The sequence below is a fragment of the Centropristis striata genome, chromosome 2 (genome assembly GCF_030273125.1).
Source record: "Centropristis striata isolate RG_2023a ecotype Rhode Island chromosome 2, C.striata_1.0, whole genome shotgun sequence".
Taxonomy (NCBI): Eukaryota; Metazoa; Chordata; class Actinopteri; order Perciformes; family Serranidae; genus Centropristis; species Centropristis striata.
In genome coordinates this window covers 13384542-13497907 of record NC_081518.1, presented here as the reverse complement: position 1 = coordinate 13497907, position 113366 = coordinate 13384542, and the positions used below count along the sequence as shown (strand labels likewise).

Below are 113366 nucleotides of genomic sequence, written 5' to 3'. Positions count from 1 at the left end.
AAGAACAGAGAAAATGAACAATCATAGAGAGAGAGAGAGAGAGAGAGAGAGAGAGAGAGAGTGGGAAAGGAAAGTGGTGGGAAAAAGAGGCAGTGAGGGAAACATATTTACTGACATCCATGGGCTGTCACCACTCTGATTAATGGTGGTTGGATTCCCTGCCTGGTGAAAAGGTGTTGTTGGGGTGTAGAGAAAGCCCAGGCGCTGACCTAGAACTAATAGCATTCGACTTGAACAAGCTGTCCAACCTGAGAGAGTGGGCTCGGCTGCTGCCGGGACAGCACCGGGCTGGAAAGAAGAGGAAATAAGAAAAGTTAGAAACAAGGAAAGAAGGTTCATATCAAAACCTTTGAACTTTGAACACCTGTCCTCACTCCATCTACTATTTTTCCGTAATACACATGCAATAGTTTACTCAGGTAGTGAGCAGTCAACTTTAGATATTAATGAATCAACTATAACTCACTGTAAGGTGAATCATCTAGGGAGTCAGGGCCAATGAGGACACAGAGGAGGTGTTCTCAGTATTGTTTGGTATTTGGGGGTTCTAACCAAGTGGCAACCTCCAGGGCTAAAAGGCAAAGCCAATGCAGAAGTGCAAAAAATGACCAAAAAGGGGTCAATCCTCATAGACTCCCCTATTAAAACGCCCAACTTTACAGCATAAATAAACATGTTTACACCCTGGTACAAAAACTGTTTCTGTCTCTATAGCGTATTTCCCCAGTCATGACAACTACGACACTCTCATTTTAAATCTCTTCTTAAAACACCTCTAAATTGTTGGCTTTTAACAAAACGTAGAGTGTTGATTTTATGTGTATACATGCATATTTTATTTTGTGCGGGCAGTGCATTTTATTTATTTTTTATTTTAATCTACTTGTATTCTATTTTATCATAATGTATTTTAGTGTTTTATTGTCTACTTATCTTTTTTTATTGTGTTATCTATTTATTGTGTTTTTATGCAGCACTTTGAAAACCCTGTGTTTGCTATAAACGTGCTATATAAATAAAGTGGATTGGAATCGATTGATTTTTTATACAACTCACTCGTTTAAGTTATATTAATGCTGAAAGTTGGCAAATGTTGACAATTCTGGTGCATTTCAGCAACCAGGCTTCTTTTGGCCTGACTCAGCTCGCCAACACACCACCTCTTCTGCCGTTTTTGGATTAGCGAGGAGTTACTGCCAAGACTTTTAGCAACCGGAGGAGCAGTTTGCAGGAATTTGAATCATGAGCTCAGTACTTCTGAATTTCTGGCAACGGTCCTGGTGGCAAAGAGTATTGGTTTTTTAAAAGGATGATTCTGAAGTAGTCAGTATTCTTAGATGTCAACAAAACTAGTCTACAGTTTAGGTTGGTTCGGAATTTTGATAGCTGAACACAGAACCTATCGATTAAATGTTCTGAGTCTACAGCCATACTCAGGGCTCTGTGAAACTGTATTAAGACACAGCGGTGCTTTGAGCTAAATGCTAATTTCAGAAAGCTAATATGCTCATCATCACAATGCTAACATGCTGATGTTTGGAAGGCATGTTTATCATGGTCAGTTTAGTATGTTAGCATGCTAACAGTTGGGGCTGATAGGAATATCCTAATTTTGCAGGTATTTAGTCATAAATCAAAGTATTTTTTGTTGCCAGGAGAACATTTATGACCACTCTACCCAATTTCATGGCAATGCATTTAATATTGATTGAGATATTTCAGTAGGACAACTTGTATCCGAACAGTTAAGATATTTTATGTCAATAGATTAAGTAAGAATTAAAATTAAATGTTTAAAAAGCTCTTTTGTGCTTTTACTCAAATCAGGACTAAATGTATAGTAATGAGATAGTGACTGGCAGGGCAGGGTGGATGCAAGTTTAAAAAGCACCGCCCTGTCATGCACACAGGTCATCTCACATTGAAAAAAACACAACACAATCACCAACGCTCCTGCTCACATTCCCCTGCAAAACACCAAACAAAAAAGGTCTTGCTTCAAATAATCAGCAGCATATTTGCCAGGAACATCATCCTGCCGAGGTTGTTTTTGCTGAAGGCAACAGCAAGCCCAACAGCTGGGACATAATGAAGCTTTCAGGCACTTGTTCTCCCATCGTGTAGCGCCAGCCCCTGTCTGCTTCCACCAGATGTTCCATGTTTTCTCTCCAAAAGTCTCTGCTGCCAAGATGGGGACAATCGCTAGCAAAGCGAGAACCAGCTAGCTCCACAGTTGATTCATGATTATAGGGTGATAGTTGGGTTAATTGCTTGTTTCGTGTTTATTGGGCGAGGCCCTGTCACTTGGTTGTCATCTTTTGTGTAGCAGAGAAAATCCGTTTGACAGTAACTAGAGCTGCTGTTATCAGTCTGTTGGTAGCGGGTAAATACGATGGTATTGATTTATTTTCAAAGATCAGGGGAGCTGTCTCTGCGAATAACCGTGTTGTTTAATTGTATATACAGGACGACATGAAAACGTGTCACAATGTGTCCTCAAAGCAGGATGTCAGCTCCGCCTAACCAAATGAATACAAGATGTTAGGTGGTGCAGCATCATGTGTGTGACTCAGCACTGATCACAAGCTGCTGAACCAGCCAACTTCACAGAGCTGGAGGATTCAGCAATCTCTGTGATATAAATCAGTGCTGCTGAATCAGAGATAAACAGACCACAGCAGGCGTTGGTTAAACTTTGCTCCAAGTCACATGATGGTGGAAACTATAATTCATCCTGCAGTGGAAAAGTGACCACCAGTAAAGAGCTTAAAGAAGAAGTAAATACAAACATTTACCTCTGTTACTGTCAGCTGCATTAGAGAGACTACTTTTTCAATATATTTTCAACTCAGCTACATTTACAGAAACATAGTACTTTTTCTTCACAGTGTTTTTTTTCTACATTAGCTTCAGGACCTCAGCTATTATGGAGCTATTATTATCCAAATATGTGTTATTTCTACATACCTCTATAGGCTATATATACTTGGTCTACAACAGAATACCCCAAACATAAGCTGTTTCCAAATTCTACATTACTAACTGTCAAAACTACTAAACTGTCCCCACAAGAGGTCACATGATCAGTCCTGAGGCAAGCACACCTACCTGGAGAGGACCCGTCCCCCTACAGGTGCAATCACTTTGACTTAATGAGAGGCTATATAAACCGCCCCGCTCCCCTTGATCTTTCTTTGTCTTCAGCCATGTTGAATGTAACCTGTAATGGTGATTTTCTTGTTTAATATGTACTTTATAATTATGCACTTGCTGTTTAAGTGTTTGCTGTAATGTTAATAATTTCCTTCTCTTTGCAGAGAGAATCACAAACATGCCCTCCAGGAATTGCCATGTTGCTGTGATGGAGAGGTTTGTGTGTCCCTCTGAGCCCTGGGAGCTGTGTTGTCGGGGGCAGAAGCTCCTGGTAGGGTCTCCCAAGGCAAAGTGGTCCCAGGGGAGGGTCCAGACCAAGAGTAAAGCACCCTATATGAATCAGCTAGAGCGAGATGTAGCACGTTGCCTGGTAAAGGGAAACCGGGGCCCCCTTCAGGAGCGAGACCTAGGAGGGCAGCTCGCCAGCAAGCGTCTGGTGACCGGGCCTTGACCTGTGGGACTTTGCCGGGAACAGCATGGAAAAGTACATGGAGTATCTGCTGATGGATGGATGTATGGATAAAAACCAAAAAGGCATGTAAAGAAATTAAACTAAAATAAAGTTTTGCATTTTGAACCTTGGACTCCTGTAATCTATGGATCTCAAACAGACTCAAACCTACACGGGTCACTAGATTTAGGATCTAATGATTGATTGTATGCAGTTAAACTGAACTGCATATAATGTACTGTCGAACTGCAGTGTTAAGTAAAACTTCACAAAGGGTATTCATTTCAGATTTTTTTTATCAGGTTGTCTCACCAAAACCCACGCTTTTAATCTCTTTTGTACATTGAATTATGCGACAACTACAAGGTCCTGTCAAAATATTACACTCAAATTCAGAGACTGAATAATAGCTGGTAAAAGGCTTTTACATGGGCATATCTGTGCTGCACATGTTAATTTGCTGTGCCTAATCTTTCTTGGACTGTATTGGTGTGTAGCCTACAGACTGGATTAACCTCTTAATTGTTCTACCGGTTTTGGGAGACTGTCAAACCTGTGTAAAGCTTGATAACTTGTCATAAGTCCCAGCACAACTGTCTAAATGTGACCTGAGCAGAGGGTGTATTTAGCTAGCTTCACATTCAGTTTGTTTTTCCCCCTGTGGTAAGTGGTGGCCTGTAAACCAGACAAATCTGCAGAGCTCATTTGTATTTGCTCTGATGGTCACTCTCCCATTCAGATGGATTCCCTGCTGGCCTCGCCCTCACTAGGGCACTCCGTGGGTTTAAGGTAACTAAATAAAATCGGTGAAGGTAAGGTAATTAGTCAGGGGCAAGTAGCAGCATATCATACATACATCAAACATGTATCATTCATAAGACACAAATTAGTTTCAACTATACATGACAAATTGCCAACAGTCTAAGATTGGTGTCTGAACCATTTTTTCAAGTTTAAAACTGCTTATGCTTCTGACTGATTTGCGTGGGCCAGGTAACCTGTTCCAACATAAAGAAAGGACCCTTTACCCATGTTGGTCATTCGAATTATTACTATGTTTCCTGTTTCTAGCCTCAAATGTTTTCAGAAACTCATTTTAGTGTACTGTGTTGCTATGACTTGAAAAAGTTAGTCTCCAGCCTGCAAACGGACCAGGACCGCCCCCGACCATCGTTCAGCGCTACGTCACATGCTTCGTTGCACTGATTGGTTGGGGGTCACGGATCGTTTCTGATTGGTTGTACTTTTCTTCAGAGGCATATTTGTCTGTAGCCGTTGACACCCATTGGAAACAACAAACGAACTCGTATATATCTATGAATAAACTGGTTATGAGCTTATGAGCTGGTTATTTATATACAGTCTATGGCAGGGATGGGCAACTTAAATGCTGCAGGGGGCCACAGTTTTTCATAGACACTACCACAGGGCCACATATAGGACCGTGCACTTAACCAGATATGATGAAACTGCAATTTTAAATATGTTTACAGTGCAGTAACTTTACATATTTTATGCTGAAATGCATGTATAACAGTATAAATAGGAATACAAAAGGTTTGAAGCAAAAAAAAAATCACCACTTACTGTGATTTATTTTTATCAGTGCAAGAACAGCAGACCAACATTAATTGCAAGAAGTAATATTGTGCATTTCTACACACCACTTTCAAGATTTCATGCTAAAATGCATGTAGTTGTACTGAGGGCCACTTCAAGTGAGGGTGCGGGCCGTGTGCGGCCTCCAGGCTTCCAGTTGCCCATCCCTGGTCTATGGTTATGAGACGCCAGGTATATATAATATCAGAACACATTGTTTTGGGTAACTTTCAGAAAATAAGCTCTAAACGCTTGTGTTTTAACCTATTTTATACAGTCTATGGTTTTAACGTCAGTCAGTTTATTAATCTGTAAAATGTCTAAAATATCAGTGAATTAGTTGCTAATGTTAGCTTACTTACAACATTAGCGACATATAACCACAACCTTTAATAGGCCATTTTCTGTGATACAGTATCGAGTCAAAGGGAATAAGATGGCATACTGGGGCTTCACATTATTTTACTTTTTCAAATCCACAAAATGCAACATAACATTTATTTAGCTAGCTAGTTAGAATGCCAGAAATTAGTGACAATATCAAAGATGTCCATCACAATGTTCCAAGGTGACGTCTTCAGATTAGCAACATCCCAAAATGATTAGCTATTACTAATCAGTTTTCGTCTTTTTTTGTAATACTAGCTGATCGTTTAATTGATAAGTAAACCAATTATTCAGCACTACTGTTAACTCTAGATTTTATTTATACAAAGGCCACCAGTTTTTAAGTCAAAACTGCTGTCTGTTTTAGATGCTGATCACTTTTTAATTAGTGTTTACAGTGTGTGTGTGTGTGTGTTATGTTGTGATGCATTTTCTGTTAATTATACCCTCTAATCTACCCCTTGCCAGTGGAATCATGTTGCAGGCTAACTGAATTAATTGAGACTACATGTTTTTACATATGTAATTAATTTAAATCATATCATTTATGCTTCGTTCAGTGCCTGTTAAACTGAGGAGGGACGAAGTCAAACCTTGTTTTCTTCCTGGGCAAATGAAGAAATCTCTATGGGCTATCCTGTCACTGATCAATGCACATTTAGATGTTTAACATCTGGCAAGCCACTGGAAATTGGCTTCTATGGCAACATTGCGTTGCCATCATCCTCCCATCATTAGCTTTCACCATTGCCCCGGGGTTCATAATGTCGTTAGCTTACATAGAGTCGCAGTAAAGTGATGTTACATGACGTTTCTCAACTCCTTTTATTGAAGTAGCCTGCCATGCAGCCTGCTTGTCCTATTCCATGGGCACCACAGGGAAATAAGACATGATGAGAGCAGAGGCTTGATGACATGAGCTTTAAAATTTCTTGCGTCAAACATCATTTAATTTGGGGATTAGGCAAATAAAAAGCATCACACAAGCTAGCAGGAAAAGCTTTCTAGCAGTGGTGTAATTTTACGTGCTCATGGAAAATGGGCCATAAAGGATTTGGTATTGAGCCAGTTGGCCTACACAAGCTTTTATACATTTTCAGTCTCACTTTTGCAGACAGATGTTAATCTGCTACATTATCTGCTCACATCTGTATGTAGCACAAAAGGTCTAACGGAGAAACTCAAAGTTGCACCATTGCCGCACTAGTTTTAATCGAATGTGCAGTCAAAATGATTAGCCACAATGACTGAAATTATGTAGTTGTAATTACAAACAGATGGGAGGCTTTATTTGCACTTAAGGCGACTGTGTGCATGGGAAATGCAGTGTGAACAAGAATAATTAAGAAGTTAAAGTCCTGTTTTTTTTCCAAGTTGTGTTTAAATAATCAACACTATGATGTAAATTTGTTTCAAATTAGCTATATAGTTATATGAATGCTTCGCCTGGAGCAGCCATCACCTTCAAGCCTTGAGGTTGTGAAAATACAGTGACTTTTTTCTTATTTTTCAAGACCTCAGTTTGTTTGTTTTCTGGAGGGAAGCAGCGTGAAAAGGCTGCTGTGCCTCATGCTGAGATGTTTCATGATACCCGAGGGCTCATTGGGACAGTAACCAGTCAAGTGAGTCGGACAGTACTTTCTGTTAGTACCATTTCATTTGTACTTTAACTTTAAGAGAATAAACAAGTTGCCATAGTGCAATCGTTCCCAACCCTGAGATCATGACTCCCAAAGGGGTCTTGAGATAAATACGAGGGATCACAAGATTATGAAACAAACAAACATTTCTTTAATGCAAGATTATGTTACTAGTGATGACTCAACTCATGTCCATACCTTAACCTGTGATGACAGGTCATAAGTTGACATTGCTCTATGTCAGCGGAACACAAGCCTTGAAGAAGAAAAAGAAGATCAGTTAGCAATTTACGTTCTTCCAAATGTTGATGACATAAGTGGGACGTAAACACTGAGTCGTGCATGCTCCCTCATGGTTTCAGGCATTTGCCACAATTAGGACAAAATATACACATACACAAGAACTACCAAAATGTACGGGGCAGATCACAAAAGAATTAAATGAGCTTCCCAGAGGACGAGGCTGTTGATTTTTTTAAACTCCACAGACTTTCCTCTGGCAGCTCCCCAAATGTCTGCTTTGCACACAAGACTTTAATGGCTGGATTGTCATGAAATGTGTTCTGGATGTTCATGTTTACCAGAGGATAGGTTTGAATGGTATACGCTTGATTTAAAAAACAACTTTTTAAACCTTATTTAGCTAGAGTAATTTTGCGTCCTATTTCAAAAATGCTTTGGGAAACGTACACTATTATAGACATCAAATATACTGCCTGGAACAACTACAGTCCTCTGCCGGCTTGTCAGATCTCATAGTAGACTCACCACCCTGATTTATCCTGCCAGTCCAAGGATCAAACATTACTATTAAATGTATTCCCAATATAATAATAATAATAATAATACTAATAATAATTTACGTTTTTATTTTGCTTGTGAAATAACCTTTACTTCCAACCCTCAGGATTTTAACGTCCTTCAAGAGTCTAACAATTAATTAACTAATTAATCAGTATGTCCTGTCCAATAGTGATGTAGTGTAGTGAATACTGCAACCTCTAGGGGCCGCTGATGGGCTTTAGACGTTAGTGTTCAACCAATTGATGAGGACAATTATCAAACCATTTTTATTAACTTAAAACAGGCTGCCAGGATATTTTTCTTCACTTTAGTGAGGATGCTTTGTGTGTGTTTGTTTGTAGATGAAGTTGTATTCAGAAACTCATATTAATGTTGTTGTTTTTTGGCCTTCTAAATATCTGATTTCTTGCTTTTGCAGTTCTGCCGCCTTGTCCTTTAAACCAGCTGGTTGACTGCACAGAATCACAACAGGGTGAGTTGTTTGCAGTTTAGTCAGTGTACAACAGAGGTCACTAGAAGCTGCTCTTGCATGAAGCTGCCACATCCTCTCCATCAGAGCTTGCGTGTCATGCTGTGGACTAAAGTTTCCAAAAAAAATGCTGTAGTTGTGAAAGTCTTTCTTTAAGCTACCATTAACAAACAGCTTGTATCTTATTTCCACACTTTCTGATTCAGCAAACCTGCAAGCACAGGCGTGCTTTATTTATGCTAGTGGATTTTATGCATGACAGTTTTGCTGAGGGGAAAAAAGTTCCTCCTCCCCATCTTCCCCATGTTTCCCCCATTGATTTTGGCGCTGCTTTGATGTGAATCTGCGCCAGAAATGTCACTTAGATGAATCACTGTTAGTCCAAGCTGGCATCGCTCGGCACTGACAGAAGGGAGAATTCCACGCGGATCAAATAAATACAGATGTGAAGTAATTAGTTGTATTCCCAAGGAGCCTATTGTGGGCATGTTAAAGATGCTAGGGATCAGCTGGCTCTCCCACTAGCAGCCTTTATCAATTTAAACAGGAACGGAAAATAGGTGGGTCATAACCCATGTGGCTTTGCATGAGTCACATGTCCAACCTCGAAATTAGACAAGGTGAAATGTCTGCAGTGCTTGAAAATTTAAATAGGAGCTGACTTTTGTGATTAACATAAATCTGACCTCTTTCACAGAAACTCACCATTTTATGTAGCTGAACAAATTCTCTAAACTATCTATTCAAATTCCAAGATAAATATATCAGTAAAGTACGTGTACTGCTTCTGTATTGCTGTGTTGTTTTTTAGCCATGACCAGGAGAAGGAGGTTCAACAACAGCTTTTTGCATCACTTTGTTTGTTGTAGATAATTATTAATCTCCTTTTCACCTAACCTTGCTTCAACCAACCTGAGGGTCAGGTTTAATTCTTATTTACAATAAATGCATTGTAAAATGAATCTTAATTAGTGGATTAGTGCTCAGAAAAGAGAAAAAACATATAAAGCAGCAAAGCAGAGGAGATGCATACACATACAGAAACATATGGATTTGTACATAAACAAGGTCTGCTGCAGTTTTCTTAAAGCAAATACAAAGAACTTTCATTTTGTGTACATTTTGGCAGCCCCTGTAGACAAAAGCTCTCAGCACCACCGTCTATCATGAAGATCTTGATCTGGCTGCATGTGCATTTGTTTTGGAAGCTAGTGAAAGAAAGATTCAATTTATTTTTAATACTATTTCCCTTTTTAAAACTCAGCTTTTTGCAGGATACATGAATATGAGATAATGTATCTTATTGTGGCTATGTAAGACGAGTAACTGTTATATGACCATGGTGAAACCAAGTAAACTAAGTTTAAGACATCAACCTAAATTCATATATTGTTGAAAGCAGTGTCTCGCAATGTATTTCATAAATAAAATAGACATATTACTCGACATATTTAGTTCTTTGATCAATTATTTTCTTTTTTCTTTACTGATCCTGCCCCAGAACCAGCCATAACCACAAAATATGACATAAAAAATCCAAGTTTCAAAAGAAAAATCTCTTTTAACTGGCTAACTTATGACTCACTGTGAAACTGTCTGTGTGCTGTCAATCATTTTGTCCGATTTTGTGGGGAATCGGACCCGGGGACAGGCATTAAGAACAACTATATCAAAATACCAAATCTTCTGGCTGATGGTCTCGTTTGCTTTTGTACATCATAGAGGATTTGGTATTGAGACTGTTTTATAACTAGTTGCTCTACTTTTAGTTGCTCTGAATTTCATATGAAACACTTGTGCATTTTCCAACAAACAGCCCCCTTTAATAATAATTAAATCAAGTACAGTATGCTGTTTAAAAAGAGTTCATGACAAATGCTGTTGCTTTGGTGCATTGCAACATTCTGAGAAACAATTTATGTAAAACACGCTTTGATCTTCACAAAAACACATTTGAAAAAGAGCGCTGCTTTAAGTGCATCATCTTATAACAAAAGCAGTGTACATTTGCCAAATAATACTGCCATTACGATTAATGCCACTTCCTTGTGAAATTGAAACCCACTTTTTTTTGCTCTCGCAATTATAGGCCCCTTCAGGAGGGGACGTATTTATGCCCAGCAGTTAGCAATGCATTGATTTAATACGTTTCTAATCAGGACATACAGCTTCAGGGCCTAAAATGTTAATTTTTCCTGCTGCTTACAAAGTAGCCTTTGATTTTCTGTCACGGCAGTAATTACAGTGTTTTGCCACTAGACAGGGAGAGAGCTTTGTCTCGTCTAATTATGAGGTAATCATTGCTGTAGTGCCAGCATGTTGTTCTCACCTTTTTGTTAATACTATTTTAATTTTATTTTTACAGCTTCTGGCTGTTACCTTCCCTTCTAATTCACACTGTGACACCGTTAACACCGTGTGTGTGTGTGTGTGTGTGTGTGTGTGTGTGTGTGTCTGAGTGTATATTTGGAGTGTAGTAGCCTAGTGACTGTAATTGTTGTGGTATGGGTGCTGTTAATTACTGGAGTAAACGGTTGAATCACGGCCAGGGCCCTTTGTGGTTGCAGAGTGGCGGGCAGCAGCAGAGAGAGACAGAGGGCTGGAAAATTGTTTTTACCATCTGGGGACCGAGGCAGAGAGAAGGGGAAGCAGAAAGGAGAAAAGGGGGAACAGCGGCAGACAGAAAGGCCCAATTGGTGGCCAGAGCCTAAGGGTCCGGGGGTCCATATGGAAGGAAACACTTTGCCTTGCGCTTTATTGCACACCTTGCTGTTTTAATCAATGGCAAGCCTGTTCACAGAGCCTAGAGCAGCAGTGGTTGTTTCTCATTGTCTCGCTGCTACTTCCACTCTTCCTGCTCCACTACACCCCAACACTTCTTACCAAATCTCTGAAGAGCTGTGCAGCACTTTCAGGCCTCTCCGGAAGCTGGAGAAGTAGTTGTGCGGCACGTTTTCACTGTGTGCGAGGTGAAAAGCTCCTATTTTGTAATGATGATTTGATACGCTTTTGGCTCCTGCCTGCGCTGTTCTAATTTCCCAACAAAGCAGGAATAAGAACGTAGACGCCTGCTGTGTTTGGAGTCGTTTCTTAAAATGGAGGGCACCATTCCATCTGAATTCCATTTGAGTGTTGAAAGTAATGGGATTAGGCTACAAAAGGCGTGTTAACACCGAGACGCTGCGACGTGTGCTAATAGCACCATAAAAGTGCCAGCCAGCGCTCGTCTGACTCCCTCGTAACACCACCCTGGTTGGAGGCAGTTCTGGTAATCACCCCCCTCAGACCAAGCACGATGTTGAGGAGTAAAGCTTTTGACGATGTGGGAGGTTGAGTGTTTAATTTCATCACAGAACTCCTGCACCAAATTTTCATTAAATTAGACCCATTTTGTATAAAGAATACATAAAACATAAGCTACCTGTTTAAAATGAAAACAGCTGTTTTCGTTTCATGGGAAAGATTTTTGATAATAGAGCAGCAATCAGACAATAGAGAGCCTCTGATGGTACATAATGACTGTAAAAGACAAATTTATTGAAATTCAATTCATGTTGTTCAATGCAATGATCTACGGCATCTCCATACATTTGAGGTCACCCAACACTACAAACTGTACTTTTTTTCTCCAGATGAGGTTTTGACCACCGTACTGACTTTATGTAGAGACTGTGTGAGTAAACTCACATAATAATTTATTGGCTATAAATATTCATTGGCTCTATATTGAAAATCACAACATTAATATGCTCTTACATGTATTTGTTAGTGATAAAAACAGAATAATACAATGAAAGGAGTCATTCTGCAATTAACATACTTACATTTGTTACTTAAAGTACATTTTATTAATAATTATCCTGTGCATTTACTCAAGTATCATTTTGAATTTAGGACTTCTACTTGTAATAGAGTATTTTAAGGGCTCTTTTACTCTTTTACTTTAGTAAAGGATCTGAGAACTTCTTCCATCATAGCTGAGTGCAAGTGTAATATTTATTTTGTTCTATTCTTAAATGTTGAGACAATGAGGCGAAAAAGGATGCAAAAACCCCAAATTAATTTCATCACAAAATAACCATTTTAATACAATGAACTGGAGATTTATTAATAACTAATAAATTAATCATTTTTAGATTCTGCTGCTAAATAGCTTGAAGATGGAAGTTAAAAAAAAAAGTGATCACCTAGTGATTCATCCAGCCGTCATCAGTACTGAAATGTCGTCAGTGAAATAATGTCTCATTCACACTGTGGGTCATTTAGAGATACTGTACACACTCCTGTTTTGTTGTGGCACCAGCAACCAGTAAACCACATGTCTTTAAACTATTTAGTTTCAAAAAACATTAGCAATAACCTAGGAGAACAAATCTCATCATCCCTAAATTGCTAGATACTGAACTGTGCTTTGATTGGCCGGCACAGCTGCATGATGTCATCCACCATGTCTTCATGGTACAATAAACAGGGTGCTCAATGGAAACAGAATTTAGCATGTTGCCTACTTTCCAGAAGTTCGACTGCAACAGTCTGTGCCGTCTCTCCTCCCTGTAAACGGACACTGTCACTGTTGTTTGGCTCGTTGTATTACAGCCTTTGCCATTACTTGGATTTGTGATTAAATTTAGCAAAGTGCTGCCGATAGCCGAATTGTCCAGCCACTCTCAATTACCGTCTAGGGAGGGTACCTGAGAAAGCTTAACGCAGCAATTAACAACTTAATTAAGTGCCACAGCCATTGTGGCTCGTCTGGAGCCATGCAACAAGGGGCGTATTGATTGCAGGGGATTGCCAGTTGGTCCCCAATTGATCGCCCAATTGATTGGCTTGGATAGGCATTCCTCAATGACTCGGAGAAGTGTGTGTGGTGTGTTTTGTCTCAGAGGAAGTAGCCGTCACGCCGCTGTGTGACACACTGATAATGACCTGCCAGACTGGCTGCATGGCCTCTCCCAATCCCCCTGGGTGTGACACACATGTCTGGTGTCAATCACTCACTCACTCTCTGTCTTTCACACACACACACACACACACACACACGCCCAGACTGCGCTTGAATCCTAAGTAACATCTGCAGTCTATTCATTCTAAATACACCTGACAGGGATGCAGTAATAAATTACAGAATACATTGTAAGTTTTGAATACACAGACACAAGCTTAGATTTTAATACCAGAAACACAAATTCACTTCCGTTAAATTTAAATGCATATTTTTACGTCTTCATTAATTTCTTCTAATGTGATTTCTTGATTTTATGTTGGTCAGATGTATTTCAATTATTTATTTATTTTCGTATACAGTTACAAATCAGGCACAGGAGCTCTTTTGGAACAACATTGGAGACAGATAGACACATGAGGAGGACAGATACAATGAAAACACACACACAAACACACCGAAAATCACATGGATGCACCCACCAACCTACACACACACACACACACACACACAGGTCCAGAGCTCCCTGGGGAGCAGTTAGGATGCAGGGCAGTGCTGGATGTAGGAGGGAAGTGAAGTGGTGGTAAGATGTCAAATAAACTGTCATCTCTTATTGTGTCAATGAAGTAATTCCCTTTTAAAGGCTTGACCCTTCACCCCGGAGGAGCTCGGACAATTGCACATTGCACTGGAGGAGCCATGAGGTGATAACAAATGACTCAACTGAGGGGGGAGGGTGCTGCTGTGGACTCACCCTGGACCAGTTACACCACTTCACCAGGTAAAGGATGTGTCCAAATCAATTACAAACAGCCCTCACTGTCAGACTCACTTTGTTATTTTAGCACCAGTATTTACGTTGTATTATAATATGGATAAACTACAGATTATTAAATGCAAATCTGTGTATTAAAGAATTTCACATAAATGCTGTTTTTAATTCTCTAGAGTCTTAATAAACAACAGCTCCCGTTCAATTTAACTGCACTTCACTCCCAGCCTCAGTAGTTCCTTATTTCACCACCAGGGGGTAGTATTATATGGACGGACTTGAAGATAGCTTCAATGAGATACTTTGACTCCCTGGTACAAGACTTTTTAGTTGTGTTCAAATATGTTTTTAGCAATACATTCACAACTTCATAGATGTTCATAGAGCGCTCACTTCCAGATGTGTAATGACACTTGATTCTGAGGGAAAATGATGGCTGTTTGTGTGTGTGTCAGAGTGTTTGACAGGCTGAGCTCTCTATGCGCCTGCTGTGGTTCTGAGGTGGTCAACTTATGACCTGTAATTACATTGCTACTTTGCTCACACACATCTCACCGGAGTAGGTTGGTCTCAGACACTTCAATTACCTCACTTCAATACCTCTGTTGCTCTCACATGGCCAGCAAAATCATAATGATAGCCTAGGGAATGGACTGATTCAGATTTTACTACATGTGCCACAGCAAATGTTGCCACTAGAAAGCCATTACAGAAAAATACAAAATAGATCAAACTTAATAGTTTTTGGGCAAGTGTTACTCTTATTTTGTAATCTGCATAAATAAATAAAAATAAAACCTGAAACCTTGCACATCTCAATGGACATGTTTTCTTTTTTCTAGAATTTACCTTTTTATTGTTTATATTTAAAAAATAAATAAATAATAACTTAAAACATTATATTACATGATGACAAACATAAAAAGCATAAAAGGACAAAAATACAATATACTGAATTTCTATTACTTTCTGAGAAAAACACAAGAAAAATAAACTGTAAATGTGTCGCGGTGATGCAATTTACTGGTATTGATGATAACTTTGAACTTAAAAAAATGAAATATTGATATGTAAATAACACAAAATATCATGTGTACATTATATTTTTTATTGTTCTTTGTGTACTCTTTGCACAGCGTTGGTTGCTCGTTCTCTCTCCACCTCCCTACACTACATATTTTGAGTTTAATTAATTTGCTAAAAAAGAGAGAAAATGCTAAATAAACTACTATAGATATTATAATAATATCGTTATCAGGAATTCCTTTGGCCACGATAATCATGAAGTGAAAATCTGATGTCATGACATCAATAGTATGCTATAGGCATGAGAGAAATCGTGAGAGCATAAACACCTGGCCCGTCCCAGCCCACGAATACTTGAATACTGTATATGCACAAAGATTTAGAGACAGATTTAAAATTCAAAAAGTATAAAATACAATTGATTAATTTTTCTTTTGTCTCAACTTGATTAATAATTCTTTCCCACTTACTGAATATAATTCTAGTCTTACTCTGTCCAATCGCTATCATAGTTTCATAAGGTGTTCTCTTTATTAAAAAAAGTATTCGAGGACTAGCCTGAACACTGGAAAAAAAATCAAATGTGACAAGATTTTAAATTCTCTTGAACACTTGCAATCTTCCTGAGATCTGTCACATAACAGGCCTATAGTCCTGGAGTGCATTGTAGGGCCCTGCTCCACAGTGAGTGTATGTCAGGACAGTCCCACTGTCCCCTCCACTTAGCCTCCACCTCTTATCCTGACTCAGCCCCAGCCGGTGTAATTTGAGGGGTGCGTTCAAGACCATACCTCTATCTATTTAACTTTTTTTTAAGGACATTTTGCAATACAGTTCTGAAACAGTCAAAAATAACGCTTTGCATTTGATAACATACTGAGGCTGTTTCTTGAGTTTGGGCTTTCAATAGCATTCGTTCCTTTGTGAGTCTCAATGCCATACATTTTGGTTAAAAAGCTTTTGATTTGAATGCATGTCCAAACATCCTTACAACTCAAACTATACATTCATTAAATGAAAAAATTTCATCCTTATGTGATCTCCTAAAGTATGCACTCTGTCTTTTACCCATATTTCCAATAATCTCTTTCCCACAGAGATCTCCACAGATAGGCTTATAAACTCTCGTTCCTATTTCAATATGCAGACATTTCAATACTTAAACAGGGGACGCTTGAGAAAACAGCATGGCAAGGCCAACAACAATGCCCAATACATATTCTTTGAAAATGATGTCTGCATCAATTTGCATTCAAACTTGCTGTAAAATAGAGAAGAGCAAAAGATCTATCTATTGGGGCACATTTGAAGGTTGGGTCCAGGTCGCATATGTTTGCCCTTGTATGGCTCTGTCACATTGTGGTGTAACGGAGCCTCAGCTGCACGATTCCAGTTTTTAATGAAAAAATGGGGGCCGCCACATCCAGGTAAGACCCCTGGAGGTTGTATTTCCAGGGCTTTGTTATATCACACAATGAAGCCATGTGGACACACACTCAGACACACACATACACACACACACGCACACACACACACACACACACACACACACACACACACACACACACACACAGAATTAACCAGACGATGATACTGTAGCTAGAGCCGTGGCTGATGATGCACATGTGTATTTCCCTGTTAAAAGCATGTCAAAAGTTTCTCACATAGGCATAATATATTATGTCTCAACACTTCTATCAAATATATGAGGAAACATTATTAAATGCAAATGCAACTATGGAAATGGAAAATAACAAAATAAGATTGTTTCTGTTGGTACAAAAAAACAGGCGGACAGAAATGTTCACAGAGTTCTTCATGAGCTTATCGCAGGGTTCAAGGCCAGACTTGTTTCAAAATGTGATAATTTTCTTACCCAAATAATGCTTTTTGTCTTTTTTCCTCTCATTGGTGACTAGTTTTGTATCAGCCTTCAATACAGCTCACACACTCCTTTTTTAAACAGATTTTTTAATTTAATTTGTAATGAGGAAAACAATAAACAATTAAAAATGAGTTTTGTTCTCGAGATATTGAAAAAAGCCAACTAAAATAAATACAGTTTTAAAATTTGATTGGGGTATTTGTTAACCAAGGAAGTTTAGTTCAATTCCGTTTGTTTGTCTGCTGCGTTATGGAAAAACTACTCGCACAATTTTCATGAAACTTTGTAAGGGTGTAGCATGGACCAATAAGGAGCTGCTTAATTTTGGAGTGGATACAGGGAGTTAGACAAATTATTTCATTAATATTGCAAGATAGAACATAGCCTTGGCAGAGGTCTATACTTTCCAAGTACTTTTCTAGTATAAGCATTCCTTTGTGCACAGTGATGTATGCTAGAACAGTGATTCGGTGGTTTCACTTCTTCAATAATCTCCTCACCTGTAGTTGACAACAATAGAATTCAGGTCATCATATCTTACAACCAAATCTTTATAGATGGATGTCCCTGAACTTAAATCTTATCAAATGGGGGCCTATTCCCTTGAGGGTGTATCAGTTTAAGGGTACTTGACATGCAAAAGGTTGAACCACACTGCTGGAATCCGAAAGTGGCATTTTTCAAAAACATATCTGAAATCTGTTCTCTTCATTCTTACCTACTCTTGTTGCTGTTTTATTGACATCTATTGAGTTCATTTATTGAGTTTGTATTTACCGTAAGACAATTATTCTCATCTACAACAATTTCAACATAAATGGAATGAGGTACCTAATTATTTTATAGCTGTTTGACATACCAACAGGATAGCTAAAGGCTTATACTTTATGAATATCATCAGGGCTCATCAGTCAGCAATGGTGCCCCAAAAACTGTCACCTACACCAAACTAGCTGCCCCCAATCATTTTCAGTCACACTGTCCATCTCAAAATCTGACAGTTGAGCGTGTCAGATTAAAATTGTTTGCTCAGCATTTCAGAAACGCAGGAGAACTGACCCAGATCAATTCCAGAACAGCCAAACCTTGGCAAGTTTGAATTATCATTATTATTATTATTGGCAGTTGTGGACTTGCACTTGTGTTTTTATAATTAATGAAGCTTCATTTATTTGACTTAATCTGTTCTCTTGTCTCCAATCAGCTGTTTATTACACTGCCCGACAAACAAACCTGGATGTTACAGCCAACTTTGGTGTCATGTAGCTTCATGAAAACATAATAATAATGTAGCCAACTACAGGTAGGCAAGCTATAACAGACAGGAAATCTTGATACAGCCAACAAATACTATTACTATACTCCACTACAGTATTTGACAGTCACTAGTTACTTTCCAGATCAAGGTTTTACATCAAACATATAAGATACATACGGTATATATATATATATATATATATATACACACACACCCACACACATATATATATATATATATTGTTAAAGATTAATGCAATTTTCCAACCTTTGGATGCACGAGGATGTGGAAATACACTTTTTAATTCCTTAAAGGGCAATATTAAATCAATTTGATGCTTTGACAACCCAAAAACTGCACTGCTAATGAATATTAGGTGAGTAAATAAAATATTTGCCCTATATAACATGACTTCCGGTATATGCCCATTTCCTGTCTTCTATCCAACAACAGATACAGATCATTTTGTTTGTTGATAGAATACAGAAATGAATAAAGATGTCGCTTTTTTGTGTATTTATTTTTTATTGTTTTTGATGTCTCTTTATCCTCTACACTAAACAGTATTTTCCTTTAAGGAGTGTAATCCACTGCTTACACATGCAAGAGCTTTTTATAACTCACAAATACTACACGTTGTAAGAATGTATATTTTCAGTCTGACCAGACAAGAGCACCACTTCCTGCTGTGACAGTATTGCTTAAATACACTCTGTTCTGCAGATGCTACACAGGGAATTGGAACCATAAAAATGCTGTTCAGCCACTATTGGTTATTGTGAGCAGAAGGTCGGACAATGGGCAGAAGGATAAAGATTTTAGTGTGTTGGCAGTCGGGAGAATCTCATCTGACAGGAAGCACCAACACACAGCAACTCCACCACAACTTTCCACTGACTCATCACAGTATCAGGTATGTTGTCTGCCATAAATTAGACCAAAGATAGGTAGGTGCTAATGACCTACTTAATCAACCACAACCTGTAAATAATTTGCTTTTTACCCTGCATACTGATCACAGTAACATAATGTGAAATTTTATTCATTCTAATGAACAATGTTCCCTTTAGGGAGATCAGAGGTCAGGTCTCTTTTCTGATTTGTTTATGGTCACTAGAAATTAAGCAAATATATGTATAAAGTAAGGGGTTGGGCAATCAAACTAATTATGCTGATATAGACATAGGCAATAAATAATGTCAACCTAATAAATAATTAAATATGTTTAATATGTTATAAAGTTTTGTAATTCAGCATCTATATTAACACTTTCTGTTATTTTAATTAAATTTGATTGAATAATTTAATATGGTGTTGTAATTCATAACTGCAGTGTTAAATACACCATTTAATTTAAATACTGATTCATAAACAATAAAGACACAATAGAAATAGAGAAACTACTAAACAGTTATTTTATTCTTTCGTTCTATTATTTCTTTTCTTTATTACTTTCACTGTTCAGCTCATTGTGTTGGGCTTTATATGACATGTGAGCACTGACCATGATGAGTTCTTTCACACACCAAAGGTCAGAGGCATCACTTACAGAAAGAGAAGGACCCCCCCAAACACTCACTAAGTCATTTACCTCATTCCCTATCAATTATTGACATGTAGTTGTCAGTTGAAAAGGCGGCCAGACTTTCCGTTGATCTGTTTGATGAATATTTCAGCTGACAAACAGGCTACCTGACACTCTGCACCAAATCAATGTGTGGTTAGAGAGAGGTCGCTCATCCTGGCCACAGTCATGCACATATGCAGGCACATGTATATACAGTTACAGTGTTGTTGTTGTTACTATTCTCTTCTTAATGTTTTACTTACTGTTTATTTACACTGATTCCCCTCAACTGTGTGTTTGTCACATGTTGTTATGTCAGTTTTGACTACCACCAACTGAACATACATCATTTAAAGCAAAAAACAACAACTATGTACACTCAGATAGGCCACTTTTGTAAGCGTACTACTACATTTCTGAGCTATTTTACTACTTTACTCCTACTTTACTATAAACATTAATCTGGCAGCTACAGCATAGATTCCACTTTTTGCAGATTGATATCATACACAAGCCGTCATGATCATTCAAAATGGAAAAAGTAATCTATCTATCTATCTATCTATCTATCTATCTATCTATCTATCTATCTATCTATCTATCTATCTATCTATCTATCTATCTTACTAGGTCTGTGATGATATCAGATTTTCACTGTACAAGCAAGGCCAAAAGAAATAATAACAATGATATTATTGCGATATCTATGGATAGTCTGAAAAACAGAAGGACATAATGCATAATCAGTCATATTCATCTTTAACTTTGCAGGCGTAAGGAGGTGGAAGAAAGTGTATAAAAAGAAGCAACAGAAATGATCTATGAGGCGCTTGGATTCACGGTTATTATCAGAATCGGTGTATTGCAAACACCCAATACCCAACAGAAGTTGTTCTCTTCACTGGATATAACATTAAAATCAGTAATCATTTGAACTATACAATATAAGACTTCTTTACTTGTACTTAATTCTTAACTTAAATGTTCATTTTGCCCTTTGGTCTCGGCTACTCCCATTTGTGACCTTTGCACTCCATGTCTTTCTATGATTCCATCACAGCATTCCCTACGCAAACCACAGTGAAAAAGTCAAAATTTCAAATGTCTGCATGAGGCAAAGCGAAATTTTAAATCAAATTTTTCCACAGACTTCACCTGCTACAGCACAGCAGGCTTCAGTAAAGAAAAAGAGCGGAGTGAAACTGTGTAGCCTGTGGAAGTATTTGATTTAAAAGTTGGCTTTGCCCCGGGCAAGCGTTTTATCATTCCATGCAGAGAGCAGACATCTGTGAGATCAGGAAAATACCTCTGAAAACACAGCACACTGCTGGAAGAAGTAAATACAATACAATTTTTACTTTTCCCCAAAGATTTCCACATTAGCTTACCTGTGGGGAAAACGTGCATCATGGGAATCAGCAGTACAGTTGGAATGTAAAATTGGCAAAAGAAAGTGAAATTTGTATAGACTTTAAGCCTTTTTTGTTTTCACTGTATCGTGAAAAACAACACCATGTCGTCACATCTTGCATTCAATAAAGTCACTTGACCACGGCATGAAAGAGGAGCCAATAGAGCTCTGGTGAACTGGTGATGTGTTATTTATGTCAGGCTCTGTTCAAAAGCAGCTTCTATGGGGAAGACACACCCCATAAATTTTTCTATGGCCCCTATGAGGAGGTCAGGAAGGCACCAATATTTTCTCTTTATTAGAAACAACAGAAACAACATGCAGCCATAAAAGGGACCTCAGAGGTGAATCTGAAACACGGGGAATGGCAGAGAAAGCACCCCGCTCCGAGAGCTGAGAGGTAGTCACACAATCCATTTCTCCCGAAACGCCTTGTCCATATATTGGTGCATTTGCTCATAACTCTCACACCAGTGACTCACAAACTCCCCGTGCTTCATCACAGGTCAACTTGGAGATGAACTTTAAAGGAAGGTGTAACAAATGATCGTAGCCTCTCAGGCAATTCATATCTGCTGAAGTGCCATAACCCTCTACATATCCTGACCTCAATTTGGAGTCTGCGTGTTGAAGGCCCATCTGAGGGAGATGGTATCGATCTGAGCAGGGACTCTGGCAGCATCAATAAACAACAGGCTTCAGGCTTCAAGGCTGAGGAGACACATCTCTATTTCAGCCGGAGGGTTTGCATCTGGATACCTGAGTTGGGACGTGGCCCTGGACAGATGGTGGGACGTGTTTTTTCTTGCTGAACTCACAGCAGGTCTGGCTCCTTTGTGAGACCAAAGGCAGTAATAGCTTCCCTACTGTTGGTTATATCAAGGTAAATAAGGCCTTTCAACCACCACACTCTCACACATTTTTACTTTGAATAATTACCATTAATGTTAAGGGACATAGTTAATACAAAGTTACCAAGTAACAGTCAATATTTGCGAGAATGATCAATGCTTAACGAGCAGACAAATAGTATTTCAAGACCTTCTATATCAGCATTACAGTAGAGGAGGACAGTGCTGACTTTGGCTCATTAATCAATAAACACAACAAGCCAACCAATACATTTGACATAGACTAATGAAATAATAATCATCATTAGATGAGGAGAAAGAAAAAACAAACAGCCATAATTTAGTTACACACACAAAAACAAACCATAAATGAAAAATAAACCACAGTAAATAAGTAATTTGCAATCTTGCTGGACAGTTTTGTTGCTGTCTTATTTACTTGCTTTTCCCTCTTTGCTGAGAAAGTTAAATAAGTGTGCCTCATACATTCAGAGTCAAACTGAGCTCACTTTGCGCTAAGCAGCTTGTCAATAACAAGAAAAGAGGTACGGGGCAAGAGAGGAGGTCTGATAAAATGGCTTTTAATTACCAGACAGTGAATGCTGGCCTTCCTTTTCCACTTTCTCCTCCCAGCTAAGTCAGGAGTTTGATTTCTGATAATGTGGATTGCTGACTGGGCTTCCTCCTAGTTGCCCCTAAAGCAGAAGGACCTAACATCAAGTCCTGGGAGAGTATGTTTGACAAAGTGCCATATAGATCCTCTGCTTTTCATCAGAGGGCATTGCTGGTGGAGGCATTAATCTGAACGCTTGATAGCTCCGCTTTGTTTTCCCTTTTACTCTCCTGTAACAATTAGGCACAGTAATAATTTCCGGCATTACATGTAAATCAATGGGTCTTTAACCCAGCTGTTGCTGCAGATGTAAGAGATTAGAGAAGTGCACAGCCGGTCGATGCAATGAACTTCTAACCTTTGTGTGCATGTGTGTTTGTGTTTAACAGTTGACAGTGGACAGACAAGCAGATAGATAGACAATTGTGTGAAGTACATTCATATTCACTTGTACTTTACATGAGTATCCATTTACTAATGCAACAATATTATTGTTCTACATTTCAGAGGAACATTTTGTAGTTTTTGCTGCATTACACAAGTCCTGAACCGCCCACACCTGGCCTACACAGAGTCCAATTTGCCTGATTATGGTAATTTCGAAGGACATTAACCTGCTTATACCATAGTAAGTTGCCATAGAATTATTTTTTTTAAATTTATTTATATCTTCATGCATTTTGCAATCAAAATATAAAGTTTTTCACAAGCAATAACTCAGTAACATCAGAGGGTTTGATTATTACCTGGAACAATCATTAACAACGGGAGATATTTCTAGTCCACTCATCTCATAGAACCCTTTGGCTCAGCTGTAAGCCAAAAAGCTAACATGTTTACAAGATTCAAAGTCAATAACATTGTGTACAGTGAACAAACAGTAAATATAATTTGACATTATGTTTGACAACTGATACTACAGCGCATTCATTTAGAAGGTGAACAGAGAAATTAACTGCAACCACTGAGTTAATTGTCAGGAATTATTGGACACCCTGCAGCCAATCAAATGTGAGAATTAGATTTATGCATTTTATTAAATTAAAATATACTACAAAATATGAAGTAGTTCAAATTGGGCCACTCTTTGTCCACGACAAGCTGCAACATTAAAAAAGCTGCTTATACATTAGCAATGCATCCATAAAAAAATAATATACCCTCGGAAAGGGTTAACTTAAGAATACCATCAGTCCATATTTCTGTATTGTAGTCTTGCTTTTACTTGTAAAGCAGTATTTCAATGCTGTTCTATCATCATTTTTACTAGGCTTAAGTAAAGTACCTGAGTAGCTATCTATCAGATAGCTAGATAGACAGATATAGTTACCTTTCCCCTTTGAGTGCTTCCCTTACCTTTTAAATGAGATGGTAACAACTGATAAAGAAGTTCAGCCTTGGGCCAACCAGAGGTGGAGACTTTTGTTTTAGCAGCCAGTGAAACCTAACCTACTGCGATGGCTGGCACAGCACACGTCTCATTGATATTGTTTTCAAGTGCCACCTATCCAGACAGACCTGAGCCACGGGGACACAGAACAAGCTTTAACAACTTCTTATCGTTACACAAAACCCCCGCTCAACAGACTTGGGTATCAGCTCCTGTGAGCAGAGCGCTGTAAATTAACAGAAAAAGAGACTTCATTTTGCACAGGGATCAATGTCTTGTTCTTGGAACAGCAATCAGAGCTCTTGGGTGAGCGGGCAGGGAGACTGATGCGGCTCCTCAATCATAAGGCCGTAATCAACAACAGTTTAAAGGGCCCCTTTGTTTTACATTCAATTATACACTAATGACTCATGCCTAGTGGAAACATTTAAATACTAATGCTGTGTTAATGTAGAGTGAAAGAGGTAAAAACCTCTTTGAATACTTGAAAAGCCATGGTCATGAGGGCACATACTCCTCTGTTCACCCAATCCTTTTAAAAAAAATGAGTTTAGCTCAGGTTTATTGTCAGTATGCTTTATAGGAGCCTTGTCACTTTTTCATCTATACAGATGTGAGTTTCTGTGAAAGTGAAAATCATTCATTCCATTATCAGACATAGATTGAACATTTGCAAAAGTGATCTAAGGTAATTTATAAGAATATATTTACCTATTAGATATCCATCCCTTACACCCCCGGGAATGTATTGTATGCTCAAAGTTGTACTCTTTTATTGAATTTATTCTCACGTCAAAGCAGTCCAAGGTGACAATAATCTCTTTTGATGGAGTGTTTTAATAATTTCAATTCAGTTGCACACAAACACACACACACACACACACACACACACACACACACACACACACACACACACACATACACAAACACAAACACAGTGTGCTACTCTGTGTTGCCTTTGTGCACCTTTCTTTAAAATGCCTTTCAGTCTAACTTGCTAAAATTTAATTTATAACTCGGAAAAATATTTTAAATATTTCCAATAACTTTATTCACAGTCCAATACCCACAATATATTCACATTCCAATGAGTTAAATAAAACATGAGAAAACTTTTTAAATCAAGTTGTTGGTGTATGATTTAAAACCTTGACCATTCCTCCTTTTGTATGGGAAGCAGAGCCTGTCATTAAGATGAAAGTTTTGAACATGGGAATTTTAAGTTGTGCTTTATGATGTGCAAATATGTGAAGATTTTTTTTAAGAGTTGATTTGAAGGTAGTCAAGTCGGCACAACAGCCTACATTTGCAGCATGCCTGTTATAGTTTTTGCTGGGTTGTCAGTAATACAAAGTAAAAATTGTTAAAATATTAATTAAGTAAAGTAAATAAGTATTGGCATCAAAATATAGTTGAATTACCAAAAGTAAAAGCAGAATATTCTTTATGCAGACCATTTCAAAAATACACAATCGCCCATAATGTTTGAATCAAATATTATTATTTATTTTTTTACCTCTTTCCATGAAATGATTTATGACAATGTAATTTGTTATTGACAGATAAACTCTATAACTTCTCAAAACTTTATTAATCAATCTCTTCCAAATATATCACTGTGAAAATGAAACCAGAGGATTGTGTCTGAAAACAAAATTGTGCAAAATATGCAGAGGAAGCAACTGCAGGTGAGGGGTAAGAAAATTGATACAAACAAAAATATGAATCAATAAAAATAAACTAAACTAATAAATAAAATAAAAAGCCCTTTCAGTTTGATTGACTTTTTATTGATACAACATTTAATAGTTTTCATGTGATATTCAAAGTTAAAAAACACTAAAAACAGAAGTTGAAATGCAGGACCACAGGCTAAAGAACTCATTCTTCCCCACTGCCATCAGACTCCACAATAGCTAACTAGCTGTTATTTGCACTGCCTCTTGGTCAACAACTTACTGTTACCTCACATTTTACTTGCACTATTGCAAAGCATACAGCACAACTTGAACTTTAAAGACTATTTATACCTGTACCTGCCTCTCTCTTGAAAACCTATTGTTCTTTTTCTATCCTATTTAAAAAAAATCTATTTCTCTTACTTCTGTCTTCTCTGGCATCTGAGAGACAGCAAAGTAAGATTTTCATTGTCCAAGGAAACATGTTTCTTTGTGTATATTACAATAAACATTGAATTAAATATCCTCTTTTTTGTCATAGGTAAAGAATCAAAATATAACATGTTCAAAGAATAATGCAAAAAAGATAACAATAATGTGTTTGAAAACATATTTCCAATTTTTTTTAGAGTACTGACAGTAACAGAAAATATAGGCCACATTTTCAGGTTGAGTTGTGCAAAAAGTACAATTTATGTTAATATCATCTTTTTCTTGGACCATACCATAACAATGCATCATAACGTCACACTGTTAAAATAATCGTCTAAGTCATTTTTTTTGCCTAAATCATTTCCTCATGACGCCGGCCACCTATGATAAAATCACCTACATCCTCAGTTGATCAGATCATGTGATTTTACCCCTTTAAGATAACGGTCTATGTCAAGTGTGTGACTTAAGCGGATTTATTATGCCTAAGTCAAAATAAAATGTGACCTAGGCAATTTTTGAACATGCCTTTGTGACTTAAGCATGATATGGTATCACTTTATTTTGAAGGTGTCTACATAAGAGTGACATGAGCGTGTCATAAACATGACATGGGATGTGTCATGAACATTAATGATACTTTAAAGTAACATTATTGCTCATGATACTTGTCATGTCATGTTTCTGACAGGCTTGTGTGACTCTTATATAGACACCTTCAAAATAAAGTGTTACCATATCTTGCTTTAGTCACAAAGGCATGTTCAAAAAATTGCCAAAGTCACATTTTATTTCTCTTAAGTTACATAATTTACACACAGTTTTATTACTATGCCAATAGCCATCCTTTTTGAGTTAAATGATTAATAAATGTCATATGTTACACTTTTGGGGAAGTTTTTTGTGTTTCCTGCAAACAAAAAAACGAGTTAGGCGATTATTTTAACAGGGTGACGATAATTAATGTTGCTTGAACTTGGTAACTTTCCACCACTGATAGAACATAATTGTCATGCAAGGCTTCTTTACTTGACAGTAAAAAGCAGCAAAGTGAAAACAGGGCTGATGCTTTTATTTTGAAATTTGCTGAGCGGATGTTGATTCGGAAACGCTGTTGGAGCAGTTGTGTTTTCCTCAAAACTAGCTTCATGGCTAAATATCTCAGATAACACAGTGTAAAACGTCGTCTCAGACAGTGGACCAACACATATTTTATAGCTAAAGATAGACCTTTAATACGGTTATGATATGACCGTTGAATGAGCTCAACGGTTAACGTTTTTAAATCTCCGCACCACTTGGGGAAGTGACTGGACTGAGCAGGATGCTAGCATGTTAGCTTAGACAAGTGTTATTATGAGGCTTAATTGTTCTTCTTTATGCTCATACTCGGTTTAAATAACATCTTCGCAATGGACACCGAGGCAATAGTTATCCGTATAAAAACACCGTCAGGGGACATGGACTCGGCCGTTGACTGTCCATCTCTTCTGAACTTCAATGACTTACTGGTGAGTCTTTCAAAAGCTAGACAGCTGGCTAACTGACTTTTGATATCAGGAGCTTCAATTAAAAATAGCTGTACAGTGAAACGACATGAATACAGCTTTAATCTGGTTCTGTGTCTGAGCCCAGCTAAGATACACTAAACACAACTATATCGTCACACTGTTAAAATAATCGCCTAAGTCTTTTTTTGTCAAAATTGTTTTTTTTTGCCTAAATCATTTATGGTAAAATCGCCTACATCCTCAGTTGATCAGATCATGTGATTTTACCCCTTTAAGATAATGGCCTATGTCAAATGTGTGACTTAACCATATCTTTACCATATCTTGCTTAAGTCACAAAGGCATGTTCAAAAATTGCCTAAGTCATTTATTTCTCTTAAGTTACATCATTTACACAAACTGTTACTACTATGCCAATAGACATCCTTTGTTACATCCCTTTTGAATGAAATGAATCAATAAATATCATATGTTACACTTTTGGTGAAGTTTTTTGTGTTTCCTCCAAAACTTGAAAAAATCAGTTAGGCGATTATGTTAACAGGGTGGCGATATTGTATTATTTTCCCTGTTTTAATAAACTCTGCCAAACATTTACAGGTTGCAATCAGAGATGTCATGCCTGAAGCCACTGTCACGGCATTTGAATGTGAGTGTCTTTTTTCTAGTTTTTTTATTACTTTGCTTCTGAAACAACCACAGCAATCTAAATCTACCGCAGCACTTTTTCAACTCCTGACACTCCAAGTTTACAGTACTGTGGACCCTCTGAGTGACCTGTGTTTCTCATTGGTAACAATAAGTTGTACATTACTGACTAACTGACATATTGTTACTAACAACTCCTACTTTCAATGGGAAACCTTCAATCCCCATTCCTATTATTTCTTTGTATATATATATATATATATATGAGAGGGCAGGAAAAATTTATAAATTACAGTCAGGGGTTTTCAAAGTCTGAAACAACTTGTGTTTACTTGCTTTGTTTTCCCTGATGATACATGATGGATCATTATTATGTTATTTGATCCCAAAGACACATAGACACAAGTGAGCCTAAAACTCCTAATAATGCTGTTTAATAATACTTCAGACTACACCAAATGGAAAAAAACGTCTTTCCTGAGGCATTTCTTATTTTCTGACTCTCTGTAAGTAGGACGAACAGTTAATTTCTCTCAACTGTCCCTTTTACCAAATCTCACACATTTAGGCTATTCTGTGAAACTCTTTTGAAAACTAATGTAATATTTCTATTCTATTCCATTTATATTTACCATTTCTATAATACGAGTGATCCTGTTTCTTAGATTAAATTATATCCTAAAAATATATTTTGTTAGATATCCATTTTGCTGAAAATATGCATAGTATATGTACTATTACAACATGAATATAACAATGTTAATCAAACATAAACATTTCAAACAGCATTTACGGTAATGCTAGTGATGCTTATGGTCAGTCTTAATTGTTATGTAAACAGGTATGTGGATAAAATTTTGTGTTATTCTGATATTATAAGGTGCTCACTTAAGTTACACCTAATTTAGTTTTTTTTTTCAAAGCAGAAATATAAACAGTAAAACACTGCTTAATATTGACAAAAGTACAATCCAGATTCCAAAGAAGTTGGCATGTTGTCTTAACCAAATGCGTAATAATTTGCTCGTGCTTTTCAACATAAATTTACTTTAAACTGTATAAAGACAATATATTTTATTTTCAAACTGATACCATTTTAATGCATTGGGGTTGTAGTTGTGCCTTTCTGTGTCTTGTATATTGCATGCAGTGTTAATTGTTTTACTGATGAAACTGTGAAATACATATTGCATGTCATCATATTTACTGGTAAATTAACATAATTTAAAATTTTCTTTGACAAATAATAATCTCCCCTTGCAATTATGAAACCCAAGATTTTGCAACTGTATAGCTGCTCTCTTTTTTTTGTTCCTTAAAGTGACATGCACAGTTTCAATATGAGTGACTCAGGATGAGTAATGTTTAATGTTTTTCATAATGTGGAATGAGTTGCCTAAAAAATGTGGCCTGTGTTACTTGCTGTGATACCTGCAACTGTATTTTGTGTTACAGTTGCAGCTGTTATATCAAAATGTGTTTTGCTTTGAGTATTGCCTGGTATTTTGAATTATTTTTTAATTTAGCTATTTATTCATACAGTTTTACAATCCAAACTTACGGATGCTTCTGTGGTTTTTAGATGAAGACGAGGTGGGGGACAGAATCACTGTAAGAAGTGATGAAGAACTCAAAGCCATGTTGTCATATGTGAGTATATCAATAAATATGTCATGTTTTTCATTATGTCACGCATCCATCCCACAACTTGCATAACAAAATTGTATTTTCTGTTGCATTTTAATGTTGTAGCAGTTTGTGGTGGGGTTAATTCTTCTTTAGAAAGTAGTTCTGATTATTATTATTATTTTAATTAAGTTCAGATTACACTATTTCTTTTCACTGCTCTTCCACTTAATGTCTGAACCACTGAACTGTGTGTGTGTGTGTGTGTGTGTGTGTGTGCACATGCACATGCACATTTTGCTGCAGCAGCTAAGTACATAATTATTTCAATGGAAACCAATAATAATAATTTAATTTAACCCGAGGACGCTTAGCAATACAATACAGTAGGATGACTAAAAATTGGGCACTGATGAGGGGGATAAGTGAGTCCAAAAGCCTTTGTGAAGAGATGGTGCTTGAGAAGGTTCTGAAAATGTCCAATGTCCAATGTCCTTATTTAGTAGCATTCAAAGGGTTCAAGGCCATCAGATCTATCAGATACAGTATTGTTGAAAAAGGAGACGGTTAAGAAAACACTTGCTATGTGGTGTCAGAGGCACCATTGGCCTTAACCTCTTAAGAATCATATAACCTCATCCAGTTGTATTTAACCTAAGGGAAAAAAACAGCTTATTGGTGGTTCTTAGAAACACACACACACACACACACACACACACACACACACACACACACTTCCTCTCCCCATTCAGCTCCCCTACCTAGTGCTGTACATTTTCATATTCCACCATACTTACTGTTCATGCCACGGACAGTAAGAGTAATGGCGTGTAATGGGTTTCTCTACGAGGTACACTGAAAGCTAAATGAACTGTCAATTTTTATTATTTATTATTCAGTACTTAAAGTTTTGCCTCATTAAAGAGCGAGGCCCCCTGGGCTGCAGAATTGTTCAAAATCTACTTTCATCTGTGGATGTCTTTTACCCCCCATCAGCTCACAATGATGCTGCTGGAGCCACAGGCACAATTTACACTCCTTGTTTTTTGTCCGTTTTTATCATGCATTCACTTGTGGTTGCTTTTTAATCATTAAGTAGCATAGGATAGCAGGGTGATTAAGCAAAAAGAGACAGCTGTTGTGCCGACGAGCATTGTGAGACGGGAGGAAAAAGTATTGACCTCAGCCAGCTTTATTATTCACAAATCCTGATGACATGTTTTTAGATTATTTTGTGATTTTGCCTTGCTCTGCTGTGTGTGTCCTGTTTGAATGGGGGTCACTTTCGAGGAAATCAAAGTATTTATACATCAATATATTTTCAGGGATTTCCTGTCTTGTGTGTTTTGGTATTTCCACCATTGTTTTGTGTATTGTATGCTAAAATTGCATCCCAATATTAACTGAACAACCTAATCTGGAAGTAAAATGATGCTGCTACATTAGGTGATGGTGATATGCTGCAGTATCAAAGCATACTTTTAGGTAGCCTAATCAATTTTTAAAGAAAAGACCACTGACCAAATTTGACCATAATCAGCCAAATATCAGGAATAGTCACCAATATACCTGTACAGTTTTAAATATAACTTTAATTATTATTTTAATTAAATGTCTACCTGTATATGTATAACAGGCTACATTGAATATTTATTAATATTTCATTTTGTAATGCATAATGGCAGCTCATTGTCCTAACGCTTTTTCGTTCTCTATTCAGGCGATATGACATGATTTAACAGCATATTAATTTATGACCCTGACCTGCAGCAGAAATATTTAGTATCCACAGCAGTGCACTGCTTCGTCCACAGATTTCAAAAGCCACAATGAATTTTTGGCAAACAAATCCAGGAGCCCTGTAATGGCTTTCCGCTCCTCATGGGACAAGCAAGTGCACAAAAAGCTGCTGATCACCTGGAAAATACCGGGCTCACTAAAATATAATTTACACTAGCTGAGTACTTTAAATGTCTTATGCAAGGGTTATGCATTTCAGCAGTCATTTGCATTTGTATTCAGAGGATTTTTTTATCGTGTTGTTTGCTGTGGTTGCCATTTGGCCTCCAGAGAGACCCCAGTGGATTTGTGCCTCAGTGCTGTTAATTTCAGGTGAGCAGACAGCCATTATGTGAAATTAATAGGAATTAAGGGAAACCAGCATGTTAGGTGAAAGGTGGGATAATTCATTAGAGTCTCTCATGGTTACCTTGTGTGTGCAGGTGTGTGAAGACGTTTGTGATAATGAATTATTACGTTTATAGCCAGACTTTTAAATATGCTGTCACCACACAGTGTTTTCTGATATTCAGGAGCTCTGCTTTGACGAAAAATCTGTGCACCTTGTTGCTGAGCAAAATTAATGCTCAAATTCAGCACTTAATTAACATCCGTCAGCAGAGGGCATTTATTGTGAAAAGTATCCCCCATCACTGAGAACATTGATTGCTACATGCTCCTGTGAGACACACTAGTCTTCCAGGCATCTCTAATCATTGTTCGACACCTTGAAAGACAGACGCCCCTGTTCAAAGTTAAAGACTGGCCTGTGTCAGGTGCTAAAAAAAAACCCATGTGACCTCATCCCTTCCTCGCTCAGCTCCCCCTGGAGGTAGTGGCTCTAATTCCACCATTCTTACTCCCATTTCCCCTTAGTCTGCTAATGATGATGAGACCCACTCTCTGCTCTCGCTCTCCCACTTGTCCCTTAAGGCTGAGCGATGGTATTTGGGATCGGACACTGTTTAGTTATTGGCCAACAATGGAGAATGTCTTTTAATAACACACCTACTACAGATTAGGTGGTAATTGCAGCCTTAATCAATAAGCTAGCTGAGCGGAAAATTAAAGGTACGTGAAGCCCGAACCCCCCCACCACACACACACACACCCTCAACACACACAACATGTTTTTTGGTATTAGGCCCATTGTTCAGATGTGGCCTAGTGAAAACGCTGGAGGGCGAAAGCAGAGGGCTAGGAGCGAGGAGGGATGTGACAGTGATAAATAGGCCTTTTAATAACAGCTGTGCCACTTGGGTAGCCATTCTGATCCATTCCCATCCAAGCCGGTCCCATCGTCCTCCCATCCCCCCTCCCTCCCCCACAATGAGAGAGCAAATTTACATATCACAGTGATGACTTGGTAGTTCATATTGGATTGTAAATGAAATACAATGAACACATGTACATGTTGACTACATAAAGACATCTTCCAGAGTGTGTGACTGTGTCTTTAATAAGGTCTTGCTGTTAATTTTTGTTGGTTTGAAGCCTCAAAAAAGGAGGGGACATAAACAAAACACACACACACACATTCACAGTTTAACAGATGGTTTGGTTAACTGAAACATCAATTATTGCATTGCCTTGGCAAGCGTCTGCGAGGCTCCAGAGTGTGTGTGTATGTGTGTGTGCACGTGTTAGTCCTGTAGGATATGAGTGTTTGGTGAGCTGTTGACCTGGAGGAGAAAAGGGTTAATGCTACACTCCTTCAGAACAAGCCCACAGGGCATTGGTCCTCATCGGCAACAGATTTCAGCACAGCATGCTCACAAAACACTGTGGATTAATTCTGACGTCATTTAGATAAACAGTTTTGTGTGGGTAATATTCTTAAATTTGTCAGTGTAGTGTATAGTCAGACTGCAAATTTACCGATGCTTCTCTTCATCTGTTTTTTAAATGATCCTTTATCAATGAAACAAAGTATATTTAAGTTCCAGTATTTGTAATATGCTGCTTTCAAATCAAACTTGTGAGCTTGTGGTTATGACAAAGGAAGTCATGGACACTGCAACTGTTTAGCAAACTTATGAGCTGGTAATGTAATGCAGGAAATTCAAAAGCATAATGATGAGGAAAAGATGAGGCCATTGGAAATATGAATGTTTTTCTCTGATATACATTTATGAAGAGAAAGTCTACAAATTAAATTACCAAATGACCTCCAAGGCCTTTTCTGAAACTGTCAGCAAACGTGTCACAACTTGTGACCTCAGATCTCTCTTTAACATTTTCACATACAATGTCGTACATGTCGATTCTAAGCATGACCTCATTTGAAGGCAGCAACAGTCACTTCAAACTCCTTTTTGTTTTCAGCTAATTGTGACTTTCTTTCCTCCTTTAGTACTTCAACACAATGAATGAACAACGCATGAATGGACTGCTGCCGGACCCTCTACAGATTTTTCCAAGAGGTACGGAGTGACATGTTACTGTTTATCATGGATAGGTATGCTGAAAGGCTCATTACATATTTGTAATTAATGTGTTGACAATTAATCACAAGCAACATTTAAATATATAAAAATATTCACATTTTCCTCGTAGGAATTATTAAACTGAAATTTGGGTAAAGGGAGCATTTGGTGGCTTGGAGTAACAACACAGCCTCTGGAAAACATTAAAATTCAGTGGCTCATTCTGTTCTTGTGTTGACAGTCATTTATAAATCTACATTTCTTTTGCTTCAAGGACATTGAAACTACAAGCGTGTGTTCAGGCTAAGCCTTGCCCAAATCTCCGGTTTCTTCCTAAACTGGTTTTGACTTTGAGTGCTTTGTCAATACATACATTTTCTTTATAAAGTTTTCATACCATTCGAAGTCATACATAATCGCAAACAGGCCCCAAGGGCAAACTTTATTGTCTCCGTCTCTTTTGCTCTGTATTTGGTTCACTCTTTCTGTGATTCTGTTTTTCCTTCCTACCTACCACCAGCTGTCTCAAGAGCCCAACATCTCAATCACTCTCTTGTCTACAACTAATTTCAGAGTAACCCTCATTTCATTTCATCTGTTTTTCTTTTTTTTTTTCTTTTTTACTTTACAAAGAACTGATTCCTTTTCAGCACATTTGTAAATGGCCCAGTGATGTGTTCTACAATCTAGTCAATTACTGTTTCAGCCGGCAAGACTCCAGGGATCCGGAACATACATGGCCTGAAGGTACCTATCTCAATAATTGTTTCAGCTGCCTTACACGGAGAACAAGGGGAGGGGAGGGAGGAAAGTTAAAGCAAATGGATTGGTAACGCTGTGTTCCACTTATTGAAATGTCAATTGAAGTCAAGGCTCTCCTTTTCTTTCACTCATTCTCTTGCTCCCTTCGCCTATGTTTATGTATGGGGATGGCTGGCTGTGGCTGCAGTGGGGCTTCTCTCTTCTTCACTTATCTTATATTCTTGGCTCTTATGCCAAGCAGTCATTTCAAAGTAAGGTGTTATGCTGAATCCTTGATCCCCCTGCAGAATATTTTGATACTCTCGTTTCCATAAGTACATCAACATTGGTTAGAGCAAGAACCTAAGTCAATAAGAAGATGTTATTATTGAACCATGAAATTGTCATTACAAAGCCCCCCCACCCCCGCCATTTATAAATGGCCTTCGACAGACCTTCCCATTTTATGTTAGACATATGTTGCTATTGAAACTCATTGCTAATTACCATGGGTTAAATGACTTGACACCTCTTCCATCTCTCCAGATGATCCATATTATATCCATTTCAATAATAAAATCCCCCCCCCCCCACCCCCACCCCCACCCCCCCGCAAACACTGAAAGTGTTTTATTTAATGTATCCTCTGAGGAGCTTTGGTAACAACTACTGAACTGTGTCAGGTTTTTTTTTAAGGCTAAGGTTCTGTTTTCATAAGATGATGTTTTCCTAAAATCTTCAGTCCTTTGGTAATCTTTCCCCTCTTTTCTCCTGTTTTAATATAAAAGTAATTGGCTGAGGGGAGTCTTGTGCGCTGTTTAAATTAGGTCTTCCTGGGCACTAATTAAAGAGAGAATCCCTGTGCTTTAGTGGACCCAACACACCGGCCTTTTGACCTCAATTAAGAGAGTTATTTTTAGTATACCCTTTACAGGGTCTTGTCTCTTCTTTTGTATACAATATCTGTGTTGAGCACAGAGGTCTTTGGAGTAAACAGAGATGCAATGAACAATGTCCCTAGTGAGGCAATAGACCTTATATTTCTAAACTTTTTTTCCAGGAACAACGTAGTAGCTGAATGGTTACAGCACATTCCACTAGAACTGAAACAATTAGGCGACTTATCCATTAGTCGTTCAGAAAAATAATCGGCTACTATTTTAATGATTGATTAATCATTGGAGTACTTTTTCATGCAAAAATAGATGCTCTCAAATTTGAGGATTTCCTGTTTTTTTAATGTTTAATATGATATTAAACGGAATATCTTGGGGTTTTGGACTGACAAAACAAGACATTGAAATAAAACCTTTGACTTTGAGAAACTGGGATGTACATTTTTCTTTTTAGTTGCAGCCCTATATGCCAACATCCCTGGTTCCCATTCCACCCTTGTGACCTTTGTTGCTTGTCTTACCCCTCTCTCTTTCTATATCTCGCTATATATATTTCCAGTCTGCCTGTACACTGTCAGCTATCCAAGAAAGGCACAAATGTTTTTGTTTTTTTGCTGTTTGTTATTATCTGTTGCACATCCTTCAGTATTAACCCATGGTGCTGTACTTTCATGCAAATATATTTTTGCCTTTCCTCGCCTTTCTCCCTTTTCCCTTCTGCTGTCTGTCATCCGTCCCCCTCCTCTATGTGGTCACCTCTTTCTTTCTTCTTTGCCTGCCTCCCTTCTCTCCTACGAAAGCCAATTAACCTCCAGGCTGAACCGAGAGCTTGTGTTTTGTTCCTGTTCATTAGGGGGTCTGGCCATATGTCTGTCTGTCTGCCTGTCTTTTGGCCTTGACCACTAGGTGTGTGTCTGTATTTGTACGTGTGTGTCCTCTTACATTTTTGTTTATGTGTTTCCACACCCCTCAGGTTAATACAAGACCTAACCCAGCCAATGACTGCACTCATGCTGTCCCAGACTCCATGGCCAACAACAGGTGAGCCTGCTGGGGCATGAGGAGCATGTTACACCACCTGGAATAAACTTCAGTCGGTCGGTTGATAGATGAGTAGAAAGATGTCTGTGATACTTGCGTCAACTGTGCTGTGTTCCTTCCTCCAGCTTAAAAAAATCATCTGCCGAGCTGAAGAGGATCCTGACAAATGGGCAGGTGAGCCTGTGTTTTGGGTTTAAGTAGAATTTGACCGCTGTTATCTCGCTGCCCCTGCTCTCACACCTAGTTTCCACTGACTACACATTCTAACTAGTGGTTTGCTCCTCTATTGATTTCTTGTAATGCCAACCGTGGGCATGTTATACAGAGTGTGTGTTTTTGTCTCTTCAATGGGACCAGGGGGTCTGTGGGTCCCTACAACCAAGGCTGTTACTGTTGTATCTCTGTCTTTTATAAAACTCTCTCTCATACACACACACACACACACACACACACAGTCAGTGGCTAGCATGTCAGGGAGACAATTAAACCAGCGTGTTCTCAGGTTTCTGCTGCAACATAGTGAACTAATAGAGCTGTTCTCTCCCCTCTCCTCCATCTCTTCTCATTCTCTCTCCCTCCTCTCACCATGTTGTCAAATCAATTGAGGTGAATTGGGGAGGGGTAGATGTGTATGTGTAGTGTGTGTCTGCATGCTTTCCTGTATGTTGTGATACCTGCCTCTTTCAGTTTGTACAAAAATTAGTTTCGGCAGCCCCACACTGACATCATATAAAAATCAATCACGGAGCGCCATGCGCACAAAGTGTTCATACTCCTGTTGAAGATGGTGCTCCAATGCAGCATGGACTGGTGGAATAATCAATTAGAGAATTATTCACCAGACATTTTAAATTCTGGCCATTTTGCATACTGCAGTTATTTTTCAGGATGCTAACCTTTTGTAATTCTACAGGATATATTAATTATTATAGATGATGTAGCTTTTAAATGCATTACCCTACACCACATTAAAAAAATACAGGTCAGATTCTTTATTCTTTAGTATAACTAAATATATAACTTAATCACAACGACAACATGATTTGAGTGCAATATTTGGAGGAATTTAAATCACCTACAGGAACATTTTGACTGGTCATTTTTAAAATGGCAGAGAGCGGGAAACTTTTGGTCAGAACAGCCATGTTAGCACATTCTACACATTATATTACCTGCCACTTTTTTCTTTCTTTATCCACGAAGAGTGGAACAACTGCAAACAAATCATCATTAAACTCTACATCAGTTACTCCCCCACTCAGCCAAGCACAATGTCCCTTTATAAATTGGACAGCAAATGTTGTATTGATCTCCTCCTTATGTTTTCTGTTCTTATGTTGCTGAACTTGGAGTGACCTGAATGCTGCTCTTGTTTATAGCCTCAAGTGACAATGTCATCCCTTCTCTCTCTCTGACTCTTTTCTCTCTCATCTTTGTAGTTACACGTATCCTCTACAGGTTGCATGTCTTCTTATGTTATAACAACATAAGTACCATTATTGTATCCTTGTGTCTGCAGATAAATGCGCAAGATATCCACTATCAAGAGCAGCTTGGCCATGGAAATGGAGGCACGGTTTACAAGTAAGTGTTTGCTGGCTCTCACACTGGGGCACCAACATTACAAGGCCACAACACAATAACAGATAGTGACACTAAAGAGTTACCTACCGAAGCAAGAGAGATGGTGTGAATGATTGGTTCAGGGATGGTGAAGCCTCTATATGCTGCAAATTTTAAGGAAAGGTGTCTCAATTTGTGGCCACTTTTAGTAGACTGATGAGTGTGATGCGATTCTTGGCTTTTCAAACTTTTTTCTACTCAGTTTTTGTAACAAACGCATCACTCTGCAACAAGGCTCTTTGAAGGGTTCTCCATTGTTCACCATCCTTCCTCTCTTCCTTTATTGTCCATTTATCTCTCAGTGTTTTGCTGTGACATCTATCAGGCTGGTTTGTGTCTTTACCTTCATTTATTTATTCTGGTTTGAAGGTTGCAAACATATATGATATTGATTTGGGGCTCTAAGGTATGACAGCAATTGACTTCATCTGTCTATAGTTCTGCACATTACCTGCCACGATAGGAGCCCTCCATCCTCTCTGGCTAGACAAATGTATTACAGCCCTGCTAACATTATGACAAGGTTGGCATTTGTGTTGCTCGCTCTATCCTTCTTTTCCCCACCTTATGTTTTCACCTTCCCATCAATCCTTAGCTATTGAGCTGTTTTATTGAGATTGAAGTATTGATCACTGCTCAGACTAACCTTGACTTGACAGAGTGGTCTGCTTCACACAGTCCCCAGCAAAACCAGTAAATGTCCTGTCTAGCAAATCCTACAAAACTGTTTTTTTATTTTCATTCCCTTTTTTCCGACCACCTTTTACTGTTTTATGACTCTGGGATTGTTTCATTAAGAGCCAATCTCTCATAGTTGTAGGAGACAAAGATTGCTGATCAGTTTGGCACCAGAAATGGTTACACTGCAGTAGAAAAGGCCAATATTGCAAGCCCAACAACTTCTCAGTCAATTTAGTCCAGCAAAGAAAAATCCATATGCTTTGGTGCTGAAAGTTTTATGGTTGGAAGGAGAAGATAAAAAAACTACTCAGTTTAACCAACTGGTGTTTTACATTGTATTAGTTTGTGCCCCTTCGAATTCAGATATACTTCACTTAGTCAATGAGAAGAGGAGCCCAAACACAACTTTTTGACAGCTTGAAGATGTAACACTTTGAGTGTGTGCCTGAACACATGATGTCAATACTGAAAGTCTGCTATTGATGGGCACAGTAGACCTTTTTCTCTATTTTTACTTTACTAAGGATGGCTGGTTCTGTTCTGCTGGACTCTGTATCATTCATTAATAAATGAAAAAGATATGGTTGTTAATTAGCTACTACTAATCTCTCATAAGGCCATAGACTTTAAAGTATTTTTATTTTGAAAATGTGAAATCATATCAAATCTGAGATCAATTAAAAAATTGAGTTTCAAGTTACGAGCTATTTTATATGCTCCTACATCCTTCCAGACTGATCCATGCCCAAGTTGAGGTAAACATTTGCTTCTGGTTCTGATGTCCTTTTTCTTTTGCGCAACAACCCAGCTTTTTCAGAAAATTCAAGGATCTCTGTAAATCATTGTCCAAGCCTCTCATGAGTCCACACCCGACAACTGGGCTTTTGCTTCCCAAACTACTCCAGCTGCATCCTTCCTTGACTGTCGGTCTCTCTCTGCTGAGTCAGCAGTAGCTAAGTAAACACCAATAGTGTTCTGGGCAGCCTTTTCTTCTGCAAACATTTTGAAGAAAGTACACTGACTCCATGTACCTAATCTCCAACATTACACTGGAGAGGTTGCTTCGATGACGAGAGCTAAAATGATTCATAAGAGAGTCGTCACTTTGGCATTGCCAGAAAACCTGGATTACCAAACTCCATACAGCTGTATCCCTTGCCATTAAATCCAGTTCAAGAACAGAATACTCAGCTCCTCCATCAACTTAAATGGCTCATACATTTAATTGTTTAATTAATTTAATTGTTCAGATCTGCCAGGGCAGATCTATTACACTTGCTATTACATAGACACTTGCTAGTAATGCATCATCCTGTTTGACCTCATATTTTTGTGGAACTGTCTCCCTGGGCTTTGCAGGTTTCACTATTGTTGTTAAGATTTAAAATTTGTTTGGGGAAAAAAAAAGTGGAATGTAAGCTTAGTCTTTTATAAATTAAAAGGAAAGGGGATCATATGCGCTATTGTTGTTGGCCTTCCTGCTTCTATATAACCAGACTGGTCATGACACACAAAATTAAGAATTTGTTATAAAATTGGTGTTAATTGTGTTGGTGGCCTTGACAGCAGCTCCTAGAAATTTCCGTTGATAACTGTTAATTGCATCCGTCTTTCCTTAATTTTAATTATTTTGTCACAGTCAGAAAAACCTCTGAATATTTAATACCGCTCTTCCCTTGGCGTCACCTTTAATATGTTATTGACAGGTTGTTCGTTAGCCAGTAAAGAATGGCGACATACTGACCTCCGTGTAGTGTTGCATTCAGTTTGACTAGATTTACACTTTTTTTCTACAAAACCATCTATAGACTCATACCAAAGTAATCCCTGGTTCAGTTATATTTGAATTACCCACTAAAAGTGTGTGCCATCTGTATTTTGCCTCACAACCACTTTATAATGGTGGGATTCTTAAGGGTCCACACTGGAAGCTGGGATTATCCCATCGCGTGCAAGAGAAGAAAGAGGAGAAGAGAAGAAAACTTTAAAAGTTTAGGTAGAAAGGATCACCATAATCTACTGTCAATTGCAATCACTGACCCCAGCCTTTGTTTTTTGTTTCTATACAGAGACAAAAGAAATGGGTGTCTTCATTACACAATGTTTACGTTAGTGTTTGCTGCGATGAAGGGACTAAGACTCCTGAGCCATTCACCGCACTGTAGGCATATTCACATTTATTTTGGTCAGGCTGCTTTTCTCCATTATTGTTCTTATTTGAAAAAATCTATTTGTAATACAAAATGAAAATGAGCATTTTAGAAAATGTTGCTTTATTAAACAGGAAATTAGCCATTTTGAAAAATACTGTATGCATACTCTCCTTAGGCCTGGACAGGTTTCCTGCTTGCCTCAAAAACCAGTTCTCTGCCCTCTTCAGCCTCTACCCTTTGGTCCAGCTTATATTAGGCTTATCACGTGTGAAAGCACTACCAAAGGCTCCCCACCTTTTAACCTCTTAGCCCATTTATGACCCAGAGCCATTTAGACTCAATTGGATGTTACCAACACCTCAGCTCTCCATAGCCACACGCTGACCTAGCCATCCATCAATGTCGGCCTTTGTTTTTTATTACACACTCTCTCAGAGGTCCATCTTGTCCAGCAATCTAACTGACTCTATGGCTTATAAATACAATAACAAGGACACACAGGCTATTTTCGTGACTCATGGATCCAACAGTGCAATTAAAATGAGCACATTTGCCTGACTGTGACTGTTGTGACATCTACTTAGACACCCACAGCTGTTCCTTTACTCTCTCAGCCCATTTTCTCCATTGATTTTGTTTTTACACCTCATTGTAAGACTGTATATTGAAGGGCCAAACCTCTTTGGTTAATTGTTGGTAACCTAGTATCTTGTATCCAGATTGTGTCAAGAACCAGTTGAATGGCATTACAGTTTACACTGTAGCTGCAGTGCAGCCTAGGTTTTGTCTTTGGCATAAATACTTAAGACCATGAATTAAGTCTTATTGAAGTAATTTATATATTTCTTGTTTATGGGTAGACTGGTGGACGCTTTGAATATTTCTCCAGACAATTAGGCTAAAATATCTAATGGGTAAGAGGGTGAATAAATAAAATCTGAAAATATACATTTACTTCAGTGTTTTACAGCCTCAATCCAAATTATTGGTGATGGTTTAGATTGTGTGAAGTATTAGAACCAGTTTTGGAATTTGTAGCTACTTTCCAGCAACATCCATAGTTAAAGCATTGTCTACTGTCATGGCTACACATGAGTCTGGACAGACATGGATGTAAACTGCAACTTTGTTGATTGGCAGAGGTAGACAAGCGCGAGTTGTGAGACCTGCTCTCAAAAGGGTCAAAGTCCATTCATGGAATTAAGGAATATTGTCTTCCGCTTTTTTTTAGGATGTAAACAAAGCAAACTTTCAACTTCATTATTTGAGCTTCTTGGCATTGCTGCTACTAGTGTGCTGGATTTTTATCAAGCAATCCTTTTTGTATGCATGTGTGTACCTGCACGTCGGTCTGTGAGTGTCCTGTGTTTAGGTTTCTGTGTTCTCTGTGTCAGTAAGGACAGCTATTATAGCCGTATCAGGTGAGGGAGTCAGGGAGAGAGAAAGGCGGCCCGTCATCCATGTGGCAGTGTAAAAGTACCACGTTAGCCCTGAGCCAGGAGGCCAGTCTCTCTAACCCAAAGCCCCAACTTCAGAGACATAGAGAGAGGCCCTATGAATACTGCATGATGGAGCTTTTATTACAGAGCGAGCTGGAGTGTAAATAAGATCCAGGCAATGGGGCACGTTTACTGGGGTCAGATCAGGGGAAGTGGCGGGGGGTGGCTATGCAACCTTGTCCCCATGTCTCCCGCTGTCACAAGCCTGTCACTGTAACTCATACAGGGATGCTCGGCCCTGAGGTGGTCAAGGACAGTCTGAGAATAAAGCTTTAACCAAACAGTAGTCACACCACATGTCCAGCCCTAAAACATGACCTTAAAACACATTTGTTAAAACTTTGGGATTGTGTAACTCTTTTATATCTAACTTAGACATATATTTAATTATTACCCTTAAAAAGTAACTGCAGTTTTGTGGATATTAGGTCTGAAATTCTTAGTCAACAGCTATCCTTACAATTTTATTAACAAATGAATTTGTTGATTTGCTCAACAGATCTGTAAAATATAATTTCTCCACCATCATGCAAAAGCACCACTTAAAATATTGTCTTATATTATTGAATGTGGATATTTCCCTTCAATCGAATGTAAAGCATATTTTAAGGTTTTTTGTACGGCATTCAGAAGCAGTGGATGTTGCACCAAAGCACCAACATCAAAACAAATGGTTAGGTCAACACACATGAATCAGGTCTCATATACCAACATGCACATGTGGCCAGCCCAGCTAACAAAACAAAGAAATTGGATTTCAATGCACACACAGTGGGGATGTGAGGATGCCATTTCTCAACTGATGTTATTATATAGCAAGTAGTTTGTTTTTGGATTTCAATATTACTTATCTTTAAAGTTTCATCATCTGCAGTCATCCCTCTTTCTTTCGTTGGTTTGGTCATAGTAACTGTTTACTTGCAACACTAGCAGAGAACGGAAAAAATGCTTCACACACAAGTGACTCTGTTGTATTAGCTTCGCCTACCTTCTCTGGTGGACCAACCACTGCTGAGTGATGGAACACTTGTGATATTTCCTAGAAATGTTGTTCCAGACACCCAATTCCTAATACTGCTTATGCAAAGGCTTTCATCAGTTACCTCATTCAGTGATAGATAGTGACTCAACAGACATTTACTTAAATGAAAATCTTAAATGTTCTAACTTTAAATTAACTCCCTGTGAAAAAGTAATGCATATGAATGGCTTTAATGTTTACTCTGAACCTATATACCGAAATGAATCACAGACGGGAAAGAAATAAAAGAAAAAAGCATTAGCTTTAAAAAGCCGACATTAAACACAACATCACCATACACAACAATTGTACACACACAAACACTCGGATGAAACTTCTGCACTTTGTATCCTATGTAGAGCTTCTAATGCATTACAGAAGTAGTTAGGTGCATTCAGCCATGGGCTGGGTATGTCTCTCAGCATGTCTAGACTTCTCATTGAGAACTACAAGTTGTTTAGCATGGCGAAGAATTGGTTTAATCTCTTTTCAGGCTGCCTTACACACACACAACCTGCCCAGACAGTATTTAACATGTCTACCCCTGCGATCTTGCCTCAATTAACATCTTCATCTTAATTAAGAGGCTGCACTCATGCTTAACTGATATTGATTGTAGCTTAAAGGAAGACCGAGACATCAAAATGGAAACAAGGCCGTCAGCCTTATGTGCAAAGAGCTCTTTTCTAAAAAAGACAACGCTTAAGATTAAAAAAACCCTCTCTAACACTCTTGGGGGAAATAGAAAAAAACACTGTCCACCTTAGTCATGAGAAGGCTTATGGTTTGTTCTAATAACTAAAAACCTAAATAGTATCTTTTGTATTTCATATTTATTGTTTATCTTTTATGTGAGAACATTTGGTCATGCCAACCTTATTCTTTTAACAATCTCTGAAGAGTCTGTAGTTTGATAAGACTGTTGTTAATATGTGTAAACTACAGCTCACATACCGCTTCAGCCAGACACCAGTGTTTGTTCTAACTGTGGGTAAATACCTGACATGGCGCTAAGAGGTGGCATTAATTAAAGGCCTGGGCCAGTTTTTAGGTGTCTGGCCGAAGAGCAATGTGATACTCCAATTTAAGACACATTAATCACACCTTGCACCATACACATTCTCTCTGCGAGACCCACTGACAGCTGAGTAGCCAGGTATCATTTACTAAGCCTTCTTGCAAGCTCACCAGCCTGTGTGACGTACACGGCCCCCACCATCACCTGACAGCTGTTGGACAGTATTTGTCCTTGAGGATTGTATGTTGAGAGGTCCTGAGGTGTTGTCACTGGTGCCGTAAACTAACCTTCAAGGGCTGTAACTAAAGCCGATGTTTGGCATTAAGGAGTTTGATAATTAAATCATTATGGGGCCGGTCTGCGGCTTCTTCTTTACTTGCAACTCAAAACTCTGTCTGGAACAACGAGCGATAGGGCTGACTAGGTTTTGGGTGGTGACCTCTGACCTTTGAAATAAATTGACAGAGGGATTTTTCATGCTAATGTAGACTCTACTATTGCTCAGAAACTAGGAGACGTGTGGAGTTTTTATTGCATAGTCATTTATGTATTTAAAGTATCCAACATGTTTAACTTAATCACCATGTTGGAACTATTTTCACTGCTTTACCTTGCTGTCAGTCAACTCTGTTTAAGTTTAAGGGCCATTATCTCAGCGCTCTTCCAAGCAATAATTCTCCGTTGACAAAAACAGTAATTTTACTTTGCAGAACTTGTGAGTTGCTGTTGTACCGCTGTTTTTATCAGTTATTATGTTTTTGTAATTGTGTGTATTTTATTGAAAAATAAGTTCATACCTCATACAACCCCACTTCAAAAATCTAAACTATCCCTTCAGTGGAGAAATTTTTTTATCATAGTTTCTCACTCAGAAGAAAGCTTTAAAAAACAACACCAGAAACTGTGGTTCCCATTAAATAGACCTCAGCAACTGCTTTTTACAGTTTTGTCTCATATTATCTTCTGTTCCTTTCTTTTAGAGCGTATCATCTTCTGGGCAGGCGGGTTTTAGCTGTCAAGGTGAGGACTCTTTCCGTATCGATGATTGTATTTGCTCTGACCCCTAATCTAGTTCCCCTTCTTCAGAACATCAACAGAACTTTTTAGTGTTTGTTTGATTACAGGTCATACCCCTGGATATCACGGTGGAGTTACAGAAGCAGATCATGTCAGAATTAGAAATTCTCTACAAGGTTGGTTTTGACTTTTTCCTCTTTACAAAAACAATTTTGTATTCCTGCACTGAATGTTGCTGTCCTACCAGATCTACATTGTCAACAAATCAAGAGTCCAACTCAACTAATGAAACACTTTTCATCGCCTCTGGTCTGTAAGCCAGGGATCAGTGATACATGAAAAGATACGCAACATACACATGGGCTATGCATGTGAGTTGAGAGATAGGGTCATTTTCTGTTTCCCCTAAAATGTTCAAGCCCAAACATTGAGAGCATGGAAACTAATTTAAAATAAGCACAAATACATTGTTTGTTTTTAACATTGAACATGAAAGGAAATAAAAATAAAAATAATTGATCACAAAAAAAAAAAATTGAAGGTGAAGAAGTTGTGGTTATCCTGAAACAGGAAACGTAAAGTAACTTGTACTCTCAATCTTCCCAATGTGTATGGAATTAAATTTGACATAAAACAGTTCATGGACTTCAACTTGACGCTTTTGAGTGCCAACAACAATATTTTATGCTTAAGTGGTCATGAGAAACTTTAAATCTTTCACAATTCAGTGCTGTTTCACCCTTGCATGCAAAAATCTGATCACATAATCACTTATAGCTCAAATGCATAAAAAGGAGAATGTGTGAACAAATCCTTTTGTATTCTAGATGTATATATTGCAGTGCTCTTAATGATCTCATAGTCTCTTCTCTTGATTGCAGTGCGATTCACCCTACATCATCACTTTCTTCAGTGCCTTTTTTGTAGAGAACAGGATATCCATATGCACAGAATTCATGGACGGTGAGTTTCTCGGTTGCTTAAGCCAGTAGATCATGTGTTTTTTTTCTTTGCTTGCCACAGCTGTGTGGAAGAGACTTTGGGGATCTGTCCTCTGTCTCTCTACTGTGTATCCATTTACACTTCTGCAGATCAACAGAACGTCTTATCGCTGTGAGCTGCTTAGCATGCCTGTGTGCTAAAAGCTACAAGGGCGTGATAAATCATGACTTAAGTGCATCTGTAGGTGCGTTTGTACGTGTGTGTCTGGATTGCTGTGTGATGGGGGACTGTTCATGTTTTTTGGTGTGTGTTTGTCGAAGTGTGTGTTAATGCAGCGATTCCCCTTTTTCACACATTCGCCAGCTTGTCAGCAAAGTCTGTCTAACCTCTCAGCACTCTTTACTTCATGAAACTTTTCTTTGATCAGTCATTTTCAGTAGTACTTGATTATTGCAGACAGTAAATGATGGTGTAATTAAACAAAAATTGACGGCATAAGGAAACATCAAGAATGCATTTGTCATCTTGTTACTTATATGGCAAATACATGTTAAACTAGACTTCACAGAGTGCCAAACCTCTGCCAAGGCCAATGGTGCATTCACATACTCCTTAGCTTCTATGGGCCATAGCTCAGATGGTAGAGTGGTCGGTGGTTTGAACCCTGTTCACAGTAGTCTTCCTTAAGGCAAGATACTGAAATAACAAATTCACCTGATGGGTCAACAGTGAATGAGGAAACAACATGGACACTACAAAGACAATGTGTAACATTTGTGTTTGAGTGTTTAAAGAGTTTAAAGAGTATTTGCATGACAACATGTAGCAAAGGAAACGGACCAGGCGAGCCATGAAATATGTACCAAAATGTTCACTATTGTTGTTCCGCCTTGAGGGGGTGTTCATGTAAGTTTTTCCAGTCAGAAACCCATGTTTTTGATTCTGACACCACATGAATGCAACACAACGGCCCTGTCTTGCAATGTTAATGAAAGTGAAAAATATTTTTTGTATCCAGGGATTCGCCCCAAAATTGAATCAGTTCTTTTTTGCCCATGCTTCACCCTTCCTCCAAGTGCTGCTGACAAATATAACCTCCTTGGAGGAGGTAACAAATATAATTAGAGTGTCATGTAAATTGGATATTAACAAATACTGAATATATTAAATATAACTGTGTGGACTCACTTTATTTTTCAAGCACACTTTTAAGTAACAGCTGGAATGTGTCCTCTGCATTTAAACCGTTTTCAATATTATGAGCGGTGGACAATTTTTCTGAGAATGTCCACTCTGATGTGGAAACATTTGAGTATATCCTTTTCTTCTTTGTTTTGGTTTTCTTTGACAGTCACAATGGAAATTTTTAATGTGTTGAGACAGACCACATGTTGTCTTTGAACCATTTTGGGATTGGGAGATGTGCTACTGCATTATTTTTCTTTTCTAACTATAAAATATATTTAAATGTTTATTTTGTGTAATTATCCAATTTAAGCAGATCTACAGTTCTTCCTTGGCAGAAAAGTATTGTGGGAAATTCTAGTTAGACCTAATGTATCTGTATCTGTTTTTTTATCTGGACCAGATAACCATTGCAAGTAATATTTTTTGTGTTCACACTGCATCACCACCTGAATGAATAATTTGTATTTTGCAGGTGGTTCTCTTGATGTCTACAAAAGAATTCCTGAGCATGTGCTGGGGAGAATCGCAGTGGCAGTAAGTTGTCATGAATTTCACAAAATCTCACAATTAGTAGTTTGATTACGGAGTAAAAAAACAATTGGAAGAAGACGTGTGATCTGGAGTTTCTATAAACATGGATTTAAAGTGTGGAAATGGTCCCATGTGTGCATGGCAATCACAGTTTTAAATACAACCTGTTATTCATTTGTCACATACAGAACTGCTCTGAGAAAAAAAAGTCACTCATTTTACCAAAGAAATAAAACAAAAGAGAACCACAGGTGTGAATTTTTCAATTAGCTTCTATTTGGTGAAGCGATGGACAAAGTCGGTGTTGTTTTTCCCTTCTCCTCCCCACTCTCTCTTCTCCCTCCCTTTCTACTCTGTTTAAACTCGCATTTTGATAGAAATGGCCTTGTAGTTGATAAATGCATGTCTCGTTTTTCCACACTCATTACCCTTCTTCTGCCTCCACCTCCTCTTTTCTGCCCCCCCCCTTCTTTGACTTTGTCCGTAATCAAACAATGACAGCTATTTAGTCAGTGTTAATTCTAATTCACAGCTTTCCCTCCTTTCGAACTGTCACAGTTGTTAATTATCGCAGAAGGAAAAGCACCCAAGAGGGTGTGAGAGAAGCTGCACACTGCAGTTGTTGCGCTCACACCACCACCTTTTGAGGCAGCAGGACTTCAGAGAGCCTTTGTGCTTTCTCAATTTATCTCCGAGGTTGTCGTGCATCAGAGATGGATGACAGGAGCCTAGTCGCTCATGTCAGCTTTCACATCCCATTAATGTAAAAAAAAAAAAAGCAGAATATATAAATTGGGCAATGAGTGATACTTTAAAAATATATATATATAATTAATATATGGTTGCTTTATGAATCCAGCCGGCTGGGTGGAGCCACATGAGTGTGACCAACCACCAATGCCCTCAAATAAAACAACTGCCTCGCCTCTCTCCTCACTTTACAATTTTTTTTTGCTTTTGCCAGTGTGTGTTTTACCCCCGGTGTCTCCTCCCAGTCATTTTTACATGTTAGACCACAATTGAGGGGCAGCAAAGAGGCCTCCTAAGTAGGAACCTTAACAAATTTAATGAATTTCTCTCAATGTGAAGGAGCAATGTCTCATTACTGAGGCGCTGCCTAATTGCATAGCTCCAATTTAAGAGACAAATCACCCTGTGAAAAAACATTTTCTTGGTTGCTTGTATCTGTAGTGGGATTATTTCAGTGACTACCCAAAGTCTGTAACCACACCAGAGGACTGGAGATTTACCCAGGAATGTAGAGCATTACTGTTACTCAGCTCTCCCTTTATCACAGCAGTTTTTCTTGTTAGTAAGCTGAATTCATCCACTTGGGCAGTCTCTTCCCTTTTCCTGGGTTAAGTGAGTAGGAATAGTCAGTAGAGTAGTTCTTGGAAAAGAGCATTATTGTCTCAAAATTGAGCGCATCATACTCACTTAGATCCTATGGTTACAGTCAAAGGAAGCCAAAAGGACAAAGTCATCCATAAGTGGCAGTAATGCTCACAAAAATAGACACTCTTGGTCCTGAATATAATGTGCACAAAACCACAGAAACACAGACAAGTTGCCCCAATGTTGGAATCCATTGCCCCCAGTGTACAGCATGTAATTTACCTTTTTAGACCAGAATGCCAACACAGCTCTCACTCCATAGCAAATTTTGTTACAGCACTGTCTTCAGAAGTCCTTAGGAAACAGTTTTAAGCTGATTTCTGGATCTTAACCACATCAGAGTAGCAGATATCTGTGTTGCCTCAAATATCTGCCAGTCTGTTAAATAAATAAATAATATCACTGTGCCATAGCTAGGAAAAAATCCAGTCTGTTGCTCTTAATGCGAGGTTTAAAAATTGGCCAGTGGCTCCTTTCCAGCATACAGGATTTCACAAGAAGGCTAATCGGTGTCAACACACCCTCTGGTCCTTATATGTGACAGGGACAGCATTGGGACTGCTGATTACCATTCTAAGGGCAACATCAATACAACATTAGAGACACGTGTGAACCATGACAGCACAGCAGAATCCGAACCTTTCAGCATTTCAGGGTGAATCTTGTCCAACCCCTTGCCTCTTTAGTGACATATCCTGACAGCCAGGTTGTGAGGTGTAAACTGGGCATTGTCCCTGCCTGTAAATGCAGTTTGTGTAGTTCAGCTGGAGGTAACCACTCAACATTAATGCTCTGAACCTCAACCTGTTTCAGGGCCTTTTTGCGTCCGTCACATTTTACACATTGTGACCTTTTCACTGCAATATCTGGAAACGGCACAATCAGGCTAGAGGGAGAACTCAAAAATGTCTTTTGTGCAGTGTAACACAGTTATAATGTAATACATAGCGAAAAAAGGAAAAATGCAAGTTGAACTTCTTTGATAATTTTTTTTTTTTAAATTGAAAAATATATAATCTACAATTATATAACTACAACCTGAGTGCCCACAAATGTTACCAGTAATGGAAATAAATGGCGACTCGAAAGGCTACATGTTTTTAGCTATTTATATATTTACAACCTCTACTTGCACCCTTTCTTGTCCTCTGCTCTGTGTAAACAACCTGAAGTTCAGCCGAAGTTTCACAGAATTTGTCTCATGTGACTGTTAGTCTTAGCTGAGTCATTCATGGCATGCTTATTTTTTACAGGACTGTTAGGTGCTAAAGGTTAATTTTTGGCAACATTTTTAATGCAACTTGTAGAATAACCTGATTTTGATGAGATATTACTATTGTGAGCTTAGATGTTTTTTTCCCCTGATGGAAGCATTTTTGACACATAATTCACAAGGACTATCAGATTTTTATTTTTTTTAAATCCAATGATAATTCCATGTTTACAGTTTCTGGTTCTGATAAATTGTTTGATTTTGATTATTGTTTTAAAGAAAACATTTCTTTTTAAACCCGCCAGTGGGTTCCAGATTTCATAGGGTTAAACAAGACAATTAATTATTCAGCCACATTTGCTGCTTAAACATTAAATGATGTTGAAGTTAATAAAAAAAATGTCTGTGTCTGCAGGTAGTCAAAGGCTTGACATATCTGTGGAGCCTGAAGATACTTCACAGAGGTGAGTAAGGTAGTGCACGGGCTCTGTGTTATTAAAAAAAGAGAACAGAGTTGATAAAGACAAGCTGTAGAGTGCTGATGTTGCAGTTCTATCAAGCAGTTTGTCTCCGCAGATGTCAAGCCTTCCAATATGCTGGTGAACACCCGAGGACAAGTCAAGCTCTGTGACTTTGGTGTCAGCACGCAGGTACACTGATTTGTTTATGTGAGCATGAGAGAGAGAGAGAGAGAGAGAGAGAGAGAGAGAGAGAGAGAGAGAAGAAGAAAAACAATCGTCTATAGCTGCATCACCACTGTCCTGTGCAATCTCTGTGTGTGCACAGATCTGTGTGCATATGGTCAACCTTTCAATCACTGCATTCAACTCAAGACGTCAGTGTCATCCCAAGGGTTTCCTCTCGCATTAACTCCCCCCCACCTCTATTGTTCTGCAGCCTCCAAAAAAATCACTTGTTATAATTATGACCCGCACACACAACAGCAAAGCCTCATTGATATGTATTCAGTAGATGTGGGGAAAGCGTGGGTGGCAGACAATAGCCTCGTCATTGTGGGTGTGTGTGGGGGTGTTTGTGTGTGTTTGCAGTGTAATCATCAGGGAGAGACCTTCAACGTTCCCTAAGACACCAACCCTGAGGACTCTGTCTCCCTTTTCAACACACACACACACACACACACACACACACACACACACACACACACACCAAATTCTGTGGCAAATTGTTATTCATTTTTAACCTCCACTTCCTTGGAAGCTCCAAGGTGAATTTTACACCCAGCATGTGTAACACTAGCAGCATTGACTTGTCCTCTGTCTTTTATAACTCTATTTTTCTATTTATCTCTCTTTCACACATACACACTATTCCTCCCCCTCTCACATTGTAGGGCATGCTAAAAAAAACAGCCATGAGGGAAAAGACACTCATTATCACAGTCCTGTCATTGATGGCTTGTGCCATTGTACACACACACACACACACACACACCGAATAGACTCACTAATGTCTCCTTGTCTTACCCCTGTTCCCTTGTGTGATGGTTGAGAGCAGCCCAAAATATCAACCTGACATGTCAATAGGTGTAAGTTAGATTCAGATCCTATCTTTTCTTATTCCCTCATATTGGACAATGAACACATTAATATTTGCTGATAAGATACGTATAGCTTATTACAGTCACTTGAATTGTCTTAATTGATATTTATATGCAGTAGAGATGGGCCATATGGCTAAAATCTTGTATTGCGGTATATACAATGGTATATGTCACAATACAGTCATTGTTCAGTAAATTCACTTACGAAATGGTTTAAATGAATCATACTGTACCTCATAACGTTTTATTTTCTTATTTTGTTTGAAACTTACACAAAAAAGCAAACAATCTCCACACATGAGATAACACTTGCGTTGAAAGTGTAAAACTAAAATTCTTTTAAGAAATGAGAGAAACAGTTTCAAATATTATAGGTTTAAATGTAAACAGGTGCAGATAAATATCAGTCTGACTTCAATCAATGCAATATAAAAATTACACAAAGTACATACATAAAGAAACACTTGATATTTCCTTTGGGACTTTACCTCACAAGGCAGCACGATTTGCAAGAAACACAAAAACCAAAAGATCATGCAAGAATCTAGCCCTGTTTTCTACCCTTAAAGCTCCCGCAGTAGAAACAATATTGCCAAATCTATACCTGGTCAAAGTCAATTATTTGCTTATCAACTGTTTCATTTATTTTATAGTTGGTGAATTCTATTGCCAAAACGTATGTGGGAACTAACGCATACATGGCGGTGAGTGACCACCCTTCAATTCAATCTCGCATCAAATCATTTTAAAGTTGCACTCGTGAAGATATGAAATAGCCTGTAAGTTTGTCCCTGCAGCTACTGATGTTTGTTGTTGCTTTACAGCCGGAAAGGATATCAGGAGAGCAGTATGGTATCCACGCAGATGTCTGGAGTGTGGGAATCTCATTCATGGAGGTGAGAAAATGTATAAATGGCTCTGCGCTATAGCTGGCATTTGTACACAGAATGTATAAAATCTAGAGTGGTACAGTACTTTTAGAATTGATTCTATTATATGTATTCAGGCTGATTGTTGCTCATTTAGTAGCAATTGTGTGCATCAGTATCTCTTTCATAATTGTCAGTACTTGACTGGCACTCTGCGTTTTAAAATAACATTTTAATTTCAGTATTATATTCCCTGTCCTCTTGTCCTGCCACTGACACGATTGATTCTCCATCTGTTTCTGTCCGCAGCTCTCCCTCTGCAGCATTACAAATGATTTGGGCTTCTGCCTCACCTTTGTGTGTCAATAATGTTTAATATCATTACAATTATAACAATAATAGATGAGTTCAGTGAAAAGGAGCTGTGTCAAAATTATTGACATGATCACAGTGTGATAAAGATGGAATTGTATAGCATTGGACCCCCACTGGCCCTGTTGCCTTTATTTCTAGCTGTGGAAGTGTGCATTAAGCTAAATTAAATGGCTCGCAGTCCCACTCAATTTGGATTGATCTTTGGCCTGCTAGTTTGTCTATTTATGTTCAAGGAAAGACTGTGAGTGTTTTGACGTTTTAATAACGTAATGTTGCCAATAAGCTGTCCTTGACCAAGATGAAAAATGCCCACCCCAAGTGAATTGCCAAGTGTCAGGGAGAGCTGTCACCCAAACCCACCCCCCAGCCAAAATAACACACATTCCATACAACCGTCCCACAATCCTGTCCCGCTTCTCTTTATCCCTCTATTTTGTTCTCTGCAGGTGGTAATCGTGGGGGGGTTATTAACTAATAGCTGATGTTGTTTGATGAGGAAGTGTTATCAGCAGGTGGCAACTAAGCTTACCTCAAAGACAGAAAGTCTCAAGTTGTGCACGCTTCAGTGGCTTCAGCAGCATTTTCTTTCTATGTCTTGATTTCCATGTCATTAAGACACTGGCAATTGAAAGACATGTATACATTAATGCATTTTCATCCAGATACAAAAAGGGTGGACACATTATCATACGTGCCTGTGGTCTAATGGAGTCTAATCCCAACAGCCATTCAAGAAATTCTACCTTTTTTGAAATGTTGACTCAACTCTAAAATACATGTACTTTGAACACACACACATACACACACACACACACACACACACACACACACACACACACACACACACACACACACACACAGTACCTGTTTTTAGGTCAATAACATCCTAAAATTAAATCAGAAAGTTTCTAAAATTGTCCCATTATAAGCCATATGAATGTTAGAACAATGGGGGGAAGGGGGGCTGTTGGATTGTGTTGCATAAGTTGTACAGTGTTTGCAGATATTTTTGCAGTATGTTTTACTATTTCAAATGTGTCAGGAAAAATCTAAGAATATCCTCTAACACTTAATTTTTCTATCTTCTGACACAGTTGGCGTTAGGCATGTTCCCTTATCCACAGGTAAGTTATTGTCAGTGTTTGATTATATAATTAATTTGTATTTTAGACAAAAAAGCTGTTGTTGTGATGATTCCTGTTGCAAAAAAAACACTATTAGTTAACAGTCCTAACAATGTTCTCAGTGGTTAAAGGACAGTTTTTGCTGCAAATTACTTTTTCTTTTTAGATCAAATTGTTTAACTTATTCTATTGTTCTTATGAATTTTTGCTTCAACTCGAATGTGAGGAACTGATCATGTTTAAAAGTCCTGAATGAGAGTAACATGTCCACTGGCCTGGAAATATAATTTCCTGTCATCTGTATTACTTTTTCGAGTTTTCTCTGTGTTGATATACAACTTTAAATGTATAAATCCACTGTTTGGGTTCAGGTTTTTTTCCCCTCATTACACTAAGTTAAAATCCTGCTCAAATGTAATTGCCGACCTCCGAAGTGACTTCCCAATCCCATCAAGTCTTAATTAGCCCTTTAAGATGGGTTTATCTCACTAATCTCTCGTGGTGCAATCTAAATCTGGTTACCTCAGGTTACCTCCTGGCCGCCTGCCTACACGAAATGTGAAGGGACAGATTTTATCTGATGACGATATGTTCTTAGAACTGTACTCTTAATTGCGTGAAAATTATGCTTTGACCTTAATTCTATCTTAATTCTATTATGAAATGTTGTGTATTGTGAGATACGGCCAGCTTTTTTGTTGGAATTCTTTTTTTAATGAAGCAACATTATCAAGAGAAGTGTTCACGTGTCAAAGACATCTGTGTTAGTGTGTTGTGGAGATAACTGCTGAAATTAGCATTGTAACCAGCTACCCTCGGCCCGTCCTTCTAGTACCACTTGTCCCCCGAGAGGCGATAGTGAGTAACTGTAGTGTCCAGTATCAAGTAAGCAGCTGAAACTAAGGCCCCGTTCACACGAGGACGGTCTGAACAGAAGACGCAAAAGTGGCGTCGCGTCTTCACTTTTTATTCCTCGTTTAGACAAGCATTTTCGGGAGGAAATCTGCTGCATACGGTGACGCAAAAGTGTGTGAAATTCAATTGTATGCAGCCAGGTGGCATCTTAAAGCGATAAGAGCATCTTTGGGCATGCAGAAGTTTTCACGCCACACATTTTCATCAGCTTCTCCTTCCACAAAGTTATCCACCATCACTAGATCTCCCAGGTCTCGTTCACAGCCGTCTGGCTCGCCTCCGACGAATTGCTGCATCCAAAATGTGATCGAGGTAATTACAGATCCTTCTCTGTTCACTAATAATATCTCTACATATCCTGTACATTTGGTGGAAAGACTCCTGTAAGTTTATTAGAGCTGCCAGAGCAGCTTGAAGGTCCGACGCATGGAAATAATCCCACATTTGTTTATTTTCCTGTACTGGAGCATGTATGTGACGTAAACACATACGTGACGTGAGCAGATCTGAGCAGAGTTTTGCGTCTTGTCAGTGTAGACGGACACGCTACGGCGGAGCGTATTTAACTTTTCCACTTTGGAAGGTGGTTTCAGATTTTTGCGTCTTTAAGCCCCCAAAAGGCCGTCACCGTCTAAACGAAAGGCACTTCCGATAAAATATTTTGTCGTTTTCACCCGCGAGCGTCCTCGTGTGAACGGGGCCCAAAACTAAAATTAAGACATACTCCCAAACAGAGATTCTGTATTTAATTCTGTGATTACTAGCTCAGTGCAGCGCATGGAGACCAACAGCTGGCAGAGAAGAGGCACAGGGGCCTAGCATGCCTTATCACCATAACCATGTATATCACCATGTGTGCATTGGTAATCCACAGTCTCATGTCGTCCAGCTTGTTGACGAGAAAGACGCAAGTTTATGCACTTTTATCACGGTTTGATCTCCTCACTTCTGCTTCCTCTTGCAGTTGCCAATTGTTGGAGTATGTGGGCAGGAATTACAAACCGGGCGTTCAACATCCATATGTTGAACGCCCGGTTAACTTTCTAATAACTTTCTTGTTTGATCAACAAGGAAAGAAAATCTTGATAGTGTTGTACGTATCGGCACATTTGATTATTTTCTGTGGAAAAGACTGGACTGCTCCGTCAGCCAAATGAAACTTCATTGCGGTTGATTAAAGAAGCAGAGTGTGATGTAACCACTGCACTATCTGCCCAGGGATTGCCTAATTGACTGCTTCCTTTCACTATGCCAGCTATCCTTCCTGGGAAAGAGAAAACCAATTTAATAAATGTTGGAGTTGGATGTCATATGAGACTTAAAATCTCAGCATTGACACATTAAAATGAACTTAAATTTCTTCAGGCCATGAGTGTTAAGGATGTAAATGTCAAGTTACTTCAGTTTGAAGAAGCTATTCTATAGCATCATCTATTATGTGCTGAGAGAGACCCAAATGTTTTTATACAATAATTAATCCAGCACCTAGTTGCGTTCTTACACAGTGGGACAGATCACAGTCATGATGTAGCGTTTCGCTTGTTTTCTGTTTTGAGCATCAATTTCTATGATGACGAAAAATAAATCCAAGCCCTTGTGTATGGGAGCAAAGGTGTGTTTATGCAGCACATGAACTGTATAGTGATGTAAATGTAACATGATCGGTGTGTCCACTGTGGAGTGTGTATGACGACAGAATAGGGCATGTCTGATTTTAGAGTGCTGTTTCTTCTTCCACTTAATGCTTCCATTATCATGTTAATTGTTAGTATGTTTTTACAAATGAATGAATGGTATTTTAATCCACGCTCATTGATAGAAATGGGGTAGACAAAATATTAGAGACACCTCTCAGTTTATAGGTTTGGCTCTTCGCTGTCACACAGTTTTCCTCATCTTAGTGTTAATTTTCCCCTAACTCCATATGGTACTGCAGACAGTTCACCTGCAGGCTGTAACAGAGCGGTGTGGCGAGAGCGCTCGGATCCAGCTCGTCAGGCGCAGCCAGCCAAAGTCCTCGGGCCTAAGCTGTCATTTTTGCAGACGCTGGCACAGCTGTCTGTGCAAAACCCGCTGCTACACTTCACAAAGAACATTTTAGTACATACTGAGGGAGAAGTTAAAGAAGATGAAAGAGAGAGAGAGAGATGGGAAGGGAACCAATGGCATATGAATTTCCACTGTGGACTAGTGGAAGCTGCAGAATTAGTTGTTAAAGTTGAATTTGGCTTTGAGGTGTTCATGATTTTCACTTTTGAAAACTCAATTTTAGCATTGTTTGGCGGCTTGTGTTCACCCTTTGCAGTCAGAGGAAGTGTGGGCTTGTCAGTTGCTTTCATTTGTGTTTGGTTGATGCATTATCCTTCATTCATTGTTTTTGTATATGCACGCACAGTGGAATCATCACCTCATGTTTGTCATGATTAGAGATGGTCTCTTTAATTCCACTTCACCACATGTCGGGATTCATTTGCGTCCTTTGTCAGGAGTTAATGGAGTTTTTTTGCACGGCTCGCTCTGAAAGTCTTTGAAGACACCAGACCTGATGTGATGTGTATACAGCCGCCAGCACTATTGCTTCTGATTGATTTGTTTGCTCTATGGTTGTTTTTGTTTCTCTGTATTTCGTCATATTTTCTCAAATTTGAATGAATCTTTGGATGAAACACCATGGCAGTTATTTGTGTGTATGTTTCAGTAGCTTTCATTACACATCACTGCATCCATCAAACAGCACAGACGCTTTGCCTTTTCTTCCCAAATGAAATGGAAAGAAAAATGGTATTGTAGTACCATGTACTGTATGTGTGTTGTATCAGCTACAAACTCTTTTTTACTTTGCTTGGTCACATGTCCTCCTTTAAGAAATAGTAAAACAATATTTCAGTGAATTAGGCTTCCCATTTAGGCTTTAGATTACCTAATAAATAATGTTAATGAATATTAATCATAAGTATGTACAGCTACACTACATTTGTCACTATTTATTACCATGCTGTTCACTTTCAACCAAACATTTTTTGTTAACGTCTGTATTACCTTATATTTTGCCATGCAGCTAATGAATAATAATGATTTCTAAGATGTTGTATTTTGAATTCGGTATAGCTTATTTATCACTACCCAAACAGGGGATGCAAATCTGTCCCTCAGTTAATCTGAGTTGAGCAGTATTGAAGTGTTTGACTCAAACTGAGATGTAGGACATTACAGTAAAGAAAATTACAGAGAAAAAAACCCTCTTCTTATAGTGAGATCTCCAGAATCAGAATGGCCATAACCAAAGCATGCATGTCAACCTTTGTTGACGGTGTTAATCAAAAAGAGGGCAGGAAAGAGTTTTCTGATTCCTTACCTTTGAAGAAATATCTTTGAATTTCAGGAAAGAAACAGCCATCTGATCTTATGGAAGTGTTTATTGATTTGCTCTCGAAAAGCGACAAAAACCATTTTACATCTAAAAATTGTAGCTTCTTATTTTCACAATGAGCCCCCTGTGAGATTTTCAAATAACGCAGAAAAGCTTGATGTGACTCACAAATCATCACAAAACCACTTTTATCATGAGTCTCCAGCTCAAAAAAATAAGAAGCTACAGTCATCATTTAGTGACACACGCACGCACACACACACACACACACGCACGCGCAACATCACAGCAACATCACACAACATCCTTGCTTGTCAAACATCAATTTGTTTGTTCTTCTTACATCGGTATCAGCAGAAAATGTGCATTGGAAAGGTTTTAACTATTAATGTCATATTAAACAATATTACCCTCAGGATGAACATGCAGCTAATGATATGTCTACCAGATAATCAGCCCACAGTGATGGGAGACTGTTAAGAGGGAAAGATAGAGAGGGATTATTAAAGTTCTCTTTTTGATATGTGGTCAAGCTACCTAGTACAAGAAGAATAAGTGCTCAATTATGCTTGAATAAGTTAGTCTCCCACTATCCAATTTCAACCCCTGGAGCAGCACGCAATTTTGTCCTAGTAATTATTTCTGAACAAATTAGTTTTCCATAGTTGCCTTTAATGTGTCTGAATCAGGCAAAACTGGATATAGAGGCAGTTTAGGAGTCTCTTGGTATTTGCAGAGTGTGAAAACCTGTATTTAATTGAGTGAATCAATAAGTGCTCTAATGCACTGTCAAAAGACCCGGAGAAATGAGCAATTTATTTACCAAACTTTCTCAGACATTTAGCTGAGCTGAGTTTTCAGGCCTTATACGATTTAGTCTAAATGAGGAAGTTATAAATTTGGGTTTTTAGAAATTAAAACGGATTGTCCTGATGATAAAGCCCCTGGGGTTTTTAAGTAGGAAAACTAAATGCTCTCTTTGGTTTCACTGCAGTGTCACTTTACATTTGAATTTAAGAAATGCTGTCAAAATTAACGCTTAAATGTTTGCTATTGATTTTATTTTTTCTAATTGATTCACTGCCCCAATTTTAAGATATCGTCTCAGACTGTCTCTCATCTAGCTAGCTCATATTTTTAAGGCCTCTGCACAGCCATATGTTTTGATTATAGATATAGAAAATGCATTTCTTAAGTAAAAAAAAACAACGTATATCTTAGATCTCTGTAACTATATTTTGTTTCCGTTGATTTCCAAGCCCGACACTAGTTATTTGGGGCTATTTTTTTCTGCTCCTTCTAAGATCTGCCTCTCTTTGTCCCTGTGACCTTATTGTCACCTGATATATAGGTATCTTACCGTATCCTGGCTTCTTTATTGTCAGTATTTCACCTGTGAAATTGCCACGTTGAGCATGCTCATTACAAAAGTCACCCATACTGTTTCTAACAGTTCTTCTACATCCCGGCACATCTCGACAACCTTGAGGGTATGAATAAAGTACTACTCCGAAAATTAGCATTAGTGGATCTTTTACCCCCATTCTCCACAAATGAGAACAAGGCCATTAACATTTGTGTGTTTTCATTATGTAAATGGTGTTAACGCATACTCACAAATTGCCAACAGGAAAGCAATAATTTTCTCCTAGTGATCATAATGTGTCCAAGTGCATCGTCTTGATTATGACACGCTAATTACATATTGCCTCGTCCCTTCTTCTTTGTTTTTCCCCTACAGATTCAGAAAAACCAAGGATCTTTAATGGTAAGTTTTATTGCATTAGAATAGGAATGAAAGAAAATAGAGGTCTCCCACACTACAGTCTGTTACTCTTGGTTGGCTCTCTCATTTGAAAAAACACTCAAATTGCATTTTTGCAATGAAATATTAGATCATGCTTAAACTGCTGGTATTACATTAGGTGCCATTATGGAATAATAAAAACATGCAGGAGCTGAAGAATTGCTTTGCTTGAGCTCGCTGCATTTGATTAATCTAAGTAGATACTTTTCTTTTTATCACACTATTGATTTTCTCTATTGCTAAGAAATTCCATGTAGGCTGACGTGTTTTTTTTTTTCATCTCCCTGTGTCTCTCCACTTCCAGCCTCTCCAGTTACTGCAATGCATCGTTGATGAGGTGAGTCGTCGTCTTATGTGCTTTTGCATCTAAAGTCAGTCCTAATGGCCCGGAAAGCTTATATTTTGTTTCCTAATGAAGCAAACCACTCAGGCGGCTTTGCTCCCCACTCACTCAACCCTTCACCCTATGCAACTGCCTCAGGCAATACACATATGCACACGCACATTACTGTAGAGGTTGGACCTGTCATGAGTGACACACACACACACATATACACACAGCTTTGAAATCTGTGTACAGCAGAGCCAGTACCAAAGCATTTGTTTAACCAGGACTGTTTTTATGACTGCACTGGTTGTTTGTGTATGTAAAAAAAAAAAAAAAAAACTAAACTAAACGGACTGATGATGACACATGAACACTGGAGACCACATCTTTTTTATTTTATTTTATTTCACCAAAAAAAAGGAAATTTAACAGTGACACATTTCATAAGTTGATGAACAAATTAGGTTTAAGTCATATTTGGTGTATTTTCCCTCTTTATAATTAGTTTACCTAAGTAACACCTGATACTGACATGTTCCCAATAACCCTTCTATTTTTGATTTTGATTTTTTGATTTCTTGGTATATAGAAACGCTCATTTATTGTGTCTGTGTATATGAATGTGGAAGCTCACACTGCCACATTTTATCAAAACCAGCAATCACAACCTCTTCCTCCTCTCTCTCTCTCTCTCTCTCTCTCTCTCTTGCTGACGTCCACTAAAAGGAGAAATGCAACAACACCTCTCTAGCCTAAGCCAACCGCCCAAACTCCATCACCAGCCATGTCGCACATTAAACATACAATGTCACTTGTCCTTAACTGCCTATAGATTTGGCCGTAATTAATAATTAAATGCTTTTGGTTGTAATGGATTGACCCGGGTTGAACTGTTCATTAGTCAGCGAGACAGAGGCATCACTCAAAACTATTTTTTTCAGTGCCTTGTCCTGTTCCTCCCCTTGAGGCAAAAGAACATTTATGTTGTCCCTGGCGAGCCAGCACTGCCTTACTGTCCCAGCTAATGCAGTGTTTTAGAGGAGAAGACAAGAGGATAAGCACTCTTTGGAAGATGAAGTCGCTCAGAGAGAATGTAACAGTTGAAGACTGCATTACAGTCCAGTAGTTCAGTAAATAGTTCAGTACGTAGTAGAATACCTAAAGAAGTGCTCTCTTAAGCCAGGCTCAGCCTACAGGGGTTTGAGGCTGATATATCCTCAAATCACCCCTTCGGACAACCAAACCTCAGCTCAGTATTTGACGCAGTTATTGGATCGCCTTGAAAAGTTGTATTGGCATCATCTAGGTTGGTTGAAATTGTCTTAATCACACAGAACTTATTTGGTAGAGCTCTGTGATGCCTCATCATCTGTGACATGTTTGACTTGTGGTGTTCCCCAAAGCTCCATCCTTAGACCCCTTTTGTTCTGTGTATACATGATATACATCATCATTCATAAAAACAAAATTTAGTAGTGTTGTGATGGAGACTGCACACAAATGTATGCCTCATTAAAATCCAGTGAAGAAGGCCATGCACATCAGTTATTAGTGCTGAAATAAAGTGTGAGATGTCCCAAAATGTCATCTAGCTAAAAACACAAACAAAACTAGAATCCTTGTTTCTGGTCCTCCAAAGCCAATCCCAGTTTTACAAAAATGTTTTGGCTCTTTGTCTTTGTTAGGCCTGTTTTAATCTATTTTCACCAGTTACCAGTAAGTTTTTAGTTTAAGTGATTACTTTTAAAGCTCTTCATGGTTTAGCTCTGAGTAATCATCCTGAATTGCTGCTCCCCTGTGAGCCGGTAGCAGCCTTGTATCCTATCCTAAGTTCTGTCTCAAGTAGGTTCTGAACAGTCCTGTATAATTAAAGTTTATTATTATTATTATTATTATTATTATTATTATAGTATAACTTGTAGAGTTTATAGGCACCATGGACCTGCACTGATCCCATGCGGTAGTTAATTCAATGCTACGGTATTTTTAATTGAGCTGGACACACCTGCCTTCTACATCATGGCAGGGGTGATAAATTATACCTGACTCATTGACACTTTGTAAGTATTGCCTATTAGTACATTCTGTAGATGTGATCCAACTAATTTTTTCTTTGGTTGTGATGTTTTTATATTGTGTGTGACTTATCCAGTGGGGATTTGAAAGTTGCTTTAATGGTTGAATGAGTAATAGGCTCCTGTAAATGGATCATTAATATTATTGTAGCTAGAGGTATGTGTGTGGTGGGGGGTGGAGTGTAACAGTCTGCCTCTCTCTTTTTTTTCTCTTCCTATCACACATAAACACACAGTGGGGCATGGCTGAGAAAGGCTCAAATAAAGATTTGAGTCTCATGAGGCTCAAAATAAAGAATAACTAAATAAGGAGATGAAAATTAATTTTAACAATAAGACGGCAGACAGATCAACAGATACACAAAGGATTGTAATTTTCACCTGAATGAATTGGAAATAAAAGATGGCTACACAGAGAAATAAAAATTCCGGAATAATTATGTGGCAAGGAGAGTGGCCTTGAAAATCACAACATCAGAACAGATCAAATGTCACAGAAGAGAAAACATGGTCGCAAGTCACAGCTAACCGGATAGATAGCAGTTCATCCAAGTTACAAAAAACAGCTTTTCTCAGCTTCCTAGTGGTCTATAGGTGTGTGGATTAGCCAAAATGAAAAGAAATTTTTAAAAATTCAGAATAAATATATCCTTTTAGAAACCGAAAGAAAGAAGTAAAAGAAATCAAAGAAATACGGAGTATAACACAAGTTCAAACTGGTGTATGCAGTAAGCAGGAGCTGTGTATGCAGCTGGACGTGTGTGTGTATCTTGTGTATGATCAGAATGAATGAAAAAAGTTAGGTAAAGCCAGCCCACAGAGAGACGGACTCATCTTGATTCGAACAAAACCTGGAGCTCTGAATCATGAGCTTTGACTCATGCTACTCATTCCACCTAATTAATTTTGAGTATGTGGAGAAAACTAAATGTCATAACCCGGCATCTGTATTATGGCAGTTCAATGCGCATTTCACCATTCGCATCTAGATCAACCATTCAGGTAGACTTAAGTCATATTAAGGCCAAAGAGTGGTACCCCGTTTATGTTCAATTTCAAAAAATGCCACTGTAAATCATCCAGTGCATCTTTTTCAATGGTAGTTGGTATTAGTGTATAGCAGAGAAACGTGTCCACCTTATTCACCTGAGGTCTTGAAAGAAAAGTTCTCTGTAGTTGTTCCCACCATCTGTCTGCTGTCCACCTTCATTAATGTGCCTCACTGCTCTATTTGTTGAATAGCAAGTGTCTCCACTAATAAAGAACTCCCACTTTAATTTTAAGCCTGTAATTACTGATCTAATTTTGCCTAATAATTGCTTCATGGCAATGACATGTATATTTACTTGTACCCTTGTACCCTCGTAGTGTGTGTTCTGTCTCGTAGTGGAGTGCATTGACAACCAGAGGAATAATTCACGCAGACTAGCCACTTTCATCAGCCTGCTTGTCTTTTGTGCCATCGCCTGCTGCCACATCAAAGCTGCAGCGGTGTTCCTCTCAGCTGGAGACATGAATACATGCATAAATGTGTGTGTTTGGGTTTGTGTGCCTGCAAAAAGGTGCATGCAAATATGTGGGGAAAGTGCAGAGAGAGATTTTGTATCAGGTTTAGCCTACACAACACATAAATTAGTTGTGTAGTCAACACTGTGCAAACTGTGGGTCCAATTGATCCTGTATTTCTTTTTGCCGTGTGTGTGTACACCATAGTACAGTGGTTGCAAATGATTTGGTATTCTCCCTCTAAATGAAGTGTAGACTCAGGCTTGTAGTGTGCATTGCTCAAGGGCATTTGTTTGTGCATGCCTGTGTGTATGTGCATGTGCTATGATATATTGCTCATCCAAGCGGCGGCAGCACTCTGAAGTGCAGCAAGATTAGAAGGGAACCCATTCCTTTGTTAATTTAAATGGGTTCATGCATCATGCTTTGCGGGAGCCTGCCGATCAGAGCATTAAGGAATAGCGAATACTGCCCAGAGGTGTTTTTAATGGCACAGCAGGGCTCCACATGTAAAGAGGTCTAATTCACCACATTTGAATAAACGCCTGGCTGTGGACCCAGGCTCATATTTTTTTGTGCATTTTAGAGTAGTTTGAGTAGTACTAAACCTACTTGTCAACTTATTTATGATATTGTGCGATTGTGCGTCTTGTATCCAGAGTATATGTATATATATATATATATATATATATATTTCTCTATTGGGCATCCCTCTCTACCTTTAAAAAACTCCTTAAGACCCAGCTCTTCAGAGAGCATCTTCTTTCCTCACCACACGATAATTCTACTCCTTGTCACTAGCACTTATTGATGCACTAATAGCTCTTATTGCACTATACCTTGATTGTTTGCTTTTATTCTTCCTGTCAGTCGCTTTGAATAAAAGTGTTTGCTAAATGACTAAATGTAAATGTAATATATATATATACGCAGATTATAGAAACATATCCACTATCAAAATATTTTCTTATTACCATCATTTTTGATTAAAGTGTATCATAAAAGTTGTCTATTTATAATTGAAAGCTGCCTATTATTTTGTTTATTCTGATTTCTTTTTTTTTTCTTTTTACAAACTAGAAACAGAAATTTCAACACTATGAAAAGGAAAAACTCTTATCCTGTTGCTTTTTCACACACAATTCTTAGTACAGGTGTTAACTTTATACAGCTATTGCTATGTAAGGGTCTACATTTTTATCCAAGGATATTGAGGGTTGAAATTGCTATGAATATTTACAGCTTCCAAACATAGGGGAAGAAGCAGAGTCAGAGTAGGGGAATGGATGTAGTAATGAGGTGAGGGGCGGTAATAAAAGGGCAGTCTGCCCCAGCTGTTCTACATGACACGGTTCATAGACCCTCCATTGACAACATGTCGCAAGGCTGACACACACACACACACACACACACACACACACACACACACACACACACACCTTACTCTTGTTAATTTTGGCAGCAAGATTTAGTCCTGAGATCAAATCTCCATGTGCATTTTAGGCATTTTGATTAACTTCACCCTCATATTTAGAGTCCACTGTTGTAGGGGTTATAAACGGAAACACATTTAACATGCTAACATACATTTGACAACATCACTAGATGTGCTGATCTTCTCCGGGAAGAGGGAGAAAAAAAACAAGAGTCAACTTGTGTCCTTTTAAACACAAAAGCAAAATGTTATGAAATGATTACTGAAGCAGTTGGTATTTACATTTGCAAAGAGCCAAGGTGGAATTAATTGACACACTGTTTTAATATTGTCCTCTATGTAGCCTTGACTTTGAATGAATTTTAAAGTAATGTTTAATGTATGAAAAGAGGGGTCACTGCCATGTTAATGCTTGGTCAGGAATCAAATGTTTCAGTTCTACAGTTCAAAACAATATTTCCAAGTTTTGCCTCGTCTTTATCTTGTGTCTCGAGTTGTTTGGTGTAATCTAAATGTTTGGTTTTTTTTGTTTGTATTCTATAAACAACCCCTTTTTACTTTTTAAGTGTTTCCTCCTTGGCTAGACGACCTTCATTTGCTCTTTTCAGTGAGAAGTGCGCGTTGGCTCAGTCAAAGACCATTCAACATTAACCGTATACAAGTGATTAACAAAAATTTGTCTAAAAGTATGTACTTACATGATTAACAACGATGGAGATTTTTTTTTCATTTCAGCATTAGGCTCTGCACAATACAGCTTTATTATAAGCCAGTTTCTCTTGAATGTGCACTTTAATCTTTTGAATCACCAGACTTGTTGTTGCATTGAACCAATGAGCCAAATAATGTGTCACCCAAATTTCTTAAAACTGCTCAGTGTTGACCAATTATTCCTAAAAATGTAATCCAAATGGCTATAATTTAATGGTTTGATTCTGCAAACTGTCTTTTTGATTTAGAATTTCCTGTGTAAGAAGGGGTGACATTTTATATCTAAAAAGTAAAAGTTTTTTGTTTCGGGCCATTATTAATGCCATAACACAGAAACAGGAGGAGAAATTGTGACCATATTTCACATTTGTTCAGATACTGAATTTGTGACACTAATCTTGTGTGTGCACCTTGAAACTTTAGAAATTACTTTAAAGTATTATCTACATGTATTACATGAGACATCAGATATGGTTTTCACATATTAAACCTTTAAACCTAGATAACATAACATGTTTTTTTTATAATTTAGCTAATCAGTTTTAGTTTCGAACCTCTGTTGGTTTAGTCCTCTTAGAATCAAGGTTTAACCGTCCGGCTGGTAGTTTTGCAGGATTAATGTCAAAGAAGATTTTCACACATCCAACCACCTCAGGCGCAAGGGATTGGAAAGTAAATGTGTCTTTAGGAAAAGTGCACTATTTTTTGTGGACTACCAATTAAAGTGTTATTTGAGGTTTACAGTGATTTTCAACTTTAGTTTGGCAATTGCACAACACAGGTAGCATAAACTTTTAATTGGGTTAATAATTTCAAATCAAGTTCATCCAAACTATGACTAATTCTAATCTGGTTTTTAACTTCAGTCATGTGCAGTTTTTTGTCAAAATCCTTCAGCCAAGGCACTAGTTATCATAATCCCAGAATTAAATTTTACTTGTCTTCTAAATTGTTTTGTTCCTCCTCACAGGATCCTCCAGTTTTTCCTGTCGGCCAGTTCAGTGAAAAGTTTGTTCACTTCATCACTCAGTGGTAAGTCATTTACTGTTCAATACAGTAATAAATAGAATAAATATATTTTATTTTAACAGCTTCAGATTTAAAATAGTCATGTCTGTTTTCAATGCCTGCTGACTGTATAGTGCTTTTGTTTGTGATTCTAGTTCATAATGGCTTAATATGTGTGGCACAGTCAGCAGTCACAGTTCAGAGCCAGACTGAACAATTACAACAACCACAAATTGCATTTGACATACAGGAAACAAATGATGGTTGATGAATCAAAGGTATAATGGTAATACAATGGGATTTTAGTGCATTAGCCCATGCCTTGTAATGGTTTTAGCTCTGATATTCGCTTCTGCTGAATAAAAAGCCAAAGAATGACTGATTTATCTAATGCAACAGGACAAAGACAATCTTTACTCTGTGTTTGCCTCGGAATCATTAGCCTCTTGTAACCTTTACAGTTGCACAAACATCGACATGCACACCCAAACCACATGCAAGCTGTGTGTGTGAGTGTGTGTGTGTGTGTGTGTGTGTGTGTGTGTGTGTGTGCGCAGCACTTACCAACCGGCTATACCATCTGTTGTTTATCCCCCATGCCTGCTTTATTTACTCAAACAGGGCACCTCTCTCTCAGGACAGACTACTGTACTTGCCCTGCTCTGCCTCGGTGCATTGTCTTCTCCCAGGCTGCCCATGGCCCATTCATTGTGATACATAAACCTGTAACATGACAAACTGCAGACAGGCCGCTGCACTCAATACTTAAAATCCCTACATATTGTCAAGGACACTCACAGAAAACGCACACATAAATCCACTGAACCAATGTGGTAACTGCTCCAAAATTTTTAATGTTCTGAATACTAAGAAATTAATTAAATGATTCTGATTGAAATATATGTTCTATGTTGTGAGGCTATAGTGTTTATTGTCTGTCAAGACTCTCTTTCAGTTTCTGTGACACCAAAGGTTTAATTTCAAGCCTCCTCTTGAATATTCATTTATAAATTAAAATTATGCTGTTGAAATGAAAGTTAGAACAAAAATGTCTCTCACACATTTATAAACACAGTGTGAATAATGGCTGGTTATAGACTGCTTTTATTTCTTTTTTTCAGTATGCGGCGGCAACCCAAAGAGCGGCCTGCCCCCAATAACCTCATGGTAAGTTAAACCAAGACTTCAATTAAACAGTTCCAAGGACCATGAAATATAAGTTTTGAATAACTGTGTACAGGCAGTGATCATATTCATGCTTTCCAATAAAAATTAAATTAATAGTCATTAATAATTTCATTATCTCTGTGGCTTTTGGAATATACAATTGTATTTTTCGCAGTGATTGAGGTGTTTTGGGTCAAGGACCTTCTAAGTTGGGATTGCTGTGTGGTAACAACAGTAATGAACTTTTTGCTACCAATGAAAGATGTCAGAGAGAGGTCAGCGAGAAACCTTGAGGAAGGTTTGAGACCTACTTCAGCAATAATTTGTTCAATTCACTGCATTGGAGCGACCCTGAATGAATCAGGCCTCAATGTTATACAAGAGTTGAATAATTCTAGTTTTTTTTTTTTTTTAAAAGAAGAAAAAGTTTTATACTCTCATAAAAATTTGAGCAAGGGGCAAAAGGAAATTATTTTTAAGTGTCTGCCTCTTTGTGCATGCAACGGGAAGAAAGTGTGCCCATGTCGACGTTGCACAGAACATAATTAATTCACAAAATTCTAAAAGGTTGCTATCACCAAAGTCAGTTCATGTCTCATTTGTAAATTAGAAACATCTAAAAAGGAGCACTACATTTTATTCATCAATGTAAATCACAAGGTCAGTTTTTCCATTTTTTAGGCGTCATTTACATGCATGTATATTTTCTTTTATTACTACTCATTCAGGTTACATGTAATAGCCTCCGACAGAGTGACGCTTGTGAGTCCCTGTCATTGAAATATTAACAGTTCTGATCAGATAGAAAATAATTTTTACAGGCCAATAATCCATCCATATTTTTCCTATAGAGCTTAAGCAGCAGCACAAACAAATTTAATTTGTGAGGACAAAATTTAAGAGGACTAAGTTAACAATATGTCACATTGTATCGTAGAAAACCCACCTATCTACATCAAGCATTGTACAGAAGGTCTGTAAAGCCTATACATATGCCACAGCAAAACATGTTCTCTCAGTGACCGTAGATGAAGCATGTTCAAAGACCTTTTTTTTCAGGTCTGGTTTTAGAATGTGAGAAGCCTTAATAAATTGGGTATCTTCAGACTGAGAGTTTTCCCTTTACAGCATTGGGACACTGTGCAAGATGTCATAGACAGGGTTGGCACTAAAAATATACACAGGGACTAATACAAGCAAAACCGTCTAAAAAGCATGGCAGCGTGTCTGCTGTATCATCTGTAGGCTCTTTACATGTGACATTTGTTTTGCTGTTTAAAGTTTGTTATTACTGATTTAGCTGAGAATTCCTGTCTTAGAGAGTGGGTTTTTTTCTGGCACATCAATTTTCAAACTGCCATTTTTGTCATGAGTACTTTAAAACCAAACCAAGATACGTTGTTTGGTCCAAACCGAATATCTGCCCAGATTATCCTGTAGTGTGAGGAATTTACAGACATATACTTAAAGATACAAACTGAATCCGAGCCTCCCTGATTTCACTTGGGTTAATTAGGGTTAACTTGTAACATTAGCTTTCAATGGCCCATTTGAGACTAACTATAAAACTTAATTTTCAGCTTGTGCTGCAAAATGTAAAAACAAAGCTCATTCTGTCTTTAAAGCCACAACTTCATCCATAGCTCTTTTTTTTTTGTGTGTGTTTTGGTACAAAACAGAGCACACACAATTCCAACCAGCTGATGACATGCTGTCAGCTGGTTCGTTTTTATCTATAACATTTGAACACGCAGGTTTCTGTGAGATCCCAAGTCCCTGGAATCACCTCTTTGAAGTCTTGTATAAACGGCAGGTGTTGTGCGTGTTTAGCATGTGCAAAAATTGACAAATCTGTTATGATTGTGGTCTCTCACATTTTTAAAATGGGTTAACATCTGAAAATCCGTATGTGTGCCTCAGTCTCAAGGCTGTACAACACTTTACCTGAGTCAGACTGCCAAGCGCTGCTCTGGGTCAATAGGATCCTGGTAGTTGGTCCTCTGCCTGCACAAAACTTTGATGCAAAATATTTGCAGGCATGTTTGTCTCATTTATTCACATGCCAAAGCTATAGATTATTTTATAGTTTTATAGACAGAGCAAAGATCATAACTGAGTTCCAGCTCTTCTTTTCTGTGAGTCATTAGCCGAAAACAAGCAAAGCCACATGCTTCCTGCTTGGGACACAAGGCCACGGCAGTTTGCACAAACTGCCTTTTAAGAGTTGCAACACGCGCTGCTTTCTGTGTTAGGACCAAGGACAGCGACAGTTAGGTCCACAGAGAGAGGAGGGGTGAAGGCTTGTGTTGTGGGGATGGAGGGCTGGAGGGTGTAAATGCAGAGCTGCTAACAGATTTTATGTTCTCAGTCTCACACCAGAAAGGAGGAGTAACGGGAAATGTTGTCTAGACACTCACTGGGAATTCTTGCCTCCAGACAGAAATGGTCCTCATGAGGGAGAAGCCATGCACTAATACTTTTGAGGAAGTTCAGCTTGTTGTGTTTGCGGCGTGCTGCTCATTTTTAGTTTTTATTTGTATGTCTGTTTACATTTATTTGAATACAACCTCCATTGAGTGACACCTTTGACTCCTCTCATTAATACTTGTGTTTTTAAGTCTATTTAATTGCTCCAGCCCTCTCTGGCTGAAAGCCCATTTTACACATCTTCTCATCTCACTCATCTTTTGTATTTGTACCATGAAAAAGAAGATTAATACTTGAGGAGACTGAATTTTGAGCTGTTTTTCAACAAATTTTCTTTTGGTTATATGACATGACTCTTAACACAAAATAGTGCAAAGACATGCTCGCGCCGAATATCAGATGCCAACATTTATCAGAGGTTATCAGACCGAGGGTGTAGAAGAAGAATTTTCGCACTCCAGTCTGATTCAAGTCTTACCCATAATCATTGGATCTTTTGTTTTTTTGTTTTTTACTTTCCACATTGATGCCTATGTTTAAGCTTCATGTTGTAGGAGTAGTATAGATATTGGGGAGGATATCTGAGCTTGTGTCTGTGTCTGTCTGTGTGTGTGTGTGTGTGTGTGTGTGTGTGTGTGTGTGTGTGTGTGTGTGTGTGTGTGTTGGTGTCAGAGGAAAAGGGAGAGCAATGGTGTCAGTGGATGCACTGTGAGTGGAACGAGTGAGCACTGTGGCAGATAATAGTTTTAAGTTAGGTGCACTGATGTCTGTTGTTCTGAGATGGATCAGAGTGGTTGTGAATGTAACTTCTAGGCCTGATTTAGTTCTCCCACAGTGTAACAATCCACAGAAAGTAGTGAAACGTCACAGAAATGAACATGGGAGGGGAAGAGAGCCGCAGCTGTGATTTAGCAAATCAGACATTCATCACCCCATAACCTGAATGGAATGATCTGTTGCTTCATAAACACACCCTTCCCTCCTCAAAGATGATTCCACTGTGAGATTGGCAGCTAATCAGGCTCCTCAGATTGGATCTTCGAATGTTCGACTATTCAGGGTCGCCCCTACAATGAATATGCAATTGAACCACAATTGATCCAGGTCCCTGGATCAAGCACAGCCTTTTCTGGGTTTTAAATGCTTCCGGTCATCTTAGCTCATATGGTGTCATTTTTATCAATGTTTATTTTTCTCACTTTTCTCCTACTCTGTCCCACTTTCTTCACATTCATTGTGGTACCTGTGTTTTTTTTTTTTTTTTTTTATATTCTTCACAGTTCTCTCTCTCTATCTATTTTCTGTTCCCACTTTCTCTCCATCCCTCCCGTCTTTCCTTTACCTATATTTTTGTCCTCCTGTAGGCCTTTCATTTTCTTCCTCTGCCCACAACGAACTGAGATATAAGGTCACGGATGCCTGCCTTTGTGGCACCAGCCTGCTGATTGTCTTCCTCTCTCCTCCGCCTGTTCCCTTTTTCCTCCCCACCTCTCACTATATCTCCCCATTCCCCCAGCCTCCTGAGTACATTAAAACTCTTTACCTATTCTATCTGTATGTTAATGCACTTCGCCACAGCTCCCCTTCTCTCCCCCTGCTTTACAGAAAGTGCCACCATTTGCTCTTAGTTTTTTTTATCTCCGCAACTCATTTCTCCTAGAAGGTAATGTGGGAAAATTGCACAATAGTGTAGACACTGGGCAAATAATGTTGTTTTATGACCATACGAACTCACCTAGCAGCTCTAGTTTGCTCATCAGGTTTCAGCATGTGGTTTCTCTAATCACTGGTATAGCTTTTATTGACGTCATTACTTTCACTGGGATTTTATCCTATTAGACGTTCTTTAAAGGGCTGCTGTTTGATTGCGTGCCTGCTCTTGATGGGTTCTCTCCCTGAAGCTTGACACTGTGCCACAACTACTTATACCGTATGCTTTGCTCGTGATATTAATATTTTATCCTATTCTATTAAACTTTTTTTATCACTTAGTCTGGCTAAGGCATTCAGTGAAAGGAAAACCTTTTTATTCAGTTTAAGTATGTTCTCAACATGAAAAAGAGAGATAGAACAAAGACAAGAAAAGGGCAGTGCTAACAGAAGAGCAAGGTTAAAAGAAGTAGCATCATATAATATATGTACATGGAATTCAGAGCATATCGATTGCGTTCACACGGCTCTCAACATGGCGGTGGCTGAGCTAACGGTGCTAACACCACTGTGAACAGTCCTTAAAACGGCAACAATGAGCACAGAGCTAACAGTGCAACCTGAGGGGAACTGGTGGGTGGCGCTATCAGCAATAACCGCCGTATGAGAACAGTCGATAGCCGCAGCTAGTAGCACACACACGCAGCCACAAAAATGTATTGTTGTTTCTTGTGGAGGAGGCATGACTTCATTCTCTGGTCAGAATGCCATTACTCCACTATATCTTTACATATTTAAGAACCCACACAAAAAAACAAGAACCCCGCCTCAAGTACAGTGACCACCTTAGGACATAAAAGTAAATTAAGTAAGCATTCCCTATTGGGATGTTCTCAGTCCCACAACCGTTTACACTCAGTGTTCACTCACCAAAACACATTTTGTGTATCCTTAAGGCCTGAAAGATGTGTTGAAAGCTTTTCCTTCCTTATAAAACATTTACTTGTTTTTCGTCCTTTGTTTACAGCCATGTTTACTAGCTTGTTGTCTGTTTCTTCTTCTTTCTGTCAAGCAACAGAACAACGTGAAACCAGCTGCAGGAATGTGTCCACATGTTTGCTTCTAGAAAAAAATGCTTCATTGCATTACCAGTGATCAAAGGTCCACCAGGTGCCTTGAAGCGTTAAACTGAAGCAAAACTAAATCCATCGGTCTCATGTCACTTTCACCTTATTATTTAGCACAAATCGTATTCTCCAAAAAAAATCCTGTAGTTAAGTTCCAACACATTTCATTCATTATTGTTTTGTTAAAGTTTTTATGGGTAAATTCATTTTTGATGTTTACCTTAAAAAATTAAGCCAATACTGTCAGTGATGAACAGAATATAACAAATAAATCAGTGGTGTGTAATAAGATAACTTAACACCAGTGTAAACACTGAGTTTATCTGAGCCCAGATGATTTACACTCACTTAATATTAATAATCTGTTTATCATTGTGTTTGATGTTAATCAATCAAAAAGAAATATCTTACTGAGCTCTGACTGGCTGTATCAAGCTCAGTGCTACTCTTCTTTTTCTTCCCATTTCTTCCTGAGTCCCTTCATTTGTAATGAATCACATGATGAGCCATCAGAGAGGAAAGTGAGTGTGTTTTTCTCCCCTTATACTAATGCATCTTTCATTGTGGACACCCTATCCTGTCATCATAAGCTAATGACGTTGGTCAGTTGAGGAGACTTTCCATTGGCTCGCTACCAGGACGTTAGCTGCAGGTATTTGGTGATGACCCATCCTGTCTGAGGTTTCTTGCTTTTGGTTCTTTCTCTCTTCCCCCTTCTCCTGCAATACACAGCCTGGTCTGTTTGCTGCAACTATTGGCTCATTTATTCAACTTTAGGGCAAGAATGACAGCAAATAGTGTTTGTTGGTTAAATTTTACTTGTTTTTTCACGTGTTAAATTGTGTGTTTAAGAAAAAAAAAAAAAGATGATCCTCTAGCCTTCTGTTCTCTGATTGTGATGTGATGGACATTTTATTTCTCCCTCCCCCTCTCCTTCACCGTCCCTCGTTCCCCAGTCAGCAGCCTTCACACAGCCTTTTAGCACCCTTGTCAATGCAGCCCCCCTATTCTGCTTTTCTATTCATAGGCACACACACAGATTTCGTAGCCCCCTTTCAACCCCGGAGACACCAGATGAGCCCCACAATTTTTCACAAAGGAAACCCCTCCTGTGTCTGACTGTCCCTAAATCTAGTTTCGACTAACACACACACGCACATCGAAGCTGAGGAGCATCAAGTTTTGACCACTTACAGCACCCGTGTCAAAAACTGTGGATGTTTGTTATTAACAAACAAACCCTGACTACTTTATATGAACCCATACTATATCTGTCATAAATCATGTTAACAGTGTGTATTGGGGTTTTTCAACCCACAAATTCTGCCCACTTTCATATGATAAAAGCCTCGATGGCTGCATTGATGAATTTACAGTTTGCCAGATCACAAATTAGACAAGAATTACCTTTTACACGTACCCAGGCTCCCACCGCTGCACTTTCTGCCACTGGAAGACTACTTACCCAGGAGGAGAGTGGACAAGAGCTCCAAAAACTGTAGTTAGCTAGGGAGTAAGTTGGCTAGTCAGACTTCATCCTTTGACTACATTGCATTGGGAGTAAGGTAAATGGGACAGTTATACCCATTGCTGCCTCTGGCCACCAGCCTGCTGTTGCGCTCATTTTCTGCAGCCAATGCAGCATGAAAGAACACTAGCTAGCTAAATTGTTAGCTTGCTAATTCCACCATGCTTAAAAAAATGACCTGAACTAAGTGAACTAACTAATGCTTTCCTACACTGTGACAAGAGTGTATGGATAAAGCATTTAGTTTTCAAATTTTACTCACTTAAAGGGCTGGCAAACAATAGAGTTTAGCGCAGTGTTTACTCCACATAAAATACACCAGGGCTAAGTCACTTCCAGCAAACTTCACAGAGAGCAATGATGGCAAAAGAGCATCAGAAATCTGTTCAGCTCAGCTCAAAATACAACAACACTGAATCTGTCAGCACGGTCACTTGACATTCAATACCGAGCCTAAATCGAGTTTGTACTAGACGGTTGCCATTTGACAACCATATCTGTTCCAGACTCGACTGTCCGGGCCTAATCACAGAGACTTGTTTCGTTTATAAACTCACGGTAGTGCTCTGCTGCAGAATGAATATGGGGAAAATACTGGAATGGATATTTGCCAGGGTTTTTTTTTGTCATTAAAGAAATGTTTTTATCCTGGCGGCTCATCAGAGCTGCTCAATTAAAGACTATACACTAATATTACTCATGTAGTCATCGATATATGTCGTTTTTTCTTCTTCTTTTTGGTAATACTTTATGTGGGTAATGTCTTGCATGACTTCTAGTTGTCATGTCTCAAACTTTAGAAGCAGCTTTAAATGTCTGAGGAATAGGTGTTTACATCACGACATGTGCAAAAAGGATTTTCACATGCGTGCTTGTGTATCGTTCTGCCCCTTTGGGGTTCCTCTTCTCTCTTTTAAGACCTTTCCAAATCACTGGTGTCTCCTCCTCCCTAAACTTTTCTGTCAGCACCTTTCCTGCCAAATGTTTTCACGTATCACCCATGGGTCTTGAACCCCATTCACACATAGTTAGCCTGCAGAATGGTACTGCTGTACAACTGTTCAATCACATCATTTTGAATGAGAGCTTGACTAAAAATTACACCGAAATCCTGTACCAAAAAAAATATTTTTTTGCAAAATATGCCATTTTTGTCGATCCAACATCCTTTTTAACCAAATAAATTATTATTTTTGTTCATGTGTAAAAAGGAAATTAGTGAATTTTGTAGCTGAAAACAACCTTGTCTCGTTTTCTGGCAAGGTTAAATGGTCAGTTAAGCATTTCAACATCTTTGCATGTTCACCCTGTTCTGCCCACGATGCCACTTCTCTCCGTAACCAGCCAGTAGATTTGATTGTTCAGCTTCAAGCTTCAGTATGAATCCTGGCCACTGCTGTGGTGGACATTTTGCTCTTTTGTACACATGATTGGGAACTAAACTAGTCTTTTTTTGTACTTCTTTCCATTTCAGTGGCTAACATTTAGTGTTGTGGCTCATTGATAGGTGGCTATCTGGAGAAACTGCTGCCTCACTATGCAAACAGTTTTGAAAGCAGCAGATAGATTTGAAAGTAGCATTAGATGCTTGGATCATTAAGTTTAAAGCATTGTAACTCTCCTAAGAGAACTTTGCCTACATTTACTTTGCACTAAGATTGACCAAAGTACACACACACATACTGTTCGTTCGTACACACCAATGCCAGCCAGTTTCCAGAGGGAGCGAGTGATTAGCATGCAAATCTGTAAAGACCTAGTTATTCTATCTACCTCTTCACCCTTCTCTCTGTCTCACACACACACTGACAAACATGCCACGTTTCCTCCAACACTATTCTAATGAGGTGATGACCAGCCTCTTGTTATAATTGCCTCAAACTTCTTTTAATTTCTTTTGAGCGTATTAATCATACATAGAGTTATTTAAAATCGCATAAATTAATCTTAGATTAAACAGACCCTTCAAAGGCTTCAAACAATTAAAGAGTTAGGTAGAATGTCCCCTGGGTTTAGGCCATTTCTATTTGAGCAGAGCTGTTGCAGGTGATTATCCCATTTTTATGTGTCCAGACGGTGATTAATGGAACTTTTAAATGAGTCCCCCCCCATCTCACCTCTGTCCACGCACAACTACAGCAGAAAGTCAAAACACCTTCAATGACCTAACTAAGGAGTAGTTATTCACTTTGTATTTATAACTGTTCCCTTACAGGTTTCAAACTTAATTTAAGTTGCAAGTAATTTAATTATTAGGTGATTATGAGCGTGCGTGTGATGGACAGAGGAAAGATTTATAATTTATTCAGTATTAGGGTGTCTGTGTGTGTGTGCACCTGTTTGTGTCTGCATCAAAGCAAGACTCTTGAAGCAGCTTATGTCTAATATAATACTGAGATGACAGATAGTTGTGCAAGGCTTAATTAGTGCAGGGTTGTGCAGCGGTGTCACTCAAAGGGCCATATTGTGTGACAACGTTGTGAACTTTAACCTCACAATGAAGAAGGCGGAGATCATGCGTATGTTGGGTGGTGGGGGTTGTATAAACCTGAGGGGTCACAAGGAGATAAACACATTAGAAGAAAAAGAAACGAGAAACATTACAAATACACAGTTTTATATTTATCTTTTTGGGCTTTAGAAATCTTAGCATTTTGTCTTTGATAGTTTCACCTGTTCAGGGTTCCAAAAACCATGAAATTAGACAATAAGGGAACATCGCTCTCTGGTTGAACTACTCAAAGCTACTAGACATGCGACAAAGAGTAACACATTGTGTACACATTGTGTACACATTGTTGACAACAAAGGGGCAGCAAGACGACAAGGATACGACTGGTTCCTTTTCTGAGCGAGGCGTGTATTCAGAATTCACATGTTGGAAGATCTCGTAGCCACCTGCTGTGTAAAGATCATCTCTCTGCTTATCCAGTACATTTAAATGTACCTGAAGTGAGTCCAGTCCCTTGAACATGCTTTATATTTACGCTGTGTCGCTGAGTGTGCCGCTCTGGACAATTATAGCAGTGTATGGTACATAAAGTCTGAGTGTGCCCGCTACCTCATTAATGCAGAGAGTTTTATCTGTTGCTATTTTTAATTTAGTTTGTAAACACATTGTAATAAGGACAAAGGACAATTAAGTTTAACAAAAAACAAATGTCTTGACAAGGTCCATTTAGTAGTTGTTCTGGCGCTTTTGATTGTATCACACAAGTGAAAGCTGATGAAACTGAGGATGTTTAAATTTTAATATTTCTGAGCAAAGTTAAGATTTTTCTCATCTTTTCATCCATGTTGGCTTAGAAGTTTAGATAGCTTTTTGAACTTGGAAACAGTAGTTATCAAAACAATCTCAACAAATTACATCATCTAATAAGTTTACTTTAACTTTCTTTCTTGGCCTGCCATCTGTTTATTATGCTTTCTCTCATCCTCATTTTATGTAACTCTTTATTTCTTTATTTTCTCTAATTTAATTTAAACACCTACTTTCAGTCAGGTAGCAAAGCTTATTTGTGTTTTGGTCGACAGACCTATTTAGAAAGAGTATGATCAGGAACCACAGGCATAGTGCGTGTTTGCCCAAGTTAATATTCTGTTTCTACCAAGCTGCAACCTCCAATGCTTTATCATGCATTTTTTCTAATAGCCAGCTGGGCGCGACTACAGCAGTTGTATGACATAATGACCATCCTTATGGTTTGATTTTTTATGGTTTCAACCGCTAGTCTTATTCAAAACAGCATGATGTTCATTTTGTAAATTATTGTCCCATTAAGAGTAAAATTGACACTTTCGCACCTTTGTGTTTTTGTCTTAGAACTATGACCCTTTCACAGTGTTTTTTCATGAAAGTCAATTGAAACATTGTGGTTTCCTAAAAAAGTCTCTTGTTCAGCATTTGGTTGCACGAAAATTCACTCCAATGGCTCGGCTGTTCATTTTGAATGAGGCACCTTGCTAACGAAGCTAACGAGTGCTAGCTGATAACTTCCTCCTCCCCAGCTCAATGCTGTCGTCCAAATATGGATTCTTCCGAAAAAACAAGATGGCAACAGCAAAAAATGCCAAGCTTGACAGTTCAGAACAGTAGTCCATAAACCAATGTATGACTGCATCCACTTTGTTTAATCTGTTGATAGTTTCTACAGTATCGTAGCATGTGTGCATGTATGTGTGAGTAGTATGACGAGCCGCGCACCTTCATCCAGGTCAGATTCCAGCAGATGTCTCTGGCCTGTCAGGGTTAATATCTGGAGCAGAGGTGGATTTTAAAAACATCACTCAGGACTTCCTTCTTTATTTCTGTAACACTCCCTCTCTACTGAGGCAAGGAAGAATGATTGATGAGATGGGTATTCAGCACAAAGGGGCACCCAGGAGCGTCCACTCCACCCGTTTCATACTGACACACACACACACACACACTCACACACAGACACTTACACTGATATGAGAGTAATTAACCTCAGACTGTGTTAACCCCAGCTGCCCATTAGAAGGACAACAGGATTGATGGGGCTCCCCCCAGTCCTTCACAATCTCTACAGTTTGTGCAGGATTAGGGCACAATGGAATGTGTTCACATCTTCCTGTATCTAAAACTGCTCCAGACTAAACATGGTGATTAAATGATGGCCATCAAGTAATCAAGTAATGACAGAAGAAAGAAGTCAAACAGTTATTAGTAGATTTTACAACAACTTAGAGTGTATTTACCCTTCATGTGACTTTATTTTTACATACTGTACATATTCTTCAGTTTAACATATTTTCCAGTGTAACCACAAATAGACAAGAAGGATCCCAGGAGGAAGAAAGAGGACCGTCACTACAAGTCTGTCCTACTTTGTTGCTAATCTTACATCGTGTGCACCAGTTTGGGTGTTGCTGGGGGGTTTAGTGTTGAAGAAACAGCTGAAAACAACACTGCCCACTTTGAACCACTACCTGCATCAAATCTGAGTCAAACTTGTAATGTCACTGTTACAGTCGATATATCTATATTTTCATATGGATAAGATTTGATTTTTGCTTATGACTTTAAAGATTTGCAAAGCAGAGACAAATAATTGAAAAAGTTGTTTGTTTAATCTTTAGGCTGACAGAAAAATATTATAAATATACTCATTGATAAGGTGGCTCCATATTACTCTCTCTTCTTGTAGCGCTGCCTTTCTGTCTTTCTTTTTTCGACAGTGTTGATGACACAGCAGTCTCATAAAATAAACTTTATTGGAGATGTCCCTGGATAAAATCAACTTGGTTTTCCATGTAGTGTTCAGTGTGAGCACTATGCTCAATGATCTGTACAGTAGTGTGAGCATAGAATCCACATGTTGTGACCGAGAGGCAGATTAAAACACGTACTGTGAGTTAACACAATATACAAGATCAATTTATAAAATGCACAGTGTCTGGCCAGCTTAAGTTAGAACTGACCTCCTATTAACAGTGACAGTCTCTTGTTGTTAAGGGGAGATATCGTTGAAATCAGTGTTGACAAGTTCATTTAAACTGGCCAGCCACAGCTTTTTTTTTATCTAATTGGACATCGAGACACCACAAATAAAATTCATGGTAAGCTTCAGTTAAAGTGTCTCGTTTACAACCTCCTCCCCTCTCACCTCTGACCCCTGCGTGACCTCAGCGACCTCTGGCTCAGGTCTTGAAAGTCCCCCAGATGAGGCAGGCGATTGGGATTGTTGTCACTGAGATATCACATGTGACATCTCTGTTTCAGTCCTGCAGCAGTAACAAGTGAACACGGCCAGCGGTTAACGTACTTGATGAGCTACCAATCAGCAGAGGCTGGTCACATGTTCGTTTGTTGACACTATTAATTGAAATCAGTGAGGATTAAGACTGTGTGAAAGACTTACTAGTATATTTCTCGAGTAATTTTTAAATAGTCAACAAAGACGTTTGTGTTGCTGCCTGTTTTATTACAAAGCACATTTTACAACCCGTTATGACTGTAGATCGTTACACTGCAAAGATATTTCCTAAAAATGCCCTGACAAGCCATTACTTAAACGTTTAGCATTTAAAACCAAATCTGTTGCACATGAATATTTAAGAGGGTTTAATGATGTTCCTGTTTAGTTTATTTGTATTTTATTATTATTTCTTGATTTATGGTCAAGAATAATTATACAAGTAGAGCTCAACCAAACACATCTCATAAAGGTGTAATAATGTTTGTGGCTCCCATCTGTTTGACAATAAAAATATTTATTGCAGGATAGGTATAAACTTTTTTTGATAGCTGTTTTTTCTGTTTTTATGAGAAATCTTATTACTTGTGTTTTTACGGCCACCTCAGTTCATTTTTGCTATGGAGGACAATTATTATTATTTTGAAGGTCAAATGTATGAAATAAGATTAGTCGCAGCAGATATTTCCACATGCAAAATAGTTTTATTTATGCAAAAATGTAATATTAATACATCTAATTACAAATGGAAATGGAAAAGTATGTTTCAAAACAATTAGTGCAGGGTTGTGCAGCAATAACAACAACAAATTTGACTTTTTCTGTAAAATTTGCATCTGAATCCAAAGACTTGAGCGAAGGTGATAATGGCCTAATTTTGTCCTTTAACTATAATTTTTAAATTGGATTATCAGTGCAGTTAAGGCTTAAAAATTCAGATTATTGTCTGGATATGTTTTTGGGAATTTCAGACCTAATAAATAAACCTTATTAGTTACATTCAACTTTAACTTGCAATAAAATTTCAGTTCATTTGTCATGTTAAATCATTAAGCATAGCTATAACCTGCCAGTTAACAAAGTACAACAAACTAAAAAAAAGCCTCTACACACCACAGGCATGAAGAATAAACAACCCAAAAATATTTCTCATCAAATCTATTCATATTGGCTGGATGTAAATTTGTGACACTTGCAGCACTCAATAAAATGTTTTATTAGGTTGCAGTAGGCAGAGCAACAGTGAATTTGAGTTCCCTCTGGTAAACATTTACAAATGTGTATGCTTCTTGGGCTTTTATTATGAAAGGGTTAAAAGGAGTAGAAGTTTGCCATCTAGATACAGAGACTCTGGTCGATGCCTTTATTTGTGGTGCGAATGCTCAGAAAACTTGACATTTTTCCGAAATAATATAAAAAATGAATAATATAATAAAATATACTCTTTATATGTGAAAGTACTCCTGACAAAAACAACAGTTTGAAAAAATATATATTGAGTGAATTAATCCGCCTAAAAGAAATTTAAAAAATAGCCCCCAATGTGTAAAGGCCTTTACAGTGTCAGCTGTTTTCTAAATAAAAATGATTTAACACTTCTGCCCTTCTCTTCGTTTTCCAGGATCATTCCTTCATCATACAGTTCAACGATGGAAATGCAGAGGTGGTGTCGATGTGGGTTTGTCGTTGTCTGGAGGAGAGAAGAGCTCAGCAGGTTCAGGGACACGTGTGACGTCCTCCTGCTGTCCACCGAACACGGACCAGGACATTTGATCCCAAACTTTGAACACTTATCAAAGGCATCAGGGTCAAGTACGTCTACATGCACTGTACAAGTGACTTAATGTACATGGACAAAAATCACTAGATGTTACAAGCTTTCTGTGAGTAATTCTTTATTTAACAGCACTCGTGCGCCGTGACAATGAGGAGCTCACATCCTTTGAACTTTACATCTTAATCTCTTCAACCAAAAGGTGCAGAAGGGTCTGTGCTTTCTTTTTAACGTGGGTCTCCATCTGCAGCTTCGTCCTCACGTGTTTCAGCAGTATACAGAAATGCAGTGAGCACATCAGTCTGATGAATGGAGATAAACGGTCAAGAAACAACTTCAGAGCAGAACGCTGCAAAACGCTGGCAGTGTAATGCTCTCTTTCTGGGATGGTGTCTCAAATAACCGTCTTGTGCTTTACTGTTGACAGCCCTCTAGTGAATGTTAAGGTTTTTGCCTGTGAGTAACTGCCCATGTGTGTGCCTGTTTTTACAGTGGTGTAATTTATTACCTCAGCAAACTTAGGTTGTCACTGTAAACTTCCTCCAAAAAAATTATCTTTTATTCCCGGACATGAACATTTGTATCCATTTATTCCTTAAACTCGTTAGGTCGAGGTATTAACTGGATACAATGCTTTGTCTTCAAGGGGTGTTTAAGTGAACGAGGCTGCAGTATCAGAGTTTGAAGCAGCTCTGCAGTGTTACAGAGTGCAATGAAATATTGAAATGCATCTTTTTGTTTCTCAAGCTTACCAACCAAACAATTAATTGTTGTCACTCATCAGGAGGAACCAGGGTTTTTCTCCGTTTGAACCTGTTTTTACCTCCGTTGTTTTATTTTCCATTTCCATGCCGGATGTTGAATGCCACTGAATGAACTGCTGGAGAGTAAATTATGCTAAAGCAATTCTTCACTTTGATTAAGAAGCTATTTGTTTTTCTTAAAATCCATTAAGAATAAGAGGAAATATGGACAGAAAACCATATCACTTCCTCCCCTTATAAACCCACCTTTTTTTTTTCATTTTAAATAATTTTTTTATTCTCTTCTCACCAGTGAATCCTTACTTTAGCAACAAATGTCATATACTATACATAAAGTTTGCTATTTTATTGGATTGCCAAATGAGATCAGTTAATGTACTATAGAGGGAAAAATATTACACAGTGCACTTAACACCAAAGACCACTGACGACCCAAATGGTGAATTATAAGCACCTCTCTGGACTGAGGCAAACATAATTGGTTAGGTGACAAAAATGATTTGATAAGGACTGTTGAAATGTGTCGAGCTTAAGTGCAATTAAATGCCATTTCTTCCACATAGGAACAGTAAAAGCAGCCTGGAAATGAATGTAACTGCAGAAACTTAGAGCAACAGAAAACACTTAAAGGAATATCTTTCACCCTTAAAAAGACCGTTTGTCTATCAATTACTCACCCGTGTTACCCTGAATTCTTGAAGAAAGCACTGTTGTTTTTCTCTACAGTGTTAATCCAAAAACAGCATAAATACTTGTTGAATAGAAGTAAATTGGGGCCACATAAAACACTTCCAAATTAAGTGCCTCATGCTTGCATAGGGGCGCTGCAGTAAGGTTTGTGGCAAAGTGCATGTTTTTAGGAAATAGTGAGCATATGACTGAATAAATGAGAATGGGATTAAAGTGCCTGAGTTGTGCTAAAGATTGTGAATGGATGTTTTGATATAGTTTTGCTGTTGTTTAACGCGACCCCCATTTACTTCAACGTCTACATTTTTGGGATTTTTCTTTTACCATTGAGGCAAGGCAAGTTTACACAAAATATTAAAAGCACATAAAAGAGACATATATAAAATTACATTCAAATATAAAAATTTAAGACTGAAAACGAGCAGAAAAAATATTTAGGAAAGAATATAAAAGTACATTCAAATATAGAATTTCAAAATTGAAAGCGAGCTGATTAAATATCGACCAATCCCAGATGATCTGAGAGTTTTGGTGGTTTGTAGCTAAGCAGAAGATCAGAAATGTATTTCCGCCGTAAACCGTTCAGTGCTTTATAGACCAACAACAGTATTTTGAAATCAACTCTTTGACAGATTGGAAGCCAGTCGACCTCAGAAATGGATTAATGTGATCTACTTTTTTGGTCTTAGTGAGGACTTGAGCAGCAGCGTTTTGAATGAGCTGCAGCTGTCTGATCGACTTTTCAGGGAGACCTGTAAAGACAAGTCTTGAAGAAAAATTTTCTTCAAGACTTTATGGTAACGCAGGGTGAGTAATTGATAAACAAATGGTCAATTTACAGGTGAAATATTCCTTGAAAGCACCAGTTTATTATACAAGTAGTTTCTACCGTTAAATTGTATGTGAACATGCATGTGTCATGATCCCTCATACGAACAAATTTCATTAGTGCCATTATCTCTGCTTCAGAAGCCTGAAATTGAGGCACAGCCTTTTTACTTTAATGTACATACATATACTTTTACCTTAATTTTGGGGGAAGACTTCTGTGCAAGATGCCATTCCTTTTAATAAATAAATTAATATCACTCTCATAAATGGCAAAAGTTAACGTTAACAGAAAATCCTCAATATGGATTTTCCAACTGTTGCACACTGAATAAAATATGTACTTTACATTATACCACATATATTGTCAATTATATTCATCTGTCTAAATCTACCTTGGTATTAACACATCTGCGAGACATCCACCTTTAATTAAGTTGGCCTTAAATGTACCTGAAGCTATAAATACTTTAAACTAGTAAATAAATAAGAGTGTGCAGTCAGTGGCTGCTGGCTGCTGGCTGCTGATCAAAACAAATGTTAAATATATTCTTGCAACTCAAGGAAACCAAAAAGAAAAATGACTTCTTATTTCTGAACAGATGTTCTGTCAGCTCCAAAAAGCTCAAACATATTTTATGGTTTGTCATTGAGCTCATTGACTGTGATTTTTAAATATGAATCTGCAGTAACAATTGAATTATTTATTTATTTTTTTTACTTTTCAGCTTGTGACTGCTTCCCTCGTTATTTCTCCTGTTTTTGTCAAACCACAAAACATTAAGTCAGTGATGGGACTCAGCAGAAATATTAGTGCTGTGAAATTACTGGCTGATTATGGCCTTTTTCTGTAATTATCTGTGTTGGCACATACTCCAACCGTAATGCACAAATAGAATAAAAACTATTTAAACATAATGATTTGAGTATGTTTTTTGTTGTTCACTTAACATTCTTCAGTGAATTCAAATCTGTTTCTCAGTCTCGATGTTGATTCTTTTATTTTGAAGGGAAAACTGATTTCACAGTCTCAGTTTTTCAGTCAGCCTTCACCATTGACTGGAGTCTTTTTTTATTCACATGCTCACCTTAATAACCTCTCTTCACCAACGCAGATATTTCAAATAGATTTTTATGGAGATTAAGGTCTTCTGTGATTTGAATGTCTTTTGTACTTCTAAAAGAAATAGGACATTCCTGTACATCTTTTTATTTATATTCTTTATACTTTATATTCTAGCACTGACATTTTTCAGCTTGCATTTTAGGAACTGGCTCCATTATCAACTTAATTTTTCGTTCTTCACTTTTCGAAAGAAATTCCAGCCCTTTCCAGCTCTTTTTGAAGTCTGACTGTGATCAATTATGATTATTAACACTTAACATTCAGTTTATTAGGTACATCAAGCTAAACTAATGCAGCCAAAAATGACAGCAGTGCAACAAATCAATTCAGTTGAAACAGTTTTAGAGAGGTGTTGATTTGACTTTATGGTAATGTAGAAGCTGTAGTTTGTTGTGATATTATGTTGTTTGGTTAATTATTTAGGAAGTATTTGAAATGCTATGATACATTATGTAAAGATAATCATATTGGTATAATTCAGAGTATTTAAAGATGCTACATTTTAATGACTTTGAAGTGTTTTGGTGGTGGAGCACAGTGACGTCACCTATTTCTAGACATTTGAAGCCTCGAGTTTAGCATTTCTACCATCACCGTCTTGTTGTTTTGGAACCAGAAGTGACCGTATTTGGACGAGAGGGTGGATCTGACTGAAAAACCAGAGGACACAGTTCACGCTGACCTATACTTGCAACCTGACTGCACTTGGCTACTGCGTTGAAAGTTGCTGCTAACAAAGTTAGCTTCCATAATTCAAGGTAAATCAAAAACAAGTACAGCTATTTAAATGTGCACAATGCCATAGCCACACTTTGTTACGCCTCTATTTTCTGTTTTACTCTAAATGGGACCATAATTTACTTAACGAAAACCATGCTGCATTGAAGATGACTTGAAATGTATGACAGAGACTGTAAACTCTTTATGAAAATGTTTACTGAGTTAATAAATCAATCACACTTCTTTTGGAGCCAGTAGAGTCTCCCCCTGCTGGTCATTAGAAAGAATGCAGGTTTAAAGAATGTCTTGGATCTGAGTTGACTGAAGTCAACATCTTGATAAATATGTTGAATAATTGTTTTCTGTTGTGACTTGACTTGCGTCTTGTGTGTCTTGTGTCTTGGACAAAATGATTTTCAGTCACACGTCTATACAGTCTGTATGGTGGACACACTTGTCCAACAATGTGATAATAGGGTGGGAAATTAGCTCCAGAAATCCAAACACAAACTAATATGTTCATATTTGTGTTAATATTTAGTCATCACAAGCATCAGCTTCTAAGTAAAATAATCCCCTTGACATCTGAGTGCAGAGTACATAGCGCCAGCTCGATGGTGTTTTCATTAAAATCACAACAAATACACTTGGGACAATTTTAGCACAAAACTCTTCACACTTCAAGAAAAATGATGGTCACTTTATTAATAGTTTGACATTTGCACGTCTCACCACAAAATGACCCACACCTGCTGTCCTGAGTTCAGTTATAATTTGCATTTCATAATTAATCTTAGTCAACCTTTAATTAACATCAGCCTTATCCTTGATTATTAATGTGGGGTTTTTTTACAATCTTGGCTCTTTAAACAGGTTCTTAATAATTGTGTGTCAGGCTTTACAAGGTTTGGTAAACACTTTATATATTCCAGGTTTGGCTTCTTCACCTCCCGGCAGCTTGTCTCTTTAATACAAACCAACCAATGATTAATTTACAGTGGGCCGGAGAGGTCTTATGTTTCATTAATCCATTTCTATGTGATTTGTCTTGTTGTGATCTCAAGAAAACAATGTCAAGATCACATCATTTTCTCCATTCGATAAACAAATCCCGTGTTTATGTCCTCGCTGGGCTTCCATACAGGCTGCTGGCCTTGATAGCTTCATTGTGTTACTTACTGTTAGTTGATCTTCAATCACAGACCTACGTACAATATTTTTTTCTGTCTGCAGCTACATGTGTATTAACAGGCACACTGCTTTAATAATTATACAGTGTGTGTAACCCTCAGGACCCTGACATACACCTAAGCAGCATGTCGTCTTTCGGCACCGTGTTGTATTATCAACGTTTTTAAAAGGGGCCTCAGAAAGCAGAAGGACGAACTGTGTGATTCCAAGGCTCGTCTATACTTTCATATTATATGATTATGGTGATATAATTCCCTGCTTTATTTGATCTTTAAATGAAAGCCAGGTTAAGCAAAAATATTTTTCTCGGTGAGGTTACCTTCACCGATCCTCCTGCTGCGACTGAACCTTCAACTGACATTTGACCCTTTTTATCACCATGATCTAAGCTTTTATTCTTCCGAGGGACACCAAAGGCAGTAAATGCAACAAATACCCACTATGAGCCAGAATACTTCTCGTCCTTGTATTTCTCTTTCTTTTTTTAAAATCCCATGAGAAGAGGACTGCCTCTATACTGCACCAATGTCCCAGAAAAGCATTTGAGAAAGTTTATTTGAGGTTGATGAGAGCAGGGTCGACTCTATAGTGCACAGTACAGCATCTGTTGAAGACCCTCGCTGACACTCCAGCAAGGCAGCAAATCATTTTGCTTTTGTCACATTTACTATTCTGTAAAGTACAACAACCTTGTACACCTGCTGCCAGATCAATCAGGGAGTTGTCCAAAAGTATCGAACTAAAAGCTGCTGCATGCTGCCAATGAGAGGCTCTTTATGAAGAAAGTGCTGCAAAGCTCTTTATGATGGTCTGTTGAACATTTTTTAATCTTTCTGACACAGACAGAAAGTGACTACATCTAATCTAATTCAGCTCTGATTTCTGTCTTGGGTGAGCAAACTTCATCTTGAATCACTTCCTTCGCAATTTTGCGGACATCTTCCTGCATGTTGCGTTGGTTGCTGGTTAAAAGCAAGCACATGCTATGTTCGGCTTTGGTGAAATGCGAGCTTAAATCTTAAAATCTCTAAGAATTTGTATCTTAATTTAGGTCAAATACGGGTTGAGATGAGAACTAAAACTGTAGAATTATAAGGGAGTTAGGTATTCAGACCTTGTGTTAGATACTCCATTCAACACCTCATAAGTGTGGCTTGCTGCAATAATTAAACTTTTCTTCTCATGCTCCTGTGTTTCAGGCTTGAAGAAATTATTTTCGACATATGTCACAGGAGTCACAAGACTGATTTGCTGCAGGTATTCTCTGGCTTCATTTTCCTGCTAAAAGTTGAATTATTGACAACTTCTAGTTTTGTGGCCGATTTCGCCACAAGAGTTGCAGCTCTCTGATCTCGGAGTGACTGCTGCAGTTTTCCAGAGACATTGTGTAGCCCAAGTTGCAGGCCACATTTTGGCGCTGCTTGGTGTATTTTCCACTTCACTTTCCACAGCTGGACTAGTGTGCTTGTGTTAAAATAAGCAGTTTTCTGCTCATTTGTCTCATGCTACCACCTGTTTTTTGTGGTTGTTTAGTGTAACCTTCAGTAAATGCCACTGTTTGAGTGGTCTGAGGAACCTTTTTCTTTTTGCACTTTCATGGGCAAGAATCACAGCTCCCCTTTGTTGTATGTTTCAACAAACATGTGTCACACTTTGTGAAGTGGTACAATCAATTATTTAACAGCGAAAAACATTCACACACTTCTTTGTTATCAGCTGAGGATGTGACTTCTCCGGTCATGGCTCACCAAAGGAACACACATGATACGAAGCTGCAAATTTGCTTTGAAGGTTTTATTCACCCCTTTGTGTGCAAAGAATGGAAGGAGCTACTGGATAAAATACAAAAGGTCAGGTAACATTACATTTGTGGTCGAACAAAGCTAACCTAGCTAGCTAGTAAACAATGAACCTTGAAGTAACCATATTTTGCCAGAAGAGAGATGTAGTTCACCGACCGGTTTTCACAAACAACAAAATGGTACTAGGACAAACTACGGCTTTCTTGACACACAAAATATCTTTTTAAATTCACAAACATCATATGTTAATTACATCGCACAATTCAAACAGGATCAAACTATTATTTGTCTCTCACCATTAACTATCATGATTATTTTTTCCTGAAATAAAGGCACCAGAAGGGGAGGGACTTCGCCTCACTATTTAGCCCTCACCCTCTTGTGGCCGAAAAGAGTATTACAACAACAAGCACTTAAAAAATTCTCTGCATTGCTCTAAAAAAATATCCTGACAAAACTTTTTTTCTTTTGTTACCGATTTAAAGCGATTAACATAGAAGTGAAAACAATTTAGATCAGATTTGAAAAATGGATCACCAGATTTTTTCCCCAGTTTTTCTTTTGCTTCCATATTTTAAAGCCACAATTAAAGAAATAAATTCGTGTTTTTTTTCCTTTTTGCAATTTATCAAAAAGTCAAGTTGAAGGATTCTGTGTTTCCCCATCATAATTTATTAATTTCTGCATGTTGAGATTGCTTCAGTGTTTGTAAAACCTTTGAGTGAGTAGGATTCTCATTCAGCTGTCGTGACTTTATAATGCTGACATGATGAGTTGGCTGTTAACACACCTGCCGATCAGAATGATTGAACAAACCCGCAGAGTGTTGTGACAAATCATCTGTGTAGCATGTAAATCGTGGCAGCAGATGATCTATGGCTGCGCTTCATGTGACCTATAGTGATAATATGTCTGGAATGAAAATGTGGCTGCTCCGTGATCTCATCTGGCGGGCCTCTCTCCGGGATATTGACCGCGCTTTGTTTGGAGATGCGTCTTCATTTCTGCCAGTCCGGGACCTTCATATTCCCAAATTCCCACCGAGCTGCGTCTCCTGCTTTGTATCGGCCGGTGACCTTTTTTTCCACAGCAGTCCGACTTGATTAGCACACGAGGCGGGACAATGAGTGGCCGCCCTGTACACAGCCATCACCCACGTCCCTTTATCAATGTCCTGTAATTAAAATGTCACCGTTTAATTTTCGAGCCATCGCCTCCCTCTCGGCGGAATCTTTCCTCCAATAAAAAGTGCAATCGAAATGCTCTTTTCAGTGGAAACAGAAAAGGATCCGGAGAAAGCGTTTAGCAGCGGGGGATCAATAGGCCCTTTAGTCCGAGAGGAGGATTGATTGCTCTCTAAAATGGGATTTATAGGGGTCATGGTTTTATAGGGTGCTGATACAACTGTTAATTATAAAACATTTGGCCTCAATTGCTGCTGTTATTAAAGCTGTCCTGATTGAGGCGAGCTTGATTTATCTTTTTACATCTTATGAAAAAAATGCAAGTGTTTGGGAAATAAAGATTTAACGATAAAAGAGCGAAAAAACACGTGCTGCAGGAAAATATGATGCTTCAGCTGCAACCTAATATACAAGTACAGCTGGTTGTGCTATTTTGCTTCTTCAAGACCTTTTATTCATGTATTTATTTACTTAGTTTTATTTATTTATTTTTACAGCTTTTTGTTTCCTGCAGGGCACTTCTTTTTCTTTTTTTCTTCTTTTTTTACTAAAATCCCGTATTTTATCCTATATTTATAAGCTCTATGTTTTCATTGGACAATAATACTGGAAGTGATTTGAAGGTCTTACAAAAATGAGATGTTTTAACTTGATCTGAAGCAAGAAGAAAATCAATCAATGAATAAGTCAACATGAAGCTCCATATCTGCATTAAAACTACATCACTTGCATGTCAATTGGCTTTAATAATTATGATACGGCAAATTATTTGTGGAATAAAGCAATTAAAGTATAGTTATCAAAGGGTAAATCAAAGGGTTTTGCATACAGCAAAGAGACAAACTTTTTTTTTAAATGCTGCTGTTTTAAAGTAACAGAGCAGAATAATATATCACAAAATAAAATAGCCTACCCAAAACATAATTAACAACAGTTAATCAGGTCTCCACATGTGTCATATATTTTTTATTTATTTTGTAAACTAAGTTGATTTTTTTCATTTTACTTTTTTTTTCGACTGAAAATAGCCTCCTGGAACCTGGATATTTATGCAGATGTCTACAGTCTTAACAAAAAAATGCAAAAAATTACATCCTTGTCAGCTTAAAAAAAAACGATTATTAACCCTTATTAATAAAAAATAAATGCATAATAATTTATATATTTTTTAAAAGACGTGGCATCCATTGCGGTGTTAAATAATCCATCAGGTCTTCACCTGGTGAGGTGGGACTCCTAATGACTTGAACCTGAAGCGCATTAATGTTTCAGGTTAAAGGTTTGTTTAAACAATTGAGCGCATATCAATGAGGCCCGGCTCATTTGTATCCAACAGTAATAATAAAGAGCTCGCCTAAAATTACCGCTGAAATGTCTAATTAAAAACAGCCACGTCAGCTCACGTTTCCCCCGGAATAAGCAGCGACAATGGCTGCATTCAAGTCGGCGGCGTAAATAATTAAAAAGAGAGGAATAATTACAGTATAAAATTGTAATTATTGGCGGGAGCTGCAGGGGAAGCCTCTGCATGGTGAAAGAGGAGAGGATGCGCTCAGGATCAGGTTCGGCATCAATATTGCAGGGAGGTAAAACTGGCGAGCTCAGGCTGCACACAGGCTCATAATGCTGCACACACACACACACACACACACCAGCTCAGTGTGTGACGTGTTCACTAGCTGTTGTGTCACTTCATTCATGATCAATTGTCCAAAAACGTACTTATTTGCCATTTGTTTGGTGTCTCTTTGCTGGTTTGACACCAGAATATGTATTTACAATAACTTACCTGCTTTTAGCAGCATAATATTTTGTTTTTTTTACTGATTATATAAACTCTGTCAGCTGTGTTTCACTTTGAAGGCAGGGCCGGTCTCAGGCTTTTCTGGGGTGGTCCATGGTGAAACTTTGCCCACTGGCCCCCCTGAACCTACCTGAACCCCGCTTCAAACAGTATATGGCATAAGGGATTTCTGCTCGTCCCACATGGAGCTGTTGGTTTCCCCCATTCCCCTACTCAAAATCGTTCTGTGCTCACCTCAGATTTCCCCTCATCCTAATATGGAATCAATATGAACAGAGGAAAGACACCTTTGTCTGCCAGATTTTTGCTGTAGTCATTTTTCCTATTAAGAATTTAAAAAAAAAAAAGTGGTCTAGCAGAAAATTACCTGTACCTTTTCCATTAAGTTGACATTTCCTTCAACCCTAAAAAGTAAAATTCTGTATTTTTTCAGTTTATCTTATCTCTTATAGTACCATTGATGAACACAGTAAAACATGAGTATCTGTGGCAGCAGGACAGTGTACATGAGATTTACTCAAAATAAAGTGTTGATGTTCAGTAAAGGATCGTGTCACTCAGTGTAACAGTACAGATACTATAAGCTTAGATTCATTGTCAATTTTTGTCTTTTTGTGAGATCTGTTGACAAAACATAGCAGATAACAAGCTTTCCTAATCCTCTCTTTTTTAGATGCTGTGTACCTCAGAGTGAATATTGTCCCCTTCGGAGCACAACTCAGACAGGTGAGTAAGAGAAGCTACACCTCTACATGTTTATTTCAGGAGTTATTTGTGGTGATATTGGACCAAATAAAATGACAAAAGTAAACTTACTGAACTGCTTCTAAAGGACATTAAACATGTAAAAATCCATTAATGGATTTTTAGAGATGAGAGCGAGAGTAACACTCAAACAATTTGATCCACAAATCGATCAGTTGATTTTATTAACAGATCTGTAAAACTGAATGAGGAAAAAGCATGACTTTAAAACCAAAACGACTGATTACTGCACTACGGCAATAATACTGCTAAGTGTCAACAGATAATGAACTGATCAGATAATCATAGGTTCATAGTCCATTAACACATATTATAAACAAACACTTTTGATAAGGATCCCCTGTTGTTAGTTCGTGTCTTATAGTTCTATCTTTATTTAATTTTATTTAATTTGTATTCACCTAACCTGTTTACTCTGTACTTGAGCTGCTGCAACACCCACATTCCCCATGGGGATCAATAAAGGAATATCTTATATTGATTATGATAAAGATATGTATTTTGTGGGACATATAACAGCCAGCGCTCTATGGTATCTTTTACATTTTGGTACTGGATCTTGTTCTTGCTGACACCGATAGCCTATATTTGCAGTGAGCTCATATCGGCCCGTCTGATTTATCGGTCTAGTTCTTGAATAAAACTCAGTCATAGGATGGAAGCGAAGATTTGCTTTTTTTTAGTTAATTTTATAGAGAATATTTGCTGATAAGAAACTTTTATTATCCTTTATTTCAACCTCTGAAATACAAGCAGGTGATGGAGGAAGAAAGATGGGATCCAGATCCTCGGAAGGTTTGGCTCTAAATGATTTTGCCTTTTCTACCTCCACTTATTTCCACACATTTCCTTCTCAAACACTGTCTGTCTGTCTCTCTGTCTGTCTGTCTGTCCACCTGCTGCAGGTATGGGCACCCCAGTGTACGGGACAGACGGGACATTAGCTTGGTTAAGCGATCAGCCATTGATCCGGTTATTAATAATACATTAACGTCGTCAAGGGCAGCCAGTCGGACTGACTGTCACATTTACATCACTGGCATTACAGATTATTGAACTGTCGTCATCACGGTCCCAGATTTACTCCATTTCCTTCGCAAACATTTAACATCTTAAAACGCCGAGCAGCAAAAGACTTATTTTTTCTCTTCTCCTGTCCTTCTTTTCTTTCTTATTCTTCTTGTTTCGCTCTCAGGCCTCAGATTGATTTCCGTGGCCGCTGCTGAAGCCTAACAGATGGTCGTGTAACTTGATAAATGAGCCCGGGCCTTTTGTCATTCTTACTGCCCTCAACAGTGCCACTTGCAAGACTATATGTAGCTCTGCTATTTTAATTATGTCAAAATAAATATATTTATACATGTACACGGGGGTCTTATAGGGACAGGGTTTGGGGTCAGCGGGCAGAGGTGTAATGGGGCGTGATATTTTATTTTTCTGTTTCTGTATCTGATTATCAAAAGTGGTGTGTATGAGAGAGAGAGGGAGAGAGAGACAGAGAGAGAGAGAGAGAGAGAGAGAGAGAGAGAGAGAGAGAGCTATTACACATCAGAGAGAGAGAGAGGGAGAGAGAGAGAGAGAGAGAGAGAGAGAGAGAGAGAGAGAGAGAGATGCCATGTGCTTCCTGTTTTACGCCAGTCACCTCCCCGGGATCCAGCGGGATGGAGGTCCTGATGTCTGCTGCACTGAAATAAACTGAAATAAAGACTCGAGCTGAGAGTTTCTCCTGTCAGACTGCAGTATCGTGTCTCTGAGGACTCACCGGGCCTTCATCTGCATCATTTTATTCATATTAATTATCTTTTTTTCCACCCCAAACCCTGTTGGAGTGTGTCGTCTTTTTCGGAGAGAAAGGTATGTTTTTATTATTAATAATTTACAGAAATTGTGATACTTTTGCAGCCACTCCTTGAGTATTTTTGCAAAATTGCATGCCAAACTTTTATTTTTAGTCGCCAGATGTTGGTTTAACGGTCACTCTGAAATGTTTGTGTTAACGCCAGTTGTTTATAAATGATCGTTAAAGCCGCTGCGGGCTGTTTGCGTGGGTTTTCGCGGCCTTCTGCTAAAAGTAAGTATGCGCAGGTGAACGTGAGATAGGCCTGCTTCAACCTAATTTCCAGCGACTGGCTGAGGCTAATCTGCACAGAAGCTTTAATTATATATAGGGCTAGTCTTTTATTAACAATGCGAAGAGTGCGCTCGTGGATCTGTGTAATTACTAGGAAAGCAGCTTAGAGTTGTTCTTTTCCTCTCTGCTAAGCGCATTTGGCGCAGCTCAGGCTGCATTTTCCTTCTGTCCTTATCCGCTATAAGGATCTTATGTGACTCTTAAGTAGTTGGCCCATAAGTGACTGAGCCGATTTGAAGATAAGAGCAGCAGCAGATCCACCTCCCTTCTTTACCTGAGAGAGGAGAGAGGAGGCCGGACACACCAGGAGGAATAAACCCAGAATGATTAACAAGACGTCTCATTGATTTTACCTTAAATATGAACTCCTGCAAAAGACGCGTGTTAGTTTGATTTGACCATCTTTTACAAATGCATTATTATTATTATTATTATTATTATTGTTATTATTATTATTATTATTATTATTATTATTATTATAAGTAGTAGTAGTAGTCGTATTGTTATTGTTCTTATCATTATTGTATAATATAAAATCTAATAATACTAATTATTATTAAGTCCAATAAATAGCCGATATAAATCTATATGCATATTTTAATTGTAACAAAAACAATTATTAAAACATTTGTACATTTTTGAATAATTAAAAATAAATTGTGTTATCTCTAGTTGTTTATTAGATTTTGTGGATAAAATATGGTAGTTTCCCCCTATTTTTTCTGTTTGACTCACATTATTGCAGTTACACTGTTTTCATATTCCTTAAACATAATTTCGTTTGTCTTTTAGTACCATTTTTTTTAATGATTAATTCTGAGGTGGTGCAGTGAAAATATTATCCTGTCACACAGCCTCCGGCTCACTCCCCTCTCTTTGATTGACAGGCCCTCAGGGATGGAGTCGATGCCCGGACAGCTTCGAGACGCGGGACGGGACGCCAGCTCTTCCCCCAGTTTGAAGCAGGACGCGCAGAGCTTCTCCGGCCCCAGCTCCCTCAAACCGAACCAAGTGAGCGAGACCGCGCTGTACGGGGTGCCCATCGTATGTCTGGTCATAGACGGTAAGGAGAGACTCTGCCTGGCGCAGATTTCCAACACGCTGCTGAAGAACTACAGCTACAACGAGATCCACAACCGCAGAGTCGCTTTGGGCATCACCTGCGTGCAGTGCACCCCGGTGCAGCTGGAGCTGCTGCGGCGCGCCGGGGCCATGCCCATCTCCTCCAGGCGCTGCGGTATGATCACCAAGCGGGAGGCCGAGAGGCTCTGCAAGTCCTTCCTGGGGGCGCACAGCCCCCCAAAGCTGCCGGAAAACTTCGCATTTGACGTGACTCACGATTGCGCGTGGGGCTCCAGGGGCAGCTTCATCCCCGCCAGATACAACAGCTCCAGAGCAAAGTGCATCAAGTGCAGCTTCTGCAACATGTATTTCTCCCCCAATAAATTCATTTTCCACTCGCACCGCACCACAGAGTCCAAGTACCTGCAGCCGGACGCGGCCAACTTCAACTCGTGGAGGCGCCACCTGAAACTGACGGACAAAAAACAGTCTGAGGACATTCACCATGCGTGGGAGGACGTAAAGGCCATGTTCAACGGCGGGAGTAGAAAGAGGACTCTACCTATGAGCGGGTCGGACATGTCCTCGTCCATGAAATCACAGGCCTCGTCCAGTCTGGCCCAGACCAGCTCCCCTGAGATCCCCCACAAAACTTTACGGTGCGACGAGGATCAGGGAAATAATAACCTGAGTTTGGCGGGCGGCGCGCGGACCTACCCAGTCATCCCAGTGCCCAGCAAGAGCTTTGGCATGCTGCAGAAAATCCCCCCACCTCTGTTCCCCCATCACCCGTACGGCTTCCCCAGCTACAGCCTGTGTCCGAAGAAGAGCGACGGTGTGCCTGACGCCAACAAGAACAATGTCTCTGGTGTGTTCTGGTCCGGCGCAAAGGACGCCCTCTACCCGGCCTTCCCCATGTTCTGGCCTACAGCTGGAGGCCTACCCATGCCGCCCTACCCGGGCTCTCCACCCAAACCTCTTCCGGAGCTGCCAGGCGTCCGACAGGGAGACCTCGACCTATCTGACCAAAGCGACCGGGGCGCGAACACACCCAAAGACACCAACCACCACCCTCACCTCCAGCAGGACGGAGAGCGCTGCTCCAGCTCCCAGTCCTCCTCCACCAGGAACGACGAGGACAAGTCCGGGGACGAGACCCCCCAGAGGAAAATCAGCTACATCTCGGCCTTCAGACCTGTCGTCAAAGACGCGGAGACCATCGCCAAACTGTACGGCAACCGGGACGGCTACGGCGTGCGCCCTGGCTACCTGTCGCCGGATTTTATTAGTGAGAGCTCCAGTTATAGATCCATTTCACCGGACAGGGACAGCGTGGTGGACGACGACGACGACGACGACCCGGATGTGGATGTGGAGTCCAACCGAGGACAAGACGAAGAGCAACCGATCCAGATCTCGCCAGGAGTGGACCACCGTGACTCCCCTGTGCCGGACCGGGTCTCTTCCGGTGCTGAGGAGAGTCAGGAGCAGCCTGACGCCTCCTCCAGCCCCGGAGCAGCAGCAGCATCATCACCGGAGGATTCCGTGCACACTGGGTCACCAGAGGAGGACAGACGGATGCGTAATGGCTCTCCTCTTCATGAAGTAAGATTAGATTAAATGAAACTTTAATGATCCCCGTGGGGGGAGATGAAGTGTCGCAGTTGTGGAGAAAATGAAAAGAGTTTGGAGGCCGATAAAAATGTAATCAACAGCAATTGGACTGGAATTTTTAAAGAAATCCAGATGCGCATATTTGATAGAAATATAAGCTAAATATACATTAAAAAAAAAAGGTTTCAAAGGTGACCTAGTGTCTCGAAATTTCACTAAAAAAGATCAATAAGGTGCAACATATATTTCTAATATTGCAGCCCTTTCCAAATCAGGGTAATCAATGCATAATATCTAAATATATCCTGTTATAGTTTGTATTTATTTCCATTCTAAAAAATCTGTGTCTATTCAATTAAAATACATTATTTTAACACCAAATTAGTGTGCTTTTTTTTTTTTTATAAAGCAAAAGCCCTCAACATCTTCACAACAAATTGCGGTATTTTGAAGAAAAAAGGGGCTCAATTATATGAAGCTGTGCAGCAAATGACGTTTAATTGCTCCTCGTTATTAAACACGAGTCTGCTTCATTTTACAGGTGTACGCTCATGAAAAGGACGGCCACGTGCTCCTGAACGAGCCCTCGTCGTTTGGGTCCAAACACTCGAGCAGATCCAACGGTAATTATTCAGCCAATTTATAGCTCGGTTATTAATGCAAATTAAGTTTTTTGTGTGTCTTATTAATTTAAATTGTTTATATTTAGGTGTTCATCACGTGTCTGAAATTCAGAACCAGCGCACAGCAGCAACATATCAGGAGCAAAAGGACAGACAAGGTTTTTATTATTTAAAATATTTGATTATTCTTTAATTGAAAATCTACATTTCTTGTCTATTTTACCTGCTTTGCTGAAATTTATGAGGAGCCCTTATAATATTCTTTTTCTATAGGTTTTTTTTTGTGGGTTAAATTGTGTGTTTTATTGTTTTTGTGCAGCCGATGGAGCTTTACGCATCGACATCAGCGTGCATGAAAGAGATCTGGAGAACATGGCGAAAGGTAAGAGGCTGCTTTCAGGATCAAAGGGGAATAAAAAGGTGAAGCAGGTGATATCAATTATCATCAGCAATTATTCCTGTGTTCATTTGCAATGTGCCAGACAACAAATATTTATTCTATATTTGTTCCAGCAGCTAAACGGCAGACATTTAATGATGTGTTATTTCTAAATCTCAGAAATAAAAAATGTAATCAAATATTATAAATTAATTGCTATTTAGGTGAATTTATAAACCCAAATTAAACTCGACCCCTTAGTCCACTCGTGTTTAATTATCAAACATAAAATAAAAATTATATTAATATTAAACATTAAATTCCACCTCATTTTAAATGCAGCCCACGGCCTGCTAAAGATGACGTGCCAAAATCCAAATGTGAATTTCCATTTTGAAGGCCTAAAGTGTTTCCATAGTTGTTAAACCACTTAATCACGAGATGTGGGAGTTTTGACTTATTATTGTAAGAGGAAATCGTTTAGAGGCTATTAATATTTTAACGAACAGAGCCATAACCCCGAGGCACGGCAGCTAATTATTTTACAACGCTTGGAAAAACCCTGGGACTCCATTATTATCGTCTCAAGCTCCGGGCGATGCATGGCAATTACTGTGGCAGCGAGCGCGAGGAGAGGGTGAAATGGTTGTTATGGAGGATGTAAACGCACCTGAAGTCGCTTTTACTGGCCTCACATCAATCTTTATGTGCACACATTCAAAATATATCATAGTAAGTGGAATCAAATTGATGGTGGATGAGGATAGAGAGGAAACTGTTTTATTTTTAATTATTTATTTCTTTTTGCAGATATTTGTGTTATTATTGGTGGTTATTTGCATTTTGGGGCATGCTTTCCTATTGCACCACTTGCCTGCTTGTTATTCAGAAGTCCTGTAGTGGTTAAATTGGTCATTTTTCAGTGATTTAGGGTGAATAATTGCATTTCCTTGCAGCAGATGATAATAATAATAATTTGGCGCTGAACTTGATGAATTTCTTTTGGGTTTTGGCTTTGCAGAGGAGTTGCAGAAGCAGCTTGTGGAACAAGTGGAGTTGAGGAAAAAGTTGGAGAGAGAATTTCAGCATTTAAAAGGTAGGAACAAAGTGAGTCAAAGCCACACAGAGATGTTTTTGCACAGTGCTTTGTTTGGATCCTGCAGCAGGGATGTTAGGAGAAAGAGCCAGTTTTGGTTTTATCCTTTGAATCCAGGAATGTGTCTTTAAATTTTGTCCCCACAATGTCAGAGAGTTTCCATCTGATGTGGCCTTCGGTACTCTTCAGATAATTTTCAGGATCAAATGAAGCGTGAGCTGTCCTACAGAGAGGAAATGGTCCAGCAGCTGCAGATTGTTCGAGGTTGGTCTCTCTCTCTCGCTCCCTCTCTCTCTCTCTCTCTCTCTCTCTCTGTACTCTGTGCCTTCATAGATTATGACTGTAAAACGGATGTAGATCAATGCTCTTTAAGTTTATGGGAAAAAATTCGAGCCACAAAAAAAAACATTTAAGTTACACGGGCCATATCAATCAATCTGAACCTCTGAACTAAAAAAAGAAAGGAAAAGTGACACTTGCATATTGAAATATTGGCGATTTGTGTCCAGCCTTTTTCCTGTAAACTCCATATTTTTTCTCCTTCAGTTGAGTAAATTACTAGATATCATAAGGTGAAACTGAGACCACGTTGTTTTGTTTGCAAAGGTTATTTTCTCCTAAATCATGCTCTGGAAAATTGAATAGACAGACCATTATGTTGTGCTGTATCGGTTACATGCAGTAGACAGCAACTAATGCCACCCGTTAAAGGATTGGTTTAATGTTACAGTAGTTTAAATACAGGGTTCAAGTACACAGAGGGGTCACTCTAAATACCATAGGGGCAAGCGGCATACATTACACTCCTCTGCTTCAGATGCAGCAGCTCACATCTAATTTTTTTTCTTTTATTCCTTTTTTTTCTTATTATCATTATCATTTTTTTTTATTTTGGATAGACACTTTGTGCAGCGAGTTGGACCAAGAGAGAAAGGCTCGTTATGCAATACAGCAGAAGCTAAAAGGTAATTTTATCTGGTCCAAAAAAAGAACATGAATACATGTTATTGTATGCCTATAAACATAAATATGCAAGTGCTACTTTTTTTTTTTAAATTAACATCTCCTGTGATCAGTGTGATTGATATTTACAGTAAGACTCTGTTAAAGGATAAGCTCATATATTTATTTGAAGCTGTCTTGAAACAACACTCACATGCGTTAAAACACTGTTAGTCATCTTTGTTGTTGTAAAGAGATCCCTTCTTAAAGTAATTTCAATCTAAGTGATGAGAAAACACAAATTTGAGGCTGCAGCAGTCAGATCAAGTGTCCATCTTTCAAAGTTCTGTCTTTATAGGACAAAATGTCCTTTTTTGTGACTAACGCTCTGCCACAGCTCAGCAAGCAAACACTGTGTGTGTGTGTGTGTGTGTGTGTGTGTGCGCGCATTCTTGTTAAAAACCCGTTGTGGAAACACTGAAAATTAAAAAGAAATAATATTGCAAAACAATTTTTACACTTGGTTGAGGTGGAAAAGTTGATATTTTGATAAAAACAAAAAGTAATAAAGTGCAATGAAAAAAGACTTAGTGGATTAATCATCATCTATGTGTACAATGTAACTTAACAGTCCTCTAAAGAAACTAAAAATAGCGACAAAAAAAGACAAAAAGCATCAGATCTGTTTGGAGCCACATGAGACTGTAACCATCCTCTTAAAATAATTTATGAAACAAACATAAATGTCATATTTCCATCAGGTTTCTCACAGTTTAAGGTTCGACTGTTGCTTTTTAAGTTACGTCATGGTCCCATCGGTCAGTCTGTATCCAGCTTCCCTCACAAAGTATGCACTGCTGCATGCAGTATGCATACAGTTAAGATAAACTACTTCATCATAACACGGCACCTTGAAGTTTGACCCTCTTGCATAAGCAAATCGCAACTGGATTCAGTACCAGCCATCCTGGTACTTTTAGCATACTGCATTTGAAATACACTGTAATGGGACATACAAAATCTTATGGAACAGTGCCCCTGCCAAAAAAAACAATCAGATAGGTTTTAGGTACAAGCAGCTTATTATGACCTTTATTGGCTGTATGAACTATGATAGGAGCAAAGGAAGAAGTCCGATAATATTGTATAAAGAGCGACAAGTTCCACGTACGGAAGAAGTCTGACTGAATGAATGGTTTAAATTATTACAGGAGACTGATGCTCATGTCATATGTTGAGTTATTTTAACCTATATACATAGGTTTTCACATGTACTTATGTACTTAAGTACTTAAGTACAAAACAAGCGTAACTATTTTAACAAAAACCATGATCTTCATATAAACCTGCAACCATTTCATAACGTTAACCACATTAAAACTGCGACCGTTAATCTCCTGCTACTGGTAGAGGCACACATTTAGAAAAAGACTCTCTCGTCAAACTACATCCAACAACTAATGGCAATTTTCCTTTGTCGCATCCAAAAAGTTAAGAAATAGAAGTAACAGAAAATAGAAAAAGTAATAGAAATAGTATTAGAAAAATAAATAACTCTTCATACCAGCAGGGGGCGGTAGTCTGTATTCAACATTCAAAAATTGAAATTAAAAGACGTCAGATTGTGGACATATAAACTGTTGTGGTAATACATGAAACAAATCATTTTTCACACCAGACGGTTTCACAAAAACGCTGAAAATATTCGTTTTTGAATTGATCAGATGAGATAAAAAGGAAAAATGAGAAGAGCCTTCTCTGTGTGCCCTCTGGACTTAGGTCGTTGGTTTGCTGTCGTCACTTCAGTTTCTCTTCTCGTGCACTAATTCACGATGAATTTCTCTTACTGTCGGGCTCTGCCACCAACTCAACATGACAGAGTCTGACTAGTGCAGAACAAACAGGGCGCTCGCTGACATCCTGGTGTGTTGAGGCCTTTAGAGGGTTGGAACAAACGACATATGTGGTCATATTGATTAAAGGACTTGTTGGTTTAATGGCGTCCGACTGGAGAGTTTGGTGTCACCCGCTGTTTATCTTGTTGAACAAACTGAAATGTAAAAGCTCATTAATTCTCATTTTCTTTTACCAATTTTCCGAAAATTCTGTTAAAATTTACATCACGTTTGGATGAAAACCTGGCCTATAAAATCACAAAAAGGACTTTTTGTACCTAAAAATATATCAAGTTGAAGATATATGTGACTCCGACTGCTGAACATTAGAAGTCAACAAAGACTCCATCACTTACATCAAAATCATGTTTAGAACAGATCTCTTTATAGCCTCTTTCACATACATTCAGGATAATTTCCGTGTGTCTTGTGTCTTTTCACATATTGTTGGGGCAGGGGACAGTCCAGCCGAGGGCGGGAGGATAATGTAACACATTGATAAAAAAAAAAAAGAAGAAGGAGATGGACTGTATATACATTCACAGAAGTAGACACACAGTGGTAGAGGAGCTGTTTTTATCTGCTGACAAATTAATTTGTAATGTATTTAATTTTCAACAAGTTTGCGAGACAAATATTGGCGTAGATGCTATACTGTTAAAATACGCCGTCAACTGGAGTCTACGTGAAAGCATCTTTTGTCAGACAGACTTAACCCTTTACGAGCTTGTCCTTGCATCGTTGCTCCTTTAATTTACAATGGCATTTCCCCTTGAAATGCTACCAGGTCTTGAGACACATTTTCACACATGCAGAAAGTTAGAAAGAAGTTAAAAACTACACAAAATTTTTTTCAATGTGCATCAAAGCATGTGAGTAGTGTTTTTAAGACAGATTTGTAAAAATGTGAACCTATCCTTTAACATTAGGTTAAAAAAACAACAACCTACATCTATTCATTAAACAGTAATTAGTGGAGAGTTGTCTGTTTGTCTGCATGTTCTCACTGATGGACTTGTTCCTCCCCAGAAGCTCATGACGCCCTTCACCATTTCTCCTGCAAGATGCTCACCCCTCGCCAGTGCACCGGAGCCTGCACCTTCAAACCTCCGCTGCTGCCTCCCTAGTGCCCGGCACCACCCTGCACCCGACCCCCAGCACAGCCAAAAAAAAACAACACACACACACACACACAAACACACACACACACACACACACTCAAATCGCCTCGAGAGCTCTCACCTCCCACCTGTAACCCAAGGACTACCCACCTGCTGTATAGATCCACCACTGATTTTAGCACTTGAGTGAAGACTCGGAGAAGGTTTTGGCAACAAACTTTCCCCCCGAAAAAACTGAACTCTTGATTAAAAGGGACCTTAAAGTTCATTTTATGTTTTGAAGTAAAAGGATTGTTGATCCGAAGCTGCAAAGCTCAAACCAAGGAGTCTCTCTGAATCAAAGTGGTCTGCTCTTTAGCTCCTCTGAAAAGAAGAAAACAACACTATATACATAAACATATATAAATATATATATCACGTGACGATGTGCAATGGCTCGTATAATTGTGATATTAAGTTCAAAATGTATCTCATTATTTAGCTTTTGTTGCTTGTTTGAATGTCTTGAGTTTTTACATATATTTATTATTTCCTTTTGTTTGTTCAATTTATTGTTTAGATGATTTGTAACACTGTATATGTTGTTAAGCACTTTAAATGGGCAACATTTCTAAATTTGACCATGCCGTCCTATACCAAATTCTTTTATCAAAAAAAATCTTTATGTTTAAAAATAGACTACATTATTATTATCATTGTCATTATTATTATTATGAGCACTTAAATTCATCAGCAGTTCAGGTTTGACATCAAACGATTAAAAGATGTTCTGAACTTTGAAATGATAAAAAAAAAAAGGAAAAAAAAACAGGCGAGCCATTTATAGATATCATGTACAGTTTAGACTATTTTAACACAAATTTGATCCCATAATTTTCTCTGTTTCAGGGTTTTTTCTATCATTTACATGCATCTGTAAGTCAGAACAGACTAAAACCAAAACCTTTTCATCTGATGGTGTTTTTATAAGACACTGTATGAAGTGTGTGTGTAATCTGCCTCTCACACAGCTGCATTTTCATTCTTGTTGTTTCTGTCACACTCTACCCATCATTTCCCCATTTATGTATGTACTCATGTCAATATTAATAAAATGTGAAAGCCACTTTCTGCTTTAAATCCTCCCTGAGTTTTTTGTGTTTCTTTCTTCTGGTGTGAGTGTGACACCTGCTGGCCTCCGTACAGAAGAACTCCTCCTGAGACGGCTCATATTTCCTCTTATTGTATTTGAGTTCAACATGATCTCTTTCATTAGGCGGCGACATCAGTGCATGACATGTCCAGTCAACTTATAATGTTTGACGTGGAGTCAGGGGAGCAGGCTGATCTAATAGTGAAATCTAATTCTTCTGATGGGAGGACTAATAGATATTGATTACACGGCTCTCGGTCCCTGGATGCTTCATACTGAGACAGATACTCGCATAATGTCACTGACACACAATGAATGTTAATTTTCTGTGAGCGTAATTGCCCTCCGTGGTAAAGATGGTTCTCTTTGAATACTAACGAGGGAAGCAGGCGAAGATGAACAGAGCTGAAGTGCTGTGGGAACAACTGGCTGCTCTAATGTACTTTTATTGAGCTGTTTAACATCAAGAAAAACCTGATGAAGGTTGATATGTGGTGACAAATGTGGATAGATTATGTGACAATGAGGCCCCCGGGCACAGACCCCCCAGTCCTTACGCATGAGAGAGAGACTCAGAGACTCAAAGAGACACAAAATGACTGCAAACAACACAGGCGTGAATGTGGGTTTTGTCTCTTTTTAGGTTGTTTTGCACAGTTTTTCAGTCATGTTGCATCTTTTTGTGGTGGTTTTGAGCCTATTTTGAGTTGCTTTGTGTGTCTTTGTAGCTGCCTTATGTCGTTTAGCCTCTGGTCATTTTGTGTCTTTGAGGTTGTTTTTCTTACCTCTTTATTTTTCTTGCATATTTTTGTAATGGCCTGTATCTCTTTGTGGCGATTCTACAGATTTTTTGTGTTGGTTTTGCATCTTGTTGCTTTTTTTTTGCCTCTGATGAATCATTTTGCGCCCATTTGTTTCTTCTTGTTGCTGTGTTGTGTCTCTTTGAATTTCTTTCTGTGGCTTGTTGCATCTTTTTGTTTTTGAGTTATTTTGCGTCTCTTTACAATGGCTATGTTGTGGCTCTTTGTGGTCATTTTGCATCTCTCTGTGCTGTTTTGTATCTTTTTTTGTGGTGGTTCTTTGTCTGTTTTTGGTTGCTTTATGCCTTTTTTTTTTATTGCTTTGTGTCTCACTCTGGCTGTCTTGTGTCTCTTTGTGGCTTTTTCTTGTGGTCATTTTGTACTTTAAGGTCAATCTGAACAAGTTATTAGTCATTTTGCACCTCTTTTGAGTGGTTTTGCATATTTTTATGATGGTTTTGTGTCTTTTATTGGTTGCTTTGCTTCTTTTAATGGTTGCTTTATGTCTTCTTGTCATCGTTTTGTTCCTCTGTTGAGGAATTTTAGCCCTGCCTTGCATGGCTTAGTGTCTCTTTGTGGCTGTTTTGCATCTATTTCATAAGCTTTTTTTCTTGTGATCATTTTGTGTCTTTGTGGTCAGTGTGAACCTCTTTTTTTAGTTACTTTCAATCTCCTTTGAGTGGTTTTACACCTCTTTTTATTTGCATGTTTTTGTGGGCCCAGGTGCCCCTGACACAGTGCCCGGCAGACCTTCAGTTTGGTTCTCTATCCAGTTGGAAAAAAAGTCTCCACAACAAGGTGATTTCAGTCTTTTTAAAGTTGAACTGTAAACCGAGGACATAAAGCCTGAAAGCTGCTGACTACTGGCATGATCAATTATTTCATAATTATACAACTGTATAATTTAAAGTGGGACTTTAGGCGTTCATTCAAAGTTTGCCCCCGTGTCCATACATTGCTCCGTGGTGCATGTACGTATATGAAATATGAGACAAAGTACAATTTACACATTATCACAAATTAATGATGTGTTGTTGTTGTTTTACTTGAACAGAGGTTTATTTCATGCATTTCAACAAAACAGAAATAAAAAAGTATAATAAAAGTAAATAAAAGTTATATCAATTATTAAATAAATAAATTATAAATAGATAATTAACAGAGCACATAAACTACTGAGGAAAATATTTTTTTAAATAAGCAACAAAGCAAACAATGAACAACTTATATTTTCTATATCATATCTTATATGATATATAAAATATGTGATATATATGTGATATATAAATCCCCAAACAACATGTCAATACAAACAGGTTTTTTTTTAATTTGCAGTGTCTGTTATTTAAGGTAGGGCAATATGACCATAAATACTGCAGGAAAATATAAGTTTGTCCACCATCTGAGAGTTTGCCGTACTTCTTCTCTTTCTCACGATGATTTACATTGTGGAAAATACCATTTAATTTACTTCTTTATGGCAATACATCAGTAAAGTATTTTTCATACTTTTAAAATACCCATAACAACAAGTAAATATCAAGGATTCAAATTTGTATTAAAGTTAAAAGAGATAAGTAGTGACAACAAAATGAACTGTAACTTTATATGTAGAATGACAATATATTGTGTGATATTAAATTAGATTTTTTTGTATCATCATTATCTATACAACAATCATTCAAGCTGCCTTTTAATATTGTCGGTTGAGATGGTAATGATTTGTTTCACTATTTTATATTTATTTGTGTAATTTTAATAATGTATATTAAAGCATCCTATTTTATAAACTGCTCATATGTTTCAAAGTAAAATCAAACTCTGAAAATCAAACTTAGCTGCAAAATTAATCCACATGAGTAAAAGTGCAATATTTCTAAATCAAATATAACAATGTTGACATATAATAATAATAATAATAATAATAATAATTATTATTATTATTATTATTATTATTATTATTATTATTATTATCATAAACAGTTATTATTATTATAAAGAGTTTCTCATTTTACTTTCTATATCATGATATATTTACGTTGTACAATAACATTGATATCACAATGCAGAAAAACATACAGTACTATAACAGATAGTTTTACTTGCAGTCATCAGCTGCATTTACACAGGCTCTAACATGAAATCCATACAGTGTAATATCAAACATTTTAACTGAAGAATAATGTTTTATTTTACTGTATTTGCAGTGTGTACTTCTGATTAATCATCTGCTTGTGTAAACACATGTGGTCAGTGGACACCTGTCCCATGACCGGCCGGCCACAATACAGCAGATGGCAGCGATACATAATGATATAATAAAACCTCTGTGATTGTGTGTTTGTCAATAGATTCTTTGTGTGAAGCTCGAGGGGAAGGAGCTTTTTCTGATAATGGATTCAGGCAGAAAGCCCCGTGTGTTTGATGTGATCAGTATGGAAGTATAAAAGCATTTATACGAAGCAAAGATCACTCTGCTCAGGAACAAACAGGCTGTAATTCAGGACTAAACACTGACAGGATCTGGACCTGAGAGTTCACTTCATGTGATTTTTGGATTCATTTGAAATGTTAGGGTGCCACCTACTGGCTTCACCAGCGCTAAACCCTTCCCTTTGCTTTAAGGTTCTCCTTTCAGTCTTAAACTTTAGACAGATTCTTGTGTTTGTGTCTTTCTAACTGCAGATATTTTAATTACATATTTTTATACTTTATCTGTTCCATTTTTAAGACATTTTCATATGCCGCCCCTAGGTGGCGCTCTGGTGGCGGTCTAATTTCATATTTGGCACCACACCATGACATAACTAGGACTGCAAGCAGTACTGAACGGGCCCTGGGGCCAGTCTATACCACCCCTGTGAATTTCATTGCCTTAAGTGTTATAGTGTGGCCACGGTACCAAATATGAAATTAGACTGCCACCACAGTGCCACCTAGGGGCCGATCAATAAAACCTTAAAGGGTTATCTTCAGGAGGGCATTGACAATAATTGTACCAAGTTTTGTATGATAATGCACAAACTATCCCTTTAATCCTCATACAGTGTCTGAAGGAGGACTCTTAACTGATATGTATAAGTTAGAAGAGGCAGGTAGCAATGGTGGAAAGTAACTATGTACATTTACTCAAGGACTGGACTTAAAGTACAATTTTGAGGTACTTTTATGTACGTTTTATGTAACTTTATACTTCTACTCCGCTACATTTTGAGACATATATTGTACTTTTTACCCCTCTACATTTAGCTGACAGCTTTAGTTACTTTTCAGGTCAAGATTTAAAATGAAAAACATGATACATTTAAAATGATTACCCATTTTTATAAATTAAGTCACTTAAAAGTTTATTAGGTAGTTAAAATGAGCAGAGTGGAGTCATTTCACAGTGTGGTATTATTACTTTTACTGAAGTAAAAGTAATAATACCACTGTCTGTTTTACTTCTTTACTTTTTTTTTTTACTTTTCAGGTCGAGATTTAACATAAAAGATAAAAATGGGTAATATTTTTAAATGTATCATGTTTTTCATTTTAAATCTTGACCTGAAAAGTGGTAGAACTCATTATAATTTCTTGATTTAAATGTCAAATTATAGTTATTTACTTGCATTCCTGAAAAGAAAAATAGTTTTAATGGTTGAATGTTATGCTTGATTAATTTGTGACTTCTCAGAGAATATTTGCCAAATAAATAACAATAACATTTTAGCTTTTAACAAGTTTTTGAAAGATTTCAAAAATATTTATGTTTTCTCATTTTTATGACTGGTGGTCTAATAAATGTTTATATATATATATATATATATATATATATATATATATATATATATATATATATTTATATTCTTCCAATGTTTACAATTCTTGACAAGGATAGAAAAGAAAACAACAGAAGTAAAATAAATAAATAAATAATAATTATAAATAAATAATAAATAATAATTAATAATTAATAAATAATAATTATTATAAATAATAATAAATAAAATAAAATAAAATAAATGAATGAACAATTTAATTTAATTTAATTTAACAAAATAAAATAAAATAAAATAAAATAAAATAAATGGAGGGAGAGACAATAAGTAGGCTGGATACTGCACATTGTTCACACACATTTCTTTAGTGAGTTAATGAGTTAGTGAGTTAGTGACTTTAGTGAGTTATTTTTAGGCAAGTGTACAGCTTTATGTAATAATGCAGAGACAGAGAGTGAAAGGGGAAGGAAGAGGAAAGGGCGTCGAGCCAGACTTGAACCCGGCCCCCACAGGCATGTATAAAGCAGTGATTCTGATTTTTTAAAACCTCTTTGTTATATTGAATGGGTTTTGATGGATTTTGATGCAATAGTTGCACACAAACCCACTACAGTGGAGTGCATCATGCTAAATAAGTTTTTTAAGTTTTTCTAATACAAGCAATATTTTGTGCAGATTAGTGCCATTATGTGAGTTTTATATTTGGTGCAACATGTGACTGAAGGATGGTGGAGCACATACAAGCTGAGACCAGTGGTGGTGAAGAGCTGCCAGAAAATAAAGGGTTCATACATTTTAGCAGTTGTGATAATAGAGCTGAGGAAGCTGATTCATTAGAATATGAATATTCAAATTTGTTTAACAGCATTAAATATATATATTATTTTCTAGTTTTCAAATAATGTATTAATTTATTTTTTTGTTAAATACATTTGTCATCAGTTAAAAACTCAAACTCACCCAGGTCGTCGTGTTAAAGAAAAGTTTTTTTCAAGCCTGACTGAGGAGTTCATGACTCATGCTTTAAAGGGTTATGCCATCTTGAATTCTGATTTTCTGGATATCATTATTGTGTAATTGCTGTGTCTTCTTGGTTTCAGGAGCTACAGTAAAGTCCAGTGAGTGTTCACTGCTTTGAGCAGCACAAATGTAAAACCAGTACAGGTACAGCATGGGTTAAAGTTTGAGGTTAGTTCATAATACAAGCAAAATGTACTTGATTACATTTTTAATACAAACCTAAGAAAATGCATTATTTATATAGAAAGTTTCCATTAGAAGAAAAAGGACAGAAGAGTGGATCCATTGAAATGTAACTTATTCTAATCTTCCACACAGAAATGATTTCAGATAGTTACTGCAGGTTTCGGTCTGGATAAAGAATAAATTGAAAGTGTTGTTGGTGAAGAATGATTTAACCCACATAGCAGACTGATCTGAGCCAGATGTGTCTTCAGCTGGCACTGCTGCTCCTCAGTCAGCACTGGCTGACGGGAATATGAGCAGAGCTGGCTGAGGTGTGTCCTGATGGCCCCATTTTTCTTATGATGGCAAACAAGATATGGTTCTTTAGTTGATATTTGAGACAGCGACTGTTTAGTCCACACTGTTGGACATGTTGGAGCCAACAGTGACCTGCATTTCTGAGTAAAAATGTTATTTCTTTACATATAAACAAATCCCAGTGGAACAGAAACATTTCAGTCATAGGAGAGTTGAATGTCAATGTTTAAATAGCTGCAGTTAAAGCCAGATTTATGAGAAGTGCATGGCTGCTTTGTAATGGGTGCAAACAGAGAAACAGGTGAAAGATAGAGGGTCTGAAATAACTTGACCTAAAAATTGTATTAACAGGAGTTTAATGAGTACACAGGGTTATTGTCAGTAATTTAAAGGCTACCTTTAAAGAAATTATGACTCTGGAAACCAAATGTGAGTACATTAAATGTTGGATGCAGATATCCATTTTTTTCATCTTCTAGATAACATTAAATATAATACATTAATATTAAACAAACAGTAAAAATACAGAAAAGTGAAATAATAATACAATGTTAATTATATTAAAAATGAAAATAAAATAATACAAATAAAAACTATATAATTGCAATCTAAGAGAAAATTACAAGCAAAAAGTGACAGTGTGTAATGTGATTATGGACCAGACTGTAATACGAT

The 113366-nt window shown here is 38.1% G+C and overlaps 2 protein-coding genes across 2 annotated transcripts; both read left to right on the top strand.

The window, feature by feature from the left end:
* Window positions 1–27412: 27412 nt before the first annotated feature.
* map2k5 (mitogen-activated protein kinase kinase 5) lies at window positions 27413–86958 on the top strand. The gene is made up of 22 exons (XM_059347055.1): window positions 27413–27843; window positions 28444–28492; window positions 30074–30141; window positions 34250–34319; window positions 35029–35069; window positions 36933–37000; window positions 37126–37174; window positions 38520–38584; window positions 45976–46015; window positions 46120–46188; window positions 46894–46975; window positions 48615–48676; window positions 51697–51745; window positions 51858–51931; window positions 53496–53546; window positions 53667–53738; window positions 55181–55210; window positions 61237–61263; window positions 61607–61639; window positions 68328–68389; window positions 69487–69532; window positions 83606–86958. Exons 1-22 carry the CDS (start codon window positions 27712–27714, stop codon window positions 83714–83716), a joined length of 1350 nt encoding a protein of 449 aa, XP_059203038.1. The 5' UTR covers window positions 27413–27711; the 3' UTR covers window positions 83717–86958.
* Window positions 86959–96248: 9290 nt separating this feature from the next.
* Window positions 96249–106358, top strand: LOC131982606 (SKI family transcriptional corepressor 1 homolog-B-like). Its single transcript, XM_059347129.1, has 9 exons — window positions 96249–96486; window positions 97651–99430; window positions 99981–100062; window positions 100149–100220; window positions 100382–100444; window positions 101463–101537; window positions 101727–101801; window positions 102437–102502; window positions 105404–106358. Exons 2-9 carry the CDS (start codon window positions 97661–97663, stop codon window positions 105499–105501), a joined length of 2301 nt encoding a protein of 766 aa, XP_059203112.1. The 5' UTR covers window positions 96249–96486; window positions 97651–97660; the 3' UTR covers window positions 105502–106358.
* Window positions 106359–113366: the final 7008 nt, after the last annotated feature.

What these genes read in the sequence shown, in the direction of transcription:
- LOC131982606 (XM_059347129.1), top strand. Translation starts at nt 97,661, where the DNA reads ATGGAGTCGATGCCCGGACAGCTTCGAGACGCGGGACGGGACGCCAGC. An exon ending in GCAGCTGCAGATTGTTCGAG is followed by an intron (nt 101,802 to 102,436) that starts GTTGGTCTCTCT and finishes TATTTTGGATAG; the next exon opens with ACACTTTGTGCAGCGAGTTG. An exon ending in AATACAGCAGAAGCTAAAAG is followed by an intron (nt 102,503 to 105,403) that starts GTAATTTTATCT and finishes GTTCCTCCCCAG; the next exon opens with AAGCTCATGACGCCCTTCAC.
- map2k5 (XM_059347055.1), top strand. Translation starts at nt 27,712, where the DNA reads ATGCTCATACTCGGTTTAAATAACATCTTCGCAATGGACACCGAGGCA. An exon ending in TCTACAGATTTTTCCAAGAG is followed by an intron (nt 34,320 to 35,028) that starts GTACGGAGTGAC and finishes TTACTGTTTCAG; the next exon opens with CCGGCAAGACTCCAGGGATC. An exon ending in AAAACCAAGGATCTTTAATG is followed by an intron (nt 61,264 to 61,606) that starts GTAAGTTTTATT and finishes CTCCACTTCCAG; the next exon opens with CCTCTCCAGTTACTGCAATG.